The sequence below is a fragment of the Heloderma suspectum genome, chromosome 1 (assembly GCF_057233095.1).
Source record: "Heloderma suspectum isolate Gila_16-S chromosome 1, 16-S_ref, whole genome shotgun sequence".
Lineage (NCBI taxonomy): Eukaryota > Metazoa > Chordata > Lepidosauria > Squamata > Helodermatidae > Heloderma > Heloderma suspectum.
Genome location: NC_139458.1, coordinates 350446002 through 350589807, shown reverse-complemented (window position 1 = coordinate 350589807; position 143806 = coordinate 350446002). Strand labels below are relative to the sequence as shown.

The window sequence follows — 143806 nt, the reverse complement described above, 5'->3', positions numbered from 1 at the left end:
GTTCCAAAAATACCCTATCTGAAAGCTTTTTCTCTCACAGGAAGCTCACTACTTCAATATTAAGAAAGTACTTACTATTTATTTAACTATTTGCATCCCACTTTTTAGGGTCAAACCTTCCCAAGGCAGCTATCAAATGTAAATAAAACAAATACATTAAACAATAAGGCATAAAAACAAGGCCAATAAATTAACATAATCAGCAGTACTTATAACATGAAAGCCAGCATAAAACTATCAGTCAAATTCCAAGCAGAACGAAAAGGTTACACTCAAAATACACTTAAAAGTTATCAACTGGAACAGTTTTTCATACACCTTTTCAAGATTCCCCCAACCCCACAGCAATAGTTAATCATATTAAAATCAATATGCATGGAGGCTGTAGTTGAATATAGAAGGGATTTTGATGTCTTATCTTACAAATGTCTGCTAAAAGATAGGTGATTACTGTTTTCATTTCCAATCACTCAAAACTGGCAGGGTTTACCATTAGGCAAAGTGAGGCAGTTACTTTGGGCAGCAATTTTGGGTCATGAGCGGGCAGCAAATTGTTGGTTATTTAATTTATTATTATTGCATTTTTAGTGGCAGGGGACAGAGGTTTGTGGACTTTTGTGCCTCAGGAGATGAACTAATTTGACTAGCCGCTGAGTATCATGCATTTTGACTGCAGGGGGTGGGGGACGCAGGGGGACAGTGTTGGGATGGCCCTGAGAACTTCTGATGCTGTTGATATCTCAATGTGTGTGTAAAGTTTTAAATTTCTTTGATTTCCACTTCATGGATTTCAGGAAACAGGATTCAGAACCCTTCCCCCTCAGACTTACTGCACATGAGGATGAAAATAATAAATTAGAAGGACGGTTCAGAACATGAGAAGAGGTTTTGCAAAGCAATAAATGGCAGGATACATGTTGCCAAATTCAGCTGCTCTTGGAACCGAATGTGGATGGCCTGTACAACTTTCATAGCATAGTTCTCCATATCTCCTTGGTGGTTAACACATCAAATAGCAGTGAACTGTTTCCTTCAGCTACAGAGAAAAGGCTTTGAGGAGCAAAAATGGATTCTGAAACACTGAAGTGCCCCAAAGCTGAAATTGCCAGCAAGCTCTTGGGAGGTATGACTTGGATTCGATTTCCTAAAGCAAGATGGGTTTTTTCCCCTCGCCGTAGCTTTCTAAATATGCAGGCAGGCAAGATGGACAAAGTAGAGCTTTTCAACTTAAGCTTGCAGCGTCCTATTCCATTTGAAACTTGGTAGTTAGCTTTTTCCAAAGCAAAAGGTATTAAGAGATAATTTAATGTGATTGCACAATAATCTCGTATTATTCCTCATCCTGGGGAGATTGTTTTCATGCCAATCTTTTGAGGAGTAAATACTCTCAAGTGAGTGTCTTCAATTTGCCTTAGGCTCCCCCTTTCCCCCTTCTGCCATAAGGAGCAAACAACACTGGAAGAGAGAAGGTTCTTTTGTGCCCTTAAAAAAAAAAACTTCTTGCTTTTGGAATATCAAGCCTCATCTTGCCTACTTGACTGGTGATCTCTTGTGGATCAAGCCTTGTAAAGGAATATGTAAGAGAGCCTTTTCTTTCATCTGTTTTCATCCTAATCCCCAAGCTAACCTGGCAATGAAGAATGATTCTGTGCTATGTGCAGCCCAATTCTGTGCATGAAAAGTAGATATCACCAAGTCCTTTAGGATTCTGGTGGAAGTCAGTATGCATATAATTGCAGCCTTTGAGTTAACTGCAGAAAATGTACAGGATGGGAAGGCCATTCTCAATCAGTTCTAATCAGCTAGGAAAGTAATTTGGGACACTGCCAATAGAGGGGTATTTCTAGCTTAACAGGGACCAGGAAGCTTCTGTTAATCCTTGCAAAGTAAAAGCAGAAGATGCCTTGGCTATTGGTGTTGCGGAAGGAAGAGTTTTCCGTTCAGTTCTAGCTAGCAACAGCAACTTCTATACAAATGAGTTCTTCAGAGTCAAGGAAATGAATTAACGTTATGTTTCCTCTTTATAACCAAGGTTTAAGCACTGAATTCTGTACAGGTTCAGGTGGAGGGGAGGGGGCAGGGGGAAGAAGCCAAACGTTCTGCCAAGTCAGGAAACAGATGGTAGAAATGGAAAGCTTTACTCTTCAAGGGCGAAGCAAAACACTTTCTTCTAATGTGTGTGTGTTTTTCCTTTTCTAAGAGCCAGCTTGTCAAATGAAGGGGTCTAAAACAAAGAGATACTCTTCCCCAAGCTGGTATCAAAAGTCAGTATTGTGGTCACACATAGAATGCAAAGTTGGTTGCCTTGAGCACTATTTGAGTGGAAAGGCGAGATACATGTTTAATCAATCAATCAATCCATCAAAAAAATAAACTTAACCCCATTCCCATTGGACCCTGGGGTTTTAGTGATCAACCAAGGCAGACTTCTTCTTTTAAACTCTAAGGGCTCGTTCCCTCTTCCTCTGCTTCCTCAGTCTCTAAAGATCTCTTTTAGAGAAAAGGCCTCCATTCTGCGTGGCTAAGGACTATTAATGCTATTAGCTCTAAATTTACTAAATTGACAAACCACCACAGGTAAAGCTGTGTTTAGCTCCTCTGAACAGAATTGGATGTACAGTATTGTCTTGTGTTTTCCTTTTTCCCATGAATGATGCAATTTAAAGAGGTTTCTGAATGTGATGCCTGACATTTTGTGCTGTGGAACTGAATGGAACATTTGTCCACTTCATCTGCAAAGCTGAGGAGTATCAACACAACTGAAAATGGTGGTTTTCAAACTGTATTCCTGGAGTCCCTTTGGAGCTTACCTGGGTTTTTCAGGACTACCAGTGGTAGACGAACTTCCCTGAAAGGCAACTTGTCCACAACTTCTGATCTTCCTCTGCAATTCATAGCCACATGGGAATGTTGGGCACCTTCTAGTGCGCAATCTCAGTTCATGACGGAGGAGGATAAGGAGGCCTGGCATTGCATCCTAGAACATATCCCAGAATCTTCAGCAATACGTGAGGACTCCATGGTAACTGTTAATGGCTTCTTCAAAAGACAAATTGAGGTGGAAAGGGTTCTCTGAAAGTAGGAAGTTTAGAACTCACTGCCATGGGAGATTAAATTATGACTTCGATGTTACCTTTTGTTCTGTCTCTGCTCTTTTATGAGAATGTCAGATGTTATGCGAAAGCCATTGTAGTCACACATAAGCATGAAAGGAGGCCTCTGAAGCAGAAACACAAATCCTGCAAGTGCTTCACGGTGGATGCCCTATAGAGCAGTAACAGGTGGCCCAGGTCAGGTGTTTGTTCTGTATCAGATGGACCCCTGGTGGACCACCAAGCTTCATGACTGGCGCTGCATTTCCAGAGTGTCCCGTCTGGCACTCCTGCCAAGTAATTCTGTGCCATGCTGTTCCTGATTCTGTTCCTTCTGCTTTTGTGCCAAATGAGCCCTGCAGGCAATGCCCAGGAACAACTTGGGAGAAAGATCACAAATTAGAGGAAGCCCACCGTGGCTAAGGATAAAGTCTTTTCTCCCTCCTCAGCATAGCCTTCACCCGGCAGCTTAGCCGTGTGGTGTTCTGCTTCCTTATTCAGCTTAAGCCAGTTTCCCCAACCTGGTGCTGGCTGGGGTATGCTGCGAGTTGCAGTCCAACACATCTGGAAGGCACCAGGTTGGGGAGACCTAGCTGAAGCAGGGACTGTGGGATACTTCTGTGAGCAAGGCCCATTGCTTCTCTGAGGATACCCATTCTGTTTGCTTCCTAGGCTAGCTCTTTATTTCAGTGGCATGATGTCCACAAGCAGCTGAAGCTGTATTGTAATATTTAATCTGATGTGATTCTGCAACCACTTCCATTGCTGCGACATTAGTTTTAAAAATAGAACGCTGCCGACTGCAGGGAGAGTTCAGCACGACTTTGAAAGGAGCGTAACAAACCCTCATTCTTTTGTGTTTAGGTAGGAGACTTGGAGGAAGAGAAACATCAGTCAGCCCTGACGTAGTGCCTGCAAGGAAGGGCATAGGAACTGTGTTTGGATGTTCTGAACTTTCAGTGAATTTCATAGAGAACCGTGCATTTATGTGATGACTTGGCTTCTTTCAGCTACTTAGTGAATGTCTTAACAAATAAGGAAATAACCTCACCTAGTACAGGGCATCAAACAAGAACTGATGAAACAAATAACCTTTTGCATGTGTGTGTATGATGATCTGCAAGATCATCGGAGGATTTCTTGTGGTTTTTAAAACTACTTGACCCTATGAGGGCTACAGAAGTGATCTTTATGGGGTGGAGTGGGGTGGGGGACTGGTCACTTGTGTAATACAATCATGTTCATGTGCATCTAATCTTTAATGGGAAATTTCAGTAGCTTTGTCCAAAGGAAAAAATACAGCAGACTTAATTTGCACAATGCTGGGTATTATTTGCTTGCCCTCACAGCACCCTGTGAGGTAGTTCATTAGTCGAGTCTCTTTCACAGGTGTGTGTGACTTGCCTAAGAGTACCGGTGACATTTCTAGATGAGGTGACATTTCTAGATTTCTACTATGAAAATCAAGCTGAGCCCCAGTCTCCCCTATACAATTCCAACCATCTATCCACTGAACCATGCTAGTTTTGTCCTGGGCCATCATCTTGGGCCATCTGGGTTCTCTATAACAGAAAAGGCACACATGGACATTTCTTCCCAGTTTAAAAAGGAATCTATGGTATGGATGAATATGTGTGCATGTATTTTGACACTGCCCACTGCTGGTTTGAGATCCCCCCAATCACTTTTCCCTAGGGGAATGTAGCCCTCATTGGTGAAAATGGTTATCCAACCCTGACCTGTGAGGGTTGCATGATCAAACAACCCCATAGCTGGTTAAACATGAGTTGTTTGTGAGTGTGGGTGGGAACCAGCATGCTTGCTTGCTTCCGTGCACTCACAAACAACCTGCTTTAAAATGTAGTCCTGTTTAAGGGTTAAACAATCAAGAGTTAGAAAACTCAAAACTGAGAGGGAAGGCGCTGTACACACAAAACATCAAAAAAAGGGGGGGGGAACCAAAGCACCTCTGCATAATAAAGAATTAGAGATTGACATAATAAATAATTTTTATAGTCACGAATATTTTAGAGATCTGCACAAGAAATAAATTATTATTACAGTCCAGAAATTATTTTGGATTTTTTTCCTTTTTGATGTTTTGTTTTAAACAATCAAGAGGTAACCCATGGTTTATTGTTGGGTTAACTCTGGGTTCTTTAACCCCTAGACAACCCAGAGTTTCCAGGTTCTCATGTCATGAAACAAGCCAGGATTGGGGTGTTCTTGGGTTGTTAACTGAAAGCAGAAGTGGTGAGAGGGCGGGAGGCAGCCTGCTCACTCCCTCCTGCATACCCTGCAAATTCCTGGGTTAAATAACCCAGGAATTGGCTGTGATGTGTGAACTGGGTCAATATATACATTTACAGGTTTGCTTAACCTCTTCCCTACTTTTTGCTGTCTTCATGTCCTGCTGCTTCCTTGTTCCAGTGTCATGCACTCCGTTTCTAGGGTCAGGGTGGGCTCATATCAGTAGTTGTAGAATGTTGCTTGCTTTAAAATGTACTCCTACCAACTCTTAACTGCATGGAAAACTACCCCTTGGCAACCGTTATGCATCCTGAAACTGCTGAGGAAATGGAGGATGTACTAATGATGTACCTCAGCGCATGGCCATCAACTACATGCACCTGGCTCTGTACACAGTTAAGGAAAATACTAAAAGTACAAGGCAAACACAGACTCCCATGATTTGCTTGATACATGTGGCTTGCCTGATAATGAAGGAAATTAAAGGTCCATATTTAGTGGTGGAAATCGACATGTTTCTATAACTTTATTTTCAGTGAGAGAAATGCTGTTTATATCATATGACAGAAATCAGGATTAAACCCATGTCTGCATCCTTGTATGGTTACCCACAGTTATTACAAGGGGCACCCCCCCAACCCCCCCCCCACTAATTTCCCTGTGGTAAGTATTCAGTGTAACAACCAACCGCGTTCTAAAATTTCCTTACACTTTCATCAAGTTTTGTCCTAGGCAAATAACAAAATTTCCAAAGTGGTTAGAACATTTTGGGGGGAAGCCATGTTCATGGGAAATGCGCACTATGTGATGATTACGGTGTGGGCTGAGGGCTGATGCTTCCCCGTGCTTTATGGAAACTAGTTACAAGGTCATGGGGTCATCCATGCGAGAGGTCTCTTCAAGGTTGGGCTGTACATTACATTGCCAGTATTTGTTTAACTTGGCAAGAGATTATAATGAGCTAGCAAAAGCTGTTTCTCTTTTTCATCAGCACCGTGTTGAACTGCTGGAGTTTGGGGGACTGATAAGAAAACATTTCTGGCCTCAAAAGTGGAGCCACTTGCAGCAAAATCAGTCCTGCCGGCAATAAAGTAGCTAAAGGAAGGGTGATGGAGAATGTAATCATTAATGTGCACATATACATAAAACCTACTGCCTTTTCTATAAGTTCAGCTTTCAAATGTGTGGAGGATGCTATGAGCAATTCATAGCTTAATATCTATTAAGCTGTTGGTGACAACAACCACACTGCAATGGACAGGAACAGCTGGGAACATTTTAGTACTGGCAGACTGACCCAGCCTCTTTAAAAGAGTGGGTGTCCCATAACAAACCTTGGACGCCTGAAGATTCACATGTTACAAGGTAGCTTGGATTCTGCTACCCCGTGATTTCAAAACCACAGGCACTTGGCACAACTTCCAAACGGGCCGTGGCTCAATGAGCTGGATTTCTTTTCCAGAAAATGCTGGCAGCCCCACCATCCGCAGGGCAGTCTCTGCTCGTGAACGGTAGAAAATCTGGCAGAGGAAGCACAGCCCAACGAAAAATGCACTTCCTGAAAATCTCTGCAAGAAGGCTGACTCCGGGCATGTAAGGCAGCACCTTGTGTTTGATGCTTTTTCTGCCTAACCTGACACAAGCAACAAGATTGCCCTTGGGCCTGGCATGGGTGGTTGCGAATGACTGCTGGGCTAGGCGGGACTTTAATTCTCCCCCCCTTGCTATGCAGCCCTGAGAGGCATGCCAAGTGGTTGCAGCCAGCATGCAAGCCATCACTTTAAATGCTCCCCCATTTCCTCCAGAGCTGCCTTCCCCAACCTGGTGCCCTCCAGATGTTTTGGATGACAATTCCCATCAGCCCCAGCCACCATGGCCATGCACATACCTAGTCTTACTGCGCCGAGAACACAGTGCGGATGTAGGTAGTGGAGTAGGTGTTCAAACCCCTTCAGCATGGGTTCCAGTGACAATGCAAAAATAAGAGACAAGAGTGCTAATTTAATGAAAACAAATTCACAGGAAATGAGTCTGGGAGGAATGCAATCAAGAACTGGGGATCCCCTAAACCAGTCTTCCTCAATCTGGTGCTCTCCAGATGTGTTGGACTACAATGCCCTTTATTCCATGCAGGCCAGAAATAATAGAGGTTGTAGTCCAACACAGTGGAGGCCACCAGGTTGAGGAAGGGGGTCCTAAGCCCGTTCCTACCCAGCTAATCTCATCTACCTTCCCCCTTTTCCCTCTCCCTACTCTCAAGATGGGAACCAGTGTGGTGTAGTGGTTGGAGTGGGATGTAGATCTGGGCTCTAGTCCCCACTTCGCCATGAAGCTCACAGGGTGACTTTGGGCCAGTCACTGGCTCTCAGCCTAATCTACCTCACAGGGTTGTTATGAGGATAAAATGGAGGGGAGGAGGGCCATGTAAGTCACGTTGGGGTCCTTGCAAGAGGGAAAAGGGTGAGACATAAATGTAATAATAATAATAAAAATAAATGGACAACATCCCTCCCAACCTCCATTCCATGCTCCTTCTAACTCCCTCTCTCACATACCATAATATTTCATACACTGAGCAACCTCCTGCCCCTCTCCTCCAAACACAAATCTCAAATATGGTTCACGACAAAAATCCTTTACATACGTTGGGCAGTATCCTATACTACCACTGCACTCCTGCTCTTTCCGTTGCACCCGCAGGACCCACCGCCAGCACAACAGGGGGCTCGCTCTTTGGAAAGGAACCCCAGAAATGACTGGAAGCGCTCATCTCTGGAGCAGGACAGCTCAGCAGAGCTCCCATCTGCAGGCTCTGCTGACCTGCCCCATCCTGGACGTGAGCATCACTGCTCATTTTTGGTTCCTTTATGAAGCACTAGCTCCCTACTGCGCTAGCAGAGGTTCCCACTTAGCATGTGAGCAGCATGGGATACTGCCTATTTCATAAACTTTTGCAACTGTTCTACAAAGTCAGTTGGCATTAGGATCCTCATATTACAGATGGAAGATGGAAGCTGAGAGTGGCTTGCATAAAGCCAGCTGTTGAGCTCCCAGCCAAAGTGAGGTTTGAACTTGTAACTGTGATGCTACACCAGCTCTCTGTAATGTGTATTGTTACACCAGTAACACCAGTATTGTCATCTGTAACGTGTTTCCCCCTGTTCCTGCAGGACTAAGATTTAGGCCCTAAACGTTAGGTGAAGCCGGGCCCAGCTGCCCCATTGGATGGATTGTCCACCTGATGCATTGAGAACAAATGATGTTTGACATGGCCCCGCCCCTGATATTATTTGCCCCATGAATGGCTGGTTGGGGCGGGGAGCTCCACCAGGCTACAGTTCCCCACCACTGGTTTAGGGGATCCTGTAGTATTCGCCTGATCAAGTTTTTGAGGGGAGGGTAGAATTTGGGATATCAAGTAGTACCCTTCCACACATCATAGCTAAAACTAGGGCTATTCTTTTGCATTTGTAACAGCTACTCTCCTCACTGCTTGAGAACTTCCTCACCCTATTACATTTCTCTGCCTGCTGTATCCATTTAATCTGCAACAGTCCAAGGTGCTTTAGTATATTTCCAGAACAATCCCCTTTTCAAAAAATTAAGAAAGTGAGATTAAACAATAAAGGTGCTGCTAGACAAGGCTTTTATTGTGCCATCACCCTAACTCATTTATGGCATTTTATACAGGGTCCAGATGATGACGTTTTCCACTTGTAACCCTCCCGCGTTTTCCCACTGCTTGTTCTGTCTTTTTTCTTACCAGGAAAAAAACTGTTAAGGAGGAAAAGGAAGAATAACTGCACAATGCCTTTTGACTTGTAGCAGATAGCTCTTTTTGAGTTCTAACTGATTCTGACTGAAACCCAGAGTGGATTCACCACCCCACTGACATTGGAGCCACCAGCCTCCACTGGGTAGCAGTAGCCATTCTCCATTTGGAAGCACCCTAAATATGACTGCATACATTACAGCAGGGATAGCCAACCCCATCCATGCTGGCTGCGGCTGATGGGAGTTGTAGTAAAAAACATCTGGAGAGCACCAGGTTGCCTACCCCTACAGAATAGCTGTGACTCAAACACATCTGGAAACATTCACTGTCTGAATAACAGTTGTGGAGGGAGGGAAACAGGCCTAAAATGTTGTGTCCATATCTATACGTATACCCTGAAGTTAACATGACAACTCTGCAAACAAACACGCAGATGATTCTAAGCATGTTTTTCTATCTTGGCAAGCAGGACGTTGTTTGCATGTAAGCCTTGGATGCAAACCATCTGTTTCTTTATTCACCTTTCGGTTCTGAAAGTTTCTTCTGTCTGTTTCCCCTTTATTTCCTCCTTTCTCTTCCTTCCAGACTTTCTTTCTGCCAGGCCCTCTAGGAAAAAACCTCTGAAAAACAAGCTGGGAAGGGCCTACTGCTTCTAGCTATAAGGATACATGTTTTCCTAGTTATGGGATCAGGTGTGCAGCCTTAACTCAACCCAGGGGGATAAGCAGAGAAGAAGATCACACACTTGTATTAACAACATGCTAACAACAATATTAAAAGGCATCCCTGCCATCTCCTTAAAAGGGAGAATAGAGGACGTGTTTTATTAAGGAAAGATCCCAGAGTATAGTAACTGTCCCCCTGGTAAATATTAGGGACAATTGGAGCATGTGCAGTTAGGAAATCTTTGTAAATAATAAAAAGAAAAAGGACAGTATGGTTATACACATACAGATAGAGAAGGGGTCAGGGTGCAAAGCAATTCAGTCAGTACCAAACCTTGCAGGCCATGTGTCCCTCTCTTTACCGTCTCAGACCAAACTATTCCTCCAACATTTCTCTTTGGAATTAGCTGAGGACTCTTTCACGTATCACTTTCCTTGACAGAGAGACTGGAAACAAGAGTCCAGGATCAACGAACAGGCTTCAGTCTCATGCTCAATTCCTTGACTGTTTTGGAGGAGTGCTATTCCCTAGCTATTGCCCCTTGAGTTCACAGATCAGTTGGAAGGCAGATGCCAGACCTTGTTCCGTTCCGTCTGCACTTTGGCCACAGAAGTCTTGGGAGAGGGCCAGAATTTGGGTCAGAAAATATGTATACTGCAAGGCAAATTCCCCCAGGCCCCTAGTCCTTTGATGAACAGAGACCATTACATGTCTGTTACATGTGATGCCTCACCTTTGGGGGTCTGGGCTGTCCTCAGTCACATTCTCATGGAGGATAAGGTTATAAATGGCTACTAGTCGTGATGGCTATGCATTACCTCCCATTTCAGAGGCAGTATTCCTCTCAATACCAGTTGCTGGGGAACTCGAGCAGGAGGGTGCTCTTGCACTCAAGTCCTACTTGTGGGCTTCTCACAGCAGCAAGTTGGCCACCGTTTGAACAGAATGGAGTAGACAGGCCTCTGGTCTGATTCAGCAGGGCTTTTCTGAAGGTCTTATGTTCTTACCAGACAGTACAGGTGCACCTCATGTCTGTTATTGTAAGAGAATTACCTCAGCCCCCCAACCCCACACTATGCTCAGATTAGCTATTGCTACAGGAGAAAAGAAATGTTATAATTATGTGTACACTGCTGAAATTCAATCAGCCCATAAATTGGGTATCATCTACAATTGTGGAGGTCACAGGGCCTGTCTCATATAAAGTGCAGACACTTCTGGAGATATGATGTGGACCAGCTGTCAACCTGGTAAGAGGGGGTAATAGAATGGAGTGGCTGGAACAGAAAGATGAGGACATGGGACACACACTCATACACATTGTATGGTAGAAAGAACCATCTCATTGTTTTGGACCTTCACAACTAGCAGCAGTTTTAAATGCAGCTGAGATCTGAGCATAGACGTCAATGGAGAAAAGAAAGGGTTGTAGCCAGTGTTAGTCCTACTTAGAGAGTAGATGGATTGAAATGACTGTGATTTAAGTTAGACTAACATTGGATACAGTCCAAAGCCTTTAATGTAGCTGAGTTTTGGCATGTGTGACCCACATGATGGCGTCCACGTCATCCCTCCCCCAATCCAAGTTAGAAGGGGAGCTCCCGAAACCGCCAATGAGGACTAAGCATACTTGATGGACATGGAATGCTGACTGACTGATGGGGGGGGGGACAAGAGGGGAGGGGAAATGGAATGGCTGGAACCCTGCAAATACTCCACACTGCAACATTTTGTTGCAGAGCCCCAGTTGTAATAAATAGTCTGGTGTGTGCTGCTGTTCTCTCATATACAACACAAGTAGCATGTATTGTTCACTTGTATGAAACACCTACATGTTATCCAGGCCTGGGAATCATTGACAGTTCAAACCTATACATACTCAGGAAAGGAAAGGTTCCTCCTGTGCAAGCACCGAGTCATTGCTGACTCCTAGAGGGACGCCGCTTTCGCTGGCGTTTTCATGGCAGACTGTAGCGGGGTGGTTTGCCATTGCCTTCCCCAGTCCTGACTACCTTTCCCCCAGCAAGCTGGGTACTCATTTTACCGACCTCAGAAGGATGGAGGGCTGAGTCAACCTGCGCCAGCTACCCAAGACCCAGCTTCTGCTGGGATCAAACTCGGGTCATGGGGAGAGTTTCAGTTGCAATACTGCCGCCTACCACTCTGCGCCACACGAGGCAATTATACATACTCAGACATAACAATAATTGGGTTCAGGTAAATAGGTATAGGACTACAGCTTTAAATAGGACTCAGAACTGGCCCAAACCATGAATGCAAACCCTCTAACCCTTGAAACCACTTCCCTCCAGATAGCCCACATAGAAGGTAAACATTCCACGTGATGTGCAGCTACAGCAGAAGTGCAACAGCAGTAACACAACCAAAAATGAGAGAAGCAAGAAAGGAACATCCCCAAATCTAAAGAGAGTGGAATGGGATTATACTCTGTGACATGGGATTAGTGACATTTCCCCAGCTACCCGGCAATGTTAAGGTATAACTGAACTGCACCTCAAACAGAAGGGAGCATTTGCCTTGCTGTTCCTCTCAAGCGCTAAAAGACAGCCACCGAGAAGGGTGAACCTGTGTGAGTAAGATCTGGGCTTTGTTGTGGTTGGAAAAAATAGGCCAGCTGAGTTGAATTTTCCCCTGCTTGAACTATTCAGTGTCCTATCAGCAAGTGGCATAATTGATGAACTCTAAGAAAGGTTCATATTTTAATTTTAAGATGCAAAATGCCTTCTCATTGAAAATAACGGGTGCAATCCTGAGCATTTTTATGTCTCCTAAATCCCATTCACTTCAGTAGGATTTAAGCAACCCACTGGTGTGCAGGGTTGCAGTCAATGTCTGCGGACGGCCACGAAACAGACCAGCATCTATAGACCTGAACTGCAGTGACAGAGATTGGAGCAAGCTTACCAGAACTGTGGCCGGATCAGGACTGCAGATCTCATCTATGACCAGAATCAGCTACTGTCTGTATATTCAACAGGCTCTTTCTCTGTTTCTCAAATAGACATCGTGTTAGTATTTACTTGGACCAGTAACTGTGGACTGCATTCAGTGAAGCACAAAGCTGGATTTGTGTGATTTTCCTGTAAAGTTCATGTGGAAAAAAAGAAGAGTAGCTCAAATAAAACAGGGCTTCTTTTTCTGGATCCATATTTGTTTTCCTGTGTATGGCTATCAGTATTTTGGTTCTTTCATTCATGCAGAAGAGAAAAACTCAATGCAACAGAATTCAAAGTAAACAGACAATCCATAGGAACATGTGATCGAATCTGCAGCCTTCTATGAACACTTACATAAGAGTAAGTAAAACTGGACTCTGTGATTTACTTCCAAGTAAACATGGAGAGGATTGCTCTGCACAGCCACTGTCCTATGCACACCTGCTTAGGGGCAAGCCCCTTGAGTTCAGTGGGACATTTTCCAATAAATATACCTAGGTTGGATGGGAATGTCTCTAACCATTTCCTCTCCACTCTCTGCATGGTGCTTCTTCTTCTCACAGCATGTGAAGAACATTGCAGCAGGTGTGTGTGTGTGTGTGTGTGTGTGTGAGAGAGAGAGAGAGAGAGAGAGCGCGCGCGCGCGCGCAAGAGAGGGAGAGAGCGAGCGAGCGAGCACAGGCATACTAGATGCAAAAAGGTGTGTGGGAAACACCATACTGACAGGAACAAACAGGAAAATGGGATATAAAGGAAGATGCAAAGAAGATCCCAATGGATATGATCCTATGCAGGGCTGGTGTCAAGGGTAGGCATGGTTGGGCACCTCCCAAGGGCCCACATCCCAGCAGGGGCCCACTTTACAAGAGCCCCCAGAGATGCTTTCCTTCTTTGCTATTGCAACCTGCTTGTTCGCCTGCCTCTAACTCTGGCCCAGAATTCAATGGTGGTGGTGGTGAGAAGGAGGAGCAGAAGATCCCACTGCCTACTTGCTCCCTGGCTCTCTGCCTGTCAAGCGAACAAGTGGTAGCAATGATGAGAAGGCGGATGAGGAGCAACAGCAGCTGCTGCCGCCAAGGGTGGTGAGAATGTAGATTCAATGTGGGAGGAGGCCCATTTACGGTGTCTTGCCCAAGGGACCTCAAAAACCTAGAGACTATCTGGCAGCTCCTTGCATCTCATGAAAAGGTCCTTTTGAAATTCAGGTGAGAACAGAAGCCCAAAGTCCTGCTTAATGCTTACAAGCCATTGGGTGTGCCTGAAGGAGTTATGGAAATTTGCCATATGATTGTTCATGCATGCACACAATTTTGTAGTCAGATGCACATATCCATAGAAATATATTACTGGCTACAGAGGCTGTGCATGCAGGTGTGGGTAACATCGCAAACAACCCACACTGCCATGATTCAGACCCAACTTTCTGAACCTGCTCACAAAGAAGATCTAGAAGTACAGAGGGGCTTGCTACTGCCCCATAAATGACCCCGACCCCCCGCCAATCTAGAGTTTCCTACCAACTGCTTTAGTTCCAGAGGCTGAATGCCATTACCGGAGATGTGCTACTGTTATGAACTCACGACTCCTGAGTGCATGTGCACCTCTGTAAAAATGAGCCATGTTTACGCTCTCAAAAAGGCAGCATATGAAATGGTAGAATTGGTACCTTTTTCTGCAAGGCACCTTTATCAGTCACAGGACAGGCAGCAATCCAGCAGTGTGGTTTCTCCCATAATAGAGGGGCAATGCATACCTGTTGAATTTCTAAATTCAACAGGTAATTTCTATAAACCAATTTATGGTTTATATTGATCTTGGGGTTTTTTCCTGTTATATTAATTATGGATTTCTGTATTGTGTGTGTAGGTCACTTCGAGACTGCTATTTAAATTTAATAAATAACAAGAACATTGCACATGCCTATTGTAACTAATGAGACGCACAGCTGGCTGGGGGATGCTGGGAACTGTAGGACTTTTTTCTGTCTAAACATGCATAGGATTGCACCCTTAATTGGACTAAGGAGCGCAGCAATAGCTGGAATTAAAAAACAAATGTATTGCAGCCTTGATTCCAAAACAAGAGCCTGGATGTGATTAATATATCTAAGGGGATCTTAAGGCAGGCAATGAGAACAGGAAATCTAATCTTCCATTTTTTTCTATATATAGTAAATGCCTCAGAGATAAGCGCATAATGGCTTGTATAAATATATTTAAAATGTGTTTTGTAGGCACATATTTTCAATATGTTGTCATGATAAGAACCACATGGAGAGCCTAAAAAATTATGTGAAACTATGTTGAGTGCTTGCCCATAAGTAAAAGTTATGTGCAGTGCATGTATGTGTAAATATTTAGCTGGAAGAATGGCCACATGAGAACTACTTCGGAATGATCCTGGAGACAGGAAGCCACAAATTATAGCTCTGAAATTTACCATGCTTGTATGTCTACCTAAATAAAACCAACTGGAAAGTTTGAAAGAAAAAGAATACAAATGGAGAGGGCAGATCAGAGAGGAAAATGATGAAAAAAATTTCCTTGGCGCAGATCAGAGGACTTTAACTTATTAAAACCTGGAAGCCCAGTCTGGGAATAAACAACCTTCCCAGCTTTAGTCCAAATTCTGAAAAAAGAAAAGAAAAAAGGCTTAGGGCTTGTTCACAAAATACTCATTTTCCACGTGAGTAGTCCCAACCATCCTTGGGAGAATGGACAAATGGAATCTGTCAACTGTGTAAACATGGCTAGCTGGAGCAGCAGTTCCCACGATCATGGTGGTGGCACTTTTCCCAGCAGTTACAATAGCTGGGATTGGTACTGGTGACATCCACAATCACCCGGTTCACACATTATATTTATCTTCATGAGTACTGGCTGGAGGATCGTTCTGTTTGCTTGGCACTATAAGGACAGTACTATGTGAACCAAGGTTAGGCATCGTTACTTTGGGGATACATCCTATTTGGCTTTGAGCACTGAGCACTGCAATAATTTACACTGGGAATATAGGCTACTGAAGCCCTAAGCTTTAACCCTGATCTATCACCACAGTCCCAACTGGAATATCCCTCACTCCCCCACCCACTGGTTCATTGCAATGCAATGGAAGTGCCCAGTGGTCCCAGTGGAAGCTTTTCTCCCATTGTTAATGGCCAGCATTGGGTTCAGATTGGGACCACAGCAGATATAAAGCATTAAAGTCCTCCTTCCCCTATGCCATGTTCCAATCCTGCTCTCCCCAGCTTTAAAAAAAAATACCCCACAGCTGTGCAGGACCAAACTACAGGACAAACATCATGTCTGGTTTGGCCCCTAGGTTTTTACCTACTCAGAGTTTATTAGTTTTTTTGTGGGAGAGCATTCAAAAATAGTATTCCCCACCTATGTCCAGTCCACTCTATGTAGACCCGTCATCAGAAAACTGCTAATTGTTTCTATGGTACAGAATTTTCATAGGCAAAACTGATAGGGAGACATTTTTCTCCCTCTCTCATAATACTAGAACCCAGGGTCATCCTATGAAGCTGATTGGTGGAAGACAGATCAAAGGAAGGACTTCTTCACACAGCGCATAATTAAACTATGGAATTCACTACCACGGGATGTAACGATGGCCATAAATTTGGATGGCTTTAAAAGGAGGTTAGAGAAATTCCTGGAGGAGAAGGCTATCAGTGGCTACTAATCCTGATGGCAGTGTGCTACCTACGGTGTCAGAGGCAGTATACCTATGTGCACAAGTTGCTGGGGAACATGTGTGGGAAGGTATTGCACTCGTGTCCTGCTTGTAGGCTTCCTGTGGACAGCTGGTTGGCCACTGTGTCAACAGAATACTGGACTAGATGGATCCTTGGTCTGATCCAGCAGGGCTCTTCTTATGTTCTTATGTTCTTAAGGCATTATTATGAGTTTGCCCCATCTTGATTATGGTGAGTCTATCACAAGGGGGCAGAACCTCAGGCCCAGGGGCCAAATTCAGCTCTCCTGGAGTCCCAATCCAGTCTGGGGTCCCAAATTCAGCTCTCCTGGGGTCCCAATCCAGTCTGGGGTCCCAAATTCAGCTCTCCTGGAGTCCCAATCCAGTCTGGGGTCCCAAATTCAGCTCTCCTGGGGTCCCAATCCAGTCTGGGGTCCCAAATTCAGCTCTCCTGGAGTCCCAATCCAGTCTGGGGTCCCAAATTCAGCTCTCCTGGAGTCCCAATCCAGTCTGGGGTCCCAAATTCAGCTCTCCTGGGGTCCCAATCCAGTCTGGGGTCCCAAATTCAGCTCTCCTGGAGTCCCAATCCAGTCTGGGGTCCCAAATTCAGCTCTCCTGGGGTCCCAATCCAGTCTGGGGTCCCAAATTCAGCTCTCCTGGGGTCCCAATCCAGTCTGGGGTCCCAAATTCAGCTCTCCTGGAGTCCCAATCCAGTCTGGGGTCCCAAATTCAGCTCTCCTGGAGTCCCAATCCAGTCTGCGGTCCCAAATTCAGCTCTCCTGGAGTCCCAATCCAGTCTGGGGTCCCAAATTCAGCTCTCCTGGGGTCCCAATCCAGTCTGGGGTCCCAAATTCAGCTCTCCTGGGGTCCCAATCCAGTCTGGGGTCCCAAATTCAGCTCTCCTGGAGTCCCAATCCAGTCTGGGGTCCCAAATTCAGCTCTCCTGGGGTCCCAATCCCCCAAAGTTCTCCAGGTAGCCCCACCGCCTTCCCCTGGCCCCACCCCATTTCCTCTGACCACCAATCGTCCCAGCTTTTGTGCAATTTTTTTCTCCATTCTCAAAGGCTGAACTGCCCTTCTAGGGATTTGTTACTGGCACTACAAGCTTTAGGTAAAATATGCTATGTTGGGGATTTTGCCCCCACCCCTTTTGCCTTTGGCACCACCCACTACTAGAGCACGGCCACCGAGAGCTTCTCCAAAATGGTATTTGGCCCTCGGGCTGAACAAGGTTTAACACCTCTGGTCCATCACTATGGTTTTACTGAAAGTGTCTGGAGAGGAGGAGTGAGGTATTTGAAAAAAAACAGTGTTAACATTGCTTACTGACTGTGGATGGCCCCATGAATAGGCAGTTCTCCTGCAGTGATGAGGTTTGAGATGCAGGATTTGCCTGGTGGTGTGTGTACGCATGACAAACAGTTTGCTGTTGGAATGGGCAGAGCAGGAGAGAGAACGGACAATTCCTGGCTGGAGTTTGTGGAAACTTGAGGTGTGGGGAGAAGGCTACCTTGGCATACAGCCCAACTTGCTATCTGGGGATCTTCTGCCTGCAGTTCTGTAGGAATGCCTGTCTGCCTCCACTTAGGCTGTGCTTGTACAGTTGTAAATAAAGCAAATATTGCAAAGGCACCATAAGTTTCCAGTGGTCTCTCACACAAAGGAAACAAAGCCCTGTGGCACTGCTCCTGAAACTCCTCACTGTTTGGGGAAATGTGGGCAATATCTTCTGACTTTTTAAACATTTAAAGCTTGTGAGTAAAAGGGAAGAAAGTCTCTCTCTCTCTCTGGGCTGATCTACATTGCCCGCCATCGCAATGAATTCGGTGTCCCGTCGGGTTAAACGCTCTTGCATTAAAACGTGATTATTCACAGTCACCCATTTCCCTGTTGCAGTGCTTCATTGAATGTGCAAGCTCGGTCCACACTCGAGCGCTGTGCTGTTTTCCTGCGCACGCTTGTCTGATCTCGGAAGCTAAGCGGGGTCAGCCCCGGTCAGTAGTTGCATGGACGACCGCCTGGGAATCAGGCTTCCTGCATTGAGCAGGGGGTTGTTGTATCCCTTCAAATGAGACTAAGTTTTACCACCTCCTATCTTCACGACTTTGAATCTTCGAAGATCATGCCTGAATTAGGGAAAAAAAACATCACAGAGAAGCCCTGATTCTGCGAGGATAATGCCTTAATTAAAAAAACAAACATCCAGAGCAGTGGATAGGAGGGGGTAAAACTTAATCTCATTTGAAGGGATAGAGTAACCCCCTGCTCAGTGCAAGAAGCCTGATTCCCAGGCGGTCGCACATCCAACTACTGTCCGAGGCCAACCCCGCTTAGCTTCCAAGATCCAGCCCTTCGCTTGTTGCTAAGGAAACAGGGGCTGCTGAGGAAGCTATGCGATCAGTAGCCAGAAGAAGAAATGGGGCTATTGAGAGCTGTGAGTGGACAGGAGGGAAATACAAACACCGCCATATATGGACAGGCAGGGGAGGGGACTATGACTGGATATGGTAGTGAAGGTGGAAAATCAGAGCACATTAAGGGGAAATACTGGGATATTAGGGTATTGAAAGTGGGAGCATGGAAGTGGGAAATTCCGGATCCAATTTGAGGCGGGTACTGCGTAGTGTGAAAGGCGGGCGGTGAAATCTCATTGGAAGCGGAAAAAATAGGGATGTCAGAGAATTCTGCGATGGATCTCGGTGAGGCTGAATGCCAGTGCATTCGGCCCCCCGAAAACCATCGCGGAACGAAGCCCCCGCCTCCCCAACCCATGAAAGGCACGCAAAACAGAGCACTTACCTGCTCCTGTCCGTGCTGCTGTGCGAATGGCGGCCATCCTGCGGCCGCCATTCGCTTCCTCCTTCTTCATCCATGATAGGCTATGTAAGTATTACCATTATTACGTAAGTATTACCATGGTAAGTAATACCATTTGCGTCCCTGCGGAGGCCGTGATAGGCTACGTAAGTATTTACGTAGCCCATCATGGCGGGGGGGGGGGGAAACCCAGCATACACAAATGGCGGTAGCCGCTGCCATTTGCATATGCTGGGGTTTTCCCCCCCCTGCCGTGATAGGCTATGTAAATATTTATGTAGCCTATCACGGCAAGGGGAAAAAAACCCAGCCTACGCAAATGGCTACCGCCATTTGCGTACACTGGGGCTTTCCCCCTGCCGTGATAGGCTACGTAAATATTTACGTAGCCTATCACGGCTCACTACAGGGACGCAAATGACGGCGGCTACGACAGCTGCCATTTTTGTCCCTGCAGGGCTGCCCAGCGGCTGGATTTCCGGTTGCGGGAGGCTGGAGCCAGCCGGCGGCTCTGCAGCTTGGCCGCGGAGTGGAGCTGGCTGGCCAGGATTCCGGGGGGAGGCACGGAGCGCCTCCCCCCCTGGCGAGGATTCCGGGGGGAGGCACGGAGTGCCTTCCCCCACCTGCGGAACCCGGCGGAGCCAGGTAAGCAGGGTTTAGTACACCCCTAGAAAAAAGGCAGTAAATGTAGATCCAGCCTCTCTCTCAACATTGGATCTCTTGTTTCTGTCAGTCACCACTTCTCTCTTCGTGTGTGTGTGTGTGTGTGTGTGTGTGTGTCTTTCCCTCATTGTTCTATTGTATTTAGTATCTTAGGTATATTTATTTATTGCATTGATTGCATTTATACCCGCCTTTTTTCCTCTTTCAAGGAAACCAAGGCGGCTTACATTATCCTCCTCCTCTCCATTTTATCCTCACAACAACAATCCCTGTGAGGTGGCTTGGGCTGAGAGTCTGTGACTGACCCAAAGTCACCCAGTGAGCTTCCATGGCCGAGTGGGGAGAAACTACTCTTGCATGGCCTAACTTACCTCAGCACATACCTTATGAAAAGCACAGCAAGATAAAAATGGTAAAGCTGTTCAAATCCTGTAGAAGTTGTAAATAATACAATTAAGGTCTTCTTTTTAAAGCACATCTGTTACAGGCTGCAGAACCGCAACTTCTCTCATATATGAGCAAGTGTGGTGTAGTGGCAAGAGTGTTGGACTAGGAGCTAGGAGATCCGGGTTCTCGCCAGGAACCCAGTGAATGTCATGACTGAACAGAGATTTCAACTTCCCTTTGGCAGTTGAGTTTGTATTCTACATTCAAACCATCCATTGCACTACATGTTACACTAATAGCGTGGAGTGTTTGAGGCTTGCTTTTTTTTTTACTCTATGTAAGTGCACACGTTGATGTCAATGGAAACTTTTTTCTTTTTTAAAGTTCTCCATGGGGGAGGGGATTGGGGGAAAATGGTGGTGGGAGAAGGTTTAACTGTCCCCTCACAGAGTACAGAGGTTACACTACAGATTTTTTTTTTTTTTTAAAGACAAGAATCAACTCCAAGAGTGTTTCGAATTGCAATCTGAGGCAATTTGAACAATGAGGTAGAATGAACTGGCTTCTCATAAATGTAGGGTTGGCCTGAGATACTTTTTTTTGCATCCCCCCTCCCCCCTAGTAAAATAATACTAAATTAAATAACTAAACAATTGCAACTCTTTAAGCCACCTAAAATTGGCTCCCTCATATGGCCTAAAAGTAAGATCAGCCTCGCATAAATAGGTCGCTGCCTACCTTCGATGTTTATCTATGATTCAGTCTTTAGCAACATTTTCTTCCATTCAAAAATGTTAAGAACTTCAAAGGATGTAATGATCAGGGCCTTTGGTATGGGGTGGGGGAGAGAGTCTTGGAATCCTTTCAGCCTTGGAAAAATAACCATTGAAAGTGTCCTGGATAGGGGCTCTGGGCAGCCAGGGCCGTCCTTGTTGTTCTCCTATCCCACCTCTTAATTTAGGGCAAAGTCTAATGTTACAGCCATCATGTGGAGGCAGCTGAAAAATGCTTCTGTGTAGCAGTGTTCCACACAGGGGCTTTAAAAAGGCTCACCTTGTGGATCTTCCTGATCACACGGAAAGTCTCCATCCTAGCCTCACATACTCGTACTACTATGAGAGTTTCCACAGGGTCAAGTTTATCTGCATGGCAAGCTTTTTGATGTGGTGCAACCTCCATGCAGAGTGTTACTGTGTGGAAAGATTTCCGAGTGGCCTCTGTTTAGAAGACATAATGTTTTAATTAGACCATTAGTATATGTGAGTTTGGGAGAAGCTGAGCACAAGGCTCTTCACAACCTCGCTTGCCGTCCCATTCATTTACTTAGAGAGCAATTCTGTGGTCCCTGGGCAAGCGTCCCAAGCACTGTGGGATAGCTTGGGCTCCCCCCTCCGAGGTCAGAGACAGTGCTCTACCCTCAGAAGGGGGAGCCTGAGATCCGCCCCTGACCCCGCCCCCTTTTAGCCAGCGTGTAGAGAACCACACTGGCTGCCTTTTTGAGGTTGGAAAATTGATCTCAGGGAGAGGGAAAAGGGGCGTTCCAGTGGCTGGGGAGGGGAGACGAGTAGCCAGGATTTCTCCTCAGCCTCCTCTGGCTGCCTCCCATCCCCCTCCGAAGTGCCCTCACTAGATGGGCTGAAAAGAAATAAGAAAATGTTCTAATAAGAAAATCCAAGATCAGAGGATGGGGAGGCAAAGATCGCCTCTGCCGCTCCTCCCGCCCTGCCAGCTTCAGCCAGGCAGGCCATGGGAATCTTGGAGGTCTCCAGTTTCAGGGGCTTCCAAGCAGCGAGGGCACAGTCCATAGGATTACACCCTAAGTTTATTATTTACATTATTAACATTTATATACCACCTTATTTGTTTAAAAAGCAATCAAGCTGGTGTATAGCTATTTGAAACAATAAAACATCAAAGCAACAACATAATTTAAAAGGCTAAATTAAAAATGTGCACCTTCACTCCTTTCTGAAAGCCAAGAGAGAGGGGCTCAATTGTAGCTCTTGAGGATGCACATTCCAGAGTTTGAGAGCAACAAAGGAGAAAGCTCTGTCACGTGTGCCCGACAAATGGGCTTCTGGGAGTAACTGTGCCCTCAGGAGTCCCTCTCCTGTAGATCTTAGTGCATAACAACTGGGCAGCTTCACAATGAGACTGGCAGTCCCTCAGGGAGCCAAACTTTAAGCCATCTGACGTTTCCAATAAGTTGTCCAATAATAATGGGTACTTCTAGTCTTTTGTGTGTATGTTTTACTATGTTAAAATTTATTTTAAAAAGTTTCTACTCTGCCTTTCCTCAAACGTTCAAAGACAACTAACAAAACAAGATTGCACATGCACACACAAATGACATAATTAAACAATTTAAAAACCAAACCGCAAGAACATCAGAATAAAACCCCCATCCATAAGAGTCAGTGGCGAAGTACCAGAAAACCCAAACCATACAAAAACGCAAAGCCCGCAGCATCCTCAGTAAAACAGGCTCAACAAAGCAGCTGCAGCAAATGATGTTTGCACAAGTCTTGATAAAATAGATGAAAATGGCTGGCAGCAGCAAGTTATCTCCTTCAAAGGCCTTTCAGAACAGAAAGGTGTTCACAGTGTGGTGGAAAGCTATAAGAGATGGGACAAGTTTAGCTTCCCTTGGGATAGAGTTCCAGAACCGAGGCACGACCACTGCTAAGGCCCTCTCTCTTATCCCAATGGACCATCAGGTGTAATCAAACAGATAAGAAGTCCTCCAATGACGACTTAAACCCACAAGCAGGACATGAGTGCAACAGCACACTCCTGCCCACATTCTCCATCACTTGGGCATCCAGGAATAGGTTTGAATCTAGAAGGAACTCCAGACTACAAACCTGTGTTTTTAAAGGGAGCACCGCCCTATCCAACACAGGTTGAATTTCTTATTCCTGGATCAGCACTATGACTGGTCAGGAGCACTGTCTAGTTTAAACTTGAATTTGTTTGTCCACATCCAGTCCATCACTGCCTCTAGGCACTGGTTCAGAACCTCACAAACCTCCTGGGACAGTGATGCAAAGAAGAAATAGAGTTGAGTATCATCTGCATAAAGCAGAGTGATGACCAGATGCTACTGGTGCTAAAGGAAAAGCAATGGCAGGGTATGATTTTCTTGTTGGTCATACAAACAACTATGAAGGAATTGTATTGTTCTCTTCTCACAGATGGTAATAACTAATCTAGAACTGAAATAGTTCAGCCTGCTCATGTGAGGATTTAACCTGGGGGGGGGGGCACATGTAAACCCTACCCCTTACACCCCCAACTCCGCTTTCCTAGTTCCCGGCCTTGCCAGGTTGAATGGCAAAGACTGAAGGGGGGGGGGATGGGGGTTCTACTCACATTTACTTGAACACAGGTAGAATTCTCCATGGGATGGAGGACTCTGCTTTACCAGGATCCCTGAATGCATGGAGGGTTCTACTCACGTTCAAGTGAATGTTGGGAAGGTTGGGAACAGGGATGGTTGGGAATAGGGACGGTGGAGGGACGGTGGTCCAGTGTTGGGTGTGGGGCTCACATGCACAGCCCAGGGCCCCTACATGGGTTTACATTTCCTGTCTAGGTGCAACACCTGAACAGGGCTTATCTGCTTGGAATAATACTGACTGTAATGAAATGTTCTTAGGCTGAACTCTTGTGCACACTTACTTGAGCCCCAGTGAAGGCAGTGGGACTTCCTTCTGAGTAAATATGCACACATATTTAATGATAAAATAGAGCCCTGTGGAACCCCATGGCACAATTGCCATGGCACAGAGCAATGATCCCCCAGCACCACCTTCTGGAATCGGCCATCCAAGTAGGAGCGGAACCACTGTAGTGCAGCGCCTCCAACTCCCAACCCAGACAACCTATCCAGAAGGATACCATGGTCGATGGTATCAAAAGCTGCTGAGAGGTCCAGGAGAATCAACAGGGTCGCACTCCCCCTGTCCCTCTCCCAGCAGAGGTCATCCCACAGGGTGACCAAGGCAGTTTCTGTTCCAAAACCAGGCCTGAAGCCCGATTGAAATGGATCTAGATAAATGGATCTACTCGCTCAAGCATCTTGCCCAGGAAGGGGATGTTGGCCACTGGCCTATAATTGTTAACATCCTCTGGGTCCAGTTCAGGCTTTTTCAGGAGTGGTCTAATTACCGCCTCTTTTAAAGCAGCAGGCACCACTCCCTCTCTCAAGGAGGAATTTACAACCTCCTGGACCCAGCCGGACATCCCCTCCTTTGATTTTGTTTGATTTAATAAGCCATGAAGGGCAAGGGTCAAGCACACAAGTGGACGATCGGACTTGGCCAAGCACCTTGTCCACATCCTCAGGCCTCAGTAACTGAAACTCATCCAATAAAACTGGACCAGATGGTGCTCTGAACGCCTCTACCAATGGAACTGCATTAATTGTGGTGTCCAATTCATGACGAATCTGAGCGACTTCAAAGTGCCTTGCAGACTTATCACAGCGTGCCGCCGAGGGTTCCACTGTCTCTCTCCCTGGCCCAGAATGTAACAGGCCATGAACCACTAGGAAAAGCTCTGCTGGACGACACTGAGAAGATGCAATGCTGGTGGAAAAGAACTGTCACTTTGCAACCCTCACCGCAACAGAGCAGGCTTGATAGTGGGCTCTTATCTGTGTTCGGTCAGCACGAGTTTTCCTCCACCTGCGTTCTAGCCGTCTCCCCTCTTGCTTCACTGCCCTTAGCTCAGGTGTATACCAAGGAGCTGGCCGGGCTCTGCTCAGAGGGAGAGGGTGCTTGGGTGTGATTCTGTCAACCGCTCGAGTCATCTCTGCATTCCACAGAGCGACCTGGGCTTTGACAGGAGCACCAGCCATACCAGCAGGAAAATCCCCCAGAGCCCTCTGGAATCCATCAGAATCCATTAATCTCCGGGGGTGGACCATTTTAATAGGTCCCCCACCCTTGCAGAGGGGGAAGGCCGCCAGGAGTCTAAACCTCAGCAGGAAGTGATCTGACCATGACAAAGGGACAGATGTTAATTCCTCCACTTTCAGATCACCATCCTCCTGCCCAGTCGAGAAAACCAGATCAAGCGTGTGTCCTTTTATATGCGTTGGGCTGATGACATGTTGGGACAGCCCCATGGTTGTCATGGCGGCCATGAAGTCCTGAGCCACCCCGGATACAGCGGCCTCGGCATGGAAGCTGAGATCCCCCAGGACCATCATCCTATGGGTCCTCAACACCAAGCCCAAGACCACCTCCGTCAGCTCAGGCAGGGAGACTGATGGGCAGTGGGGCGGGCGGTACACCAACAGAATCCCCAATCTGTCCCGGGTACCCAACACAAGGTACAAACACTCAAGATCTGCACTCGATTGAGCAGGAAGCCTGGAGAGGGAGATTGAATTCCTATAGACCATGGCAACCCCCCCTCCCCGACCCTCAAGTCGGTGTTGGTGCTGCACCGAGTACCCAGGAGGGCATAGTTGGGACAGAGTGACCCCTCCCAGTTCCCCCACCCAGGTCTCAGTAATACATACCAGGTCAGCCCCCTCATCCACAATCAAATCATGGATGAGGGAGATTTTATTTTGGGCCAACCTGGCATTCAGCAGCAGCACCACCAGACGCGAGGGCAGACTGGTAAGGCTGCCAGGAACCATCAGGTTGGGGGAAGAACCAGAAGAGGGGACAGCTGTAAGGTGTCTAGCCCCTCTTCTCCTCAGCTGGCCTGTTAATCCCCCAACACCATACCTCCCTCTGCCCATGACCACAGTTATGGTGGCACCTCCCCGACCCCCTGAGTTGCTCAATAGTCCTCCCAGGCACATATTAAAATGTTAAGATATAAAATGCACAACAGTTTAAATGAATATAAAAAAGATAAAAGAGAACAGCAGCTAAGAAGGAGGAAATTATCCGGAGGCGTGGGTTGAGGTGCCATCAATATGCGGATGACACCCAGCTCTACCTCTCTTTCTCATCAAATCCAGGTGAGGCAGTGGCTGTTCTGAATCAGGGCCTGGGCATGGTAATGGACTGGATGAGGGCCAATAAACTGAAACTCAATCCAGACAAGACAGAGGTACTGTTAGTGGGTGGTTCGTCTGCCTGGCTAGGTGATATTCAGCCTGTTCTGGAGGGGGTTGCACTCCCCCCTAAAGGATCACATTTGTAGTTTGGGGGTGCTCTTGGATCCAGAACTGTCACTTGAGGCACAGGTGAACTCAGTGGCACGGAGCACTTTTTATCAGCTTAGGCTGGTATACCAACTACGCCCTTATCTGGACAGAGATAGCCTAGCTACAGTGATCCATGCTCTGATAACTTCTCGTCTGGATTACTGCAATGCATTATACGTGGGGATGACTTTGAAAACGGTCTGGAAACTTCAGCTGGTCCAAAATAGGGCAGCAAGATTGTTAACAGGGACTGGCCTGCGAGCTCATATTACGCCAGTACTTTTCCAGCTGCACTGGCTGCCAGTCCATTTCCGGGCCCGATTCAAAGTGCTGGTATTAACATTTAAAGCCCTTAACGGCTTGGGGCCAGGTTATCTGAAGGATCTCCTCCTCCCATATGTGCCTGCCCAGACCTTAACATCATTGTCAGTGGCCCTCCTCCGTGAGCCCCTGCCAAAGGAAGTGAGGCAGGTGGCTACTAGGAGGAGGACTTTTTCTGCTGTGGCACCCCGGCTCTGGAATGAGCTTCCTAGCGAGGTTCGCCCAGCACCTACATTGTATTCCTTTCGGTGCCAGGTGAACACCTTTTTATTCTCCCAGGCATTTTAGCATTTTAGCTTTCTGAACTTTTAGCTTTGCTGTTTTAAATCTGTATTTTAAACTCCTGCACTGCTGCTAGGTTTTATTGTGGTTGCGTTGTTATATTGTGGCTTTAATGTTCTATATAGTTTAAATGGGTTTATTGTATGCTGTTTGGTTTTAATTTTTGTGAACCGCCCAGAGAGCTTCAGCTATTGGGCGGTATATAAATGAATGAATGAATGAATGAATGAATGAATGATTTAGCCCTCATTGCTAGCTGAATGTAGCAGCTTTGGGTTTTATGTTACAGATCTTGAATTCTCTCACAGAATAACTCATCCCAGAGTCTTTTGGGAATAACAGTTACTGTAAATCAATGAATTTGTAGCACAGATGGTGATAAAAAGCTTTCTGTTTTACCACTAGCATCTATTTTGCGAAACGTTATCATATGCATGTGTGTGATGAGTCCCCGAAGTGTATTTCCTACACACTCTGTGGGGCAGAGTATTTTCTGTAAAACCTGCATTCATTTGAATAGCATTTGAGAGCCAGTTAAATCTAGTGGGCTCTTGAAAAATCTTGCAGCCCTTTGATGTTTGCCCCACAGACATTAAGTTGATAATATGGTTACTTCAGATGACTGGCTGTAAACAAGGCTTTTATATTACTTGATGAGGATAGGAACAGCTTCAGCCTAACTAGGGAATTACTGGAGTCTGGGCTTGCCAAGATCACCCCCAGAGCCAACTTTGAATGCCAGGAACACATAAAGTAAAGAAGAGAGCCTTCAGAGATTGTCTGAACACCTCCAGAATGTATTTCTTGCATCTCTAAACAGTCTTGGGTGCCTCCACACAGCTGGAATGAGAGAGCAGACTTTCTCTAAGTCAAGTAATGTTTCCTCAGAGCTGGATTTAGCCCTAGCTCAGGGCTTGAGTGATTGGGGTGGATGGGCAGAGAGTCTCCTTTCTGTTAGTGCTGTCTCCCTTAGCTACTATTCTTAGAAGGGGGTGATATAGCAAAAAAGTGGGGAGAGGCAGTCAGGATATGCCATTCAGGAGACTGGGGATTTCATCAATTCAAAGTGCTAGTCTTACACTTTATAGCCCTTGGCAGCTTCCAGAGTGTAGTCCGAAGGCACATGAGGCAGCTACCGTGCTGAAGCTAAGCAGGTCTGGGTCTGGTCAGTGCTTGGAAGGGAGACCACCTGGGAACCACATGTAGCCACCTTGAGTTCCACAATGGAAGAAAGATGGGATGTAAATGTAATAAAAATAAATAAATAAAGCAAGCAAGCAAGCACGCACTCTTTGGGCCAGTTTATCTGAAGGACTGCCTTCACTCATGTAATCCTGCCCATGTGCAAAGATCCACCTTGGGGTCCTTCTCGAGTGCCTGCCAGGTTGGCACGCATTAGAGCAGGGCTTGGCAACTTCCGAAGGTCTGGAGGCTGTTTTTGCCCCCTAGACTCCTACCTCAGGCTGCATTCTGCAGGATGCTGAACCGTCTGTGGAGCGTTCCCCCCACCTCAAGACCCGAAATTGCCAGTTTGCTGCTGAAATTTGGCGGAAACTGTCTCTCTGGTGCTACAGAGCTTGTTTGTAAGCTAAATGTAACCCTTTTGCTACTCTACAGTGCACCAAAAGGGCCAAATTTAGCTTGCAAACAAGCTTAATTTGTCCATTTGGGCTCTCTGTAGCCACTGCGGATGCAATTTTAACAAAAAAAGTTTTAATTTTTCTGCAAGTGGCACCAGGGGATGGCAGAGGGTGGCAGGGGCAGCATGCAGCCTGCAAGTTGCCCACTTCTGCATTAGAGATAGGGCCTTCTTTGTGGTGGCCCCAAATCCTTGGAACTCCCTTCCAATAGAATATGCCATGGGTGTTGAACCTCTTTCAGCCCGATAACCACATTCCGTTTCAGATAAGTTCGTGGGAGCCACATTCAAGTGGTGGGTGGGTGCCAAAAGGCCAGCCTATTTTAGTTTAAAGCTTAAGTTGGCAGAACAGTTTCTCAACATTGGTACTGATGTGATCACTTTTCATTTGCACAGTTGCCCTCACCTCTTTTGTACATAGTTTTGGAAGGGTGTAGACCTAAAAAGTAGCTTAAAGGTGCAATCCTATGCATGTTGAGACAGAAGAAAGTCCTACAGTTCCCAGCATTTCCCAGCCAGCAGGGCTGGCTGGGGGATGCTGGGAGTTGTAGGACTTTTTTCCATCTAAACATGCATAGGAGGATTGCACCCTAACGGCACTTAGAATAAATAATAAATAAATTGATAAATAAATAAAGGGGTCCCTACCCTTTCCCCCATAAATTGAGCACTGCCTAACACCTCTCATTATTAAAAGAAGAAGTAAATCCTGTTACTGGTGACAGTTTGATAAAAGCTTAAAATAAAAATAAAAAGCCTCTCCAAGAAAAACAGGCTTCCACAGCTGCTCTGTTTGTTGGAACAGATCACTGGACCCTGGGGCTCCCATAACAAGTTTAAACCCAAATTCTCTACTAAACTCCCCTCCAGCCATAACGTACTAGGTAAAAATAACACATCTGCATTTATGTTTAAGTCTTTCATAGTCCAGGAGGTAGTGAATAGTTAAACACATTTTGACGGACTGGGTGGGAAATGGTATAAGTATACCTTTCATATATTGTGCCATTGGGTCTTTATAATACCGGTGTGGGGAACCTCTGTCACCTAAAGGGCCAAATTCAATATCAGTATGCTGATGACGCACAGATATCAGGTGAGGCTGTGCAGGTCCTAGCCTCAGCAATGGGCTGGATGAGGGCCAAAAAACTGAAAGGGAATCTTGTCAACATGGAAGCCCAGGGGGTGAGTGGTTCCTTGGTCCAGGAGACAGGCTCACTGCTTGTGCTGGATGGGGTTGCACTCCTTCTAGTGCACTCCGGATCAAGTCCGTAGTCTGGGTGTACTCCTAGATCCATCACTGTCGCTGGAGGCCCAAGTGGCCATGGTGGCTCGGAGTGCCTTTTACCAGCTTCAGCTGGTTTGCCAGCTACGGCTTCTCCTGGACAGGGATAGCTTGGCCATGGTGGTACAGGCGTTAGTAACCTCAAGACTGGATTACTGCAATGCATTCTATGTGGGGCTGCCTTAAGGCTGGTCCGGAAGCTGGAGCTAGTGCAGAATGCAGCAGCTTGGCTGTTGTTGGGAGCTGCCCCTTTTCAGCGTGCAACTCCTTTGCTGGAGGAACTGCACTGGCTGCCTATTCGCTACCGGGCCGGGTTTAAGGTATTCATACTAGTGTACAAAGCCCTGAACAACTTGGGACCAGGATACCCGAGGGAGCATCTTCTCCCTTACCAACCTGCCTGATCACTGAGGTCATCAGAGAGCATGCTCCTGGTGGTTCCACATGGACCCATGGCCCGACTGGAGTCTGGTTCTGATTTTTTTTTAAAAAAGGCATTTTATTCCATTTATCTTTTCTTGTTCATCACTCTGGAAACTGTTTAGATGCAGAGCACTATAGAAATGTTGTAAATAAATAAATAAACCAGAGAAGCTCTTGGAGGCCACTATTCAGTAGTGGCCAGTGCTAAAGGACAAAGGGGTGTGGTCAAAAGTACCAAAAATACCAGCATATTGCAGCTTAAGGCTCTCCCTGCCAGTAATGAAGCCTGAGGAGAGGCATTTCAACCCTTTAGAATGGGGAGAAATTGCACAAAAGCTTGGAAACCACCAAACAGTTGGTGGTTGGGAGAAAGAGGGTTGGGCCAGGGAAGGTGGCAGGGGCATCTGGGGATCTCAGGAGGGATGGATTTGGCCCCCGGGTCTGAAGTTCCTCACACCTGCTCCAAAGGAAGACTGGAATGGAAGATGGTCTGCCTCCCTGCACACCACTTAAGATCCGCCCTTGTGATGTATGGAGAGACATCCATCTGCCTTAGGCTGTAATTGTACACTCAGACTTCCCTGACCTTGTACCCTCCATATGTTTTGGACTGCAACTCCCACCAGCCCCAGCCAGCATGGCCAACAGACTGGGATGATGGGAGTTGCAGTCCAAAACGTGTGGAGAACACCAGGTTGGGGAAGACTGCTATACCAACTTACCTGGGACTAAGTCCCATTGAACTCTGTGACACTTACATCTGAGTAGACATACATAGGATTGAGCTGCAACTCAGTCATGCATTTGTTTAAATGGTGTGACTGCAGGGATGTGTGAATGTAATTCTAATTACATATTTGAATGTTTTGATAGTGGTGGCTTCCCAGAGCCACCATTAAAAAATGGTGGTCACTGGACACATATGTCATTTGAAATTGTCAGGAGGTCACCCCTGCTGCCTTCTGAAATCTGCAGGTAGCCAGAATCAACATGCAGACAACAGGGCTCTTTTCCAAGGCTTTATTCCCATTCAACCTAATGACTCTTACAGATGCTAATTGCTTGATCCTACAAGTGAGACTTAAGAGAGCTGCCTACTCTGGGGTTCTAACTTTAGGAATCAGTTGATCTCTGTTTGGAGGGGAAGGCTAGAAACCTCTGTACTTATGAGCTAGGAGGAGAGAGTCTACCCCTTTCCCATGGGGCATCGGGGCGCTGCTGTTGCTGTCGCGCCAAGCGGGCTGAGCGCCTCCTCTCAGCACCCGCCATCTCACGCTTGAGGGTGTGCTGGCACTTAGCATCCAGAAACTGCTGTTGCGCCTCCCTCTCCCTGCCAGGGTCACTATCACTCTCAGGAATGTGTACCGGGAGGGGCTGTCCCCCTGGCTGCTTCTCTGAACAGCGCACGGGTTCCTCTCCTGCGGTTTCTGTCTCTTCCTCAGAATCAGAAGTGCTTTGGGGCTCTCTGAGCTCCGATCCAACCCTGACAGAAATATATACAAGTTTAAAACTGTCCACCAAATTTGCATTTTAAAAAAGTTTGAAAATAGACAAGTGGCAATCCTCAATCCTTTAGAGCAAGATTCACAGTGACTGGACAGGGTAGCAATCAAAGTTCTTCATGGCATAGCCAAACCAAAGCGAGGCAAAGTTCCACTGATTTGTACATGCTTAAATCTCTTCAAATCAGTCAAACTTAAAGTGCGTAACCTTGGCAGGATTGTGTGAAATGTTTTTGACTTCATATACTAATGCTGTGCTGTTAAGCAAACATTTTGGCGATCAGTGTTTCAAATGTTTAGCATCACACTGCTAATGACTAGCCTTCAGAGTAATACTATCTGTAAGTGACATAGCTGGGGGCGGGGGCGGTATGGGCTGTTTCCATTCTGGTGTGCATCTAATGCCAATCTTAACCAACCATGAAAGCTAATGGAATAACAAAAAGCGAAACAAGAAGAAAAAGAAAAAGACACTGCCACCATGTGGAAACCATAGGAAGAACAAATAGCACTATTATATTATATTATATTATATTATATTATATTATATTATATTAAATAACAACGCATGAATAAGTGCTTGTATCAGGACAGCTATGGAAATCTAACTTTTCATACCCACCACCTTTTTCAGGCCTATGTAGATACAATACTTGGAATACAATGAATACTTTAAGAAAGAAATTAACATGATTGCTTAATCATCCACGACCATTAGTGCTGTGTGAGATTTGCCAGACTCAAAATTACAAAATATAGGCCAGAATGGTTCTTTTATTTCTGACCTATAGAATTTAATAAAGCAACAGAGAGGTGTTTTGAAGTTCTAAAAATGCAATATCCCAAGTCTTGCAACTGGAATAAATGTTGCTAATAAGGCAAATCTTAACTGTATGCTCATTCTTTGCTCAGAGAGCTTGCAGAATGTCAGGTAACACATGCACAAATTGTCATGGAAAGGTTAATAGTTATGGAGAACAATTTGTCAAAGCATATTGGAATGCCCTCTACTGGCCATGGCTTATAGGAAAATGAACCCATCCAATGGGTAGATCTAGGATCATTAATCTGATACAGAAAATAGATAATAAAATGGTGAGTGGGTTAAACATTGCAATCTTTTTTTTTATAGGTTGGGGAAGGGAGAAAGTGGTCTACTGTCTTGAAGCAGGGAATGATGAGTGGAATTTCTCCTATTGCTCAACTTCATTTCCCCCCCAACATTGCTATTTATAGATACTGTTGGATGTGTGGGCTTTAGGAGAAAATGAGGTGCAACATTTGAAAAAGCTCAAAATTCAACAAGTCACATCCCCAAACATTTCTAAATATCATATCTCAGTTCTGATCATAGTGGTCACACAGCTTTTTTTTTAGCATGAAAATGTATGCCTGTGTTCTCTGAAAGACTGAACTCGACTTCCACTGGAAAATGTACTCGTTCTGAATAGAGATGTAATTAAGTCCAGTCATTCTCTTTGCCTCATGCAACAATTGAAAAAGGGGTGACCATGCATGAGCTACCTGGGTTGGCCTGCTCAGTCCCAAAGGCTGGAGAGGAGCAGGTCTCTCTACTACAGAGAAGACAGGACAAGGCTAAAAGGGGAAGATGATGATCAAGTGTTGGTTGGCTATGTGATGGAGCTGACCAGTTATTACAGGATTGGTTTCATTTTCTTTACTTCTTACATTTATATCCTGCCTTTCCTCCAAGGAACCCAAGGCAGCTTACATGATCCTCGTTCTCTCCATTTTATCCTCACAATGACCCTGTGAGGTATAGAATTATAGAACCATAGAACCATAGAATAGTAGGGTTGGAAGGGGCCTACAAGGCCATCGAGTCCAACCCCCTGCTCAATGCAGGAATCCAAGTCAGAGCATCCCTGACAGATGGCTGTCCAGCCTCATCTTGAATGCCTCCAGGGTGGGAGAGCCCACTACCTCCCTAGGGAATTGGTTCCATTGTCGTATTGCTCTCACAGTCAGGAAGTTTTTCCTGATGTTCAGCCGGAATCTGGCTTCCTGTAACTTGAGCCTATTATTCCGTGTCCTGCACTCTGGGATGATCAAGAAGAGATCCCGGCCTTCGTCTCTGTGACAACCTTTCAAGTACTTGAAGAGAGCTATCATATCTCCCCTCAGTCTTCTCTTCTCAAGGCTAAACATACCCAGTTCTTTCAGTCTCTCCTCATAGGGCTTTGTTTCCAGTCCTCTGATCATCTTTGTTGCCCTCCTCTGTACCCTCTCCAGTTTGTCTGCATCCTTCTTAAAGTGTGGTGCCTAGAACTGGACACAGTACTCCAGATGAGGCCTAACCAGTGCTGAGTAGAGGGGAACTAGTACTTCCCGGGATTTGGAAGCTATGCTTCTATTAAGGCAGCCCAAAATAGCATTTGCCTTTTTTGCAGCCACATCACATTGTTGGCTCATATTCAGCTTGTGATCGACAGCAATTCCAAGATCTTTCTTGCTTGTAGTGTTGTTGAGCCACATATCCCCTATCTTGTAACTGTGCATTTGGTTTCTTTTTCCTAGGTGCAGAACTTGGCATTTATCCTTATTAAATGTCATTCTGTTGTTTTCTGCCCAGCACTCCAGTCTATCCAGATCCCTTTGAATTTTGTTTCTGTCTTCCAAAGTATTAGCTATCCCGCCCAATTTTGTGTCATCTGCAAATCTGATCAGCATTCCCTGATCTAGGGAATTCCCTGAGGTATTCCCTGAGGTAGGTTAGGCTGAGAGTCAGAGACTGGCCCAAAGTCACCCAGGGGGCTTCATGGCTGAGAGGGGACTAGAACCCGAATCTCCAGAGTCTCAGTCCGACACTCTATCCACTACACCAGGATTTCATCTCCCTGGCTTACCATATACAAACATCCCCATCCAATGGGCATCAGTAGCTTGGTTTGAACAGACAATTGCCTTCCAGAGAGGCAGGGTATCAGGTTTGTGCCAGGTTTGCCCTGCGCTTTGTAGTCACAAACCAGGTTCAGCACCAGGTTTGAGGTGCCTCCCAAGTGTACCAGGAGCAGAAGAGATGGGCAACAGCTGCTTGGTACTCCCTCAGCCTGACACCATGGACAGAAATGCTGGGCAAGGCAGCTACAGCCGATCATCATTATCCCCAATGCCTCTAGGTCCTGACCTGGACATTGTGTGTGTTGGGGTGGAGCCCAGGGGTACTGGAGATCAGTGTGAAGATGGTGGCTGCAGCCATTTGACCTGGCAGTTCTATTCACAGAAGGTAGTCGAGGAATGGATGATTTGCAGCAGATCCCCAGGGTTTCTGATTCTCAGTTGTTGAACAATCACAACAACAGCGTTTGTTTAATGAGCTTCCACCACGCATCGCAAACTTGGTTGTTCAGGCAGGCATTTGGGGTGGGTTAGGGTATTTTTAGAAAATGATGTTTTAATGTTTAATTTTACTGTTTTTAGACTGTTTGTGCTCCTGTACATCGCCCAGAGTGGCTGGGTGACCGGCCAGATGGGCGATTAAGCAATTTAATAAATAAAATAAATTTGTCTTGTAAAATAAATTAGGCTGCTCTAAAGAAGAACGTTCATGAGAACACCAGGAGTGGGGTTTTGTATGGAAGGATGACTGTAAGCTCCATTCTCATACTGAAGACAAGTTCCTGGGCTGAGAATATGCTTAGAGGCACTTTATTCTTTAATTATAAGTATCTGTTTATCCTTGCTTCTCTCCAGAGCTACCATTTTGCACCTGAGTCTGGTAGGTAGACCCTGGGGTTCTAGTAATAAAATAAAGTAAAATAAAAGGAAATTCCACAAGCTTGAGGTTTGCCCATCTCAGCAGCTTTCCCCAACCTATTGTCCTTTAGATGTTTTGGACTACAACTCTCAGCCTTCCTGACTATTGGCCATGCTGGCTGGGGCTGATGGGAGTTGAAGTCCCAAACAGCTAGAGGATACCAGGTTAGGTAAGGCTGCCATATAGGCAGTGGAGGCTGGTGGCACCGATGTCAGTGAGGTGGTGAATCTGCTCTGGGTTTCAGTCAGAACCAGTCAGCACTCTAAAGCTTTGCACCTCGGATAGCTTCTTTAGAGTTGCAACTGAAACCCAGAGTGGATTCACTGCCTCACTGACATCAGAACCAGCAGCTTCCACTGTATATAGGCACCTGTGTTTTTTCATTGCTGCTCCAATAGGAGCTTGGCATGCAATTTAGATCAGGGAAACAGCATGGGAGAAAGGATTAAATGCTTTCTCCAGCAGGGCTGTTTCTTCTGTTCTGCTCCAATGAAAATCTGATCAGCAGATCCCCTCCTCCCAACTGATGGCTATTTTAAACTTAAAAAGAAAAAGTCAGGAGGTTTGATCACTGGTCTTTCAGATCACGTCTGTTTCAGGCTTTTTCTCCTTCTGGAAAAAGTGAGTTTGAAACTGAGGTTGAAAAAGCCTTCTAAGCTTAAAACTGCCTGAGTGCTCGGGAGGAGTTTTCATCCTGTCTCGCACTTTTGAGGCTGGTGGGTGGACTTGGCTTCTATTTGCATCAGAGTTGTGGGTGAGGATGACTGGCTCCGAGGGGGTACCGGGTCAGTGGGGTGGGCAAACCCCTCGCTATGAGTTGTCTTCACCGTGACACCCAGAGAGCAATGGACCTGGCTGAGTCATCCATCACGATCACTCTGCGTGGGTATAAAAACTAGAACAGAATTGGGTAGACTTGTATTCTAGCTGGGTAGGGCTGGAAGCAATCGCCAGTCAATCAAGGCTGGTGTAGAAGTGAAACTCTTTAAATAGATAAAGAGGGCTGTGCTATTTGGCCATAGGCAGGAGCTGAACTAATGCTCGTTGTACTCGGAGCTGAAAACTGGGTTCTGTTAGGAGCACTCCAATTCTCTCAGTGGCAAGAAAGCCAGGAGTGCAAGCATTTACCCAGGGATATCGTTACATGCATGAGGTTACTGGAGACTTATGGCATTTTGTAATATTTGCCCTTATTTGCGCATAGGGGGAACATAGGGGAAGATTTACAGCATGAACAACCCAACTGATGCTCCCCCATCAGATTTCTAGGGGGTGAGGCTGGCATCCTAAATATGTTTCCAAATATTCAAATATTGTGGGACTGAAATGACATCTCTGATGTCAGTGGGCAGTGAATCTGCTCTGGGTTTCAGTCAGAATTTTAAAGCAGCTATCCAAGGAGCTTCGCACCTTGGGTAGCTCCTTTAGAGTTCTGACTGAAGGGAGGAGGGAGAACTGAGCTTGGCCAAGCTCACTTCTCCATCCCAAAAGACTCTTTATGCTAGGGGGGTTAGGGTGGCTGCCCCTTGCAGGTGGAATGGTAAACAGAGCCATAAGGGGAATGGTAAATGTATAATGCATCCTGTTGAAAACTCCCCCCAATACATACATAATTACTTTTTTCATGGGACCCCCTTTGTAATGTTTTATTCTTGCCCCATATTGCTTCTCACATTATGTGACACTTCAGCTAACAGTGAGGTTTCATAGAACTGGAATGATAGTCCAGGCCTTTTAACATACTAGCTCAAAAGCCTGGTTCTCCATCACCTTTACTTAACAGCATTATAGATCCTTTGTAAACGTTTGCTTCAGAACACAAGGTTGTTCCTTTTTTCCTCACTGTTTCGAAATAGAGCAGGAACTTAACCTTGGGATTGAAAGGGCTGAGCCTTCTTCTATATCAAAACCGATAGGCATGCATGACCTGCTCTCCCCATGCCCCAGCATGCATTACTTTGCTCTTGAAGAAAGAGAAGCTGGGCTGGATCCAGTCAATGGCTCTACTGTTATGCTTAGAGTAGACCCATTGACATCAATGAGGCGTAGTTGAGTCACGACTAACTTAAGTCCCATTGATTTAAATGAGTTTCTAAGCATGACTAAGTCTGGAGTCAGCCCACTGAGTTCTTGTTGACAAACTTCATGTGACACAATTAAAAGTATTTGCCCTGCCTATCCAGTAAGATGCAGTTTGGAACATATGATAATGTAAGCCCACCCAGGGCTAGGCTGAACCTGCAATGGATATCTTTATTTATTTAGCACATTTCTAATCTGCCCAATAACTAATGTTCTCTGGGTGGATTACAGCCAGTTAAAAAACTAAAATGCCATTTTAAAACAGTTAAAAATATAAAATACAATACAAATATTTAAAGGAATAACATACAATCTACTGCAATATAACAGAAAGACTTGGGCTCATTAAACTAAACTGTTGATTTTGGTATATAGGATGTAAGCCTTCTGTAGCATACATCCCAACTGTCTCCATATTTATCAGGGGCTGTCCCTGTTTTTTGGTACCTGCCCCAAGTAAATTACCACCTCTTCTGGGTATTCTGTCGTCTCTTCCTCCTCCGCCGCCACCTTTGATGGATGCTTTGATTAATTCTGAGCATGAGTTGCAAGAGTTGTGAGTCATTCTTCAGGGTCCACCTCTTTCCCCAGAACCTCCCCAGATTAAATCTCAGAGTGGGGAGTAGGCAGATCTGGTTTCTGTGGCACCAAGGCACCACGCCGTCCACTGCCTCTTTACACACTGCAGCTGCTGAGTTATATTTTGAAGTGATGACCTCGGGCACAGTGGAGCCTTCTTCAACATGCAATTGTGGAGACTTGAGCCACAGTCATTGGCCTCATTCACACAGGTACACTAAGAACAATGGTTTAGCATGATGTGCATGGGCAGGAACAAGCCTCAGCTGTCATGGCCCCTGACCCTTGGGTCCCACAGTGCTCTGGGGAAGATTCAGATGAGGCAATTTTCCCTGGGGGAGAACCTCTTAGCCCTACCTGTGCACTGACACCACCCTTGGGCTCAGAGGATGAGTCCCAGCAGCCACTGCATATCTACACCTCGCAGCAGTCAAAGGATACAGAACCTTTTAGAAGTACAGCTGGCTCCTTCAGTGAGTTGGGGCCAAATGCAAAACAGCCCTTGCCTGCCTCTGTAAGGACTCAGATCATGGTTTCAACATCCTGTTGAGGCAACATCTTTCCATAGCTCAGCCCCCAGCCCCAAACTTTCCAGGGTCCTGATCCCCTCTTGCCCTGACTGTACCCAGGTCCCCTGGAAGCCTGAACCTGTGGTAAACACATTTCTCAGACGGCGAAAATGAGCCACTGAGTTTAAAAATAAAAAGAATACATTAATTTGTAGAATTTTAAATTCTTCTCCAGTTTTAATTTAGAATCCACGCAGAATAGTATTTTCTATAGAAAACAGAACAGTGTAACTGAACCCTACTACTTGGAAAGATACAACTGTGCTAGTGTGTGTGTGTGTGTGCGTGTGTGTGTGCACGCACGCACACGTGTTTGTGTTGCACACACAAATCTGGATTTCTTCCATCAGCATTCATATATACAGTCTCCCCATCTGCAATCTGGAGCAGTGCAGTAGTTTTGGAAGGGGGAGTTACCACTTGGTTCTATCTGTGAAACATATAAACTGGCCCCTATAAGTGACGTGCAATGCAGGAGTAAAACAAACATGGCCATCAACCTCCCAAGCTCCATGTCACTTACCTCAATGTTAACTAGAGGATAGGAATCTTTTTTTTTTTTTAAGTGATTAACCTACTTGTGAAACTGGAATAGTTTTAGGGTTCCCAGTCATGTAAAGTGACTAAAACTATTCCAGTTTCACAAGTAGGTTAATCACTTAAAAAAAAAAAAAGATTCCTATCCTCTAGTTAACATTGAGGTAAGTGACATGGAGCTTGGGAGGTTGATGGCCATGTTTGTTTTACTCCTGCATTGCACGTCACTTATAGGGGCCAGTTCCTATATGCCAGGAGATGGGCCAGATGCCATGATCTTAGTTTTTTTAACGTTGAGTTTCAAACCAGCTTTTGCACTCTCCACTTTCACCCTCAACAAGAGGCTCTTTAGATGACTGGGAACCCTAAAACTATATGGAAGGCTGAGCGCCGAAGAATTGATGCTTTCTAACTGTGGTGCTGGAGAAGACGCTTACGAGTCCCCTGGACTGCAAGGAGTTCAAATCAGTCAATCCTAAAGGAAATCAACCCTGAGTCCTCATTGGAAGGACAGATGCTGAAGCTCAAATATTTTAGCCACCTAATGCGAAGAGAAAAATCACTGGAAAAGTCCCTGATTCTGGGAAAGATTGAAGGCAAAGGGAGAAGGGGACGGCAGAGGTTGAGATGGCAAGCTAGCATCACCGATGCTATGAATATGAACTTCAGCACACTCCGAGAGAGAGCAGAGGACAGGAAGGCCCGGCATGCTATGGTCCATGGGGTCACGCAGCAGAGTCGGACACGACTTAACAACAACAATATTGTATTTTAATGTTTTAACGTTTGTAAGCCACCCAGAGAGATTTGGCTATGGGGCAGTATAGAAATAACAACAACAATCTATTTTAAAACTGTCACTGTGGGGATATTTTTTAAAAATAGTCAATCAACTCTCCAGTGACTTTTGCTTGAGAGACATGTTGTGCGTTTAAATCGAATACATTTAATATGTGGCTATTTGGCATCATTCTATTTCGGAAGCCAAAGATTTAAATTGTTACAGCAGGATATATTATTTATTCCAAATTGCAAACACTTGCTAAAACATGAGGGATATACATTTGGAAGTTTACAGTTGTTATGAGACGTGGGACTTAACTGTATGAGTTTTCAACTTCCTTGCTTCCTTCAGTGGGATTTTTCTTTGATCCTGTGAAGATCATAATTTCAAATATTTGCATTGAGGTTTACCTATGGTTTGCCCTCTGACCTCATTGGGAGCTGCTCTGTCATGTCCAACACTATGGATGGCAAATGAGTACTTTTGCTGGTCTGACCTGACGGTAGGGAAGGTGAGCTAAATTTATTTTATTTATTTTTATTTATTAAATTTATTAATCACCCATCTGGCTGGTCACCCAGCTACTCTGGGCCATGTACAGCATATAATAAAACAGTTTAAAACAATAAAATTCTACAATAAAAACATTTTCTAAAATACCCTAACCCACCCCAAATGCCTGCCTGAACAACCATGTTTTTAATGCATGGCGGAAGCTCATTAAAGAGGGGGCATGGCGGAGTTGCCTAGGGAGGGAGTTCCACAGAGTGGGGGCCACCACAGAAAAGGCCCTCTCCCTCGTCCCCACCAGTCTAGCTGTCCTGGCTGATGGGACAGAGAGAAGGCCATCCGAGGCTGATCTTGTTAAGCGGCCTGTCTGGTGTTGCTGGAGGTGCTCCTTGAGGTAGGCTGGGCCGGAACCATATAGGGTTTTAAAGGTCAAAACCAACACCTTGAATTTGGCCTGGAAAACAACTGGAAACCAGTGCAACTCCTTCAGCACTGGAGTGCTGTGATCTTGCCGGCGGCTGCCTTTAATCAGGCGAGCCGCCGCGTTCTGTACCAGCTGCAGCTTCCGAACTGTCTTCAAGGGTAACCCCACGTAGAGCGCATTACGGTAGTCTAAACGAGAGGAGACCAGGGTATGTACTATCGATGGGAGCAGATGGTCTGGAAGGAAGGGGCACAGCCGCCGTATCAGATCGAGTTGATACAGCGCTGTCCGGCTCATAGCTGACACCTGAGCCTCCATGGACAGCTGGGAGTCCAAAATGACCCCAGGCTGCGGACCTGGTCTTTCAAGGGTAGCTGTACCCCATTCAACACCAGGTCAACATCCCCCAGCCTCCTCTTGTCTCCCACCAAAAGTACCTCGGTCTTGTCAGGGTTCAGCTTCAGCTTATTCCTCCCCATCCAGCCACTCATCGTCTCCAGACATTTGGACAGGGATTCTATGGCCAACCTTGGTGAAGATTTGAACAAGAGGTAGAGCTGCGTGTCATCCGCATATTGATGACACCACACCCCAAACCTCCTGATGATAGCCCCCAGCGGCTTCACATAGATGTTAAATAGCATCAGGGGGAGGATGGAACCCTGTGGCACCCCACAAGTGAGTGGCCAAGGGTCCGAAACCTCGTCTCCCAGTGCTACCCTCTGGTACCTGCTGGAGAGGAAGGACCGGAACCACCGCAATACAGTGTCTCCAATGCCCAACCCCTCCAGGCGGTCTAGGAGGATACCGTGGTCAACGGTATCAAAAGCCCCTGAAAAGTCGAGGAGAACAAGGAAGGAGCATTCACCCCTATCCAGAGCCCTCCTTATATCATCCACCAAGGCGACCAAGGACATTTCCCATGCCCAAGCCTGAAGCCCGACTGAAATGGGTCTAGATAATCAGTTTCTTCCAAGTGTGCCTTCAACTGCATCGCCACCACCCGCTCAATCACCTTGCCCCAAAATGGCAGATTTGAGACTGGGCGAAAGTTGTTGAGAACTTGGGGAGCCAAGGAGGGCTTCTTTAAGAGCGGTCTTATCACTGCCTCCTTGAGGGCTGATGGCATCACTCCCTCCTCAGGGGAGGTGCTCACCACCACCTTGATCCCCTCACCCAGACTCTCTCTGCAGCCCATAATGAGTCAAGATGGGCAAGGATCAAGTAAGCAGGTGGTCGGCCTTACAGATGAAAGCACCTTGTCCACTTCATCAGAAGGAAGAAGCTGGAACCAATCCCACAAAACCAGTTTGCCACAGGCCGCCTCCTGCTCACTAACTGTATCCACAGCGCACGGAATAACACTCCTTATCCAATCAATTTTATTTGCAAAGTGCCTTGCCAAGGCCTCACAGGAGGCCTTAGAATGCTCCAGTGGTTCCGGAGCCACAGGACCGACCAGGCTCCGGACCACTTGGAACAGCCTCCTGGGACAGCACTCTGCAGATGCGATAGAGGCAGCATAATATTCCTTTTTTGCTGCCTTCACCGCCACGTGATAGGCTAAAGATACAGCTCTAGCCCGTGTCTAATGGTCTTTGGAGCAAGACTTCCGCCACCGGCGCTCTAGCTGTCTCACCTCCTGTTTCAGAGCTCAACTCGTAACTGCAGATTGAGCCATGGTGTAGTCCGAGCCCTGTTCAGGGGGAGAGGGAATTTCGGAGCCACCCAATCTAATGCCCCAGTGATTGCGGCATTCCAGCCACCCACCAGGGTCTCGACCGAGTGGTCGTTGGCATGCTCCAGAGAATCCCCAAGTGTGTTCAGGAATCCATTCGGATCCATAAGACGCCTGGGGCAGACAATTTTAATGGGTCCTCCACCCCTATGGAGGGGTTGTGGAACTGTGAAGTCTAACATCACCAGATAGTGATCTGACCATGACAAGGGGGTGGTGGATATACCCCCAACTTCCAGATCACTCCCCGCTTCTCCAGAAACAAGCACAAGGTCTAGGGCATGACCGGCTACATGGGTGGGCCCAGTCAGAATATGGTGCAGCTCCCAGGAGGCCATGGTCTCCATGAAGTCCCGAGGTGCTCCTGTGAGGATGGCCTCTGAATGCACGTTGAAGTCCCCCAACATCAATAAGTTAGGGGATTGCACACGCACATCAGAGACCACCTCAACCACCTTGGCCAGGGAGTCAGTCGTTCATCTAGGGGTGGACGAAAGTCACTTACCTTTCGTCGAAGGTTGTTCGCGGTGGGGGGAGGCGCTTCGCTGCTCCCCCTGCGAAGTTCAGGCCGGGGGGGGAGGCTTCCCGCCTTGCCCCGGCCGAAATTCAGACCGGGGGGAGGCTTCCCGCCTCGCCCCGGCCGAAATTCAGGTCGGGGAGGAGGCTTCCCGCCTCGCCCCGGCCGCGAACTCGAAAGTTTTTTTTTTTAAAAAAACACGCCCCCGTGATAGGCTACGTGACGATTAACGTAGCCTATCACGGCTAGATCTGCAAAGTCAGCCGTGATAGGCTACGTTAATCATCACGTAGCCTATCACGGGTGACTTTAAAAAAAAAAAAAGCGCATACGCTAATGGCGGCCCCCACAGGGAGCCGCCATTCGCGTTCCTTATTTGGTCGCTGTAGTCTACGTAAATCTTTACGTAGACTACAGCGACCAAATAAGGAACGGGAATGGCGGCTCCCTATGGGGGCCGCCATTATCCGTACGCGCTTTTTTTTTAAAGTCACCCGTGATAGGCTACATGATGATTGACGTAGCCTATCACGGCTGACTTTGCAAATCTAGCCGTGATAGGCTACGTTAATCGTCACGTAGCCTATCACGGTGGTGTTTTTTTTCTTTTTCTTTCATTGGAATGGCGGCGGCAGCAGCCGCTTGAAAGACCGGCTGCTGCTCCCACCCCGCTTGAACACCTGCCGAACCGCCAGCTGGACCCACCGCCGGGAGGGACATTCGGCAAAGGTAAGTCCCGTCCCGGGGGGGGGGGTGCGGAGGATTTCTCCCCGAAACTTGTTCGGGGGGCCGAACACGTTGGCGCTCGGCCCCCCGAAGTTTCGGGGAGAAATTCTCTGCCATCCCTACGTGCAGCGGGGTGGACAGTACACGAGCAGAATCCCCAGACTGCCCTTTGGGCCCAACCTCCAGTACATTCACTCAGCAACCTTGGTCTCCCAGAGAGGGGGTCTGGTGAAGACCAAGGACTCTCGGTAGATAACAGCCACTCCCCCTCCCAGATCCTCAGCTGCTGTGCGTATGAAAATCCAGCTGGACACATGGACACAAGAGTTGGAGCAGCGGCCTCAGCCAGCCAGGTCTCCGTAATACATGCCAGGTCCGCACCCCCATCCAGGATCATGTCATGGATGAGGGAGGTTTTCTGAGTAACAGACCTGGCATTGCAGAGCAGCAAACGAAGGCCAGAAGATGGAGTCACGCCTCCCCCAGCCATCCTTTGGCTCTGGACAGGCCCGGAGCAGGGGACAGGTAGTACACATCGCTCCCTTGTTCCCCTTACCCGGCATGGCCTGCCCCTGGCGCTCCACCAGCGCCTGCTGCCCAGCTTCGGTATGTTCTGGCCCCCAACACTCCCTCCACTGCCTCCATCAGGTGGACACATGCCCCTTCACTCCTGCCTATCAGGCAGGCTACCCACCCCTAAAACACAACAGAGTCCCCCCAAAATGGAAAAAAAGACCAATTAAAAAATCCCCTTTAAAATACTGCCAGGCAGGAGTCCACAGTAGCAGTAGCGATGATGATGATGATGATGATGATGATGATGCTGGTGGTGGTGGTGGTGGTGGTGGTGGTGGCAGCTGCAGCACAGCAGCAGTCACACCTCTCCCCTGGTGGTGGCAGCTTCTCCTGCAGGCCCTGGCTCTCCCAGGCCACCTCAGCCAGCCAGCTTATGTAGCCCCTCCAGGGCAGGTGGAAGCAGCACAGCTGGCTTGGTACCTGGGGGCCAGGTCCTGCAGGGACTGGCGGCCTGCCAGGCAAAGTCCGCAGGGAAGGCCTGGTGTTGGTGGCAGCAGCAGCTGCAGCAGGCCCAGCAGCAGAAGGCACGCCACTTCCCCGGTGGTGGCAGCTTCTCCTGCAGGCCCTGGCTGCAGGCGAATTTAAAGTAAATTTGAATGTACTTTAGAAAGAATCCATACCTCTTACCTCTGTGCTGGTTCCATGAACTCTAAAAAAAGTACTGTCCACCTGTAAAGTGCATCAAGGAATAACTTGAGTGATTCATGGCATCCTTAATGATACACTGACTTTGCAAAGTTAAGGCAGAATGGGCTTTCTTTATGAGGCTCTCAGCCATTGCTAGCAGCTGAATTAGCCAGTTGATTTGATAATAGCGTGACCATATCCTATGAAGAGTAAGGCTTCTGACCGGTGGGGACAGAAATCTCTCTCTCCCCCCACCCCTGAACACATACACACCTTACAATACCTCTGGGAACAATGGTACATCATGACGTAGCATGCTGATGGTATGCTTTTTATTAAAAAAGCAGAAAGAACAAGCACTTAAACCATTTTATGGTTAATCCCCCCACTCTGTAATGAAAATTGCTAGAATTTTGCAAAAACAACAACCCAGAAGTGGGGCAAGCCTTTGCTTGCCCTTTTGCACCCCAACCCTGCCCGAAAAGTGCCCCCAAAGAGCATGGCAAATAAATGAATTCTCTTCGAAGAACTCTGAAACAGTCAGCATAAGGCTGCTGTATTCCCCTATCAATAAATGATGGGAGAAGCTGCATTTATGGAACTTCAGATTTCATAAAATGACAACTGTTGTTTTTTTCAATCCATCTTAACAGCATGCTGTCATATACCTTAAGATACCCCTCTCTCTCCCCCTCTCTCTCCCCAGAGGACTGTTCTGGCTTTTAAAAGTAATGTTTGGACATGCTGTTAGGTCAGGGGTGGAGAATGTGTACCCCTTCAGATGTTGCTGGACTGCATCGCCCATCAGCCCTAGCCAGCTTAGCCAATGGTGAGGAATAATGGGAATTGGATTCTAAAAACATATGGACAGTCACATGTTCCCCATCCCTAGATAGAAAGGATTTTTTTTTTAAATCACATTTTCTACTTGGTTTTGATTCTGCTTATATAACTAATCACTGTAATTATATTTTAGGAGTGTAAGCAAAAAAATGTATAGGAAATACAGAAAAGTGAATTAGGCTACAGTATTTTAGCACATAGTTTGTTTTACAGATATGTGGAATCCACCTGAGAAATTTCACTGGTCTTACTGAAGCCTTTTCTTCCCTCAGAATTCCTTGGACATTTTGCTTGAGCAGATTTGTCTTAAATTTGCTGATCCAAATTCTCCTTAAAATCTTACATTAGGTGAAATTCAGTGGCAACTCTAGTTTGCTTCATTTCAGAATGTGGGAAAATATTGCAAAGGGTGTATGGGAAACTTCAGAAGAGAATGGTGTTTTATAAGTGGGCGGCATGAACTTGTCAGGAGGAAACTATGCTGCATTTTAAGTCTTTGAATCAGCAAGTGGCAATTATGATGTAATCATGAAGGATCCTTTATACCATATATACACATGTGCACACACGTACGCACACAGACAGGCAGGATCAAAAAAGCAAGCACTACATACAGCTCTTGCTATATGAAAATATGTTATAACAAGTACAACAACAACATATTTGGAATATGAGGCTCTCAAGTCAACATACAAAAGACTCTCAAAATAACATCACACTCAAATCTAGAACAGGAACAAATATTACGTGCTGTCCATATGGACTGAGGATTATTCAGGAAGTGTTTCCTACCCTCCACCTTGTTTTTCCCCTGGTGTCATACAGTAACAAACTTTTACTAGAGGCAAGGAAAATGCAAGATTTCCAAATCTTATCTACCTCAGCACTGACTCCTTATGACAGCAAAAATAATTTTAGCTTCAGTCTTTGTTTTTCGTATGATCAGTACCTTTTAGGCAATATAGCTAGTGGTGTTGGTGAAGATGCTGTAGGACCAATCTATATATTACCTCTATCATGAAGATAATGCTGGAAACGTGTGGCTTTCCTACACACTGAAACTAAAGCACCTGTCTTGCTAAAAAAGTAGTTTCTCAGAAGATGAGAGAGAGCAATGCATCCCCTTCTCACAAGTGCATTGCAGTGTTTCAAAGAGCACTGCACTGTGTAGTTAAATCTGGTGAATCAGAAAAAAATGTGGCATAACTTTAATGGTGTACAGAAGTGGAAGAAGAGTAGATACGCAGTTACGGGCTTTAGCTCGATGTTGTGTAGTTAAATGCAATCCTATTTCCTGCTTACAGGCTGCACAGTTATGCTAGCTAGTACAGTGAATGAAGATTAGTTAAGATGACAACGCAACCCAAGAATATATTTCTTGACTGTGTAGGTTAGCAAGCTGGCCTGCCTCTGTGAAAGCTTGACTGAGCAAAACTCTATGCTGCCTATTAAGCTAGATGGATTAGTCTCAATGTGAACTTTGTTGGCTGGTATGGGTTTGAGTGGTTGTTATGCCAACCAGTTTACTCTCTTTGGTTTGCCTACTCATGACTTTTCCACCAGTTTCCTCTTGGGTAATCTTTCATTGCAGCTGATTTGAGTAAGAAGAGTTTCCTGTCTCCTTTGAGAAGGTAGAGAAGGTGGCAGCATTGGAGGGTTGTCTTGAATTCCTTGCTCCTGGGTATGTGCAATTTGCTCCTTGTCAAACATAAATGCGGTTCTGGTGTTTACTTCATCTGTCATATAGCTGGATAGAAGAGACAATGTGGATTATCCATATGATTCGGTTTTGGTCTTATTTTTCAGAGTTCTGTAGTACTTCTCCTTTTCCTTCAGTTAGGCATTACAGATGACTGACTGGAAGATAGGGTATAGCCCAAATAAAATTAAACTGATTAAATTCCCAGGGATTTAAAGAGGAGAGAATTGCAGTGTACTCTTCTGCATGCTCACTCAGAAGTAGGTCCTACTGTTTTCAGTGGAGCTTACTCCTAGGTAAGAGTGTACTGGATTGCAACCTTAAGCACATATATTGAAATCAAGGAGACAGAAAAGTGCTTAATTTTTGGCTGAATTGTTCCCATTGTCTTTTCCCTTTCATGCTTCTGTTCTGGAAAAATACCCATTAGTTATCCCTAAACTGGAAAGGATGGTGTGAAGCTTCATGATATTTTACTTGACTGAGATGGATGCCATGGAAGGTGTTCTGATAGTGAAATGTAGAGGAAATGCCAACAATTACAGTAGTTAAAGTTCAGAATAAAGGTTTTTAATACTGCAGAGCAAATGGGTGTAGTCTTTTTCTTTTTCTCCAGAGGTTGCATTCCTTGTGTATCTGATCTAGTCCTGAAACTTGCGCTGAATTATAAATGGATCTGTGTATACTTGAGTGGGTTTATTGTGCTCCCAAATGGCTGACCACCTTGCTTTGTCGCAGTTGCATTTGGCTGGGGGTTTTGGTTATGTTTTGTGCTGCCCACTTTGCTGAGTGGAGAAAAGTTCCAAGAGCACTGGGTTTATTTTTTGGGTGGGTGGGTGCATAATTGTATACTGGAAACGTATATCATTTTTGTAGTATTTGTTATATTTACAAATACAGAATATTAGAAGCAAACCAGCACACTTTCTGTAGACATTCAGAAAGTACTTTCCCCCCCACACCATGGTCTGCACCTTCAGTTCCAGGTAACTCCAGCTTTGAAACTTTCATCTCTGTTCCATTTGTTTCAAACTGCAGACTGCTTTTTCTGTTGTCTGTCTGCCTACAATCATACTGGGTAAATTGGCAGTTGTGCACAGCAAGCCAGGTACAAAATGGGCTTGCTTGATAAACTTTGATGCCAGGTAGAAGAGACAAAAGAGATGGGAGTACCAGACTACCTTACCTGTCTCCTGAGAAACCTGTATGAGGGTCAAGAGGCTACAGTAAGAACCAGACATGGAACATGATTGGTTCAAAATTGAGAAAGGCGTACAAGGCTGCATATTGTCGCCCTGCTTATTTAACTTATATGCAGAGTACATCATGAGAAACGCCGGGTTGGATGAATCACAGGTCGGAATTAAGATTGCCGGGAGAATTACCAACAACCTCAGATACGCAGACGATACCACCCTAATGGCAGAAAGCGAAGAGGATCAAAACAGCCTCTTGTTGAGGGTGAAAGTGGAGAGTGCAAAAGCTGGTTTGAAACTCAACATTAAAAAAACTAAGATCGTGGCATCTGGCCCCATCACTTCCTGGCATATAGAAGGGGAAGAAATGGAAGCAGTGACAGATTTTACTTTCTTGGGCTCCAAGATCACTGCAGACGATGACTGTAGCCATGAAATTAAGAGACGCTTGCTCCTTGGGAGGAAAGCTATGGCAAACTTAGACAGCATAGTAGGAAGCAGAGACATCACCTTACCGACAAAGGTCTGCATAATCAAAGCTATGGTTTTCCCAGTAGTAATGTATGGCTGTGAGAGCTGGACTGTAAGGAAGGCTGAGCGCCGAAGAATTGATGCTTTCGAACTGTGGTGCTGGAGAAGACTCTTACGAGTCCCCTGGACTGCAAGGAGGTCAAATCAGTCAATCCTAAAGGAAAAGACTCTGATGCTGGGAAAGATTGAAGGCAAAAGGAGAAGGGGATGGCAGAGGATGAGATGGCGAGATAGCATCACCGATGCAATGAATATGAACTTGAGCAAACTCTGGGAGAGAGCGGAGGACAGAAAGGCCTGGCGTGCTACGGTCCATGGGGTCACGAAGAGTTAAGTCTGTGGCACACGACTTAACGACTGAACAACAACAACAAAGAAGAGACAAAGGGATCAGTGAAAAAAGCAAGGGCACCAAGGTAGATAAAAATAAAAAAATCACGTTTTTAGAAATGAACAAATCTGATTTTAATTTCTTTTAAAAATTTAACTAGTATGTTTTTCTTAACTCATAAGTAGGTTAATATTAAATCATCTGAATCTAAGAATGTTAGCCATACAGTTAATTTTTAAACCATCAGTGCCTCTACTGGATACAATGAGTTAAATGAGTCTTTTCTATGTAAATGAAGAATCAATTCGATTATTTATCAAATATTAATATTTACACTTTGCCTCCCAGATATGGGACTTCATTTTCACCTGAATGTCTCTAGTCTGCCCAGTAACAACGAGAACATACTTCTACCTATTAGGCATGACATGGCCATTTCATTTTTGTTTGCTGCTTTGTTTTTGTGAAGGTGGGGCTGGACCAAGGGAGAGTGCAGCAGAAAGGAGCAATACTGGAAAGAAGGAAATATCACAGCTGTCCAGTGCACAGGTTCTTATATCCCCACACTTCACCTCACGAACTTTCATGGCTGCTGGTCCCAAGACAGCTCCTATATGGGAATATTTTAAAGACATCCTTTCTATAGGTAAAAAAAGGAAAGCCTGCAAACATGCACTGCACGACAAAGAGATGCAAGGCCTGGGGCTGATCGACACGGAGTCGTCCTCCAATGCTGATGCAGTTTAAAAACGCATTTTCTTGAACTCACATTTACTTCTCCTGTGGCACACGTAGCCAGCTAATGCACTGTAAACTTGGTATAAATCCCACTCTCATGAGGCAAACCTAATCTTAAACCACATTGAGGGTGCATGGCTGGCTGGGGCATGCTGGGAGTTGTAGGACTTTTCTCTGTCTAAACATGCATAGGATTGCGCCCTAATTTGGCTATATGTAGGCGGAGTCTTGTGATATCAATGTAAAGTTCCCTCCTCCTCCTCCTTCTAGCATCCATTAAGCTTAGGCACACCTTTGATGGTGCTAAGGAGTGGAGATTGTTTTTTAAAAATGGCATTCACAGCTCCTCCTGCCCCCCACAAAAACTGTGGAGGAGAGGAGGGGGTGGGGAGAGAAGAGGGGCGGCTGTGGTGCTGCTCTCCTCCCACAGGCTGACTCCCCACCTTCCCCTCCACCCAAAAGCAATTCCCAGTTCCTGAAAGCCAATGCACCCAGCTCTCCTGTGTCGACTTTCCCAGGAGTAAGTGCCATTGAAGACAATGTGATTTACTTCTGAGCAGACATGTATATCAGCGCATTTTCAGCTAGTTGTTCCTTGAGGCAAGGAAATCAAAGGACAAAGGAGAGAATTGGAAAAGGCTTGGCAAGACATTCCCAACTTTATTTTTTCAAAGGTGGGGGGCGGGCGGAGGGGAAGCATCTTTAATGAGCTTCCGCCATGCATTGAAAACGTGGTTGTTCAGGCAGGCATTTGGGGTGGGTTAGGGTATTTTTAGAAATATCATGTTTTAATGTTTATTTCAGACTGTTTGTACTGTTGTACATCGCCCAGAGTGGCCAGGTGACTGGCCAGATGGGCGATTAAGAAATGTAATAAATAAATAAATAAATTCCATTCACTCTTCACTTCACTGGGCGAAAGGGAAAGGCAGCGAAAGGGAGAGAAGCAGTTGAAGGCTGAAGGGGCGTTTGTCCTCAAAGCTGCTGCTGTTTCGCCCAGGGTGCCCATGCTGAGCAGAGCCACGAGCAGCCTTCCTCACCTGGCACTGGGAGCACGCACTGTGAGATGTGTGTGTTATTCACAGATCCACATCTCCGCAGATGCGCCTTAGATACTGTTTTTACAAAAGCAGCCCAATCTTGCTCACGTCGCCTGAGGACAGTCATTCATGCCAGACCCTTCCTCCTTGCAGTGCCACTCCCCCCCTCCCCACTGAAGCAGCCATTCCTTCTCCCCCCAGAGCAGTACCGCAAGTTTAGCACACACTCAAGTCCCAAAACCCAGGGAAGTCGCAGTAAAAGGAAAATCCGTCACAAACGGACTTTCCAAAAATACATTTTTTTTTATGATGAGAAAATCTGGGATTGAAACAGATTGGGGATATCATCATGTGTTGTGCCAACGTGTGAGGCGCAGTAGCACCACATTAAATTCTCCATGTCGATTAGTCCCTGGTTGTAAGAATGAAAGAATGGTGTAGAAAATACTCTGTGTAGTGGTAAGTAACTTAACACTGTTTGAACTATTGTTTAGGAAATATATGTAGGCCTATCAGTGGAAAATTTGAATAAAATCACTGATTTGATTTGGCCTTTTTGTTCTTGCTGATATAAATAATTGATTTCAATCTACCCTGGGGTGTGCAATTGCAGAGCAAGTTTGACAACCCAAGGCAAATCATTATGAAAGGGCACGGTTTAAGCTGGAAGCCTGTCTTAGAACACTTTTGTGCCTTGTAACATTTTTCCTGGAAAGATTTGCCTCTCTTTCAAAGTGCTGCAATATGTTCAGGGCAAATGCAATGTCTGCTGCCTACTAAATATAGTTATGGGGTGGTTTTCGAAACAGATATTTGTGGTGAATGTATAATTTAGATAAGACCTCCGTATTGTCAACTCAGTTTGAAGTAGATGGCTATGCAGGTTGATGAAATTAATTTGCCTCTGACTGTTTAGGCAACCATTCTATTGCTTGAGCACCCTACAGCATGTAACAGTCTTTCACTGTGATATGTATGGCTTTTGTGCAATGAACAGGAAGCATCTGGTGGTCAATTCTTAAAGTAGCAAGACTTCTTTGGCTACTTCCTGTACCATGTTATCACTTCTGTTTTGTTCTCTGGAGATTTCTGAGGTAATCCATACTTCTCATGTCTCTCCTTCTTTTCAGCAGTCTTTAAGGGCCTCTCCAGATAATCAATGTGTCTCCCATTTTGTTGTATGAGAGCCATTTGAGGAAGCATTCCTGTTTCAAGAACACTGCATTTTCTTCGCGCTCAAATAGCAATATGTAATTCCTTTCCAAGCTAGCAGGGCTATTGTGATTTGGAGCACTGTCTAGAATGTGGTTGTATCACAGGCAGGACTGGGTCTACCATTAGGCAGAATGAGGCCCTTGCGTCAGGCAGCAGATGCTCAGTGGTGTGGAGCGGACAGTGGCACCAACCCCCTGGTGGTTGCCCTCTGCTGGAGGACAGAGCTGTGTGTTCCAGCCAGGCAGTCTGCCCGGCACCCCCTAAGGTAGCCGGCTTCCCTCAGTGGCAGTGGAGGATATTGTCTTGTCACCAGCTTCTGTAGGTGGAATGAGGAGAGGTGTCATCTTGTTCTCCTGAGGCTGGACAGGTGGCTGTCCAGCCTCATCTTGAATGCCGCCAGGGTGGGAGAGCCCACTACCTCCCTAGGGAATTGGTTCCATTGTCGTATTGCTCTCACAGTCAGGAAGTTTTTCCTGATGTTCAGCCAGAATCTGGCTTCCCGTAACTTGAGCCCATTATTCCATGTCCTGCACTCTGGGATGATGAAGAAGAGATCCCGTCCTTTGTCTCTGTGACAACCTTTCAAGTACTTGAAGAGCGCTATCATATCTCCCTTCAGTCTTCTCTTCTCAAGGCTAAACATGCCCAGTTCTTTCAGTCTCTCTTCATAGGGCTTTGTTTCCAGTCCCCTGATCATCTTTGTTGCCCTCCTCTGAACCCTCTCCAGCTTGTCTGCATCCTTCTTAAAGTGCAGTGCCCAGAACTGGACACAGTACTCCAGATGAGGCCTAACCAGTGCTGAGTAGAGGGGAACTAGTACATCCCGGGATTTGGAAGCTATGCTTCTATGAATGCAGCCCAAAATAGCATTGGCCTTTTTTGCAGTCACATCACTTTCTTGGCTCATATTCAGCTTGTGATCGACAGCAATTCCAAGATCCTTCTCGCTTGTAGTGTTGTTGAGCCATGTATCCCCCATCTTGTAACTGTGCATTTGGTTTCTTCTAGGTGCAGAACTTGGCATTTATCCCTATTAAATGTCATTCTGTTGTTTTCTGCCCAGTGCTCCAGTCTATCCAGATCCCTTTGAATTTTGTTTCTGTCTTCCGACGTATTAGCTATCCTGCCCAATTTTGTGTCATCTGCAAATCTAATCAGCATTCCTTGCACCTCCTCCTCCAAGTCATTAATACAAATGTTGAAGAGCACTGGGCCCAGGACTTGTCAAGGGCTCCTTGGAGGCCTCTGTCAGTCTAATCCAGTAGCCAAGTCCAGACACAGACAAAGGAATTCCTTTCAAAGCTTTATTCTTCTTTTACAACTTAACAACTATGCTGATTGCAACTAGATCTGAGCAGCACAGTACCTATGCCCTAAGTTGGAACAGTTGGTCCCCGTTTGAAAGGGAATTACTGGCAGACCCCTGAACTTAAGAACTAGGGAGAGTCCCTCCCCTTTTCCCTTGGATCCTCTGGGCGCAGCCGTTGTTTGCGCGCCAACCTGGCATTACGCCTCCTTTCCGCGCCCTCCATCTGGCGCCGCTGTCTGCGTCTGCATTGCGCATCAACCAAGTCTGCTATCTGTGCTTGGTCACTCCCTGGACTGCTAACTAAACTAGGAATGCTGGTGGGAGGAATCTCTGTCAGCTGTTGGTCCTGGGAAAGAGGAGCGCGCTCCTCTCCCAGGAGCGACTGCTCTTCCTCAGAATCAGAACTACTCTGGGATTCTATGGGCTCAGTGTCCACCCTGACAGGACTGAGCCCTGCAGTATCCCGCTCGTTACCTCTCCCCAGTTTGAGAAGATCCCATTGATAAGCACTCTTTGAGTCCGATTCTGTAGCCAACTGTGGATCCACCGGATCATTGTTTCATCCGCTTTGAGCTAGTTTGCTCATCAGGATATCATGGGGCACTTTGTTGAAAGCCTTGCTGAAGTCGAGGTATATTAAGTCCACAGCATTTCTACAGTCCACAAGGGAGGTGACCTGATCAAAAAATGAGATCAGATTCGTCTGGCAGGATTTGTTCTTGACAAATCCATGTTGGCTTCAAGTAATCACTGCATTGTTTTCAAGGTGCTTACGGATGGATTGCTTTATATGATCTGCTCCAGGATTTTCCCAGGGATTGATGTCAGACTGACTGGTCTGTAGTTCCCAGGTTCCTCCTTTTTACACTTTTTGAAGATAGGGACAACATTAGCCTCCTCCAGTCATCTGCCACTTCATCCGTCCTCTGTGATTTCTCAAAGATAATAGACAATGGTTCTGAGAGTTCTTCTGCCAGTTCCTTTATTATGCTAGGATGCAGTTCATCTGGCCCTGGAGATTTGAACTCATTCAAACTAATTAGGTGTTCCTTGACCATATGCCTATCAATCTCAAGCTGCAGTCCTGCTCCTTCAGCCTGTACTTTGCCTTTGCCAGGAGGGTCATAGACCCTCTTTTGGGAGAAGACGGAGCCAAAGTAGGAATTGAGAACTTCTGCCTTTTCCTTGTCATCTGCTTTCGTTTTGCCATCCTTATTTAATAGCTGAACCACCATTCCTTTCCTCTGTCTTTTACTATGCATGTAGCTGAAGAAAGCTTTTTTGTTGCTTTTAGCATTCCTTGCTAACCTCAGCTCGTTCTCAGCTTTAGCCTTCCTGACGCCATCCCTGTAATTCTGTGCTACCTGCCTGTACTCTTCCTTTGTAGCTTGGCCCTCCTTCCACTTCCAATATGTGTCCTTTTTTGTTTTCAGGTCATCTCTTAGCTTTTTGTGAAGCCACGTTGGCTTCTTCTGTTGTCTTCCACCTTGTCTTCTTGTTGTAATGGTTTGGAATTGTGCCTTGAGAATGTCCCTTTTTAAAAACACCCACCCATCTTTCTCGTTAGAGTCGCTTGCCATGGGACCTTATCATTGTTCTGATTTTATTAAAATCAGCTTTCCTAAAATCCAGGGTACGGGTTTGGCTACACTCGTCTTTTGCTTCCTTTAGAACCAAGAGCTCAAGTAATGCATGGTTGCACAAAAACCACACAGAAATCACAAAAACATATCACCCATTTCTAATTTAATGCCAAATGTAGGGATGTCAGAGAATTCCACGATGGATCTCGGTGAGGCTGAATGCCAGTGCATTCGGCACCCCGAAATCCGTCATGGAATGAAGCCCCCCCCCACGAAAGGCGCACGGGATGAAGTCCCCACCAACCCCACCCCACGAAAGGCGCGTGAAACAGAGCACTTACCTGCTCCCGCCCGCGCTGCTTTGCGAATGGCGGCCGTCCTGGCTGCCATTCGCTTCCTCCTCTTCCTAGCTGGGATAGGCTACGTAAATACTTAGGTAGCCTATCACGGCTAATGTAGGGACGCCATTTGCATCCCTGCAGAGGCCATGATAGGCTACGCAAGTGTTTACATAGCCTATCACGGCAGGGGGGGGGGAAACCCCAGCATATGCAAATGGCGGCGGCTACCGCCATTTGCGTACGCTGGGGTTTTCCCCCTGCTGTGATAGGCTACGTAAATATTTACGTAGCCTATCACGGCTCAATACAGGGACGCAAATGGCGGCTGCTACGACAGCTGCCATTTGCGTCCCTGCAGGGCTGCCCAGCAGCCGGATGTCCGGCTGCGGGTGGCCAGAGCTGGCCGGCAGCTCCGTGGCTTGGCCATAGATCGGAGCCAGCCGGGCAGGATTCCGGGGGGAGGGACGGATGCCCCCCCCACCGCGGATGCCCCTGCGCGGAGCCAGGTAAGGGATTCGTACATCCCTAGACAAATGCGAACTCTGTAAAGTGCAGAAATGCTGCACTTTGCCTGCAATCTCCACAGAGACAATTCTAACAAAATATAGACCTCATTTTCATGTTAGATTTTTGATTTGGTAAAACTGAATCAAAATGCAATATCGTATTCGTTCTGTCTGGTATATATTCCAATCTGATGTGCCTTCTTATGGCAAGGGATAGTTCATGCCAAGGCATTCCATTTCTTATAGCTTTTGATCACACAAGCTCCTGCTGTAGTAAATTAGTGGGTCTTTTAATTCGCCCCAGGACTCTTTTATCCTCCCAGAAAGCAAGGGTTTACCCTGAAGTGGGAACATACTAGCTCGTGCCACATGAGGGCACATGCAGTTGCAGTATTCACCCCAAGAGAAGAAAGCACCAGATTCATCTCGCAGTGATTTTGCCATATTAGAAAGCAACACAAGAATTGGCTGTTGACAAGTATACTGCTTGGCATATGAGAGCTCAATGATCACAAAATTTAGTGTATAGGAAACAAAGAACGCTGTGGAATTTAGAAGGCTATACTTAATCTGGGTGAACTGAAGGAAAATCTCGTACCGATTTTATGATAAAGAGAAGAGTTGAAATTAAGTGGGAGGAAAATTCTACACATACTTAGATTTTTCAATTTCTACAGGAAAGCCCGCTGTGTGTGTGTGTGTGTGTGTGTGTGCATATAAATTCAGGAGGGATGTATTTTGCTTTTCAAGACCTCTCAGCAAAAGGTTCCCTGCAGCCAGTCTTACAACTAGGAGAAGGCTGTGATCATTCCATTGTGTCATTATTTATTCATTTCTAGGTGTACATTTCTAGAAATTGCTATATATAGCTAGACTGTGATTATGTGTTCTGTGAGAATCTTGGTTTTCATTTAAAAATAACAACCCCAAAATGACTTCCTAGCCCTTAGAGCTGCAGAACTGGCACTTTTCAGATGACATTTGGGTCTATTACATATTATTTATGTATGAGGGGGAAGGAGTTGAATCAGGTCAGGGGCTCCGCCCACTACCTCACACAGCCACACGTGCGTTTGGAAGGCCTTGAGCCCACGCCTTGCCCTGCTCCCACTGGTTCTTGATCACATGGAAAGAACCTGCTACTGTGCTTGAACTCCCTACATGCATGGTATTTACTCCCAAACGTCCTCTGAAAAAAACGGTAGGCTTGAAAGCCTGTGAGGAGATGCTGAAATTTCAAATATTGGGAGCAAGGGGTGGGGTGGGGGTGGGGGCGAGCACTGTTTCCAGTTATCTGATAATTTGATTTTATTGTGACTTGCCTTAAGTCTAGCTCTGTTGGTAGAGAGGCAACACACAAAACAGCAGTGGTCCATTTATTGTAGGATGCTCTCCACAGAGAGGCCTGCCTGGTGCTAATTTTAATGGCTTTCCAGGTGAAGACCTTTTTATTTTCCCAGGCCCTTTAAACTACCTTGTAATTTTGTACTGTTTTAGGCCTGCAGACTTTTATTTCGCTGCTCTTTGTTTGAATCGATGGAGGGAGCAGTGCTAGACAGTGGCTAGACGTCCATAGGATATCTGGTTTTCAGGGAACCAACCTCATTACTAATAAACATTAGAAATTACGTGCACATTTATGTAATGCATATAGGTTAAAACTTCCTATTTTCTTGGCCCAGAATTGGGTTACCCTTTCTTCAACCCCTATCTAGCTTCTGCCCCTCAATATCTGGAAACCAATGATTCTACAAATAACGATATTTTTTTTCCATTCACCATCACTGCCATACTTTTCTCTGCTACTCCTGTACCTTTTTAGTTATGCCATTATTGTTTTGTTATACTATTTCCTTGTTTTCTGGTTAGTTTTTTTTTAATCTTCCATATAATTTGCATGATGAATAAGGTGTTTCCTATTTGCCTGTTTACATATTGGTCATGATTTCTGAACACCATTGAAAATTTCCTTTTATAGGATCCCTCCTCACTTTTCATTTCCTTACTTGTAGCTACCTTTAGAAACATCTCCCATATTTTAATTTTCTAGTACCTGAAGGCCACAGTGGAAACATTTTGGTCTATTGTTTAGGGCTGGGAGTTGGCTTATTAAAAGCAAAATGCACATTAAGAATAGAACATCAAAGTTCACAGATTCCAGTGGCCTCATAGGCATATGAGTTTGACATGTCAGAGTCCCTGGGTTGGATCTAGGATCTACCTTCTGCAAGAGAAAGGGCTATGTTTGCAGATGGTCCCTCTCCCAATTTTGGGAGATTCCTCTTTCCCCCATGACACAGCTCACTGCATTCAGCAGGGCCCATGACTCTCTGTGTGTGATATTTTCAGGGGGCTGCCACAGGAAGGTGGGGGTGGGGAAGTCCGCTCTGCCAGCTAGAGCCTGGATCTAACTTAAATCTGGTTCCAAGCTTAGTTTTATGAGAGGTGTGTGTATAAAACCCACAAAACAAATTGTATTGTGTGTAGGGATGGACAAATCTGACAATTTCAGTTTTTTTCAATTTCTCATTTTTCCAATCTTTAGTTCGAACTTTGGGAATTTCTCCAGTATGAAGTTCGGTTCATCCTGAACTTTGAGAATTTTTTTAAAAGGTCATATGAAAATTCAAGAGCATTTTTGTGCACAATTCTCCTAATACATGCATTTTTGTATGAATTGTTGCCAAATATACACAATTTTTGCAGGCAATTGTTCCTAATATAATGCATTTTTAAATATTATTTTTCCTAATATTTTTTGACTAGAGAACTCCATTGCAAATTCGGAGAAGTGCAACTTCCAAAGGATAACTGACTCTTGTTTCACGTAGTAGTCTGGAAATGCAAACTTAGGTAAAATGCCAACTGAACAAATTTCTCCCCTGTTCCTAATTGTGGTGTATTGTGTTGTACTTTTATATTCGCATCCCATCCCTCAGTGCAAATATTTCCAGGGTGTATCTCATCATGCATGGAAATGTCTTAGATGCAACTGAAGGATTTATTTATAATTTATGTTAATTTCATGTCACTGGAAAGCAGCATGTCAAGAGTGTTTTGTTAAAGCTGGTGAGAAACAAGTTGTATGGTCCGGCCTTCTTATGTGTGGTGGAGAGCACCTGAGTGACTGTTTTGTCAAGGGAAACATTATCATCATGAGAGGTGGCCAGCTTTTTAATCAGTCAATGCAAGGTATCAATTACCTCAGCAATGGAAGACTGAAAAGCAAAGAGTTGGAAGCCCAACCCTACATGTGTTAAGTTGAATATTCAGTGGGACTCATCCCTTGTAACTATACCAAGGGTCGCAGCTTTTAACTGGAGGAAAACACAAGCTTTGCAGAACAGATGCTTCTTCTGCAATGAGTCTGAGATCTCCCCCTCTTTCCATTGCTGTTGTTCAAGACTATGGTGAGAAAAGACGAGATGATGGAAGAATCCATGAAATCATCTGTACCGGGCAGAGGACATATTATTCTTTTTTCTAACAGCCTAGATGATGCTTGCCTTTGGGGAAGAATTGCAAAGGGGAACTCTGAATGCCTAGTGAGGCCTAATTCAGGGCTGGGAAGACTTTCGGCTTATGTGATCTACTTTTCTTTTTCACTAGACTGGAGCCAGTGAAATGGTGGCTCACGAGACAGAGACAGAATTGCAGAATAAGGTGCCTTTGAGACGACTACAAGCTCAGCCCAGGAATTTGTTTTCAGTACCAGAACTGAAAACTCATACACAAATCTACTCCTATTTCCTCTCAAACTGTTCTTTTTTTTATTTCAGCAGCCTAATTTAGGAGGATAACAACTCTTTTTGCGGTCTCTATTGTTCAACCCCCCTTCATGGATCACTGCCTTGTTGTGGCGAAGGGGCTTGCGTAACTCAGTGAAGCCATAAGCTATGCCGTGCAGGGCCACCCAAGACGGACAGGTCATGGCAGAGAGTTCTGACAAAATGTGGTCCACTGGAGAAGGAAATGGCAACCCACTCCAGTATTCTTGCCAAGAAAACCCCATGGAACGTATCACAAGGCTAAAAGAGATGACGCCGGAAGATGAGCCCCTCAGGTCGGAAGGTGTCCAATATGCTACTGGGGAAGAGCAGAGGGTATTTCCAAGTAGTGCCAGAAAGAGTGAAGCGGCTGGGCCAAACCCGAAAGGACACTCAGCTGTGGATGTGTCTGGTGGTGAAAAGAAAATCCGATGCTGTAAAGAACAATATTGTTTAGGAACCTGGAATGTCAGATCAATGAATCAAGGTAAGCTGGAGGTGGTCAAACATGAGATGGCAAGATTGAACATCGACATCTTGGGAATCAGCGAACTAAAATGGACAGGCATGGGCGAATTTAATTCAGGTGACCATCATATCTACTATTGTGGGCAAGAATCCCTTAGAAGAAATGGAGTAGCACTCATAGTCAACAAAAGGGTGGGAAAAACAGTACTGGGGTACAATCTCAAAAACGATAGAATGATCTCAGTACGAATCCAAGGCAAACCATTCAACATCACAGTAATTCAAGTCTATGCCCCAACCACTGAGGCTGAAGAAGCTGAGGTTGATCGGTTCTATGAAGACCTACAACACCTTCTAGAACTAACACCAAAAAAAGATGTCCTCTTCATCATAGGGGATTGGAATGCTAAAGTAGGAAGTCAAGAAATCACCGGGATAACAGGCAGGCATGGCCTTGGTGTACAAAATGAAGCAGGACAAAAGCTAATAGAGTTTTGCCAAGAGAACATGCTGATCATAGCAAACACTCTTTTCCAACAGCACAAGAGGCGACTCTACACATGGACATCACCAGATGGTCAATATCGAAATCAGATTGATTATGTCCTTTGCAGCCAAAGATGGAGAAGCTCCATACAGTCAGTAAAAACAAGACCTGGAGCTGACTGTGGCTCAGATCATGAGCTGCTTCTTGCAAAATTTCAGCTTAAATTGAAGAACGTCGGGAAAACCACTAAACCGTTCAGGTATGACCTAAATCATATCCCTGATGAATATACAGTGGAGGTGAGGAATAGATTTCAGGGATTAGACCTGATAGACAGAGTGCCTGAGGAACTATGGACGGAGGTCCGTAACATTGTTCAGGAGGCAGCAACGAAATCCATCCCAAAGAAAAAGAAATGCAAGAAAGCCAAGTGGCTGTCTGATGAGGCTTTACAAGTAGCTGAGGAAAGAAGGGAAGCGAAAAGCAAGGGAGAAAGGGGAAGATATACCCAACTGAATGCAGAGTTCCAGAGAATAGCAAGGAGAGACAAGAAGGCCTTCTTAAATGAACAATGCAAAGAAATCGAGGAAAACAACAGAATGGGAAAGACTAGAGATCTCTTCAAGAAAATTGGAGATCTCAAGGGAACGTTTTGTGCAAAGACGGGCATGATCAAGGACAAAGAAGGCAGGGACCTAACAGAAGCAGATGAGATTAAGAAGAGGTTGCAAGAATACACAGAAGAACTATACAGGAAAGATCTGAATGTCCCTGATAGCCATGATAGTGCGGTCACTGAACTTGAGCCGGACATCCTCGAGAGTGAAGTCAAGTGGGCCTTAGGAAGCATTAGTAACAACAAAGCTAGCGGAGATGACAGTATTCCAGCCGAGCTATTTAAAATCCTAAAAGATGATGCTGTTAAAGTGCTGCATTCAATATGCCAACAAATCTGGAACACTCAACAGTGGCCACAAGACTGGAAAAGGTCAGTTTACATTCCAATTCCAAAGAAGGGCAACGCCAAAGAGTGTTCAAACTACCGCACCATTGCGCTCATTTCACATGCCAGCAAGGTGATGCTCAAAATCCTACAAGCTAGGCTTCAGCAGTATGCGAACCGAGAACTACTGGAAGTACAAGCTGGGTTTCGAAGAGGCAGAGGAACTAGAGATCAAATCTCCAACATTCGCTGCATCATGGAGAAAGCAAGAGAATTCCAGAAAAATGTCTATTTCTGCTTCATTGACTACGCTAAAGCCTTTGATTGTGTGGATCACAACAAACTGTGGCAAATTCTTAAAGTGATGGGAGTACCAGACCACCTTACCTGTCTCCTGAGAAACCTGTACGAGGGTCAAGAAGCAACAGTAAGAACCAGACATGGAACAACCGATTGGTTCAAAATTGGGAAAGGAGTACGACAAGGCTGCATATTGTCACCCTGCTTATTTAACTTATATGCAGAGTACATCATGAGAAATGCCGGGTTGGATGAATCAGAGGTCGGAATTAAGATTTCTGGGAGAATTATCAACAACCTCCGATATGCAGACGATACCACCCTAATGGCAGAAAGCGAAGAGGATCTCAAGAGCCTCTTGTTGAGGGTGAAAGAGGAGAGTGCAAAAGCTGGTTTGAAACTCAACATTAAAAAAACGAAGATCATGGCATCTGGCCCCATCACTTCCTGGCATATAGAAGGGGAAGAAATGGAAGCAGTGACAGATTGTACTTTCTTGGGCTCCAAGATCACCGCAGACGGTGACTGTAGCCATGAAATTAAAAGATGCTTGCTCCTTGAGAGGAAAGCTATGGCAAACCTAGACAGCATAGTAAGAAGCAGAGACATCACCTTGCCGACAAAGGCCTGTCTAATCAAAGCTATGGTTTTCCCAGTAGTAATGTATGGCTGTGAGAGCTGGACTATAAGGAAGGCTGAGCGCCGAAGAATTGATGCTTTCGAACTGTGGTGCTGGAGAAGACTCTTACGAGTCCCCTGGACTGCAAGGAGGTCAAATCAGTCAGTCCTAAAGGAAATCAACCCTGAGTGCTCATTGGAAGGACAGATACTGAAGCTGAAGCTGAAATATTCTGGCCACCTAATGCGAAGAGAAAACTCTCTGGAAAAGACCCTGATGCTGGGAAAGACTGAAGGCAAAAGGAGAAGGGGACGGCAGAGGATGAGATGGCTAGATAGCATCACGGATGCAATGAATATGAACTTGAGCACGCTCCAGGAGAGAGCGCAGGACAGGAAGGCCTGGCGTGCTATGGTCCATGGGGTCACGAAGAGTTGGACACGACTGAACGACTGAACAACAACAACAATTGTTCAACCACTGGGAGTCAGAAATCCTTGCTGATCTACTGCAAATCACCAGGAAATCTACCAGTCGATCTTGATCTGCCTTCTACTCATCCCTGTTCTAATTAATAATTATGAGACAGAAGTTATTTTCATTACTTATCTAGAACTGAACTGCTATGTCTTGCTTACTCAGTCATAATGAATAATAACAATACTTGGCATCTAGAGAGTGCTTTAGATCAGGTTCAGGGAGATTCCAGACTTATGTGATCTACTTTGTCTTTTGCCAGAACCCTGGAGTTCACCAGCTGGAGCCGGGTGCAAAATAATGTCTCACAGGGGTGGGTGTACACTTAGAATTAAGGGACAGGGTGTCTTCAAGCACAAACTCAGCCCAATAATTTTTATCAATAATTCTGCCAGAACTGAGCTCACACAGAAATCCACTCTTGGTTCTCCCCTACCCCAAGCTTGCTTTGTTTCAACAGAAGTTTTGTTGTTGCTGTTGTTAAACAATTCGGAGCTAGAAACCCTTGGTGGTCTAGTGCAAATCACACAGCAATCTCCCAGTACCTTCTGCCTGTCCCTGCTGTAGGGAGCTCAAATCGCTCTATGTACCTTTTTCCGCATTCCTTAACAACAACCTTGTGAGGTTGGTCAATATTATTTCTATATTGCTCATAGAGGCTAAGAGAGAGTCACTTATCCTACTAAGGCCACCAGGTGAATGTGAGATTTGGTGAGATTTGAACTGGGGATTTTCTGATTCAACAGCTCACACCTATGGAGCCTGAGTCTATGCATGGTTTACTCAGAAATGAGTGCCAATGCTGCATACTATTTACTCCAAACTGAGTGACCTGGGGTTTTAATCTTAGCTACTACACTACATCTGCAGTCGGTAGGATGCTCCATGAGGTTCAAAGGATGCTCCACAATTTCAGCCAAGCTAACCCATTAATTGGAGCACAGATGTTGTTCAGCTGTAACATTTGGATTTTCCGGTTCACATCAGCAACAAACTTCAGTCAGTCAGTTGATATCAGCTGATGAACAGAGAGCATTTACTCTACATGTAGAATATTGTTAGTTTTCTCATGGTGGCTCTTGCACCACCACCAGGAGTTCCCCTAGTTTCAGAACAACAGTCCTGACAAGATGTAAGTTCTTATAAGATATCTCCCTCTCACTCCTTCTGGTTCTTCTCTGGCTTTTATTGGATCTCACATTACTAGAGACCACATTAGAAATGGACAGATCAGTCTATTTCTAGTTTTTATTTTATTTTTTATCAATTAAATTTATTAATCGCCCATCTGGCTGGTCACCCAGCCACTCTGGGTGATGTACAGCATATAATAAAACAGTTTAAAACAATAAAATTCTACAATAAAAACGTTTTCTAAAATACCCTAACCCGTCCCAAATGCCTGCCTGAACAACCACGTTTTTAATGCACGGCGGAAGCTCATTAAAGAGGGGGCATGATGGAGTTCCCTAGGGAGGGAGTTCCACAGAGTGGGGGCCACCACAGAAAAGGCCCTCTCCCTCATCCCCACCAGTCTAGCTGTCCTGGCTGATGGGACAGAGAGAAGGCCATCCGAGGCTGATCTTGTTAAGCGGCCTGTCTGGTGTTGCTGGAGGCGCTCCTTAAGATAGGCTGGGCCGGAACCATATAGGATTTTAAAGGTCAAAACCAACACCTTGAATTTGGCCCGGAAAAAAACTGGTAACCAGTGCAACTTAGTGATGTGATCTTGCCGGCGGCTGCCTTTAATCAGGCGAGCCGCCGCGTTCTGTACCAGCTGCAGCTTCCGAACCATCTTCAAGGGTAACCCCACATAGAGTGCATTACAGTAGTTTAAACGAGAGGAGACCAGGGCATGTACTACCGATGGGAGCAGATGGTCGGGAAGGAAGGGGCGCAGCCGCCATATCAGATGGAGTTGATACAGCACTGTCCGGCTCACAGCTGACACCTGAGCCTCCATGGACAGCTGGGAGTCCAAAATGACCCCCAGGCTGTGGACCTGGTCTTTCAAGGGTAGCCGTGCCCCATTCAACACCAGGTCAACATTGTCCATGTCAATTTCACATGTATTAATTCATAAGTCCCTCTGTCTGATTTCCACATCAATCTGTGAATAAAAAGCCATGCATAAATATTTGCAGCATTCTCCAACATATTTTCTTCACAAAATAGGTATTTTTGTATGCATTTTACCCTAAAATACCAATTTTAATGAATTTTACCCTAAAATACCCATTTTGAATGCATTTTACCCGAAGGTGCATTTTATAAGTATTTGTATTTTGGTATGTTTTTTAATCGGACAGCTTTCTAACACAACATTTGGAGAAGTGCAAAAAAGTAAGATAATTCTGTTCTGCTCTATGTATTAATCTGGGAAGTGTGAATCAGGTTGGTTCACTTAAAAATGCAGAACCAATGAATTCCTCAAGTATCCCTGGGCCTCATTCAATCCATACAGCTACTTCTCTATTTTTTGTTTTGTTTTTATAAGCAGTGATATATGCTCTAGCTGTCAGGTTGGCTAATAGCATTTTAGTATTCAAACTACATCAACTAAATAATATGGGCCTGCAGTTACCTGACAGTGAAATTAATACTTTTAAAACTAGAAAAAGTGGTTGTCTTTTTTGTATCGAGCCAAGAAAGGCTATTGCTTTTTTGCTTTGGAAAATTGCTAAGTACTGTGCACATTTCTCCTCAGCAAGATTATTTTCTGCAAATAAAATGGACCAGGAGTTTTATAATGGCTTCAGCTGTGAGCAGCTATGAGAGGAATGTATTTTCAAGATGCCCAGTAGGTCATATTGTGTCCTAAGAATACCTTATGAAGGATCTGATGTTCTGAAAATCTAATCACTTCTATAATTGCGTAACTATGGATTGGAGAGCTTAATTTTAATCCCCAACTGCTAAATTTTCTCTCTCTCACTCATGCACTTTCCAGCTTGTGTCAATTCAGAACGGTGTATGCACATTTTTAAGCTGGAAGCCTAAAGAGACCATTTTAGAATCCTGAGGTACTTGTGCTTGCATACAATATTATTGTATACTAATATTGGTTTGAGTCTTCCCATTCTAATGGTACTGGAGCCAATGCAGCAACTCAGAGAGAGACGAATCAGCACACTTGGGGGCGACCCTGATCTTTGCAGATACCAAAAGAAGATATCAAGGAAAAATACTTTGAAGAGGACGAACACACCTTCCCAACAGCTCCATGAGAAAGAGCCCTTTTATTCTGGATAGGTCACTTCCTGGCTCACACTCAGAAGCTATTATTTTGAATGTCCCCAGGGATGGAAGAGAGAGTTGTTCATAGATATCAATAGAGGAATGAAATAATTTAATGTAACTGGGATTGGGAATGTCTTTCCATTGCTTTTATACTTCCCTTCAAGTTGGGATGAGAGAGTAATAGTCCACAATCCTGTAGTGGAGTTTGTTGTTATGCCCCCAGTGCAGGTAGGAGGGCTGTGCTGAGAGAGAAAAGCTAAGCGGCTCTGCAATGTAGTCTGCTGTTAATGCAGGGGTGTTAATCTTTTTCACTCCCTCCCTCACTCAAACACAAACATTCTAGGTTTTCAAAATATGATACTCTATGGAAGCTTCAGCCTCTCAACTCAGCCCTCATGGACAGATCCCTTCTCATTGAAACAGCCCCCTTGCACACTCTCTTAGCGCCCCAACATTACCCATTAGCCTTCCCAAAGCTCCTTCATTATATCTCTCCCATCCCGCAACAGAAACGTCCACACACCCAGCTGGATTGAGCCACACACACCCCACCTACTTTCTCCCCTCCTCCCAACTGTTTTTTTTTCTTTTGTTTTCCTTCCCTCTATGTATTGTTTGCCCAGATACATGCCAACCTTGTACCAAAAAGTGTAGCTGACAGAGCAGGTTGCATCTGGCAATTCTGCTTACTGCAGAAATTAATGTTTAAGAATTAACAGCGCAGTCTAATGTGTGTTTATTTCAAATTAAATTTAGAGAGATCTTGGGAAGGCAGCTAAGGCTGCAGTCCTACGCACACTTACCTGGGAGAAAGCCCAATTGGCAACTGAACACTGGGGGACTGGCTTCTGAGTAAATATGCATAGGATTGTGTGATAAATCCTAAAAACTGGCACAAACCAGCCACCCGCCCTGCCCCATCAGTAAATAATGGTGGCAGCGCCCCCCGCCCCCCCCGCTGCTGCAGCCAGCAGCAGCCAGCAGCAGCAGCAGCCCTGAACAGGTGGCCGGTGTTGCAGGAGATAAGGGCTGTGCCGGGCGTGCAGGGACGGAGCAGGGACGGGCGGAGAAGCCAAGAGCTGAGGAGAAGGGGGGGGTGAGAGAAGGCTGCAGAGCTCCCTCGGGCACCGTCTCTCACTCGCTCCCTTTGTCTGGCTGGCTCTGCGTAGTAGACGAGAGGCAGGCAAGATGCAGCCGCCCGCACTCCCTCTGCTCCCTCCTCCGTCCCTAGCAGACTGTGACCTGGCTGGGGGCTGGCTTCAAAAAAAGTGCCGGAGCAAAGCCCCAGCGTGATCTGCCACCACTACACCGCAGTGTGCACCATATTCTTAGGGAGTGTCTGTTCTTTCAGAAAGAGGCAGAAAATCTAGTTCTTCATTAAGAAGATGGTCTCCCAGATGGTCAAGCACTTAATTATATGGAAAAGTCTCACACTCCATTGACTTGCACGCAGACTGATTGCACTTATGAAATGTTTAAAAATGGAAATAAATAAATAAGAACACATGAAGGAAGACCTAAGTTAGAGGAGGGACTGCAGCCTTTGGTGCTTACGTCCTCCCCCCACCCCCATAACCGCCTTCAGCCTTAGGCTCAGGTAATGCACACATGCCAGGGATACACTGCAACATTTTGTGGTAGGGCTCCTCGTGCTTCATGTAAATACATTGGAGGTTGCTGCTGTCAGTGCATATCTGTGGCTGCCCTTGTTGCATCTGCTGGGTACTTGGCCAAGGGGTCTTTCCCACCTTGGGTGGTCTTGAACCTTTGTCCCAGGGAGGGCTGCGTGTGCAATCTTCAGGCCCCCTGGCCAGGGAACCGTGTGGGTGCTATGTTGTGTGGTCTCTTCCTCCTTCCCTGTGGGTGTTGTGCTCCAGAACAGTGCTTGAGTAGAGCATAAGGAGATTGGAACCCCTGCCTGTAGGGGTGTCAGAGGCCTGGCAGTAGTGGGGCCATTGTCAGCCGTGACACTGGGGTCAATGGAGTGGCTGCACTGTGGTACCATTGCATGTGCTTTGTGCGTTGTGTTGCATGGTTACGTGGGCTGGATGTGTGTGTCCTTATCATTGTGAGTTCATTGGCTCCCTCTTTGCGTGGGCAGTATATGGGTGACATCGCTGGCACAATCCCTGATTGGTGGGCTTTGGTGGTTTTTCCAGGGATGCTGCTTTGTTAAATCTATTCCAGCTGCGTTTCATGGATTGCCATACATCTTTTGTTCCATTGTCTGCTTGTTGATGGAATCAGATGTTTGAAAGGGATGTATGCAAGTTTTGTTCCCGTTTGCAAATGCACTTTTGTGCTAACGCACACTTGCACAAGTGCCCATTAGTGCTAATGTACACTTGCTCAAATTCCCCCCAAAGTAAAAAACAGTCCACAAGTCCACAGAATCACCACATCTCAGAAAAAGCTGGTCGACTGTGGAATCCACAGGCTGGATTCATAGAAATCCAAACTCATTTGAATCTGTTGTGGATTTCTCTGATGTCTCTAGCTGTGGGCATATCTTCCCTGTGTTCTCCAGGCTGAGTGGGTCCAGGACATGGTGGCCATTCCACTGGCATAGTGTCCGTGTCTCTCTGCCCCCAGCATAATTAGTGTACAGGATTGCATGATTAGAAAAAAATTTTGCTAGAGTTTTTGTTATGTGAAATGTAATTACATGTTTTCTTTTCCAGCTTCCCCATCAATTTCAATACTGTGCATGGAAGCTGATGGCAAAGGTTTTGTAAGTATGCAACATTAATGTCAACAGGGAAAACATTAATATTATCCATTTGGGGAAACAATTACTTGCAGAATAACTTGAGGGTGTAAAGCTTTTGCTATGTTCTTACTGCCCACTGAGTCATCTGGAAAGCTTTCAAAAAAGCTAATAGGGACTAAAGCTTTGGCAAGAACTAGTCAATGTGGGCTGTAAAAGATCTAAAAGTCTTCCAGAAGACGAGGGTATTTTCTCAGGGCCTCTGCACCCATGATGTTATGGAACTCCCTTCTGAGGGCAGCTAGGTTGGCTCCTGTCCTTCTGCCAGCAGGTAAATGTTTCTATTCATGCAGGCCTTTGGCGTATAAGCTGGCCTGTTGGGTTGGATGCTGTTTTTATTCTGTTATTGCTGTGTTTTTACGCTGCGCTTTTAACATATTTGCTTTTGTGTTGTTCTAAGTTTGATTGGATTTTTAAAATTTCTTATGACTGTAAGTCACTTTGAGCCCCATTTTCTTGGTGGAAAGGCAGGGTACCAAGCGAATGAATGAATGTTCCTAGGGAGTCAATACAAATACACAGTAGATGTCTCTCTAGTTCTGGAACTAGGGATGTATGGATTGTGTAAAATCCATTCTGCCAGTGTTTCACAGGTTGCCAGACACCTTTCGTTCCATCATCTTCCCATCGACGGAATTGGATTTTTTCTTGTTTCTGAATTTGTGCAAATTTGAATTTGCACATGCAAATTCCCACAAAATGAACAAATGCCTACAAAATGTGCAAATCCCCCCCCCCCCCCAAATACACATTTTCACATTTTAGCCTATGGGGGAAATGCAGATTTTTAGCCGGATTTTTAAAAAATGTTTGCATATTTTTCTATGATGAAATTTGCACAACATTCCCAAAGGTTAGAAAAATAGTCCACAAGTCTGTGGAATCCACCTGACAGGGGAAAAGCTGGTCCACTGCAGAATCCCCAAGTCAGATTCATAAAAATCCAAACTCACTTGGTTCCGTTGCAGATTTCTCCAACATCCTTCGCTGGAACAGTACACAAACTCCCTGTACAACAAGAATATTTGTATCAGTGAGATAATATATCTCTTTTTTAAAGAATAAGTGCTGCTTCATCTGTGATGGTTTTATTATGTTTAGAAAAATCACATGGTATAGCTTTTCTCAGACTTCTGAAAGCATTGTATGTTGTAAAACCTCTGCATATAGAAAGCCACCACCCCATGGAAAATGCTTGGCTGGAACCTTTGTCCCTGACATGTTCCCTATCCATGTGCAGAAAATTTGTGAGATGGGCAAGAATGAAAATATGTGATCTCTCACCCATGTCCTGAAATGGTTATGTAGTGGGCCATCAGTTTATTTGCAATCTTGAAACAAGAAGTGGGTTGATGATTTCTGCATAACAGCTTCTTGGGTTGAATGTTGCTAATAATGTTTGTCCCCACAAGAAAGTCTTGAGACCTCTTGTCTCATAGAAACAATGGTTAGAAATCTGAAATTCGCATGCAGCATTTCACTGATGCTTACTGTGCAGTGTGACTCAAGCTTTTAAGGGAACTGGATGCTTTGTTCTGTTATCCTTCTGAACTAATTTCATGCTGGAACTGCAAGCCCATCTAAATCAAATGTTCTAATAGAGACAAGCCAAATTAGGAGCTTCATTCCTGGCTTGTGCTTTCTCAAGTCCATTTGGAAAAGGTCCTAAGGACTGAGCACTGTAAAAGTTGTGTGTGTCTCTGTGTGTTTCTTCCACCCTTCCTAATGGTTATTTAATGCACTGCAATGAAATGTTGTGTGGAGTTCTGTGGTTCAAGATTCCAACTGTATTTTGTGGTTTTAATTGTTCTGAATGGCTCAGAGAGCTTTAGCTATGCAGTGGTATAGAAATGTAATAAATCGCCACTTTGTTCCACCCCCACCCTCCGTTTCTCCCCACCCCAGCAGTCGTCAGCATTCTGTGGTCACTCAACATGCTGTTTACTCATTGGGTTGTTTTGGGGTTCTCCCTCCCAAATATTTTTTTCCTTCTAATACTTCTCTCTGGGGGTACTGCTTTTAGCTAAATAAGGAACGGCCTTGACACCATGAACACTGGAAATAGAGGGAATGATGCAGCTGACATGGTCACTCCCAAGCACCCTCTCCTACACTGGAAAGCCCTGTCAGCTCTCTAGTTTACTACAGAACTGGAGGCAATGAAACAAGCAGGACAATGGCTAGAATGCAGATGGTGCAAGTCGCATAGCAACTACAAGTGGACACAAATAAGAGCACATTTGCTGCGCCTTTATGGCGGTGAGGGCAGTGAAGTAATCTTCCTTCTCCACTTCCATTGCATCCTCAGGTAGCCATCTGGCTGAGCTTTTTCAAGTGGTGAAAAAAGGGCTATTACCTCTAGATCCTGGGAAGGATTTGTTGGAACCTTGCAGACCTGCTGTGATGTATTTGCTACCCACATTTAGGGTAAAATCACTTGTATTCACTCTGATCTAGATGCCATCACTGATAGAGTTTGAGAGGTGGCTTCTAAAGCACTGTCTGGCCTGGTTTTGTGGTATCGGTTTCAGTTTTCACAGCCTGAGGATGTGGACAAAGTATTTGGCGAGTAACCACCAGTATTCTTGCCCCTTGCCCATCTTGGCTTCTTATATCAAGCTGAAGGAAATTGACTGGGTATTTCCACAAAGTGTTTCCAGCTGCCATGAAAGCCATTGTGAGACCACTTCTTAAGAAATCCTCACTAGACATTAGAATACTGATGTCACTTATCAGCCAGTTAATATCCCCTTTTGGGACTAGGTGCTTATGAGGGTGGCGGTAGTCAAATTCCAGGTCTTGCTGTGTGAAACAGATCATCTAGACCCATTTTAATTCAGATTTAGGTTGCAGTTCAGCACTGAAATAGTCTTGGTCATCCTGATGGATGATCTTGTCAAGATGCCCCTGTTGCCTACTGAATGCTCCAATAGCCAGAATCAACACTCAGACAAAAGGGCTGCTTTCCAAGGCTTTAACTCCATTCATCCTAATGAAGCATACAGATGCTAATTGCCTGAGACTCAGAGGAACTACAAAGGAACAGCCATCTAGGGGTTTCTAAGGGTTAGGACGTCAGTTGATCTCCATTTGGGAAAAACACGGCAACTCTCTGAACTTAAGGGGTGGGAGGGGAAGATCTCCCCCTCTCCGGGGATGCTTTTGGGCACAGCTGTTGATGTCGAGCCAATGGGGCTGAGCGCCTAAACTCGGTTCCTGCAATCTCTTGCTTGTACCTGCGCCTGCGCCTCGCATCTAAAAGCTCAAGTTGTCCCTCCCTTTCCATGCCTGGGTCACTGTCGCTCCCAGGGATGTGAGTGGGGGGCCCCCTCCCCCTCTAGCTCTGCCTCTGAAGTCTGAGAGAGTTCCTCCCCCATGAATTGTCTCTCCTCCTCAGAATCAGAGCTGCCTCGGGACTCTATGGGCTCAGAGACAACCCTGACATATCTCTACTTGGCGAGAGACAGGGGAAGTGCAGCCCTCTTGATTCTCCTTGGAATGCCCTCCTAAGTGAAGCATGTCTGGAGTTGACACTGTATTCTTTACAGTTCTAGGTTAAAACATTTTTATTCGCCCAGTAAATGTGTGACATATAATCATTGCTTGATGATCAGGTGCAGACTTGCATGTGTGAAACAACCATTGCAGGTCAAGCACCACAGAGACAGCTTTCCTAGCCCTGTAAGCACAATACTTCCCCCTGAAGAAACAATTCCTATGTTCAGCTGCTAGTCTTCATGAGAGAAGTCACCGTGAGATGTATGTGTATATGTGGTTTGACACTTAAGTCTCATTGACTTAAGCAAAAAGGGCCGTTTTAATTGTTCTATTTTCAGCTGGTTGAAAAGTTATTCCTCTCAATGTTATGTATATTTCTTTAATGTCGTTGTAATTGTATTGTAGAATTTTTTTTTGTGTATACTACCCTGAGATCCATTTGGGGGACGGGCAGGGGATGAGGGTGCACTCTATAAATTATTTAAACAAACAAGCAAGCAAGCAAACAAATCATTACGAGTGTACGTCAGTGCTAATCACTAGTGGATTTGTATGGGGTGACTAGTTTATCTTAAAATTGAGTAAAAAGATCCATTTCCTGCCACGATGTTGCAAATTTAAACCCCATGGATGCGTAAAATCTATGACAAAACTGTAGGATGTTTACTCATCAGCATGGTGACAATGATGCAGCATTGTCCTTTCAACATAGATTTTGAGACAGAGTTGACATCACACCAAGGCTGCAATCCTCAGCACACTTACACAGGTGTAAGTCCCATTGAAGACAGTGGGACTTACTTCTGAGTAGACATGCATAGGATTGCACTGTAAGACTGGCGACAGCTCAGTTCACGTCTCAGTAAAGCATGAAAGATTCTGATTTGAGCTGACTGTAGAACTAATTCTAGCTATCCATGATTTGAAGACCTTCACTGGGGACCCTGATCCTGGCCTACTCATCATGTTAAATAACAGGGAGGGCGCAACTACCTCAGGCAGGACCTTTACTTCAACAGCAGTTACTGAGTGGCAGATAGCGAAGGAGGTGAAAATAACCACATGTAGTCAAATATGGCCACAACTTTATTGGTTACAGGTTACAGAGTTTGGCATGGCATAGGGGACAGATCAGGTGATCAGTTGGCCTGCCTGCTGGCTGGTTGTCCTCCCAGCCCAGGTGCTGGATCATGTAATGGGAGGCAGGAGATTGGAGTCCTGCTACAGTATGGACCATGCACATGCCCCTCTTTTCCTCTGCCATGGGTGGGAGTAGCATACAGCCCCTGAGCTGGGCAGTAGCCTTGTTTCCTCCCTTTTAAGTTCCTGCATACAGACCCCTCCCTTTCATTGGGGTATGAGGTGCCCACTACCAGCTTTCCCCCCAAATTGGATCTGGCCCAATGCCTACCATGCCCTGTCTAACCAGTTGTGATGGTAGAACAAGACAACAACAAACAAAACAGTGTGACATTTTGCCAATATATCGTTATGAGGATGGCAGTTGATAATTACGCACCCCAGGTAAAATTCCTTCCCAGCCCTGCCAACCAGTGGCTAATGGATAGTCCATAGCAATGCAACCATTTCTGGGAGGGTGGCTCTGAAACCACTCTGCCTGGAGCCATGCAGATGCCTGCCTTTTATTCCCTGGGAATGGACCATAGAGGAGACTTCATCTGTCCAGTCCTCCTTCCAGGGCTCTGCCTATCAGAGCCAACCAGCAGTGCCAACTGGATCCTTCAAAGCTCCCTGCTCAGAGAGGCTCTGTGCAGCATCCTGCAACAACTGTGTGGTCTACCAGACAGCCACGCGGCCCCAGGCGCACAGTGGCCTCTTCCTCATCGTCCACCTGCTTGTGTGCTGGCGCAAAATGGGTCCCAGGAGAGACCCCTGGGATCTGGGCTTTCAATAGTGGCACGAAGCTTCTGAAACTCCCTGGGAAGTTCATTCCACCTCTTCCATTCTGACACTTTGGTGCCAAGTAAAGATGACTCTTGCAGAGAGCTTGTGGGGCTCAGCTGAAAGTTGGAATTTTCTTCATTTTTGTTTTGCATACCGTTGCTGATTTTTTTATAACTAAGGACACAATCCTAGGCATGCTTGGGGCATGCTGGGAGTTGTAGGACTTTTCTTCCTTCTAAGCATGCATAGGATTGTGCCCTTAGATGTTAGTTGTTGGTTTACTGGTTGTTTGTTTTGTGAATGACATTATGTTATGTTATGTTGATGTTGTTATGTTATCTTAACAATGCATTTGATTTGATAGGGAACAACCATGTGGACCTTTTTTGGTTCAAAAGCCATGATAAAATATTTAAATAAAAATTCAGGAAACAATGTTTGCATGTTTAAATCAGCTCAGACTAACAATCTCCCCTCATCCCCCATCCCACCCCCCGTGCCTGCCACTGACGACCTCAGGCTAACTTTTTCCATGGGTCTTATAGATGTTGAACTCTTCCTGTGAATCACTTGGTGGGCATCCATAATTGGTCCTGTCTCTGGCCGGCCCATTTCCCAAAGTTCCTCAGGATGTAGAGAGGTGCAATGTGGATATGAGTCAAGCTATTCACAAGACAGGTTCAGCATGTGCAGGTGGTTGGTTGTGTGTATTGGACCATAGAGTGAGTATGTATGCTGTGATGTGCAGGCATCATTTGAGTGGAAGACAGAAGTGGTTCTGGGAAGCAGAGAAATTAACAGGCTCAAGGAAATCTGGCAACAAGAGATACATAAGAGTAGGCAATCAATGATTAGGTATTGGCAAAGGCTGTGGGAGTAATCATATAAAAGAGGGCTATGGTACAGAGATGCAAGTCAGTTAGGAGAAGATTGGAAAGTGAGGAGAGCCCCTTCTGTCATAACTGTAAGGTAAATAGATGTCAAACGAAGTTTAAGGGATACTGAATGAGGGCTGTTTTGCCTTACTTCTTTTTACAGTGCCTTCCCCACTTTTGCTTGGGATGTGTTATTTTGTCCCCCCCTTTCCTTGCATCCCCTTTCATGGGGGCCACTCCAGGGAGTCCTGGCCACCCTAAGTGGCCTTCTGGAATGCAAAGGCAGGAAATGGCTTAAAGTGTGATGCACAATTGTCCCGTGGGGAATGCAACGTCAGGAACTTAATTGCATGTGTGAAACAAGTGTTACAGGTCGAGCACCACAGCAACAGCTTCGCTATCCCTGTAAGCACAATGGTTTCCACTGGAGAAATGATTCTTATGTGCAGCTGCAAGTCATCACGAGGGAAGTTACCATATGCTGTCTGTGTCTATGTGGCTTGACATTTAACTCTCATTGACTTCAGTGGCTAGGCTGTGGACCGAACTTGCAACAAATGGCATACTTGTCTGTCCTTCCTTTGACTCTCCAGCTCTTCACCGAGTAGTTCTGCGGTGGTGGTGGTGGTGGTTGCAGGTGGATGCAAAGTTAGCGATCCATGTATCAATGACTAATATGCATGTTTTCATTCCTTGAGTACTATGTACCTTTCTAGGAGCTGATATAGTGCAAGGAACCTTGCTCTTAAGACCTTATTTTATTTTTTGCTTTTGGTTTAACTTTACACACTCGGCTCCCCTTACATAGAATAGCTTCCTGTAGGTGCAAAACAGGAAGCTTTAGTGACAGAGGCATAGGAGTGCTGTATTTTCTCCTGGACCTTCATATGAATCATTTCTAGTTTTATGCTTCAGCTACTTGCTTCCCCATTAGCCGAGTGCCTGTGTTTGTAAGATTCCACCCTATGCTGAGATGCTGCCACCTCCTCCTCCTCTAGAGCCCCCTCCCCTTTCTACACATGTTGCAACACAATCTGAAATTTCCTCTTTTCTTTCCTTCCTGCATTTCTTGCAGGTTCCTTTGCGTCAGAAGACAAGGAAGAAAAATCAAGGTAATGAGGTCTTCCTTTTGTTCCTCTTTTGTTCAGTGTGTTAACGTTCTCGTACAAAGCGGAGGTTTTTGTTGTTGCGGCATCATTGTGGGCAGCTCATATTTTTCGGCTTAGTTTTGCATTGCTTCAGGGAGAAAACAATGACAGGCTCTTCAGTTGGACTAAGCTGTTTTGGTACGTGAATAATGGAGTGTGTGTGTGTCTGTATGTGTGACAGAGAGAGACAGAGACAGAGACAGAGAGAGCGGAGACTGTTTTGCTTGATTCATTGTTGATCTGTTCTGACTGTGGCACACAAAGATCATTTTTGAGCAGTTTTCTATCTACAATTGCCAAAGTCTTTTTTTTAAAAATATATAGTTACTTTAAGTGTAATACCCAGTCACTGGTTTAATTTTGATTGACTGGAAGGATGTTCTCTATCATTATGGATTTCCTAAAAGCTTAATTTTGACTGATTTAACAGCTGGGAGATCTGGGTTCTAGTCCCCACTCGGCCATGGAAGCTCACTGGGTGACTTTGGGCCAGTCACAGGCTCTCAGCCCAACCCACCTCACAGGGTTGTTGTTATGAGGATAAAATGGAGAGGAGGAGGAGGAGGATAATGTAAGCCGCCTTGGGTTCCTTGCAAGAGGAAAAAAGGAGGGGTATAATGCAATAAATAAATAATAAATAAAAAGAAAGAAAGAAAAAAATACTAGTATTCTGCATGGTGTGTGTGCTTTTTTAAAAAGTGCACTTGTTTTCAATTTCACAGGGATTTATGTAATGAGCCGCCGAAGAATCTCGTGTAAGGACTTGGGACTAGCAGATTGTCAGGGATGGCTATACAAAAAAAAGGGGAAAGGAGGCTTTATTGGCAACAAATGGAAAAAGTTCTGGTGTGTACTGAAGGCTTCGTCATTATACTGGTACAGCAATCAACTGGTAAGCATGTTAACCTCTTCTTTCGTGGAGGTACATAAAACAAAGAGCTTGCTTCTCTAGGCAATATTCCTATGCAAAATTCCAGGATGCATCAGTTTGATGTGCTTGGGCTGTCATGAGGAGGAGGCAGAGTTAAACCAGTGGGGGGAGTTATTTTAGTGTTCATTTAAAAAAAAAAATCTCCTGTATTGAAAATGTTCGCTGTACTGAATGATAAAGTGAGAATGCATCAGTCAGCCTTCGCCAACTGGGTGCCTTCCAAATGTTTTGTACTACAACCCCTACCATCACTGACTAGTGGTCATGCTGGCTGGGACTGATGGGACTTGTAGTCCAAAACATCTGGAGGGTGCCAGGTTGGGGGAGGCCAGTATAAGTACATTGCATTCATTTCAGCCAGCCTGCTTGAGAAAAATTCTGGGGCCATAAACTTTAAGTGGACAATTTCGCTTGCTTCTTATCTAGCTGCCTATCAGTCCAGCTCTCCCTCTTCTCTGTTTTTGATTCAGCAGAGGGGATCACAGTGTATTTTTTTTTTACTGGATTACATAAGAATGATTGCCAATTCCATCCCCTCTAACCTTTGTGACTGCCCTTCCAGTTTCTTGCTAACTTTGATAGCTATCCTTTTGTAGCCTGACTAGACTTCTGGATCAGGCAATTCAGTAGTGCTGGAAAAACTTATTTATCTACCACGGCTGCATCAATGCAGTATCACCTGGCAGAGGGTTTTTGTTTTGTTTTTGTTTTATGGCCTAAGGGGTGTTATAGTCTGGATGGCTGAGCCCCAAATGAGCAGGAGGAACCATCGGTTTGCCACCCTTTGTGATCTGTTTGCAAAGCCCTTTGTAGATAAAGATCAGCTTGACTTGAACACTGCATTAGTTACGTCAAAAGTGTCCTTAGTTGACTTTCTTTCATCAAAGTTGCTTGGATGAAATTCATTTGTTGTTATCTGAGGACATGGACAGTGTTCTTGGGGCTGGCCACCTTACCCATATGTGTCTCCGAACCTTGTCTTTTGTGGTGAATAATAATATGCAGCCAAAGGAGATGGGGGAGATTCTCCAGGGAAGTGATGTCTCTTTGAAAGACGGGGCCAGCTCGTGCCCCTTAAAGGAAGCTATACTAAGATGTTTGTTAAAGAAACCCTTCCTGGACCAGTCCAATCAGGGCAATTTTAGACTGGTTTCCAATGTGATCTTTTTTGCGGGGGCAGGGGGAATGGTGCTTGTGCTTGTGGTGGTGCAACATTTCCAAGTACTCTTGGATAACACTGGATATTTGGATCAATTTCAGTCTGTGAATTTGAATCCAGCTAGGGAATGTAAATTGCCCTGGATGCCTTTGACGGGAGATAGACAAAGGGAGTGTGACCATGTTGTTTCTCCTGGACTTCTCAACAATTGTTAATATAACCAAACGTGGTAACTTTTTGGACCACTTACCAGGATTGGAAGTTGAGATGGTTCTGCTCTTACCTGATAGAGATAGACAAATCTGTCATTTCAGTTTCTGTTAGTTTCTCATTTGTCCAGTCATAAGTTTGGTTCATCTCAAACTTTGAGAATTTCTCCATTCTTAAGTTCGGTTTGTCCTGAATATTGAGATTTTTGTTTTAAAAGTTTGCATGAACATCCATAAGAATTTTTGTTCACAATTCTCCTAATACATGCATTTTTGCCTAATATGCACCTTTTTTTGCAAGCAGTTTTCCTAATATAATGCATACTTTAGCATTATTTTCTCTAGTATGCATGTTTTTGTATTTTTTTTTTTTGATGGAAGAAGTCTATTGCAGAAAAGTGTGAATTTGTGAAGGATAACTGTGTTTTGGTTCCCACAGGGGTTCCAAAATGTGGAATTAGGTAATTTTGCATTAAAATGTGTACTGAACAAATTTTGCATTAAAATGTGTACTGAACAAATTTCTCTCCCATCCCTATTACCTGATAATAAAGTACTAGGAGAAATCCTGCCCTACCCCAATGGGATTTACCCATTTTCATATGGGACACCCACAATTTGATAAGGCCTATTATGCTATACAACACAGATTATATCAGTGATAGTGGTCATCACAGGATTTGGGGAGCAGTGACCTCAAAATTTGAGAGCACCATTTCTTGCACTGAAAATACTGATGACACCAGTTCTACTTTTTCTTTCCTTTAATCAAGGTGTGGTTGTGGCTTCCCTGAACAAGTTCTGAGGGCATGATGGGATGGATGAGGGTTTTATTGCTAGTTTGTGGCTGCTAGTTTATTGTTGGCTTCCTCTTACTTGTATTGCTATGTATGGTTTACATGTAAGTTTTTCATTGTTGTTGTCAACTGTCTCAAAGGTTTTACTGAAAGGCAGAAGTGTGATAAATAAACCAAGTAAGTAACAAACCTAATCGCAGTCCAGAGAAGTTTGGAGATATTAATGGGAGGTCCAGTTGACAGTGGAAAATGTGATTTGCTTGTTGTGGATGGAGTCACATTTTCCCTTAAAGACCAAGTGCTCAGTTTGGATGAGCTCATGATACTGACATCACTCTTGGTGACTTCGGTGGCTAAGAGTGCCTTTCCACCAGGGTAGGCTTTGGTACTTGGGTATGGTCATATGTGCCATGGTAAGAGACAGACTGGATTATGATAATGTGCTTTATGCAGGCTTCCCCTTAAAGGCTGTTTGGAATGTAGCAACCCATAAGGTTCACATCTACCCACTGTTGAGAGAGCTATACTGGGTCCCATTTAGTTTCTGGATGCCATTTAGGGTGCTGATTTTGAACTTTAAAGTCCAAATCTGGTGCCCTCCAGATGCTTTGGACAACAGCTCCCATAATCCAAACTATGCTGGCTGGGGTTGATGGGAGTTGTAATCCAATACTTCCCGAGAACACCAAACCTGGGTCTGGCATTCCTCAAAGAATGCCTGCTTCTATATGCAACAGTTCTTCAGTGTGGCACGTTCCATGATGAATAAGGCTATCAATGGCTACTAGTCATGATGGCTATTATTACCTTGTGTATCAGTGGCAGTATGTCTCTGTATACCAGTTGCTGGGGAATATGAGTTGGAGGAGGTAATTGCATTCATGTCCTGCTTATCAGCTTCCTATAGGCAGCTGGTTGGCCGCTGTGGGAACAGAATGCTAGACTAGATAGGCTTTTGGTCTGATCCAGGAGGACTCTTCTTATGTTTTTAAGTGTTTATTACCTTATGGTGAGGAAGATAGGAACATCTCCAGCCTTCTTCCCTAGCTTGGAGCTCTGGAGGGACAGGGATCAGTCCTGCAGTGGCACAGAGCTCCAACAGGCTTGGCAGAAGAATGGGGAAGATTATTGTCCCAAGGACATCTCCCGTCTCTGGTTCCAAGTTAGAGAGGAAATTTGGGACTGGTGTTTTGGCAGTGGGCAGCAGAGATGCTCAGAGCCCCTTGGCCACCCACCACCAAAATGAGACTTAGCTTTTCCATACAGGTCTGGAGGAGAATGTTGGGGCTGAATGTTTTGACAGTGCACAACCAAGGCATTCTGAGCACCTCAGCTGCCCACTACTAAAATTCCAGTCTTTCCTCCCAGCTCCAAAAGTTTGAAGCTGGTGAATGGATTGTCCATGACGTCCCATGGAGGTGCAGCATTAAGTTGGAGACTTAAGCTTCACATCTTCAAATCTTCGAAGATCATGCCTGAATTAGAAAAAAAAAATCGCAGAGAAGCCACGATTCTTTGAAGATAACGCCTTAATTAAAAAAAAAAATCCAGAGCGGGGGATAGGAGGGGGTAAAAGTTAGCCTCATTTGAAGGGATAGAACAACCCCCTGCTCAATGCAGGAAGCCTGATTCCCAGGTGGTCACCCATCCAACTACTGACTGGGGCCAACGCTACTTAGCTTCTGAGATCAGACAAGCGCGTGCAGGAAAACAGCAGGAAAACAGCACAGCGCTCGAGTGTGAACCGAGCTCGTGCATTCAGTGAAGCACTGCAATAGGGAAAATGGCTGAGTGTGGATAATCACGTTTTAATGCGAGAGTGTTTAACTCGATGGGACACCGAATTCATTGCGATGGTGGGTGCAATGTAGATCGGCCCTAATGCTGCAATCCTATGCAGACTTCCCCAGGAGTTATCTCCATCGGACACTGGAGAGGAAAGACCAGATCCTGTCAACCAGATTTTGGCTTGGCTACCAAGGTCAGCTAATATTTGTGGACCTCCTGCCCATATAAATTCCCTGGTTTGCTCAGATCCACAGATGAAGTCTTGCTCTTGATAAAGTCACCTCTCTACACACTACTGGCCATACAAAAGGTGCAAGTTAAAAGTAAGCACATCTCAGCAAAAAATAAACCTGTGAACTGAGACTTTGTGACACTCCTGTTGTTGAAGGCATACACCACATGAGCAGAACCCCCTTGTCTCCCACCTTACAGTTACACTGTGGAAAAGAGTGAATTCTTCCTTCGGCTGGCTGACCTCAAGCGTCCTGATATCCAGCACAAAATATGGATTCAAACTTAAATAACCTTACAATCACATATGTATCTCTCGTGTACAAGGGACTCAAGCTTATTAAGTGTGGAAAGGAAAATGTTTCACCTGAATGTGCAGAAAATAACATGACTTATGAGTCAATGGAGATCCCCAAAATGTGTCCCAGGCCTGGGCCTTCCTTTCACAAACGATCTGTAGGGTGGTCACTTGTGAAATGCCAGAAAAGTGGACACCTTAACAAAAAAGAGGAGAAAAGAGGATACTGATTTGCATGCAATTTGCAAATGCTAATTTATGTGTATAGATGCAAATTTAGAAAGAATTATTCTAATTTAAATAGAAATATAGTACATTTCACCATAGTGCAGATTGTGACCAGAGGACCCGAGTGTCCTGTTCAGTCTTCTGTCCAGGCGCTGCTTGCAGTTCCTGCTCTCCCTTCTGATGGTTCTTCAACTTTAGCCTAGACATGGACTAGACAGCCCTTCAAACAGAGGACATCTTCGAATAGAGGATGGTCTTCTGGCAGCCCTTCAAATAAAGGACTATAAAAGAGGACACAAGGCCACACTCCCCTGTGTAGCAGGGAAGATTGTTTTGGTACTTTGAACTGAAGCTATGATTTGGGTTTCACTTCCAGATTAGATGCTGCACCTGTCATTTCACTGCTAAACAAAGAAAATTTCTGTTGCCTGGTCCCTGGAGATAGTGGATACATTTTGCAGAAAGCTGTAAGAGCTGTGGGGGCCATTGCTGTGCATGGTTGTGTATGTTCTTTGTCTTCTCATGTGCCATTATTAATTTTTGGCCAAACAGAGCTAATTTTTGCAAGAGGTTTAAATGCTCCAAAACCTGTTTGAGTAATGATGAGAGTTGGGCTAAAGAAATGGGAGAGTCCTTCCCAACTTAGCGACTTGTGTTTCAGGCTACAACTCCTATCAGTCCCAGCCAGTACAGCCAATGATGGGAGTCCCAAACATCTGGAGGGTACTAGGTTGGGGAAGGCTGTACACTTCCTATGAGCCATGATTGCCAAATAAAACCTCCATATTCAGTTTTGGTATATATTATCTGCCCTTCAGTTTCCCATATGTTTTATTCCCCTATGTGAAAGAGGCTTGTTTTTCTGCTCTGTTCTCAGGGCATTTTAGAATTTCTTCTGAATTTCTTTTGGTGGTGTTTTTGCTCTTACCTTTTCATTGGGAAGTGGCCAAGAATGCTGTGTGTGTCTTTCTTTTACACATTTCTCCATTGCTCTGCAGCCTCCCTGGCTGCCCCTCCTTCCTGGAAAAGACTGATAGGGGAGGAGTTAACTCATTATGTCTTTCCCTGTGCTTCAGTGGAAATGGAGGAAGCTGGGGAGGCTTTAGAGCGGACCACCAAAAAAAAATGATTGTACAATAAAATACAGGACATTCATACAGACTCCTCAGCCCCTATAACTAAGGTAAGAACAAGAACCCCACTCATGAGAATTTCACTGAAATTTTCTTTTCCTTTGAATATTTTTGTCAAAAGCAGTTATGTTTTTATCAAAGACAATGGTTTAAAAATGTGGAATAAATTTTCAGCACAGCACGAGTCTGTCTGTCTGTCTATCTGATACCAGATGCTGGGGAAAATCAAAGAAAAGTTGTCATATGCCTTGCAGATGTTTTGGCCTACAACTCCCATTAGCCCTAGGCTGCATAGCCAATGGTGAGGCATGCTGGGAGCTGTAGGTGAAAACATCTGCAGGGCCACAAATTGCCCAACCCTCCTCTATGAGCTTCCTCCTGCTTTGTGAGCTTCCTCCTGCTTTGTGAGCTTCCCAGTAAACTCTGGCTAACTACTGTTAGAAATAGAGCACTGACCATAAAGCCAGCAAGGCAGCTTTTATATTCCCCTTCTTCAGCCCTCTTAAATTGACTGTCTTCACACTTAGTTAAACATTCAAGAGCTTCCCCCGCAGACAGAGTTCACCAACATCACTCGGCACCTGCAGTTTTCCGTGGTTTTGGGAACGTGGGGGGTGGCTGACGTTCACTGTTTTGTTGGGGCAGCCCCTTGCCCACTTGAATGCATAGCTTGGGTTATAAGTGGAGCGTCTGGAGGCAGTGCACTGATGCATCTGTGGGGGCAGGGACTCTCTTCAAAGACATGAGGCTCATCTTCCCATTGTCTTTCATGCTTTGCATGCTTCTCTGTGATGGTGGGTCATATTTTTAGGAAGCAAGAATTCTGCTTGTCTTTGAGAAACCTCTTCAGTTGCCCAGAGATGCAGGGGAGTGTAACATAGCAACAGCAGGTTGGTGTGGTGTGTCTGCTCATCTGTCAGTAAGCTTTGAGAGAAAATAAGTGTTATTTAGGCTTCGGGATGAATTCAGCTAACACTCCCCCCCCCCACACACACACACATATGCTTGTCCAACTGCATGAGGGACAATTCTCAAATGGGATGTTGCCTGAGACCAGCAGGGGGTGAGTGGGGAGAAGACCCAAGTGGACTTGTTGTTGTTTTTTAAAGAAAGATCAAGAGTTCTTCCAGACAGAGAGCTACAAATCAAAAGACATTGCACACCTGTTCCATCTTTTCCTCCTTAATGGATTTTATCTGGTAAGAAAAAAGTAGTGATGCTGCCAAATTTCATAATTAGTTGGCTTGTTGGTTGAAAGTCATCCATTCATAATGCCCGTCTTTGTATCATGTCTGGATTGATGCATTATGAATTTGCTATTAAGTTTGGAATTGATTGCAAGCTTCAGAGCATGTGCCATCGGCATCTAAATAATGCCATTTCGGTGCGTACACTGAGTAGGCTGGTTTAACCCTTGAATGTGCCAGTGCATCCATCACTGCTTCCCTCAACTTCCCAGGATGCAGTTTGATGCTGTACATGCACAGAAACTCGTATATACAGAACAAGATCTTGTATTAAAGTAGAACTCTGGTCCGCGCTCACAGGAATGAATTTGTTACTTTCCGAAGAAATAATGAATTCACTCGGTAAATTCGCCCATTGCTACATAAAAGATGGAAGAAGTGGTGGAAAAACATGGGAGGATTACAAATGGAAGATGATATCATCTGGACCCCTTGTCAAAGTCTATGAATGAGGTGGGGTGATTGCACAATAAATGTCGAATCTGGAAGCAATTTAAATCAGTTTAAACCATGAATAAAATCATGAAAGAGTATGATATGCAGTGGTAGCTTTACCTTAGTGGGAAGCTTCACTAGTCTCCCGCTACCTACCAGCTCTTCACAGCATATTCCATTTGTCATGAGGGCTCCCCAGTCCTCAGAAGCAGTTTTTGTGGGGGAGGGGCTTAAGTGGAGAGAGGAGATTGGCAAAACTTTGGGTTCCCTGCCTTGCATGAGTGGAAGCACTTTACACTAGGACAAAGCCACCGCTCGATACAACCCAGAGCGCTCTATTTTAAATCAAGGATCCCATTTTGAAATGTATAGTTTTGAATAAACATGCCTCTAAGAAAACAACCTTTTATAATGCTTAGGAACATAATCTAAAATATCTGGTAATACAGGCCACATGCACTGCAAAATTATATCTCCTTAGAAACCAGAGACTTCTTTCTATTTGGTTCTCTATGTGCACAAGCAAGAATACTAAGCAATATCACTTTCTTGAATGCCGAGGCTGCAATCCTATGCATGTATTTATTTGGAAGTGAGTTTCACTTAACAAAGTGGGGATTACTTCTGAGTATAGATGCACAGGAACTTTGTATAGTCTGGTAATTAGTGGTGAAAGTAGTGTTACTCAATGAAATGGAAAGTAAATGTCTGTGTTGTTTGGTTGGTTCAGTCACAAATATTCGTAACTAAGAAGTGAACACATTGCAGAGCTCAGGTAGTTGGAGGGTATAACATAGGAGCATGTAAGTGGATGGCACAAATTGACCCAGATTTGCGGCTGAGAAGCAGGCCCCTTGAAAGGATGATATCTGAGAATCCTAAACCCCAGTAGTTGGTTCTTGATGGATGCTGTCAGAGTAACATTCTTTGGCATTCTTTGTGGAGGAGCTCTAGAGCAACCATGGATTCAGAGCTGGTTTACCCATTCTCATGATCACAAAAAGGAGCCTTGAAATAGCTTCTGCCTCCATGTAGCACAGCTCATTGGGTTGTGCTTCTGCCAGTGCCACAGCTGGAAATGGAAATGCTTCATCCAATGTGGAAGAAGCATGTGAGGACTAGTACTATACATTATAGAGCGATCTTGGAGAGATTCTACAATGGGGGTAGGCAAGCTGGTGGCCTCCAGATGTTCTGGACTACAACTCCCATCAGCCTGAGCCAGAATGGCCAATGGCCAGGGATTTGGGGAGTTGTAGTCCAAAACATAGCTTGACTATCCCTGCTCTATATGGAGGCAATTTTAGGTGTCCTCTCTATGATAAAGGTGATGAATAGTTGGCCTTCAGAACAAAAAGAAGGAAAGAGCAACACTGAAGGCTGGGCAGAGGAATGAAACACTTCAAGATGAAACATTCTCAGCTGACAGGTTTAAAGGTTCCCCATCCTCCACTGCAGAGCTATCTCTAGGTCCTCCTGCCCAGGTTGAGAGGAGCATCTAGGGATACATCCAGATCACAGTTCATGCTCCTGTCAGGCATGTGGCATCAGAAGTACAGAAAGAGTCCTGGGGAGAGGTGGACACTCCTAGGGATGGATGAATCTGTCAGACATTTTTCCATTTCTAAGTTCATTTCATCCTGAACTTTGAGAATTTTTAACAGTTTTATGTGTGCATTTCTGCTAATATATACATTTTTGTAGCCATTTTGCCTAATATACATATCTTTTGCACACAGCTTTCCTAATATAATGTAGTTTAATGTTATTTTCTCTAATATGCACATTTTGTATGCCATTTCCCTAATATACACATTTTTATACACATGCTTTTGACTGAACTCCATTGCAAAATTCAGAGAAGTGCGAATTTTGAAAGATAACTTGAGTTCAATTTACATATTGGTTCAAAAGCATGAAATTAGGTGAGTACACATAAAAATGCAAACTGAACCAATTTCTCCACCATCCCTAACTCCTAATCCCTTAGTTCCCTACTTACTGGAAGAAGAGTTATAACAACCTGAAGTGCCTGAGGGATCAGAAGTGTTGAAATAGCACTTCCAGGCCCCACAGAGTTGAAGAATCCCCTCAGTGGTGTGATACACTATAAAGCTAAACTTTGGAGCCCCATGGAGACAGCTTCTTAAAGGAGGAACAGGAAAGGAGTAAAATAAATTAAACTCAACTTCTTTGTAGGAGGTGTTGCAATTGTATGGTTTACTTTGGTGTAAACCTGGGGAATGATAGTGAGTTCTGCACCATCCGCTAGAGCAGGGCCGGTGACAAAGGTGGGCATGGTTGGGTACCTGCCAAAGGACCACACCTCTAGCAGGGGCCCACTGGCAAGAGCCCCCTGGAGTTGCTCCTCCTCTTCACCACTGCAACCTGTTTGTTCACCTGCCTCTCACTTTGGCTCAGACAATGGAGGTGGTGAGAAAGCTCAGCAGTCGATGCCCCTGCCTACTTGCTCACTGGCTCTCTGCCTGCGAAGCAAGCAAGTGGCAGACATGGTGAGAAAAATGAGGAGCAATAGCAGCTGGTGACAATGGTGGTGAGCAGGTAGACTCACTGAGGGAGGGAGCCATGGAGGGGGTCTTGCCCAACGGCCCTCCAAAACCTGGAGCTGGCACTGCATTAAAGAGGTGCATGTCCAATCAAGTTACCAATAACACACTGCCTGAAAGTACCTTTGCAGCAACTGACTGGGCAGCTTTCTGCATGGTAGGGATGGAAGTCACCTGTACGCACAGAAACACACCTAAAGATCTCCTAAGTTCTCATCCATATCCATCCTAACTTCATTCAAAGTAACCTATAAAAGGGAGAGGGCCTTGTTGGTGGCTGCACCTAGGCGTTAGAATTCTCTTCAAAGGGAGGACTGTCTCAGCTCCTCATTAATGCCCTTCCAGAAGCTGGTGAGCATGTCTAGTGTGTCATTTTAATTTGATGTTTTAATCTGTCTCCATTTTTTGTGTTTTGATTGCTGTTGCATTGTGGGTTTCTGCTACTGCTTATGTTTTAAATTGGAAAAAATGTTATGTTTTAAATTGGAAAAAAAAAAAGGTAAAGATGTCCCCAACCAGTCGTGTCCGACTCTAGGGTGCGGTGCTCATCCCCGTTTCTAAGCCGAAGAGCCAGCGCTGTCCGAAGACGCTTCCGTGGTCATGTGGCCGTCATGACTGAACACCGAGGTGCACGGAACGCTGTTACCTTTCCCGCCGAGGCGGAACCTATTTATCTACTTGCAATTTCTTGTTGACTTGTTGTAAGCTGCCTAGAGTTCTTTGGAGAGAAGGTGGGGTATAAATGTTATTTAAAAAAATGGTTTTCTTTTTTAGTTTTGTTTAGGTGTGAACTCAATTATTCAAGTTCTGTAACCGACAACGCCTTGAACATTTGGTTTTTGCAACTGTTCAGAATCCAGTGAAGTGTGTGGTTGCTGAGATAAAATATACTACAGTCCTATGTGATTGGATGACTCAAATTGCTAAACATTTGAGCATGGGAATGCAGCAAAGACCCTGCACATTTCTCACCATTACCTACCCCACATATGTAATCAAGAAAGGTAGAAATAGTTTCTCCTCACACTGTAATATGCTTTACAACAAGGCTGGGGAATGTGTGGCCATCCAGATATTGTTGGACCCCAATTTCCATCATTCCTCACAATTGGCTATGCTGGCTAGGGCTGATGGGAGTTGCAGTCCAACAACATCTGAAGAGCCACATGTCCCCCAGCCCTGCTTTACAATCTAGCTGTCAAGTAGATAGAAATACTTCCTATCATAAGAAAATCTGTCTGAAGTTCATTCTATCCTCAGTCCATCCCAATGGAGATCATTAATGTGGCTTGCTTTAATGTTAGCGGCTTCTTTTGTCCTAGGCGGAGAAAGCTGAAGGATTCCTCAGCCTTCCAAACTTCACAGTGGATCAAGCGACAGAATGCAAGAAAAAGTAGTAAGTCTATTGCTCTACCTGGAGCTTTGGGAAGATGAAATGCAACACCCCCCTCCACACACAAAATGAGAATACAAGGAGAGCCCTGCTGGTTCATATGAACGGTCCATCTTGTCTAGGAGTTGGTTTCCCACAGATGCTTATGTGAAACTCTCCAGCAGAGCATGGAAACCTTCCCTAATGTAACACAGTCTACATTTCAAACTTACTGTGTGCATTGGGACAAATAAGTGTGGGATTGATAGTAGCTGAAATTGTGATTGCAAGTCCGTGAAAATGTGATAATAGTCTTGCTTTCTTTTGCTTCCAAAAGAAAAGGATGGCACTCAGTATTGTGATATTACAGGCTTTAGAAAGAAATGTCTTCCGTCTCACTTGTTCAAACTCATATGTGAAGGACAGCTGACTTTTCCTTATTTATTTATTTTGAATTAATTTTGAATTGAATTTTCTGAAGGAAAAAAAGAGCAACAACAGGATACTAAGCAGTCAAATTATACAAACATTTCCTCTTCCTTATAAAAACAAAATATGGCCTACCCATCATTATTGATCATTCCAAAATTTTTAAACCACTTCTATTGTTGCTAAAACTGGCTAGCTCTAATAATCCAAAATTTATTTATAGCTGACTTTTCTTAGATTCATATAAACTAGTGATTTTAATATAGAACCTCTCACACTGCATGGCCTGTTGTTGAATCTTCTTCCGAGGTGCAGGAAAGAGACAAAATCATCCATTCAAAATTTCTCATAGGCCATGCACCTTTAATCACTGGATTCCCCCCTTTACAAAAATCTAGCCAATCTGTACATCGAATGTGGAATTCTTCTGATATAGAAGAGAGAGAACTTTGCCCATCCTAGTCTTCATAGCTGAATATTCAATTTCTGTTTTTTTTTTTTAATTTAAGGATTATGTGTAGTCCACATATCGACTAACTCTTTTAGTTGTTCAGATGTTTTAAGAAATTAGCATGAGCTTTCTTGGTTTACAATCCACTTCATCAGATGCTGTAAGTGGAACTGGAGGCTTTGAGTCAGAAAAGACAGGGCTCAATCCTATGGGGATTGTTGGCTGCCTCTGAACTTGGAGGCGACCGACTATCCAATGCAGGGCAGGTGGAGCGCGGAGGGGATCTTCTCGTCTGCACTCTGGCCACCCTGCATTTGTGGCTAGATGGATGATTTTGGCTGTCTAGCCAAGGTGCCTTGGAGTGGTGGCGGGGGGTGGGGGAGGCTGGATGGCGCAGTGGAAGCATCATAACAGTGCTTCCACTGTACCCTCCCCACCCACAGGAACGCCCCCTTTACCCCCCAACTCTATGCTGCTCTTCCGAGCATTGAGCCGGGGACAAACCACACTGCCTATGAGGCAGTGGGGGAGGGTGCAGGGAGGTGGTTTTCTGGGAACTGACCTCGGAGCACTGGCTCCGAGCTCAGTTCCCAGAAAACAAAAAATCCTATGGCCATCTAGCTGCTGTCTAACGGCCATAGGATTGTGCCCTTAGGGTTCAATCCTATGCATGTTTAGACAGAAAAAAGTTCTACAACTCCTAGCATTCCCCAGCCAGCCTGGCTGGCTGGGGGATGCTGAGAGCTGTAGGACTTTTGTCTAAACATGCATAGGAGTGTGCCCTTAAACAGGTAGATCTGCAGCAAACATTCCATTCTCTTAAAGAAATAGTTAGTTACAAACCACAAAATGTACTAAGGGTATTTATAATGTGCTTAGAAATTATAGCCCCTACAGAGTTCCTCATTAATAGAATCATAGAAGAGTAGGGTTGGAAGGGTCCCATAAGACCGTCGAGTCCAACCCCCTGCTCAATGCAGGAATCCAGGTCAGAGCATCCCTGACAGAGGGCTATTCAGCCCCATCTTGAATGCCTCCAGTGTGGGAGAGCCCACCACCTCCCTAGGGAATTGGTTCCATTGTCATATTGCTGTAACGGTCAGGAAGTTTTTCCTGATGTTCAGCTGGAATCTGGCTTCCTGTAACTTGAGCCCATGATTCCGTGTCCTGCATTCTGGGATGATCGAGAATAGATCCTGGCCTTCCTCTCTGTGACAACGTTTCAAATAATTGAAGAGCATTATCATATCTATATGATAATATAGCTAAATTTAGCTAAATTTATGATAATATATTTATGATAATATATTTAGCTATATGATAATATAGCTAAATTTAGCTAAATCTAAATTTAGATTTAGCTTTCTAAATTTTTATCTTTGCTGTTTTAAATCTGTATTTTAAACTCCTGCACTGCTGCTAGATTTTATTGTGGTTGTATTGTTATATTGTGGTTTTAATGTTCTATACATTTTAAATTTTTTAATTGTGTGTTTGGTTTTAATTTTTGTGAACCGCCCAGAGAGCTTCGGCTATTGGGCAGTATAGAAATAAATAAATAAATAAAATCTCCCCTCAGTCTTCTCTTCTCAAGGATAAACAGGCCCAGTTCTTTCAGTCTCTCTCCATAGGGTGCTGTTTCCAGTCCCCTAATCATCTTTGTTGCCCTCCTCTGAACCCTCTCCAGCTTGTCTGCAACCTTCTTAAAGTGTGGTGCCCAGAACTAGACACAGTACTCCAGATGAGGCCTAACCAGTGCTGAGTAGAGGGGAACTAGTAGAGGGGAACATTTGCCTTTTTTGCAGCCATGTCACATTGTCGGCTGTGATCTACAACAATTCCAAGATCCTTCTCGCTTGTAGTGTTGTTGAGCCAAGTATCCCCCATCTTGTAACTGTGCACTTGGTTTCTTTTTCCTAGGTGCAGAACTTGGCATTTATCCCTATTAAATGTCATTCTGTTGTTTTCAGCTCAGCGCTCCAGCCTATCAAAGATCACTTTGAATTTTGTTTTTGTCTTCCAAGGTATTAGCTATCCTGCCCAAGTTTGTGTCATCTGCAAATTTGATCAGCATTCGCTGCACCTCCTCCTCCAAGTCATTAATACAAATGTTGAAGAGCACTGGGCCCAGGACTGAGCCCTGCGGTACCCCGCTCGTTACCTCTCCCCAGTTTGAGAAGATCCCATTGATAAGCACTCTTTGAGTCCGATTCTGTAGCCAACTGTGGATCCACCTGATCAATGTTTCATCTAGCCCACTTTGAGCTAGTTTGCTCATCAGGATATCATGGGGCACTTTGTTGAAAGCTTTGCTGAAGTCGAGGTATATTATGTCCACAGGATTCCACAGTCCACAAGGGAGGTTACCTGATCAAAAAATGAGATCAGATTCGTCTGGCAGGATTTGTTCTTGACAAATCCATGTTGGCTTCAAGTAATCACTGCATTGTTTTCAAGGTGCTTCCAGATGGATTGCTTTATCATCTGCTCCAGGATTTTCCCAGGGATTGATGTCAGACTGACTGGTCTGTAGTTCCCAGGTTCCTCCTTTTTACCCATTTTGAAGATAGGGACAACATTAACCCTCCTCCAGTCAGCTGGCACTTCACCTGTCCTCCATGATTTCTCAAAGACAATAGACAGTAGTTCTGAGAGCTCTTCTGCCAGTTCCTTTATTACTCTAGGATGCAGTTTATCTGGCCCTGGAGATTTGAACTCATTCAAAGTAATTAGGTGTTCCTTGACCATATGTCTATCAATCTCAAGCTGTAGTCCTGTCCCTTCAGCCTGTACTTCGCCTTTGCCAGGGGGGTCATAGACCCTCTTTTGGAAGAAGACTGAGCCAAAGTAGGAATTGAGCACTTCTACCTTTTCTTTGTCATCTGTTATCATTTTGCCATCCTTATGTAATAGTTGAACCACCATTCCTTTCCTCTGTCTTTTACTATGCATGTATCTGAAGAAAGACTTTTTGTTGCTTTTAGCCTCCCTTGCTAACCTCAGCTCGTTCTCAGCTTTAGCCTTCCTGACACCATCCCTGCAATTCTGTGCTACCGGCCTGTACTTTTCCTTTGTTGCTTGTCCTTCCTTCCACTTCCTATATGTGTGCTTTAGGAACATGCATAACACAGTCAGATCATCTCTTGTTCTGCCTTCTCACATTCCAAGCAAGCCCCTGATTTCAGTTTCTTTAGAACTGTCACCTTGAGGTCTGTGATGGTATGTCCAGGAAGGTTAAAGTGTTCAGTGACAGGCTTATTGAAGTTCTTATGCTTGATGTCTGATTTGTGGCCATTTAATTTTTGTGTTAAACATAGACTTCCTTGGCCAATTTAAGTAGCTTTTGGGCACTTGATGCAGGAGAGCAAATATACAACATTTGATGATGCATATGTATACTTGCCCTGGATAGCTGGATGTGATGGACAGCTCCATTGGGTCCACTTACAGTACCACTGGTGTTTATTAATGGGCACAATTGGCATTTAGCTTTATTGCAAGGTACCCTACCCTTAGTTGAGTGATTTCTCTTTTGAGATCACAAAATTCTTGGGTAGATTACTTTGCTTTATTTTGAAAATGTGACAAAACACTCTTTTTTTAATCTAATATTTTCTGTATATATGACTATATGTGTTTGACTTTCCCCCCCCTCAAGTGCCATGAAGATCATCCACCCACAGATCAAAACATTTTATTTTGCAGCAGAAAATGTGGAGGAAATGACTAGGTAAGTAAAAGCAAATGTCCAGCTTCCATGTCTTTCTGTTGACCAAGAAGAACCATCTCTTTGTTTGACTGCTCTTTCTGTGCTTGTTGTCAGAGACATTACTCCAGAGCTGGAGAATGCTTTTCAGCCAGAGGGCCACATAGCGTCCTGGCTAACCATCTTGGATTGCTTGCCATGAGTGGGTGGGGCCAAAGTTAACGCGGGCAGTTACTCACACTCTCACACTCATTCACACACATACATGCGCGCGTGCGCGCGCGCGCACACACACACACACATTTAGTGTGTGTGAAAATGCAAATTCCCAGAAATACTCATTTGCATGCTTTAGCCTTTGGGGAAAATATGCATTTTGGGCCTTTTTTTTTTTTTTTTTTACTTTTGCTTATTATTTTACTTCAAAATTTGTGCAAAATTCCTGAAGGTTAGAAAAATGGTCCGCAAGTAGGCGGAATCCACCCAACAGGGGGAAGCCTGTCTGCTGAGGAATCTGCAGGTCGGATTCATGAAAATCCGAACTCATTTGGTTCCATTGCAGATTTCTTCGACATCCCTGCTCGCCCTCCTTTCCCACTAGGAAAGCTGCTTTCCCTCATCTCTTGCCAGGGCCTTGGCACACCAGAAGTTCCTGACCTCTGCATTAGTCCAGTTATACAGGTTCCCACATCTCTGAGTTTTCACAATAGATTGCTCAATGATAAAGTATACAGTTGATGGAAGGATTCCTGCTTATAATGTGCCATGTACTGAAAGCAGGGTGGCAGAACATGCCTGATGGGCATGAAGGGCAAAGAATACATTGAACACAACCTGTCTTCATGCCCAGTGCTTGGTGGCTTGCGCTGAGATGTACAACATGTTACAGGGTGGAGGTGCCAATAACCATCTTCAGTCATTCTTGCTCAGGGGAATAATTCTAATAGGCATTATACTTAATTCATAGGTTTGAGTATTTCGTTTATTGTTAGCTCAATTCTCAGTTTAAGATAATTTGGATGGGTGACTGACTATAGGTATCGTGTGCAAGTATGTTTTAACACAACTAAGATACTGCATTCTATACAAATGCATATGCTTTCTTTTCAATTGCAGGTGGCTAAATAAACTAGGCATGGCTGTCCTTGACAAACATGCCAATAAAAAGAATGAAGAAGGTATGTTAACTTTTTCATTGGAATCATTCTCTCTCTCTCTCCCCATCTTTTTTATGAGGACTTTTACTAGGATTAAACATATGCCACTAAACATGTCCAAAATACTCAGAGCTTGAATGTTTGATTATTAGTTTTTGGAAGACTGAATTTGATTAACAATTATGAACTTCTGACAATGTTGCAATGATTTGCAAATCATGACTTTACACTGCTGACATGGAAAGCAGGAAAGCCAAGACTAGAAATGCTTGAGGATTTCGTTTGGTCTGCTTTTTTTTCTTTTAATTTGAAGTTTTGTTTGTATTTTAATACACAGAAATAACACCAAATATCCCAAACCCACCAATACATCCCTAAAATTACTCCTTCCCCACTCTCAGTGGTAACTCTACCTGTTTATCAGTGTCGACTCTATAATGTATAGTTCAACCACACATACTGACTTGCCAAACAGACAAGAGACAAAAGTCAAGTGGTGGAAGGGAATGCCGGATTTGCACTTCTTGGACTAATACGTGGATAGGAATGCTCAGTTTTTGTGCTTGATAAATGTTCTCAGCTCAAAACTGTAGCAAAATGCATATAAAATTCATATAAAACCGCTGAGATTTTATTATATTAAGCTATTTTATGATATTAGACATTTTTTTCTATTATATTAAGTACTACTAATAAATGTGTATTTTAGTTTAAAATGTGTGCAGAAGTACATATATGAGATAATGAGCTATCAAATTACAGCAAGTAGATCCTTGTGAAAAGAGGAAATCTCGCAATAAGAGGAGTGAGACCACCGCACCATCTAGTAGCTGTATAATGAAACATATACAACACACAGATAAGGGGGAAAGTGTGTGGGGAGAAGGAAGCACATGTAAAGGGAGTCCATCATAATCTTGCATTTAAAATGGAAGTGGAAAGTCTTGGTAAAGTTGCGGGATTTTAGCCTGGTGTAGAAACGCTCTCAGTGTTGACAATACTGGCCTAGATAGACCCTTGGTCTGACTTGGTATAAGATAGCTTCCTATGTTCCTATGCATGCCTCTGCTGTTAACTGGGAACTGCAATTATCATCTGATAGCCTGTTCACTTCACTCTTCCTGTGGTGGCTTTTTCCATGATAGCCTGTTCAGAAGCTTTCAAAGAGAAGAACGCTCTTGCTTCTGATCAGAGATAAGACCTTTTGCCTGCTCAGCACTGAGAAAGGAAGCCTCTCTCAGTGCTGGGAAGGGAAAATGCATCCCCCACCTGTTCTGCATGGATCAGCTGAGCAGGTGGGGCTGGGAAAGTTGTATGTATTTATATGTGTATGAATGGCATGTGAGACAGTGGGGTGGCCACACCTACTTTGGGCTCTGGACATACCCACTGTTGGCATGTGTCCCCCTGGGAGGTAATCTGGTCCTTGGGTCAGAAAAGCTTCCCCACCTCTGAACTAAATCATGGATGGGGTTTGATATTGACATTTGGCCAGTCTTCTGTTGCTTTCTTCCAATGCCCAAAGTTTTAATATCCTTATATTTCCTGTGTACACCACGACACTGTCCATCTGCTGTAGCAAAGCAAGAGCAGGGGAAATGGCTAAATCCAGTGTGGTGTATTAAAGGAGGAACTGACAAAGTTACATGACTTGGGTATTTCCTTCATGGGGCAAGTAAGTGATCTGTGCTAAATGTTCCCCTTTAAGTAAAGAGTAAGAAGGAACCAAGCCAGGTAGGAGACAGCCAGTGGAAAGAGGAACCCAAATGCAGAAAGGACAAAATAGAAAGTGGGCGACATTACAAATAGCATTAGTTCTGGTCTGGCTAAGCCTTCTACGTCCTGTTCACATTCTGGCAGTAATACAAATGGGAAAAGGCCATATTTTTTCAGATATATGATCTAGGATTGATAATGTGGCTGTTGTGATGCATACAGTGGACAGTTATCCATTGGCATACATACCTATGATTGTCTAGGTAAGGGGCAGGCAACGTTTTGGGGCTGCGGGCACATTTGGCAATTTGAAGAACTGTTCTGGGCACTAGCACAAAATGGCTGCCATGGGAGGCATGGCAAAGGACAAGTCATCTGCCAAAAAGATTGAGTACAAGGCAGAGGTGGGGTCTCAGTCCCAACACACTTAACAGCTCCTTTGAAATCACAGTTTTGATCACCAACAGAAACCTATTTCACAGTACTCCCAGCTGCTGGTAAGAAAGTGTGTTAATTTTTTTTAAAAAAGAGAGGAGGGGTCAGGCACCTTGGCAGGTGAAAAGAAAGGTGTCTGGGGGCACATCAGTGCCCATGGCCACTACAATGCCTACTCCTGCTCTAGGTTGACCAACTCCAAACAGGAGTTGGCCAGGGGAGCTGCAGTGGCAGAGGAGAGAAAGGCAAAGAGGTAAGTGGGCTGGAGGAAGCCCAGGGGGCTCTCCTTCTCCTTCAGAGTGGCTGTGAGCTCACCAGGTGCTCCTGAGAGCTCCAACTGAATTGGGTATGTGTGGCCTAAGTACTCCCAGCAGCTTTCTGGGCAGGAAGCTTCAGACCATTTCCCGCCTCAAAGCTGAGCAGAGCAGAGCAGAGGAAGCTGCTCCAGCTGGTCTACGGACTATAGAAGCAAGCAAGCTCCCAGAGAGCGAGAGATCAGAGTGAGCGGACAGGGGGAGCAAACAGGAGTTGGCCAGGGGAGTTTGGCAGGGGAGGTCAAGGGGGAGGCCCCTAACATTTATACATATACATATTTCATTTACTTTTAAAATTATATATATATATATATATATATATATATATATATTTATACACACACACACAACACTTTTTTCTTTTTTTACAAAAACTTGTCTTGTTACATACACTTCCATACCAGTTTTTAACCTGCAGTGAGTAGAGGACCAGGCACAGGCTACTCTAGAACAACCAGAAAGCTAGACACAAAAAGGGAATAGAGACTATGGAAAGACAAGACTCTCAATGGTGGTGACCTGCAAGGTGTGTGCAGTGTTTGTTTTCTTGCCTGAGAAAAACATGGCCTACACGTGCAACAAGTGCAAGTTGATCACACTGCTGAAAGAAAAAGTAAGAGGACTGGAGCGGCGAGTGTCGACCCTCCAGGGAATAAGAGAACACGAAGAGTTCTTGGACAGAATGGTGGAACTATAGCAGCAAAGTGAAGACCAGAAGCTTGAAGAGCAACAGCAAGCTGACGCAGAAGAGGAAATGCTGAGGTGAGGAAAAATGAAGTAGAGGATACTCCTTGGAAAAGGGTGACAGGAGCAGAAGAACTAGAAGACACTCGGCATCAGTGGAGGCAATGGAACAAGAGAACCGTTTCCAGGTATTTGTGGCTGAGACTGGAGGACAGCCTGCAGAGGAAGAATTACAGGGGACCCTGCATGAGAGCGAGCAAGAGGCTGAAGGTCAGCCAAGCAGAGGCGATGAAACCAAGGCCTACAAAAGGAAGAGAAGAGTAGTAGTAGTGGGAGACTCCTTGCTGTATGGGATGGAAACCCAAATATGTCATGAAGACCCATGGACCCGCCAGGTATGCTGTATCCCGGGAGGACGGATTAGAGATGTGACTGAAGGGTTGCCTGCACTCATAAAGTCCACTGACAGGTATCTCTTTCTTCTCATCCATGTGGGAACAAATGATACCGCCAAGCGGAGCTATGAAGAAATGTCATCAGACTTTGAAGCTTTGGAAAGGAAACTCAAGAACTTTGGGGCACAGATAGTTTTCTCATCCATCCTTCCAGTAGTTAGAAGAGACATAGAAAGGGAAAGAAAAATACTCCGGGTGAATGACTGGCTACGAAGGTGGTGCCGGCACGAGAGATTTGGATTCTGGGACCACAGGCTATGCTTCCTGGAAGATGGGCTGTTGGCAAGGGACAGGTTGCACCTCACAAAGGCTGGGAAGAATGTGTTTGGCCACAGCATGAAGAACTTTATCAGGAGGGATTTAAACTGAATCCTACAGGGAAGGGAGACTTAAAGTTGGGGGTAACAATGGACAAAGGCTCATGCACTGCAACGGAGAGAACAGCTCTAATAGTGCCCAATAATAGTCTTCAGAAACATGTAGGAAGCAAGCCAGACTATGAAGCACATGGTCTTCGATGTCTATATACTAATGTCCAGATTATGGGAAACAGAGCGAACTTGAACTCTTAATACAGGAGGGAAATTATGACTTGATAGGTATAAGTGAGACTTGGTGGGATGACTCTCATGACTGGAATACAGCAATTGAAGGATATAACTTGTTCAAAAAGAACAGGAGGAACAGAAAGGGAGGTGGGGTTGCACTATATGTTAAAATATATATCGCTGCACAGAAATACAGGAGGATGAGCTTGGTAGCCCCATCGAGAGCATCTGGGTTAAAATAAATGCAGCAAAGAATAAAAGGAACCTGGTGGTCGGAGTCTACTACCGGCCACCCAATCAAGGAGAAGACGAGGATGAAATTTTTGAAAAGCAAATAGCCAGTGTTTCAGGGAAGCATGATGTAGTAGTAATGGGGGACTTCAATTTCCCCGATATTTGTTGGGAGACAAATTCTGCAAAACATGGCAGCTCCAGGAAATTCCTGCCTTGTGTGGCGGATAACTTCCTCCTACAGAAAGTACAGGAAGGATCTAGAGGATTGGCTATCCTTGACTTGATCCTAACCAACAGAGATGATTTAGTGAGTAAAGTAGCAGTTACAGGAACTCTGGGGGTTAGCGACCATGTTATACTTGAGTTCTTGGTTCTAAGGGCAGCAAAATACAAGTGTAGCCAAACCCGTACCCTGGATTTTAGGAAAGCTGATTGTAATAAACTCAGAACAATGATCAGCAAGGTCCCATGGCAAGCGACTCTAACGAGAAAAGGAGTCCAAGATGGGTGGGAGCTTTTAAAAAAGGAAATTCTCAAGGCACAATCACAAACAATTCCAACAAGAAAAAAGGTGGAAGACAACAGAAGAAGCCAATGTGGCTTCACAAAAAGCTTAGAGATGGCCTGAAAACAAAAACGTACACATAAAGGAAGTGGAAGGAAGGCCAAGCAACAAAGGAAGAGTACAGGCAGGTAGCATGGAATTGCAGGGATGGCGTCAGGAAGGCTAAAGCTGAGAACGATCTGAGGTTAGCGAGGGAGGCTAAAAGCAACAAAAAAGCTTTCTTCAGATACGTGCATAGTAAAAGACAGAGGAAAGAAATGGGGATTCAGCTATTAAATAATGGCAAAATGATAACAGATGACAAAGAACAGGCAGAAGTGCTCAATTCCTACTTTGGCTCAGTCTTCTCCCAAAAGAGGGTCTATGACCCCCCTGGCAAAGGCGAAGTACAGGCTGATGGAGCAGGATTGCAGCTTGACATTGATAGGCATATGGTCAAGGAACACCTAATTACTTTGAATGAGTTCAAATCTCCAGGGCCAGATGAACTGCATCCTAGCGTAATAAAGGAACTGGCAGAAGAACTCTCCGAACCACTGTCTATTATCTTTGAGAAATCATGGGGGATGGGGGACGTGCCAGCTGACTGGAGGAGGACTAATGTTGTCCCCATCTTCAAAAGGGTAAAAAGGAGGAACCTGGGAACTACAGACCAGTAGGGATGTCAGAGAATTCCGCGATGGATCTCGGTGAGGCCGAATGCCAGTGCAATCGGCCCCCCGAAATCCATCACAGAATGAAGCCCCCGCCCCCTCACCCGACGAAAGGCACATGGGACAAAGTCCCCACTGCTCCCACCCCACGAAAGGCGCGTGAAATGGAGCACTTACCTGCTCCCGTCTGCGCTACTTTGCGAATGGCAGCCGTCATGCGGCCGCCATTCGCTTCCTCCTCTTCATAGCCGTGATAGGATACGTAAATACTTACGTAGCCTATCACGGCTCAATAGAGGGACACAAATGGCGACGGCTACGACAGCCACCATTTGTGTCCCTGCAGGGCTGCCCAGCAGCCGGATGTCCGGCTGTGGGTGGCCGGAGCCGGCTGCCGGCTCCGTGGCGTGGCCGCGGAGCGGAGCCGGCTGAGCAGGATTCCAGGGGAGAGGACCGGATCGCTTCCCCCCCTGTCGAGGATTCCAGGGGGAGGGACAGAGCGCCTCCCCCACCCCACGGATTGCCCGGCGCAGAGCCAGGTAGGTGTTTTGTACATCCCTACAGACCAGTCAGTCTGACATCAGTCCCTGGGAAAATCCTGGAGCAGATTATAAAGCAATCCATCTGGAAGCACCTTGAAAACAATGCAGTGATTACTCGAAGCCAACATGGATTTGTCAAAAACAAGTCCTGCCAGATGGATCTGATCTCATTTTTTGATCAAGTAACCTCCCTTGTGGACTGTGGGAATCCTGTGGACATAATATACCTCGACTTCAGCAAAGCTTTCAACAAAGTGCCCCATGATATCCTGATGAGCAAACTAGCTGAAAGTGGGCTAGATGAAACAATGATCAGGTGGATCCACAGTTGGCTACAGAATCGGACTCAAAGAGTGCTTATCAATGGGATCTTCTCAAACTGGGGAGAGGTAACGAGCGGGGTACTGCAGGGCTCAGTCCTGGGCCCAGTGCTCTTCGACATTTGCATTAATGACTTGGAGGAGGAGGTACAAAGAATGCTGATCAAATTTGCAGATGACACAAAATTGCGCAGCATAGCTAATACGTTGGAAGACAGAAACAAAATTCAAAGTGATCTTGACAGACTAGAGCTCTGGGCAGAAAATAATAGAATGCAATTTAATAGGGATAAATGCCAAGTTCTGCACCTAGGAAAAAGAAACCAAATGCACAGTTACAAGATGGGGGATACATGGCTCAACAACACTACAAGTGAGAAGGATCTTGGAATTGTTCTTCATCACAAGCTGAATATGAGCCAAGAAAGTGATGTGGCTGCAAAAAAGGCCAATGCTCTTTTGGGCTGCATTAATAGAAGCATAGCTTCCAAATCCCGGGAAGTACTAGTTCTCTTCTACTCAACACTGGTTTGGCCTCATTTGGAGTACTGTGTCCAGTTCTGGGCACCGCACTTTAAGAAGGATCCAGACAAGCTGGTGAGGGTTCAGAGGAGGGCAACAAGGATGACCAGGGGACTGGAAACAGCGCCCTGTGAAGAGAGACTGAAAGAACTGGGCATGTTTAGCCTTGAGAAGAGAAGACTGAGGGGAGATATGATAGCGCTCTTCAAGTACTTGAAAGGTTGTCACAGAGAGGAAGGCCAGCATCTCTTCTCGATCATCCCAGAATGCAGGACATGGAATAATGGGCTCAAGTTACACGAAGCCAGATTCTGGCTGAACGTCAGGAAAAACCTCCTGACTGTTAGATCAATATGACAATGGAACCAATTCCCTAGGGAGGTGGTGGGCTGTCCCACACTGGAGGCATTCAAGATGAGGCTGGACTGTTTGGGATGCTCTGACTTGGATTCCTGCATTGAGCAGGGGGTTGGACTTGATGGCCTTGTAGGTCCCTTCCAACCCTACTATTCTATGATTTTATGATTTACTTTGCAAACAGTGGACAAATCTTACCAGTATTAGTTAATGCTTTAATTAGCTTGCTTGCTTGCTTGCTTGCTTTCTATCTTTCTTTTCTTTCTTTCTTTCTTTCTCTTTCTTTCTTTCTTTCTTTCTTTCTGACAGAGAGAGAGAGAGAGAGAATGTGTGTGCATAAAAAAGGGAAATCCCTGCTATGTCATAAATTCAATTTGGTTTTTTTCCCATAGTATTAGACAAAAAGATATAGTTACTTATTAATAGGAAGTCTAAATATAACTGCCCTGTCTTGAGAGGTGTGTTCCAGATGTAAAGTGTAAAGTCCACTTTATATTTTGTTCATGTAAAGTGGCTTTTTATTGCCTTCCCAAACAGTAACATAGCTCCTGTCCCTCACTGGAAGAGACTCTGTAAATGTAGAGGATTTTAAGAGCTTTTTGGTTTGTTTGTTTGTTTGTTTTGCAATGAAGTGGGAGGATGAAGGGATTTTTTATTTTTTTTGCGTATTTGCTATTTAGGAAAGTCATAAAATACCCTATTTTGCATACAGATCACCCTATATGCATGACTGGATCAGAACAAATACATTTTGCTTTCAGTTCAGTTATCTTGAAGTATGCTTTAGTGTTCAAAGTATTAAATGGAGCATTTTTAACTGTTGTGTTCTTGCTTCAGAGTGCTATAGTGAGAGTGATCATGAAGATCCAGAAATAAATGCAGAGACACCACCCCCTCCATATTCAGATCCGCCGCTGCTGCCTGATGCGGTATGTATTATAGTAATTAGTAGATAGCTTCCACTCGCTAAATGGTTTGTACAAATGTCACCCTATCCAGTTCTCAGGATTCTTCTCTGACAAGTAATCTGTGGTAAAGGGCTCTGAATTGTTCCTCTACTCTTGTTTTTTGGCTGTGCACACATTTTTTGGCCTGTCAAATTTTTGCCAAATTTCTCCAGGAAGAGGAAAATTGCTCCAACAGTTTCTCAGAGGTGGCCCTTACCACTAGCAGTGGCTGTAGCACAGCTTCTCTCCCCCTCCCCGATGGTTCTTGTTTTTTGGGTTGCCACTGCAAGGGGCAACAGCAGTAACTGTGCTGGCAGCCTGCCCACCATTTTGTATCCTTCACAATACCCTATACCTAGCATTGTGTGTGTGTGTTTGTGTGTGTTTGTATGTGGGGGGATGGAGCCACCACAAAATAAAAATGGTGGAAAGAATTCTGCAGAGTGGCCTTCTATTTATAGGGTAGGAAAAACAACAACAACAACAACAACAACTCTCAGAACTTCTCAGTAAATCGTCTTCTGAGAGATTTTGGCTCAGCTCTAGTTGCCATTCTTCAGTGGCCAGCTCCTTCTTCAGTGTCTCCCAAACCTTAAATTTCTGAGGGATGATGATTGGTGGTACGTCTTGTCTCTCATGCAGATGCTTATGATACTGCTGCTTCTGGTCTTTGCCCACAAGCTCCATAGTGGGTGTGAGGGAGGATGCTGTTGTGTGCAGCTCCAGGGAAGAGTTGGAGCTAATGCAGGGCCAAGACCTGTCCCCCAATTTTCAGGAAGTTTTTTTCCTCCAGGTTTCCATTTTTCTGTCTCATTCTCAGGGTGCTTTAGAATTTCTTTTGGTGGTATTTTGAGCTTACTATATTATTTTGAGGTGGCCAAGGGTGCTGTGTAATAGAAAGACAAAACACATCTCTCTGTCAGTCTGCAGCCTCCATGCTGCCCACACTTCTCAATCTGAAAACGCCCCATGGGGGAGGAGTTGCATCACGAAGTTTTGCCCTGGGCTTCAACTGAAGTGCAGGAAGACAGGGAGGCTGCACACTGCTGGAGAGATGATTGTACCATGAACTACACACTCTTTGATCGCTTCATAACTAAAGTAAACACAATAGAATCCCACACCTGATCTATGAGTATTTCACCAAAGGCATCCACCCCTTTGAACATTTTTTTCATAAGCAATTTCTTGTCTCTCAGACTGAATTAGAATGGAACAGGGTATCCCCAGTCTTAGTCCAGCTCTTTAACCACTACACCATACTGGGTCTCTTCACTAATACACTGCTGAAGTTTTAGATGCTGAAAGAAAAAAAAAAGTTATTAGTAAGAATTTAGATACCAGTGAAAATAAATTACTAAGACATGTCCAGGCAGGCTTATTTACTTCTGAGATTGGAAAACAAGCCTCTCACAGCACCTGACACAGAATCCTGCATAGGATTATTGCAATTCCAGCAAAAGAGGAATTTTGTTTGAAATTAGGGGCAGATATACCAAAATCCACCTGGCTTTTAATTAATCTAGTGCACCCTGAGACTACTTTCATGCTTTCAGCATTCCTGCAGTGAGCATTCTTTATTCTCACTATATTGTAACACTTCTGAATCAAAACATTTCCTGTGATCTTAGTATTATTAATCCTGCACAATAGCTCACCCTATCAAGTGTGCCCAGTTTACAGCAGCCTTTCCTAAACCACAGAATTGTGCCTTGAAATGACTCGCCACATAGGTATTGTAAATAATTCAAGAGCTCGGGCAGGGAGATACAATTGTCAGTTATGTCAAATTTGCAACAGCAAAATTTGGTTTTATATTGTTTGGATAGTGGCTCATGCTGCCGCCAATATCCTCTCCTAAATATTTTCTTCTGTTTCAGTAAGATAAGGTAATCACCACTGCCTTCATCCTCATTAACTCTAGCATGGAGAATAGCAGACACTGACACACACTCACTCACTCACACTAATACATAATTAAAGGAATATGTAATTCAAGAGCTCCTTCCAGAAGGGACTGGAGTCCGGCAGGTGCTCCTAGCTGGCCCCAGGTTTCTGTATGAACTATAAAATGGAAGAGACAAACCTGTTGTAAAGCAGCTGTGCACAACCTTTTCAGTACTGAAGGTCACATGAGGTGTCTTCTGGGGTGGAGGCAGGTCCACGTGTGCATATGCACACATGCAAACACATGCACCTCACTCATTCACACACTTACCCCCTCTCTCTCTCTCACACACACACCACTCATTCACACGCACCCCACTAACACGCAGGCGAGGGAGGAGGCTGCAGCCTGCTCCCAGTCGATGCCTTATCGATCATTTTGTGGAATCTTTTAGGCAGGAAAAAACGCTCTAGGAATGGGCTCTGTGCTTTCTGCCATAGAAACCCGCACCTCTAGTGCATCCTAGGGAGCAGGCAGGAGCCTTTGAGCACTGTTCACTAGGAAGCTCCAAGACACTCTAGGAGCAAGACGTCTATGGCACTAATCATAGAGCCTGTTCCTAGAGAGTTTTTCCTTTTTTTGAGTGCTGCCACTGTTCCCCCCTCCCCCTGTGGTAGATGCTTGGGACTAAGGGGGCTGCCTGGAGCCCGCACTTTTTGCTCACGTGCCGTGAAAGCTAAAAATGCCAACCTGTGACAAGCCTGGCAATGTATGCTTAGTCATTGGTGAGAACTGAACAAAATGTCTTGGTGCTTGAGTGTTGAGGAGCCAAACTCAGCTGCTGTTTGTTCTTGGATTTCTGTCCCCTCACATGGCTTCACAGAGTGACTTAAAACACAACAATGAAAACCATGAAAGCAAAAACCTAAACAACATTTGAAACAACATGTTAAGAATGAATAAAACAGCCTCATATACAGTCAGGGCCGGAAATATCGGAACAAGGATAACTGTTTTGGCAGTTGGCCTCTGTACACCACCACATTGAAGTTGAAAGGAAACACACCCAGATGGGAGCGAAGTCAGGAGGACTGTCAGCTGTAATTCAAGGGGTTTGACAAAAGTGGGGCACTAACCATTCAGGAAGGACAGCCAGTGGCATACACACACACACACACATCATTGGTGACTCATAAGTAATGGAACGAATGGCTGACAAGCAGCTGCATGGCCAGGCGTGGCCTGTTTCCTGGGTACCCCATGACCAATCAAGCAGATAAAAGGCCTGGAGGTGGTTCTGAGTGTTACATTTGCATTTGGTAGCTCTTCACTGGAACTCCCAACATGAGGTCCAAAGAGGTGTCCATGTGAGTGAAGGAGGCCATCATTAGGCTGAGGAAACAACATAAACCCATCAGAGAGATAGCAAAAACAGTGGGAGTGGCCAACACAACAGTTTGGAACATCCTAAAAAAGAAGGAATTAACTGGCAAGCTCAGCAACAGCAAAAGGCCTGGCAGACCACAGAAGACAACTAAAGTGGATGACCGCAGAATTCTGCTCATCGTGAAGAGGAACCCTTTCACAACATCTAGCCAGGTCAAGAACGCTGTTGCGGAGGTAGGCATGTCATTGTCAACATCTACAGTCAAGAGACGGCTTTATGAATGTAAATACAGAGGCTTCACAACAAGGTGCAAACCACTGGTAACGCTCAAGAACAGACAGGCCAGATTAGCCTTTGCCAGCAAACACCTAAAAAAGTCTGCCCAGTTCTGGAATAAGATTCTTTGGACTGATGAGACCAAGATTAACTTGTACCAGAATGATGGGAAGAGAAAAGTGTGGAGAAGGAAAGGAACAGCTCATGATCCAAAGCATACCACATCATCTGTCAAACATGGTGGAGGCAGTGTTATGGCAAGGGCATGTATGGCTGCCAATGGAACCGGGTCAATGGTGTTTCTTGATGACCTGACTGCTGATAAAAGCAGCAGGATGAATTCTGAAGTGTATAGGGCTATATTTTCTGCTCAGATTCAGCTGAATGCTGCCAAACTGATAGGACGCCGCTTCGTATTACAGATGGATAATGACCCAAAACATACAGCAAAAGCTACCCAAGCATTTCTGAAGGCAAAGAAGTGGGATGTTCTTCAATGGCCAAGTCAGTCACCTGATCTCAACCCAATAGAGCATGCTTTTCACTTACTGAAGACAAGACTGAGGGCAGAAAGACCCACAAACAAGCAGCAGCTGAAGGCAGCTGCAGTAAAGGCCTGGCAAAGCATCTCAAGGGAGGAAACTCAGTATTTGGTCATGTCCACGGGTTCCAGACTTCAGGCAGTCATTGACTGCAAAGGATTTTCATCCAGGTATTAAAGGCGATCCTTAAGTTTGCCATGATGTTGGTTTGTTCCATTACTTATGAGCCACCAACGATGGGGGTGTGCGTATGCCACTGGCTGTACTTCCAGAATGGCTGGTGCCCCACTTTTGTCAAACCCCTTGAATTATAGCTGGAAGTCGTGACTTCGCTCCCATCTGGGTGTGTTTCCTTTCACCTTCAATGTGTGGTGTACTGAGGCCAACTGCCAAAACAGTTATCCTTGTTCCAATATTTCTGGCCCTGACTGTACTTGAACTTCAACCTCTGTCCCCCCAACCCCAAGGATGGGATTATTATTCTATCCCACAGAGCACTATAGTAGCCATTGACCGTAGCGCAGTGGTATAGTGGCGCTCATCGTAACGGTCCCCGTGGCCACGCCCCAGGTAGAGCCAAAAATGCAGGCAGCTGTGTTGATCCATATGAACACACTAGTCGTAGCAGTTCTAATCTCTACCAGGAGCAGGTCTTTTGTAAAGCTAATGGCTCTTAATTGCTCATTCAAGACCAAGACACTGCAAAATACTTCCCATTACAACCCGAGCAATATATTGTTGTTGAGAAAATTCATTTCTCCCCAGCCGCTGTGAGGATTGCAGCTAAACTCAGAGGGAGCAGGTAATTCTGAGGGTGTGTGTGTGTGTGTGGCAAATAATATCAGCATCCCTTCTAATCAGTGCTGGGGCTGCTTCCCTGCGAGCTCTGGCTCCACTACAGCACTGCTCTCGCACAGCTTTTAACGAAGCAAAGTGCTTGTTAGTCCCATTCTGACCATGCATCTGCTTTCAGATTGCTTCTTTTCAATGTGCCTCCAAGATCATTTCTTTCCATCAGGTCTTTTGCTATCATACGAGGTGTGGTGTAGTAGTACATTTTGAAGTGCAGGTGCTCATTATGACAGTCTCCATAATCACGCCCACAAGTCCGAAAATTCAGGCAGCTGTATTGATCTATATAAATTCACAGAATCATAGAATAGTAGGGTTGGAAGGGGCCTACAAGGCCATCGAGTCCAACCCCCTGCTCAATGCAGGAATCCAAGTCAGAGCATCCCTGACAGATGGCTGTCCAGACTCGTCTTGAACGCCTCCAGTGTGGGAGAGCCCACCACCAAATTAACCAGTTCTAGTAGTTTTTGTACTGATCGATTTAGTTTTCACGGCAAGAATACTGGGGTGGGTTGCCGTTTCCTTCCCCAGGGATCGTATTTAGACTGACCTCTCTACCATGACCTTCCCGTCTTGGGTGTCCCTTCACGGTTTAGCTCATTCTCATTTAGGTGCTCAAGCTCCAGCACGACAAGGTAACGATCTCCTTTGCTGGATCAGTACAACCAGAGATGTGTCAGTATACCATTGGAAGATGGGACTCCCAGGTCGGAAGATGGCCAAAATGCTACTGGGGGGGAACAGAGGATAAGTTCAACTAGCCCCAGATGTGATGACGCAGCTAGCTCAAAACTGAAAGGATGGCTAGTGGCCGACGGTGCTGGTGGTGAACGACGAATCCGAGGTTCTAAAGATCAACACAGCATAGGAAGCTGGAATGTAAGATCTATGAGCCAGGGCAAATTGGATGTGGTTATTGGGGAGATGTCAAGATTAAATATAGACATTTTGGGTGTCAGTGAACTGGACTGGACTGGAATGGGCCACTTCACATCAGATGAGCACCGGATCTACTACTGTGGACAAGAGGACCACAGAAGAAATGGAGTAGCCTTCATAATTAATAATAAAGTGGCTAAAGCAGTACTTGGATACAATCCAAAAAACGATAGAATGATCTCAATTCGAATTCAGGGTAAGCCATTTAACATCACAGTGATCCAAATATACGCCCCAACCACAGATGCTGAAGAAGCAGAAGTAGATCAGTTCTATGAGGATCTGCAGCACCTACTGGATAATACTCCAAAAAGAGATGTTATTTTCATTACAGGAGACTGGAATGCTAAGGTGGGTAGTCAAACGACACCTGGAATTACAGGCAAGCATGGTCTGGGAGAACAAAATAAAGTGGGACATAGGCTGATAGAATTTTGCCAAGACAACTCACTGTGCATAACAAACACTCTCTTCCAACAACCTAAAAGATGACTTTATACATGGACTTCACCAGACGGTCGACACTGAAATCAGATTGACTACATCCTTTGTAGCCAAAGGTGGCGGACATCTATACAGTTGGTAAAAACAAGACCTGGAGATGACTATAGTTCAGATCACGAACTTCTTATTGCACAATTTAGAATCAGACTAAAGAAAATAGGGAAGACCCACAGATCAGTTAGATATGAGCTCACTAATATTCCTAATGAATATGCAGTGGAGGTGAGGAATAGATTTAAGGGACTAGATTTAGTAGATAGGGTCCCGGAAGAACTATGGACAGAAGTTCGCAACATTGTTCAGGAGGTGGCAACAAAAAACGTCCCAAAGAAAAAGAAAACCAAGAAGGCAAGATGGCTGTCTGCTGAGACGCTGGAAGTAGCCCAAGAAAGAAGGAAAGCAAAAGGCAGCAGTGATAGGGGGAGATATGCCCAATTAAATGCAAAATTCCAGAGGTTAGCCAGAAGAGATAAGGAATTATTTTTAAACAAGCAATGCATGGAAGTGGAAGAAGATAATAGAATAGGAAGGACAAGAGACTTCTTCCAGAAAATTAGAAACATTGGAGGCAAATTCCAGGCAAAAATGGGTATGATCAAAAACAAAGATGGCAAGGACCTAACAAGCAGAAGAGAGCAAGAAAAGGTGGCAAGAATATAAGGAAGATCTGTATAGGAAGGATAATAATATCGGGGAGAGATTTGATGGTGTGGTCAGTGAGTTAGAGCCAGACATCCTGAAGAGTGAGATTGAATGGGCCTTAAGAAGCATTGCTAATAACAAGGCAGCAGGATAGGAGACGACGGTATCCCAGCTGAACTGTTTAAAACCTTACAAGATGATGCTGTCAAGGTGATGCATGCCATATGCCAGCAAATTTGGAAAACACAAGAATGGCCATCAGATTGGAAAAAATCAACTTATATCCCCATACCAAAAAAGGGAAACACTAAAGAATGTTCAAACTATTGAACAGTGGCACTTATTTCACATGCCAGTAAGGTAATGCTCAAGATTTTGCAAGGTAGACTCCAGCAATTCATGGAACGAGAATTGCCAGATGTACAAGCTGGGTTTAGAAAAGGCAGAGGAACTAGAGACCAAATTGCCAATATCCTCTGGATAATGGAGAAAGCCAGGGAGTTTCAGAAAAACATCTATTTCTGTTTTATTGACTATTTTAAAGCCTTTGACTGTGTGGATCATAACAAATTGTGGTAAGTACTTGGTGGTATGGGGATACCAAATCATCTTGTCTGCCTCCTGAGGAATCTGTATAACGACCAAGTAGCAACGGTAAGAACAGACCACAGAACAACGGACTGGTTTAAGATTGGGAAAGGAGTACGGCAGGGTTGTATACTCTCGCCCTACCTATTCAACCTGTATGCAGAACACATCATGCGACGTGCTGGGCTTGATGAAGCCAAGGCTGGAGTTAAAATCGCTGGAAGAAACATTAACAATCTCAGATATGCAGATGATACCACTCTGATGGCTGAAAGCAAGGAAGAGCTGAGGAACCTTATGACGAAGGTGAAAGAAGAAAGTGCAAAAGCTGGGTTGCAGTTGAACCTCAAAAAATAAATAAATCAGAAGACGTTTACTTCTTGGGAGGAGAGCAATGACAAATCTTGATAAAATATTTAAGAGCAGAGACATCACACTGACAACAAAGGTCTGCATAGTTAAAGCAATTGTATTCGCATTAGTAACCTATGGCTGCGAGAGCTGGACCATAAGGAAGGCTGAGCGAAGGAAGATAGATGCTTTTGAACTGTGGTGTTGGAGGAGAATTCTGAGAGTGCCTTGGAATGCAAGAAGATCAAACTAGTCCATACTCAAGAAATAAAGCCAGACTGCTCACTTGAGGGAATTATATTAAAGGGAAAACTGAAGTACTTTGGCCACATCATGAGAAGACAGGATACCCTGGAGAAGATGCTGATGCTAGGGAAAGTGGAAGGCAAAAGGAAGAGAGGCTGACCAAGGGCAAGATGGATGGATGATATTCTGGAGGTGACAGACTCGACTTTGGGGGGCTGGGGGTGGTGACGGCTGACAGGAAGCTCTGGCGTGGGCTGGTCCATGAAGTCACGAAGAGTCGGAAGCGACTGAACAAATAAACAACAACAAGTAGTTTTTATCTCCGCCCAAAGTAGGTCTTTTGTAAATGTATGGGTTTTAATTGCCTATTCAAGACCACGACCTCCCCCTACCCCACACACAATACTTTGCATTACAACAGGAAACAATATATTGTTGCTGGGAAAATTCATCCCCTCCAGTTACTGTGAGGATTGCAGCTAAGCTCAAAGGGAACAGGGGATTCTGAGGGGGAGGGCAGATGATCCCAGCTTTTCTGCTATGGAAAAAAAATGCCAGTGCTGCATCCCTGTGAGGCCTGGCTTCACTATGCCACTGCATATGAGTGAGTAACTGTAGGAAGGACAAGATGTAGGACTCTAGCCAGCAACTCCTTTTATTTTTCCAAAGTGGACTGCCAGCAAGTTCCATTGATGCAGCTACCATCTAGACATCTCTTTCCTCACAGCTGGCACCCTGGAGGAATAGCTAATACACCTCAGGGGGCCAGATTTGATCCTCGGGCCTCTAGTTGCTAATCCCATTTGAAGATTTAAGCAAGCAGAAGGAAGGCCAAAGATTACTTAGCTATCAGTCAGATTCATAATTATGCCCTTTGCTTTCACCACCCTTTTGCCCATATGGATTTCTTCTTCTTATGTGTATTTCAAATGTGTGAAACACTACACAAGGAGAAGGGAATGAACTAAAAGAAGGCACAGTCTGTTTTATTGGATAATTACTGGATAATTATCTTAAGGCTAGATGTGCTTCTCTGTGCTTAGCCACTAACCAGATGGCTTGAGAAAACAATGCGAATTATAACTTTAGGAGAGAAAAAACAACAAGGTTTGCTTAAATATGCAAGACAAAGTTTATCTGCAAACTCCTCCCTATCTAACTGAATTAATTGCTTTGGAAGAGTAGCCATGTTGAGACGGTAGCCTACAAAGGTTCCCAAAGGGACTGTATCATGTCTGCAACTGCTGTCAGAAATAGTCCCCTAAGGATACATCAGTCTCCCATGGAATCCTTTTCATTTGCTAGGACTAACATCTGCGTTTTATAGGATTCTTCCTTGGATGCTTATTGGACATTATTGGTAGATGGGAGGTCATCAAGCAATTGAAATGTTAAGCATATATACTTTTAAGAAATAAAATCATGCTGGAGAATCATTTGCACTTCCAACCTTCTCTTTTTATTTATTTTGTTGAATAAACCCAATTTGCAATATGGAAAATTGCTCAGTTGAAAGTTTGAAGAGTTTTAAAAAATGCTTGTGGGCCAGAAAAGTGTACCTTATCCTTGTAGCTACAAGGATACAACACACTTTCTTCACCAGTTACCTGATCAGTGTTAACATCCCATGATATTTAATGCTCTTAAACTGACTTGCTGTACTTGGCTGGAGACTCTCCCTAACTTGCATTCCAAGACAGTGTTCGTCTGTGGTCTCATTCACGATAACTTTGTTTCTACATATATAAATAAGAGAGAGACTTCTGGCCAAAGCAGATGATCAACATTTCACTGCTAATGCTTTTCAGTCTGTTATGTTTCTCCGATCTGTTCAGTGTTTTAAGCATCTCCACTTTGTTACAGCAGTATTTCCTGTGACAATCATTTCAAGTGCCAACAACAAATATACACTCTTAAATAGCCAAATACATGCACCTAGAAAGGAACCCGTAACCACACTGCAGTTACTGGGTCATTTTCCCCTATTTGTTTCCAATAAGCAGGTAAGGTCACAAAAGTTATACTGGTTTCAAAAGCAAGGTGAAACTTACACCTTTTGTTAAAGGGGGGAAATGGTAGGAGTATGCCATAGTTGAGATCCTTATTTATATTGCAGCTATTCATGTTGGTAGGGATGGATAAAAATTTAGTTTGATTTCACATCTGATGTGAACATACCTAAGTTGCACTCCTCAAACCAAAGCAAGACTCGAATACTGTTAGTTTTGAACTAACTGAAATTTTAATCCCCCCCCACCCCGGCATATTGTTTAGCTGAACACATAATGTAAATCATGTCCGTTACATAGTGAGTTTTTGTGCCTCTATTCCACATGATGGATCGCTGCTGGTATGTGATGTGCAAGATGCTTTTGTGTGGTGAGAGCAAAATAGCGGGATAATGGGAACACAAGGTGGGGATGCCAATTAACATGTAAGATATAACCCAGAACTTGTATTACATTAATGAGAGGTTAGCTTCAGTGGCAACACTAGAAAATAATAATGGGGGTGAGCATAGAAGAGGTGAAGTAGATATTTTGGCAGGGAGGGAAAGCTTTGTTTCCCATATAAAACCAGACTGCCCCAACCTGATGCTTCCTAGATGTTTTGGACTTCAGCTCCCAACAGCACAGACTAGTATGGCCAATGGTCAGGAATGTTGGGAGTTGTAGGCCAAAACATCTGGAGGGCACCAGGCTGGGGAAGGTTGTATTATACCTACTCAAACAAACATATGTATATTTAATATTTTTACATCCAAGTAAGACTGCAGACCTCGTTAAAATTCTAACGTTAAAATTTCTATTCTATTTATGTTTTGATTTAGTTGCAATCTCTAGGTACTAAAAATGTGAGGGTTTTTTGTTGTTATCTATCTAGATGACAAAAATAGAGACCCTTTCCAATTTTTCATGTAGAAGTAAGCCTTAAGAAGGTGGATTTGCCTTTAACGGTTCCATGGCAGGGTTCTGAGAAGCTTTTCCCAGGATAGATATGCATGGGATATGCATGGAAGCTTCACCTGTTGATTCTGTCTTTTATGTAGCTGTGGAGGAGGAAAAGGTGGCAACCACAAATACCATATCAGAGGTGTCTTGAGAAACGTTTTACTGAACTATTTAGATGGCTTGATTACTTGAGCTAGTCACCAGGGCTTACAGTAGTAGGCAAGTATGCCTATAACAAGTTGCCAAATTCAGAAGAAGCAAAGGAAACAACTTGAGATGAAGTGGGAGAGTAAGAGTTAAATAAGCATTAGTAGAGTAAGGAAAGATCCATCAGTACTGACATTATTTTGTATTAAAAATGGAGTAACTACTGGTTATCCTATGACCCATAGGACTTCCTGTTACCAAATGTTTGGACACTCTAAATTGCTTTAGAAAATATTCAGGCCTGGAAGACAGACTACTAGGCCATATGGTGAAGTCAGAGAAGAAAATCTGAAACTGTATCTGTCATGAAGAGATAATTCTTGGAATCTGTGCTCTGGATATTATTTGACTTGGCAGACGCTGAGACCTTTTTCTCTGCTGCAAAATCATCCATGCTCCCTCTCCCCACTCTTGGCAGAATGTACCAAGAGGTTTATGACAAAGTAGTTTACCTCCTTAACTATTTCTGCCTGAATCCAGCACTGCCTGGAGTAAGCTATCTGGGTGAAACTGAGACAAAATTAACCAAATAGTTTCACAAGTTGGTGAACCACTCACTCATATACCATATAGTCATCCTGAGTTCTCGACAGCAACTGGGAGATGAACAGCATGATTAGGAATTTGCTGACCCTTGACCCCATGTGGAGCTATCTATTGTTAGCTTATGATTTGACCTTTTCCCCTCTGCCTTATTTATTCTGGAAAACAGGAACGGCAAGACCCTTACTTGACATCGCATGTATCAAGTGAAGTATCATGTTCTTTGTCATCACCAGAAAGCACTAAGATGTCCCAAGGACCCTCTTCTTCCTCATTGTCCAAAGTATTGCATCCAGACAGACAATCATGGCTTGACTTTGTTAACAGCTCTTCCACTGGGGAAGAAGTGGGCAATCAACTTTCAGCTGTCTCTGGTGACTCTGAAGATACTGATCGCCTGGTGACAGACTGTAATGAAACTATGGAAAGTGGTGCCTTCGAGCCCGAGTGCAGCTTTCACATTTCTTTGAATGAAGATCCATGTTCGTTACGTAGTGCCAAGGATAACCTAGCTGTGCCTGGGAAAATAGCATCAAAAACTTTACCTAAAGGTGAGTCAAGTAGGAGATCTGTTGGCCTGACACTCTTCTTGCCTTATCTTGATCTGACTGTTATTTATTTAAAATAATTTTATCTGAATGCACTATACCCATCAAAATCCTGGCAGCTCTCTTCTGTACCCCCAGTCAAAGCTTTTAGGTTATCGTCAAAGGCAGCATCGCATCATTGTGATTAACCAATCTGGATATAATCTTTGATAATTTTGCTTATGGGATGTAATCTACCTGGACAATATTATGCTCTAATTAGGGCTGTCACCCAGTTAAAAGAATCTAAGGGTTCAATCCTATGGGTTGTGCTCCCGCTAGACAGAGGGCTGCAGGTTTGGAGGTGCCCGGCAAGAACCAGGCAAGGCAAGAGGAGGATGGAGGTGATTTTGCCTCCATTCCTCCATTTAAAATGCAAAAAGCAGCTACAGAGGCTGCTGAGTCCATCTAGCTGACTTATCTTTCAGTGGGCAGGGAGGGGACTGAAAAAGCGACAGAATTCTGAGTATACCGGCCTCTCCCTTCCCACCCATCAGCACGCCCTCTTTTCTCCCTTTTTGACTTATAAGATCGCAGTTGCACAACTGAGCGCTCGTAGCTCTGTCTACAGGTGTGGAGAAGGAGAATCACAACATCCTATGAAGCTCTGCATGTTGTAGGGCCATAGGATTGCTTTCTTGATCCATTAGTAGTTCTGAATCAAAATGCATACTTTGTTTATAGATGATGTTTGTGTGTGTCAGTCAGAGGAGATATTGGAAGAAGCAGTTTCTCTTGTGTAAGAAGGAGGGGCATATGTCTTCAAAGATACTGCTTTTTCTACAGGCAGTTTTTAAAAGTTTTTGTATTATATATTCATGCGCTGGTTGATTAATCAGGGATAGCAAAGGAAAAGATTTTCATTTATTTTCACTTACAGTGCAATCGTATACATGTTTACTCAGGATCCATTTAATTCAATGGGGCTTACCCCCAAGTAAGTGGGTACAGGATTGCAACTGTAACTGATTAATCAATTGAATGCTGCAGCCCTATTTTGAATATATCTCCATGTGCTGAATACATAGCGGCTGTTCTTTCATTCTTCCTCTCTATTTTCACTTAAATAAATGTGAGAGAGTGATCAGAGAAATTAACGAACACATGCGCTGCTATATGAGGAACTATTAGAAAACAATTTAGTTTGGCTAGATCTACATTACTGCTTTATAGCAGTATTGAAGTGCACTGATAACTGTTGGGGCACATTACACATTCTGTATACAACTATTGTAGTGTTATTTCCTGCTTTTTATTCCACTTTAGCAAAATACCGCAATAAATGTAATTGTAGGGATGTACGAAACAACCTTACCTTCAGTCTGCCAGGGGTCCGCAGGGTGGGGGAGGTAATCCGTCCCTCCCCCTGGAATCCTTGCTGGCTGGCTCCGCTCTGTGGCGAGTCTGCGGAGCTGCTGGCCGGATCCGGCCGCTGGCGGACTTCCGGCCGCTGGGACGCAAATGACGTCCAGCGTAGCGGACACCATTTGCATCCCTGCTCTTTGCCGTGATAGGCTACATAAAGATTTACGTAGCCTATCACGGCAAAGAGCAGAGACGCAAATGGCATTTGCATCCCTGCTGTTTGCCATGATAGGCTACATAAAGATTTACATAGCCTATCACAGCCACAGGCAGACAGGTGGCAGCGGACGGGATGGGTGGGCCGGCCGGCAGCGGACAGCCGGCGCCAGGTAGGGTCCATCCTGATTGGGCTTCGCGGGATGGCCTGGGGGAGCAGTCTGTTCCGCCATGGACTCCGGGGGGGGGGGGCGGATTCTAAGAATCCGGTTTCACTGGAGTCCGTGGCGGAATTCTATGCCATCCCTATGTAATTGTGTGTACTGCAAGGTATAAATGCACAAGAGGGATTTAGTGTTACCATGATAGGATCATAATGGTATGACACAAGATGCAGATCTGGCCACTGACATAAAAACATGTACAGATACATGAATTTCAGATAGTTATAAGCTATGAGATATATGAGAGCCTCGTGTGGCGCAGAGTGGTAGGCGGCTGTGTAGCAACCAAAGCTCTCCCCACGACCTGAGTTCGATCCCAGCGGAAGCTGAGTCTTGGGTAGCCGGCTCAGGTTGACTCAGCCTTCCATCCTTCTAAGGTCAGTAAAATGAGTACCCAGCTTGCTGGGGGGAAAGGTAGTCACGACTGGGGAAGGCAATGGCAAACCACTGCGCTATAGTCTGCCACAAAAACGCTAGCGCAAGCGGCGTCCCTCTAGGAGTCAGTAATGACCCGGTGCTTGCACAGGAGGAACCTTTCCTTAGGGGGCCGCAGTGGCTTAGTGGTTAAGACGCTGAACTGCTGACTGGAAGGTCGGCAGGTCAGCAGTTCGAGACCTGAGTGCTGCGTGACGGAGTGAGCTCCTGTCTTCCGTCCCAGCTCCTGCCAACCTAGCAGTTTGAAAGCAAGAAATTGCAAGTAGATACATAGGTTCTGCCTCGGCAGGAAAGGTAACAGCGTTCCGTGCACCTCAGTGTTCAGTCATGCCGGCCACATGTCCACGGAAGCGTCTTCGGACAGCGCTGGCTCTTCGGCTTAGAAACGGGGATGAGCACCGCACCCTAGAGTCGGACACGACTGGTTGGGGACACCTTTACCTTTACCTTTTTATGAGATATTAGCTAATAACATGTTGCTATGGATGCGGGGGGGGGGGGAGCTTTCCAAACTGGTGGACCTCCTTCTTTACAAGGGTTCCCCCAAAATGAATTACTGATAGGTTGCCACCATTCATGTCAACACACTCCTGACACACCCCAGCCTGTCCGGCTGCTTGGGGAGTTTCTAAGCCCTTCAGCTGAACTCTAGGGAAAAATTAAAATTAAAGCATTTTGAACATACTTTTTCAAAGCCCAGAAGAAACAGAAACCTTATGAAATATCCTAAGAATACAAAGGTAGCTTAGCAACCATGCAGTCTTGCATATGGGCATTAGTGATAAATTCCCTTTTAAAACAATGCAGTCCAGATAAAAAAGAAGTTAATGGGGTGGAGGGAGGAAGAATGAGAGAAGGCAACCATCACACACACAAAATTCCCAATAAAATAAATAAATAAAGTCACTCTAACTTAGCTAGTACAGTTTACTTGTTTCATCAGAATATATATTATATATTCATATATATTACTATATTTTCCAGTAACATTTGTATGACTAAATTTGTGTACAGCTCTGGAATATTAACAAATGGTCTTCCAGCCCATGCAACTCAGAAGATGATGATCTGCTGCAGAATCCGTGGGTCAAATTCATAGAAATCCGAAGTCATTTTAATCCATTGAGGATTTCTCTGATGTCCCCCGTAGGGATGGACTGTTGTTTTGTCCAGTGATGAAATAAGCTTCCTTTCTAGGTCTAGCCTGCCAATCAGAAAATTATTTAGGGTGCAATCCTATGGCTGCTAGGCAGCGGCTAGATGGCTATAGTATTGGTCAGTTTCTGGGAACTGACCTAGGAGCCCTCGCTCTGAGGTTGGTTCCCGGAGAACCATCTCCCCACCCCTGCCCCTGACCCCTTGTAGGCAGCACAGATTGTCCCCATGCTCATAAGAGCAGCATGGAGGAGGGCACAAGGGGACATTCCTGGGGGAGGGGAGAGGAGTGTGGAAGTGCCGGTACGACGCTTCCTATGCATCGTCCAGCCTCCCCACCCCTCACTCCAACGTCCTGCAGATAGGCAGCCAAAATCGGCTGTCTAGCCGCGAATGCAGGCTGGCTGGAGCGTGGAGGAGACAGTCCCCTCCGTGATTCTCCCACCATGCATTGGATAGGCGGTCGCCTCCGGAGTCGGCCACCTCTCCACATAGGATTGCTCCCTCAAAGGCTAAATCCACCTCCCTAATTATTCTGAATGTACATATCGAAAAAGTTAGCTAATTTCAACTACCTCCACACTGTGAAAAAGAGCTTAATTTCTGGATACAGACTGAGGGGAAAGGGCAAAGTTTTGCTGAGTGATGAATTTTCTGGTGAGAACTTCCTAGGGGACACTAGAAGGAAATAGAGGTTCATCACATGTGTCTATTTTTTTTAATACTCCATCTTTGCATAAATTACTGCTTGGAAGTGCTATTTATCAATACGGTTGTGCCAGGTCAGATATTATTTCTGCATCCCTTTGGACATCTGGATGGAAGATTAACAGGCCTCTAACATGCTGCACATGTGCAAACTGCAGCCGTAATTGCAGAGCTTTCCAACATCTTTGTGCCAGGACAGGTGGTGCTCTTATATATGGCTGCATCTGTATGGATTTTTTTAGTGCCTCTGGTGCTGAGTTGATCTATTTGTTATTCCATAATTAGGAATCTGTATGGAAACTTTGGCCACGGTGTCTTATCTACTCTTGTATTATAATTATTAACCCAACATGTGGGTTGTGACAGTAGAGGGGAAGGACATGAAATGATTGGCTGAAGCTACTTCAGGAAGTACAGAATGAAGTGGTTGTGCCAGGGGAATTCATACTAACTGTATAAAGCAGGGCTGGGCAACATAAATTGGGTGGTCCACCTGACCTTCCATTGGCTAAATGACATAAAAGGGGCAGGGCCATGCCCCCTGATGTCAAAGCGTGGGGCCACACTGATGTGATTTGGTTCCTAGTAGCTGCATTCACACAATGATCCTCCCAGCTTCCCACAAGGGGAAGGAAAAGGATGAGTGAAGCTTACTTGTCTGGCACTTGCAGGAGTTCCTGCAAGCACTGGGTGAATGTGCAGCCACTGCTTTCACCTTGTTATCTCTGATTTGTGCTCAGAGATAACAATGAGGTTCCCCTGCCCACCGCTTACTGGGAATTCCCTGGTGATTTTTGATCGGAGATCAAAAGATCGGAGATAACAAGGGGATTCTTCTCCCTTCTTCCTCCCAACCCTCTTGGTAGCCTCCAGGATAGGGGACAAGGCTTGGGAGGGAAGGGGAGGGAACCCATGGGCTAGAGGTTGCCAACTATGCATAACAAATAGATCAGTTTTGAATGGTCAGTTTTCAGCTTAAATCTGGCCTTGCAAGTTATGGTGTGTGTGTTTTTAACTCATGGGGAACAATTATGGGATTTCACGCCATACCTTTTTCCTTTCGTGGAAGAGTAAGCAGCATCGGGAGGGTGAATTTTGTTTTCATTGAAAACCAACCTGAGAAGAAAGTGCCTTCCCTGACATGCAACAAGATTGATTTTTGCCTTATTTTTGTTTTTGTAAATAGAAGGGGGGAAATTAACGGAACATGTAGCATGTTGAGTGTGAGACTATATAAACAAGGCTTTGAGTACGTGCCCTCGGTCCAGAGGCTTCTCTTCTAACTGAAGGGCTAGAGAGACACAAGCAACAGCCAAGTGCGTATTTTTATTTCCTTTGGCAGTTGTTGGAGCAATGTGCCTGTTTAGAACAGATGGCAAAAAAGAAAAAGAAAAAAAGGAAGCTTTAGAAAATGAAACACTGCTACAACAGAATGGGACCTTATTTATATGATTATAACTGGTTCCCTCTGTAACAGCAATAACATCCTCCTTCCTGTGGTATTTATGGTTCTGCTGGAGTAAATGGCCATAGGCAAGACAATTTCTCTGATCTTGCAACATATCTAATTCTTCTCTATATACTTTTCTTAGCTCAGTGGGGTGAGGGTAGGGATATCTCTGTAGCAAGTGGGGACTGGGCGTAGCCATTCTTGCTCCCAGACTTTCAGATATTGCTGGACCCAAAACGACTGCTTCAGTTTATTGAAATGCTGTGTGTTGGGGGGTGGGCTTCAAAAGTTGTCATTCCTTCTCCTCTATTTTAAGAGAGACTCAACAACCTAATGCAAAAGAGGAGGGCCTCCTGTGCCTTTAGTAGCTGTGCAGAAGAGGGGATTTTGGCTGGTACAGCTTCTCATGCTGTGGTGACAATAACTGGCCCTGCTGAAATATCCACTTCTGAATCTGTATTCAGGGCCAGCCCAAGACACTGCTGCCTGAAGCAAAGGACAAGATGGTGCCTCCCTCCATTCCATGTACAAAGACCAACTAGACTGGGTCTTGAGTCTTGCTTCAACACTGGTGACAAAACAGCATCTTCCACTGCATGGGAGGGCAGCAGGCTAGCTTTGGGGGCACAAAGCAGGCTGCACGGCACCACAGTTTTGATGGCTCCTTCCAGTCTTTCAGCAGCTGCCTCGCTGTGCCTAATTACGGAGCCAGCCCTGCTCTGTTAGCGATGCAAGAGGCCTCTGCTTCTTTTGTATGTGGTCCTTTTAAAGTGGGCTCTGGCAACTCTTCGTGGTGCCGCAGAATGCCGTACCTTTGCCTCAGTTGTGAGACCATGGTTCTTTTGGTCAGCTTATTTATATGTCATCTTTTGCTGCTGCTGCTGCTGCTGTTGTTGTGCAGTGTAATGGATTAAGTACCAGACTTTGAAAAGACAAGCCTTCTGGGTGTCCTTGGGCCAGTCTCCATCCCTGTCCTTCTCTTAGCCTATCCTATTTCACAGGACTGTTGCAAATAGGGATGTACAAAAGTCACTTACCTTTGCGGAGCTTGGATTCGCGGTGGGGGGGAGGTGCTCCGTTCCTCCCCCCGGAGTCCTCCCTGGGCCAGCTCTGCTCTGCGGTGGCTCCGTGGAGCCGCCAGCCAGGGCCGTCCGCAGCTGGAGTTTTGGCTGCGGACGGGCTGCTGCGGACGCAAATGGCGGCTGCCGTAGTGGCCGCCATCTGCATCCTGCAAAGCTGCCGTGATAGGCTACGTAAGTATTTACGTAGCCTATCACAGCAAGCCAAAAAAACGAACAAACAGCGTACGCAAATGGCAGCGGCTACGACGGCCGCCATTTGCGTTCCCTATTTTTAGCCATTTTAGCCTGCGCAAATATTTACATAGACTATTACGGCAAAAAAAATGGAGTCCCCAGTCCTTGCAGCCTCTCTGGCCTTCTGGGGAAGCCCCCTGGAGGACTTAGCCAGGGCTTCCTTGCTTTGGGCTTTCCAGTGCGGCTGCCTCCTGAGGGCCTGAAAGCTGAACGAGTTGTTCCTGTTGTCCTCCTCCTCCTCCTCCTCTTCTTTTTCTTCGGACTTTCAATAACAACAAAGCAAAACCAAAAATGCCTCTCTCAGCTTTCAGGTTCTTGGCAGGCAGCCGCACTGGAAAGCCGCAAGGGAGGAAGTCCTGGCGAAGTCATCCAGGGGTTTTTTCAGAAAGCTCATGCAGCCCAAGAGGCTGCAAGGACAGAATGGGGGGGGGGGATGGCAAAAGAAAGAACATGCACAAACCCCTCTGCCACCTCCTTACAGTGAGGGAAGCCCTGCACCCTGAGAAATCGCTCCAAAATTCTCACCCCTTCCCACAATTTTCGGGTGTGATTTCTTTTCACCCCTTCCCCGCGACGGATGGTTGAAAATAGATGGGTCGAAAAATTCAGCACAGTGCTACTTTGCAACCACTGGGAGTGCCGGTTGGAGCTGGTGCCCCTGTGCTGGCAAAGGTCCTTCTCCTGCGAGCAGGAACGGGACGTTTCTAAAGCGGTAAGAGTTTTTGAATGGGCTCATTCCTACTTGCAGCGGTGGAGGCTCTTCACAACACAGGCTTTCGGCCCTGCAGCCCTTCCTGGAATGGCCTCGTGAACAGATGATGTTAGCCATCCCAGGAACTGCTGCTGAGCTGAAGGCCTGTTGTGAAGAGCCCGGCAATGCTGGATTGAGTGAGCGGGGCAAGGGCGGGGGCAAGTTAAAAGGGACGGACAGGTAGAAGGCTCCTATACTACCTCTTCCACTGAATAAGGTAAACCGTTATGGAACTCCTGTCTCCCCACTCCCCATTAGAAATTTCATCGAAATTTCCCCCCTCTTTGCGGGAGGGGCAGAAAAAACAATGCCTCTTTTTCAGGGGAAGAATTTCGTGAAAGTGTGGGCCAGGGTTCGGCACAGCACTACTTCGGTGCACTGTGATAAGTAAGCACGTAGTGGCACTGTGTAGGTTCCCGAAGGTGCCACTTCCTTCCTTTAATTTTTAACTGATGTTTTCAGGCAGATGTGCAAAAACAAAAAAGCTGAAACATGCAGTAAACGTAGGCCTTGTTCAGATAGTCAACCCCATAGTTGAGACCTTATTTTGACATAATCAGAACAGTCCATCTTGACATGTCATGTGTAGGAATTTCCTAGGGCTTGTTTCACACATTATCCAGCAATGAACCTCTCTCAACAGAAATGGCCACAGCCAATCCCTGCTCCAGTGACTGTGCCCGTATGATATGTGTGTTTTCATAAATAATAAATAAATCCATTTGTCACAGTCACGCTTCACATTGGAAACTGTACACCTAACAAGACCACCTGTCCTGAGACCATCTCTGTTAACTAACCAGGTGCAATTGCTTTTTCTACAGCAAGTAGGAAGGATTTTTGCTATAAGTGATACAAGTTTCATGAGGCTGTGATGTGCACAGGAAATGTTACAGCAGTGTATTGGTTCCTGTAATGCTCTTTCCTGTAGTCTCCTTGCTACAGAACAAGGCATTTCTTCAGCATTGTGTTAAAGTAGTAAGCTATCTATATTAAGCTGGCGTCCAAGTACAATTGACGGGGTGTTTATATTTGCAGAATGTTGTAAAATGAATAAATGCACACGTTAGGAAGTATTCAAATACAAATATTTGTAGTGCACCCTGGAGCTAAAACTTTGCTATTAAAAGAAAGGGTGCTTAAAAGATGCGGGAGGGGGGGGGGGACTAAGACCATAAACGGAAAGGATTGGAACTGGGAAAAGGTGAAAAACAGAACTCCCTAAACAGCTAAGCAGGGCTGGTACCCAAACAAGCAGTTGGTTCTTCTGGCTGATCATCTACTCAGATACATACACAACTCCATGGAGAAACTTTAGTGGCAACTTCATTGTGAAAAGGGGCAGCTGCAGCCATTTCTATATTAAGCCTCCCTTTTGCACAGAGCAGCTGTCCTCAGGCTGGTGCCCTCCATATGTGCTGGACAACAATTGCCATCATACCTAGCCAGTATGGCTGGCTGGGGATGATCAGAGATGTAGTCCAATACATCTGGAGAGCACCAGATTTGGGAAGGCAGTAACCCTCAGGTGCTGGCATGGAGACCTTCAAAATGAAAGCACCATTTTGTGCACACCATTTTGTGTGGTGAATTGCTTTCTGTGTGTTTAGAACCTCCTTCTATGAGGATCCATTTCTCAGCAACTTCCATATGGCTTGTATGTAAAAATGAAAAAGGAATGTAAAAATGTAAAAGGAATGTAAAAATGTAAAAGGAATGTAAAAATGTATGGGTCTGTGCACCAATTTGTCACATCAGTTTCTCATTATTTTTATTTTATTACTATTGTTACATTTATATGCCACCTTTGTCTGTCTTACAAGGAACCCATGGCAGCTTATTTATTTATTTATTTATTGCATTTATACCCCGCCTTTCTCCCTCTCGCAAGGAACTCAAGGCGGCTTACATTATCCTCCTCCTCACCGTTGTATCCTCACAACAACAACCCTGTGAGGTAGGTTGGGCTGAGAGTCTGTGACTGGCCCAAAGTCACCCAGTGAGCTTCATGGCTGAAAGGAGACTAGAACCCAGATCTTCCAAGTCCCAGTCCAACACTCTAACCACTACACCATACTGGTTCTCCCATCATAATCTTCATCAGATTGTCAGGAGCAGCACGTACTCGCTCCATCAACATGCTTTATTCATAAACCCCAGCAGAACCAGAACTTCTTGTTACTGACATTCTCTCTGTCTTCCATATAGAACGTGCAAAATGCTCAGAAGATGAAATGGAAAAACTCTACAAGTCCTTAGAACAAGCCAGTTTATCTCCGATCGGGGACCGGCGGCCTTCCACTAAAAAGGAGCTGAGGAAGTCCTTTATCAAAAGGAGCAAAAACCCCTCAGTCAATGAAAAACTCCACAAAATCCGAGCACTAAATAGCACATTAAAGGTAAGACTTTCTGGAGGAGTTATGTTCAGCCATGATGGGGGAAATGCCTCCATTTAAGTCATTGTGATTAATGGGATGTTCAGTAGTCAATGAAAAATGATCTCCCCTCCTGAAATCGTAATTGTATTTAATACAGGGTACTTTCTAATAATTGAGAAGTGTTTTCCAAACATTTTTTTTTAAAAGAAAAGAGCACAGGAAAGGGCAACACTATAGATAAGAGAGACCTCCAGTGGTCAATCCACATTTCCAGTCTGGTAAACTTATTGTTGTGTGTTTTTTCTGCTAGTGCAAAGAACATGACTTGGCCATGATCAACCAGTTGCTGGAGGATCATGAGCTAACAGCAAGGAAGTACAGAGAGTGGAAGACTGCAAACACCATGCTAGTTCAGGATATCTATGAGCAAGAGGATGTTGTGAACACGTCTGAAGGAAATATCATGGATTCAGAGGCAACGATGCAACCATCTTTCATCGAAAGTGCTATCTGAAAACAGTGGACTATGTGGTGCTTACCCTCACTGTTCCTCTTCACTTACAAATAGTTTAAGCTGCTACAGGTATGTTTTTTCAGGAGCTTCTCACTTCCTACAATGGACAACTTCGACTCATTCTACAGAGTGTTGTTTCCTCCCTCAGTATTTCATTAAGACAGAAAGCTGCCACACAAGTGGTTACGTCATGATGCTAGTCAAGATGAAGTTCTGAGGAAAACTGGTAGATGGAAATTGGAATTCCATTTTTTTAAAAAATGGTTGGCCTTCATAACAAGAATGTTTTAAACAAGCACAGCACCTGGACAATTTGAATTTTAAGGAGCATGTACATACTGTGAATAAGAAGTGCTCGGCTATTTTAAACTTTGTTGAGAGAAGCAAAACGTTTACGATGTCGGAATGCTACCAGGGTAAAAGTAAAATAAAATGCACCATTTTTTTTTTGCCACAGCTTGTATATGCTTCCAATTAAATTTCACATTGCTGCTGATGAACTGTTTTAAGCACAGAGGAAATAAGTAAAAGAAGGACAATGCTTGTACTCCATAAAGCCTTTTCATAATCTGTTCAATGGACACCTTTTGCAGTTGTAATAACTCCATATTTATGAATTGCCAAACAAAGATGTTTCCTTGCATCATGTGGAAAAAGTTGCGTTTGGACTGTTATTTGTGATCAAATAAATTCTTCACCATTGTGCAAACTCTGTAAGTTTCTGCTTTTTCTCCCTATTAGAAAGGAACATTCTCTCATTATAAAAGATGTATATTGTTAGTTAGTTTTCTTTAGCGCAGGGGTGCACAATCATTCTGGCCCAGAGGGCCACATCGGGTGTCTGCTGGGGTGGTGGGGGCTGCACATGTATGCACATGCACCTCTCTCTCTCCCTCCCCCCCCCCTCTCTCTCTCTCACACACACACACACACACACACTGTGTTTGTCTTGTATCCATTTAAATATTTAAAAGCCTTCAGTTTAAGACAGGGTTGGGAAACTTGTGCATTCCCTTGGAAAATTCCCAGCCCCACCGTATGCACAAACCACCCACACTTACATACATCTATCATGTCTCCACTAACTCTCACACACCTACTCACCCACAGTTTTAACCCTTCCTTTCCATCCACCACCATCACAAAGAAAAAAGAAAGAAAATTTTGATCTAGGAACAGGCTTTCTAGTTCCTTTCATAGAAGCCTCATTCCTAGAGTGTCCTAGGAAGCAAGCAGGAACCTTCAAGCAGTGTTTCCTAGGATGCTCTAGGAATGAGGCTTCTATGATAGGAAGCCTTGACCCCATTGCTGGAACATTTTTCCTCTTTTTTTTCAGCGGCAACAGATACCGGGGGGCTGCCATACAGGGCTTGTGGGGGTGCTGGTGACCCATGGGTTGTGCTTTTTCATCCCGGCTGTATGGTATAAATGCATCTTTAATTTGCATTTATTAATTTAAATAAATTAATGTATTTTAATGACTTATCCTAGCAATCCTATGTCATTGCTCACCAGCCATACTTTCTGTATTGCTGAAGAATAGGTTTCATCCCTAGTGGTCACTCTGGGCAGCCTTCTGCAATCTACATAGCCCTTACCAGGGTTCTGTTTTGATAGTCATGCTAGAAGGTGGCTGAACGTTGGCAGCTGGCTTTTATACACTGATGCATTAAATGTTTACATGCAAACATTTCCTGCATGAAAGGGGGTGGGGGCCCAAAGTGTTTCTTGAAACACACAAACATTTGCCTTCTTTAGCCTATTCACTGCCCCTCTGAGCATTTGCTCAGAGTATTATTTAAAAACAACCGGCACTGCTTTTTCCTGACTACATGACCCAGCCAACCAGGCATCATGTACTGCAGCGATCGGCAAAGTGGCACTTGCAGGCACAGCAGCGCCTGCCAAGCCCCTTGACAGCATCCGCCAAGACTCACTCCCCCCAGCCCCTTCGTTACCCCAACTCCTCTCTCTCTTGTTGCTGCTGCCACTGCTTCCCACTGCTTCCACAACCAGGGAGCAGGAAGTTGGCAGCAGCATGGCAATGACAAAGGTAGCATGGGTAGGGAAGTAAGTAAAGCAGCAATGGCAGGAAGTGCTTGAGTGAGCAGGCAAGGAGGACGTGCACAGGAGGAGCAGAAGCAGTGGGGCAGGGAGGAGGCGGCACAAGCGGGCAGGCACAGCAGCAGAGAAAATGAAATAGTGGGCAGGAGAAGGAGGAGGTGGTGAGCACACTGGCAGAGGCAGGGAAGAAAATTGTGGATGTGGGGGGAGGAGGAGGTGGTGAGCATATCAGTGGGGAGAAAGAAGAAGGAAGAACGGAGAGGTGGTGTTAGAAGGAAATTCCAAGCAGGGAGGAGGAAGAGTAAAGGGGGCAGAAAAGAGAATCCACAGAGATGGGGGGGGGGAGAATCCACAGGGGAGGTGGGGATGAGAAAAGAGAGACTCCTGAGAAAAGAAAGGAAAAGGCAAATGTGCCCCTGGGCCTAGGAAAAACTGATAAATGTGCCTGTGGGCCAGAAAAGGTTGCTTACATGTACTGGCTGTAATAAGGTCATGCTGCCGTATAGCAATTCAGATTTGGCTATATGATGATATCACAAAGTCAATTCAGAGTGAGGGCAATGCTTCCTGACTTCACTCTGAATGGGCAGAACCTTTTAACCCCATTCACATATGGGGAGGGGCGCTTTTCAGACAGTGAAAGCTTTTTTTCACACAAAAAATCTCTTGTTTTGGCTGAGCCCTGCATCGATAACAGCTTGGGACCTGGATACTTTAAGGTCTTCCTTCTCCCGCATGTGTCCTCTCATACTGTACATTCAACACCTAAGGTCCTACTTCCAGCCCCTTGGTAACTGAGGTTTGGAGAGAGGACACCAAGAATATGGCCTCTTCGGTTGTGCTGCTGACGCTCCAGAGTGCCCTCCCTAGTGAGGCCTGTATGGCCCCAAGCCTATGTGCTTTCAAGCACCTGGCAAACTCTTTAAAGAGAACTTTGGGGGAAGCCGAATTACTGTTTGCTGATTCTATTGTTATAGCATTTTATCATGCTCTTCGATATTGTCTAGGCTGACCATACGTACCGTTTTAAACGGGACAGTACCATTTCTTTCATATTTCCCAACCGTCCCGTCGTTTTAATATAAATGTCAATTTTGTCCCATTTTTAATTTTTTGTAAAAAAACCTGAATGCGTTTATCATAAGGCTCTATGCCAATCAATGCGTGCAGTAAAACTACTAGTGTGCTGAAAGAGGAAGCTCCATTTACTTTATCCAGTCAGGGCCAGGCTTCTTGAGCTAGCGACGATCAGATGCCGCCCCCTTGCTTGTCTGCAGTGGCGGGGAATTCAAGAGGCGGTTGCTAAGCCCCATTCAGCGTGTGGGAGCCAGGAGGGTGAGTCTTACTGTTATTTCTACCATCATTCCGCCCATAGAGATTCTTTCTGCCCTACATTCAGTTTGATTTGGACTTTTCAGACTCATATTTCGGTTCAACAGGCTGTTAGCTATTTTTTTTATTATAGTGGAACTCTCCGCTGTAATAAAAACCCCGTCCCGTTTTAGTCATCCCAATATTCCGTTTTTGTCTCAAGGAAATATGGTCAGCCTAAATTGCCTTGATTATTTGTATCTCTTTGCTGCTACCTGATTTGTGTTCTCCTAGTGAAAGAAAAGTGGGATTGATATTTCTAATATCTGTCTGTCTGTCTCAATGTCCATCATTGAGATACTTAGCTGTGTGCCACTGGAGTAGGGATGTCAGAGAATTTTGCCACGAATCTCGGGGAGGCCGAATGCCAGCGCATTCGGCCCCCCGAAATTGGTGGCAAAACGGTCTGCTCCCCCCCCCCCCGGGACAGGACTTACCTTGGGCAAATCCTCCTGACGGCGCCAGCTCTGGCGGTGGTTCGGCAGCGGTTCGGCGGCGGCGGCTGCGGCGGCCAGTCTTCCGACCAGCTGCCACCGCCGCCATTTCCAGTAAAAACAAAAACAAAAACAAGTGATAGGCTATGTAAAGATTTACGTAGCCTATCACGGCTAGATTTTAAAAAAATACCGTGATAGGCTACGTAAATGTTTACGTAGCCTATCACGGCTGATTTAAAGGGAAAAAAAACAGCACGTACGCAAATGGCGGCACCCATGGGCGCCGCCATTTGCGGTCCTTATTTTGACATGTCTTAGTCTACGTAAACATTTACGTAGACTAAGACGGCGAAAATAAGGGGAACGCTACGCTATTTGTGTTTCCCTTATTTTCGCCGTCTTAGTCTACGTAAATGTTTACGTAGACTAAGACGTGTCAAAATAAGGACCGCAAATGGCGGCGCCCATGGGTGCCGCCATTTGCGTACGCGCGTGTTTTTTTTCCTCTTTTAAATCAGCCGTGATAGGCTACGTAAACATTTACGTAGCCTATCACGGCTGACTGCAGGGACGCAAACGGCGGCGGCTATGGCCGCCGCCATTTGCGCATCCGTCTAGCCAGGATTTGGGGGGGGGGAGGGACGGAGCGCCTCCCCCCCAGCCAGAATTTTGGGGGGGAGGGACGGAGCACCCCCCCCCGGCCAGAATTTCAGGGGGGAGGGACGGAGTGCCTCCCCCCCTGCCAGAATTTCGGGGGGGAGGGACGGAGCGCCTCCCCCCCACCTCAAATCAAATTTCGTTAAAGGTAAGTCACTTTCGTACATCCCTACTGACTGGAGTCAAATAAGAAAATTAAAGCAAGTCTTGGCATGTTAATACTCAGCTCAGGGCCTCCTCATTTTTAACCTGCCCCTCTGTCGAAGAAAACTTCACAGCTTATTCTGGGCATTCATATCTTTACTCAAAGAATACAAAAGACAGAAAAGAAAGCATACATATGCAGAGATTCCTACAAAATTCTTGTAAGGAGGTTCTCATTTACATTTCAAACAAAGCTTTTATACAATGTATGACAAGGCACAACTTTAGCTAACGCTGATTGGATACAGAACATTACCGAGGTGGGACAAGTTGTATAATACTTCTGATTGGTTTGTGACTGCCACATAGCAAAGCAATGAGGTTCAGTTGTCAGTGTGACTGATAAGCAGTTCTTACTGTTCTGGTTTTATCTAGTTTTTCAGGTGGCACTGAAACCTGGGGCTTGGGATTTTCTCCCTTTACCCCAACATTGCTTTTTACCCAGACTTTCAGTCTGCATTCTTTTGTTTACTGTACTTTGGTACATGCAAGGTTAGTGAAGCGCGGGGTCAGAACAAATGTGGGCCTGATTCATGGCTCATGGAATTTTCTTCCTCAATTCCCCCCTTTTGGCCAAGCATCTCAGAAGAGTACGCTCTGGCCACCAGCTTCAGATTTTTAAGCTTATTAGCTTTTGCACTTCTGCTTCTCTTTCTTGGTTTTTTTAATTCTTTTATTGCCATTAACCTTATTGACGCAGATTACACAGATTTACCAGTCTTTCTAAAACAGAACTTTAAAGAACATAAGTACATCTGCACACGCTCAGAGATTAAAACTACATAGCAACAGCATAAACAAAAGAAGCAATTCAGATACACTTCTTGTAGAGACGCCTATCAGTGGGGGAAAAGCACATATTCTTATGCAACTCTAAATTGAAACTTCCCAGTTTAGGGTACATCTTGACTCAAACAATTTGTGGTTATCAGTTCTACATACAAAGCAACTCTTCTTAAACTCTTTGCAACTCTCGCTTGGCCTTCACTAGTTCCCCATGCTTTGCAACATTTTTTTTATCATACTCTGGTTTTGACAGGTACTTCATTTCTTGCTGCTTAGCACTATACACTTTCTGGTACTTTTTCACACTCTTCCACAAGCCTCTACTCTTGCTTTCCCCAACCTGGTGCCCTCCACACTTTTTCCCCTCTTGGGTCTTTCTATCTGCAACTCTACGTACATTTGTCTACTTGCTTCCCACTGGTGTCATTCAACAAAAGTTTACACTTGCTTTCACTATTTAAAACCCCCATTTTTGTCATACTCATTTTAGCACATACACCATCTCTCAACAAACATTCAGTTTTACTTGCATTCTCTTGTTCAAAGACATCTTTCTTTCTGGTAAACATACAAAGTTGAGCCTAAGCTACATTTTTGCCTTTCTCAAGCTGGTTGTGTTTATCTAATCTAATACTGTATGGTATATGCAAACCTTTGTTGTTTCACAAAGGTGACACTGCATTTGCATATTTACATGAGGGCGGGGGTTTTCACACATCAAAACTTGCCAGCAGACCCCCTGTGTAAGGGGTACATACAGGCAATGACACTATTTTTTAATTACCTTGGGAGTTCAGTTTTTCAAAGCTTTCTAGGTACATGTCTTCTCCTTCAGTTTTATTAAGCAGGCGAGGTTCAAAACTGGTCAGAAGACAATCACATACCCACGGAGCCTCTCTCTCATTGGTCACAAAAGGCTTCAAATCATTTTACATGACTTAATCTTTATAAAAATGAGGAATTTTTAAATTTGCTATAGCTTGAGTCGTTTATACATAGGTATTTGATTTTTTATGCTACTAGGCTGGTTATTATGTGACCCATAGCAATCAACTATGGCACTTGCTCCACTTCTTTGGCTTCATTTTGCCTTTTGCCAACTGGCGCTAGGCTCGCTGCAGGACTTTGCCAACTCTTTGGCAGGGCATTATTATGGCCCTTTGATGGCACTGGTGAACCACAAAGTAAGTAGCTACTAGGGTGCAAACAAGGAGAAGTGTAAACAGGAGAAGTCCAAACTTCCTCTAGCATGTACTGGGACATGATGACAAAACAAAAACAAGCAAAACTGTCTTCCTCCTTTTGGGAGCATGTCATACAAAGTCTTGTGGTATTGCAGGATGAGGGAACACATTATCTGGTCTAATTCTGGCTTGTTCGATTAGCGCGTTATTGAAAATTTCTTCAGTTGTGTAATTTTCAGTCACCAGTTCACATAAAAGCATATAATCTTCTAAGTCTTTTGAGTCTCCACTGTGTCTGACCATCTTGGTATTAGCTGTCTGCATCTTGCTTTCATCTGCTTTCGGGGTAGGATTGCCGGTACCTGCCCTGTGGATCTGGATCCTGAAATCTCCAGTTGGGTCAGCAATTTCGTCTGCTTCTGGGTTGAACAGCCGTGCGTTGCTCCATTTATAGTGGTGTCTCTGTTCCTTGAGGTCATCTCTTGGGGGATCAGCTGGTGCCGGCCTTGGTGCGGCACATGTTTATCATTTATTTATTTATTTATTTATTACATTTCTATACTGCCCAAAAGCCAAAGCTCTCTGGGCAGTTTACAAAGGTTAAAACATTGAAAAATACAATACACAGATTTTAAAAGCCAATTCCATAAAAAACACACAAACAGAACAATATATAAGAACATATATCTAAAACAACTTCAACAAGCAATCTCAAAGCAGACAACCATAACCACACCACACACCATTCCAGGATCAATTAAAACTTATCACATGCTGCCCAATGCCTGGGAGAAGAGAAAGGTCTTAACCTGGTGCTGAAAAGATAACAAGGTTGGTGCCAGGTGGGCCTTGTTGGGGAGATCATTCCATAATTTGGGGGCCACCAAATTGTGGAATGACAAAACTGACCCCTGTGGAACCCCATATTGGAGAATCCACAGGGCTGAGCAGTGTTCCCCAAGCACCACCTTCTAGAGCCGACCCTCCAAGTAGGAGTGAAACTATTGCAATGCAGTGCCTCCCACTCCCAGCTCAGACAATCATTCCAGAAGAATACCATGGTCGATGGTATTGGTATTGAAAGCTGCCGAGAGATCAAGGAGAATCAACAAGGTCACACTCCCCCTGTCTCTCTCCCGAGATAGGTCATCATACAGGGCAGCCAAGGCTGTTTCCGTGCCAAAACCTGGCCTGAACCTCAACTGAAATGGATTTAGATAACTGGTCTCATCCAAGAGTGTCTGGAGCTGGTTGGCAACCACCTGCTCAAGAACCTTGCCCAGGAAAGGAACATTTGCCACTGGCCTAAAATTACTAAGATTTTCCAGGTCCAGGGTGGGTTTTTTCAGGGGTGATCTCACTACCGCCTTTTTGAGGCAGCCTGAGACCACTCCCTCTCGCAAGGAGGCATTAATTACCTCCCTGGCCCAGCCAGCTGTTCCTTCCCTGCCAGATTTTATAAGCCAAAAGGGGCAAGGGTCCAGTACGGAAGTGGTTTCATGAACCTGTCCAAGCACCTTGTCAACATCCTCGAGCAGTACCAACTGAAACTCATCCAGAAGAACAGGACAAGGCTGTGCTCTGGATACCTCACCAGATTCACCTGCTATAACATTGGAGTCTAAGTCCCGGTGGATGCAAGAGATCTTATCCTGGAAGTGCCTAGCAAATGCATTGCAGCGGGCCTCAGAGGGGTCTACAGTGTCCTTGGGGAAACATGTATCCAGGAGTCAATTCCTGCTAGCTTGACTGCAGTGTGGGAGACCAGCAGCATCTGGTATGGTCTTTTTCACCATGGTTCTAAAGTGGATTTTCTTTGGTGGTTCTTTATGTAGACTCATTCTTTGGCCTGAAGTAGGTAACTGGTTCGCTTACTGGTTCAGAAGGGTGTGCATTCTTAACCTGTGAATGAAAATTACTGATAGCATGCATTAATACCTGACAGTAATTGACTATTACATTTTGGGCTAGTTTTAAATCAGGTACAGTGGGCGGTGCAGTGAGTGTTCTTATTAGGTTTCTGTAATGATTTCCGAAGGACTCAGTCCATGTTCTCTGCTTGGGGTGGCTCTCATGGCCATTAAAGCTACTGGAAGAATTTTGCTCTATCTTAGTCTTGTATCTGAAGACTAAGTTTTGTAATTTTCATTTTTCAACACTCCATTTACTCTTTCAATATTTCTTGAACTTCTGTTTAACCAGAAAACAAACAATTGAGGTCAAATCAGTCAATCCTAAAGGAAATCAACCCTGACTGCTCATTGGAAGGACAGATTCTGAAGCTGAAGCTCAAATATTTTGGCCACCAAATGCGAAGAGAAAAGTCACTGGAAAAGACGCTGATGCTGGGAAGGATTGAAGGCAAAAGGAGAAGGGGACGGCAGAGGATGAGATGGCTAGATAGCCTGGTGTGCTATGGTCCATGGGGTCACGAAGAGTCGGACATGACTTAACGACTGAACAACAACAAATTTATAGCCAGCCTGCTTTGGCATCTGAAAACAAAGTTGATTTGCAAATGCAGGAAGGGTCCTTCTCAGAAGCCCCTGTAACCCTGTTCAACCTTTACAACTTTCCGCATGTTATAGGTTTGACAGGTTGAACAACACGTACAGATGTAGGCTGCTGCGGCCAAATTTTTTGGAGCGTACCAATGTTTCCGAATTGTCATATTTATTCTCTTCTTATAACACTCTGGAAGCTCCCAGCGGCCATCTTGGGAACGACAGAGGGAGTCAAAGTGTAAAATACAACCTGCAGAGATCCATTTCTTCTTTTCATGTTTTGGCACCAAATCTTGAAGGACAGCTGAGAAAAATCAAAAGACAGCTCAGCAATTAAAGCATGTAAAAATGCTTTAGGCTGTGGAACAGATAGGGCAATGAATTTAGCATGGAGTGTGGTGGGCAGGAAGCGAGTTACTTTTAGCCTCAAAGGTGGAGGCTTTGGAATGACCTTCACATTTTTTGATAGCAAGGCAAGCAGGCAACAAAAGAGCATACAAAAGAGCTACAACATAAGTACCAAGTTGTTGTTTTTAATAACTGAACTAGAAAAAGTCAAAAACTCATGTTGTTCTCAAAGTTAAAGAAAATCCTAAACAACGCCAAGAGCATAACAGGAATCAGTATAGATATTGAAAGTTTTGGCTTCAGCTATGTAGTACGCACGAGCAAGAACAAAGAGCCCAGCTACTTGAGCACAGCAAATATGAGGGAAAGGAGCTGATTCAAGGCACTCATAGGGAGTTCCAACAGTATAGTCAGAAACCGAAGTCTTATCAGTGGCTCACTGACATGAGCCATCTACAAAGAGAATCAAATTAGGATTTCAAATCAGAGTGTCAAAAATCAAGTGTAGTTTATGTGAACAAAGATATTAAGGCAACACAGTCATGTGATTGACCTTCATCTTGAGGGAGAAAGAGTAATGGGGTTTAGAGAGCTACAATGATAAACAGAAATATGAGACACAGAAAGCAATAAGCTTTCATAACACATCAACCTCGCACTAGAAAGATACTGAGTTTTAGACTGTAAAAGGGGAGATTCCACAGCGTGAGGGACCATGAGCTTTAAGGGTGAATAAAGAACAATATTTTCAGACTGCTCAAACCAATTTTGCTGCAGCTTCAATTACACAACGGCAGGGAGAAAAAAAACCCTCATGCAACTGGATCAAGAGAGACACAAATAGACAGTAGAGTGTTATTTAGACCCATGCTCTTGGGTGAAAACACCAAGTGCACATCTATCTCATTCATGGCAAAACAAAATGAAAGGTTTAAATAACGCAGCCTGAGAGCATGGGTAGCTTCTAGAGTTTGCTTAAGAGTTAGAAATGGCATTTTCAGCATCAGAAGACTAGAGAATAAAGACTGAAACAGTTTTGCAAGTAAGTCCTTAGAGCGGTAGAGCACAACAGAAAAGAATGTTCAACAGATAACAGCCCGAATAATATACAGAGGGGCTGTATAACAGCGAGAGGAATAGGCCGATTAAAAAGGCTTACAGCTTGAACAGTTTTATTGAAATCAGGCTGTTAAAAACAGAAGGCTGTATGACAGAAATGAAACACTGGTGTCAACTAAAAGAGAAACAGTTTGTCTATCCACCTGACCACAATCAGAAAGTGGCAAAAGAGGGGCAAGAATAGCCTGTTACCCTGTACTTTGATGCAGACAAAAGGCAGGAAAAAAGTGTAAAAAAAATCCTGTTAGCTTTGTTGTTTCGCATCTGAATAGGTGGATGACTTGGTTCAGGGCCTGTAGCACCTGAATATTGTTTTTAAGACTTAAGTTTGGCCCTGTAAAAGTATAGTTTCATCTGTTTTTTTGTTAGCAGTTCTGAATAGCTACCCAGTCCACTTTAAGAGGAAAAGCAGTGTGTGTAGCTTGAGCCATTTGTTGTTGTTGTTATTGTTCACTCTTCCTGACCCCATGGACCATAGCACACCAGGCCTTCCTGTCCTCCGCTCTCTCCTGGAGCGTGCTCAAGTTCATATTCATTGCATCGGTGATGCTATCTAGCCATCTCATCCTCTGCCGTCCCCTTCTCCTTTTGCCTTCAATCTTTCCCAGCATCAGGGTCTTTTCTAGGGAGTTTTCTCTTTGCATTAGGTGGCCAAAATATTTGAGCTTCAGCTTCAGTATCTGTCCTTCCAATGAGCAGTCAGGGTTGATTTCCTTTAGGATGGAATGATTTGACCTCCTTGCAGTCCAGGGGACTCATAAGAGTCTTCTCCAGCACCACAGTTTGAAAGCATCAATTCTTCAGCGCTCAGCCTTCCTTATAGTCCAGCTCTCATAGCCATACATTACTACTGACAAGCAGCTACATGTGCTTCTGTGGATGGGAGATTTCTGGGGTCTGGCAGCAGTGTCTCATTATGCTGCCTCTGCCCACTTCTTCAATTGAGATGGGATAGTAATACGATGACACAGCCGATACAAATCAGACCGGCTTGGAGTATAGGTTTCACATACTATAAAGCTGTCAGGAGTGCCCTAGCTGCCTCTTACAGTCACCTCCAATAGCCAACTCAAGACACAGACGAAAAGGATTCTTTTCAAGGCTTTATTCTTTTTACAACTTAATCACTCTTTCAGATGCTAATCACCAGCGACTAAGCAATGAACAGCCCTGGGGAAAGATAGCAGAGTAGCCTATGCTCCAGGTTAGGCAGTTGGTCCTCATTTGAAGGAAAATCACGGGAAGACCCTGAACTTATGGGCTAGGGAGAGGTCCTCCTTCTTTCCCTTGGGTTCTCGGGATGCGACCGTTGCTTGTGTGCCAAACGAGTGCTACGCCTCCTTTCGGCGCCCTCCATCTGGCATCGCTCCCTGCATCTGCGCCGAGCATCCAGCAAGCCCCCCTCCAGCGCTCTCTCGCTGCCAGGGTCACTATCTCTCCCAGAAATGCCGGCAGGAGGAATCTCTGCCAGCTGCTGTGCCTGTGAGGGATGAGCGTGCTCCTCTCCCACGGATTGCTGTTCCTCCTCAGAATCAGAACTGCTCTGGGGCTCTATGGGCTCAGTTTCCACCCTGACAAAAGCAAACTCTTCCTGAAATTTCTGGGGACCTTCTGCTGGTTTAGGAAAATCTTTTACAGTAGCACACAATTCAGTACGCGTCTAGGTCTTGCAAAAATTTGCCGTGGCTGTGCTGCTGTTCTTGGCAAAGCCTGTGCTTGGTGTTTCTGACCGTTCTAAGCCTGATGGGACTGAAGCAAGAAGAGGTCTTTTTCATCTTTGGAATTCTAAAGCACCTTCTTTTTCTCCACTAAGTTCATTTGCTTTTACATAGGATAAGGGGTGGCTTTCTCTTAAGGAGATCACCCGAAACAAGATGATTTGTGTGCCAGTCATCAGTGGTGCACTAAATGGTATCTAAGCTTACATTCCTTTGCATCCCACCCCCCCTTTCTCAAGAAACTTCCCAGGAGACTAGCTGGGAGTCAGTCTTTCTTTTGGTGGCCTCCTTTAATTCAACGCGGTGTCAAGTGTTCTGTTGCTGTGGCTTTCTAAGGCTGCTCGGAGATGGATTTTTCTCCATGTCAAAGGTTCCTTCAGTTGGAAACCATTTACTAGAATTGTCTCGGGTATAAAAGTTTCAGTTTTCCAGAAACTTGCACGTTTGCTTCCCATACTGTGTGCAGATAAAACAGGCTGGGGTGCCTTTGGGAGGGACAGAAACAGGGTGTGCCTTTGAACCAACAGATCCCATGGGATTAACCAGAGAGACCTCCAGAGATCCAGCAGGTGGGGGGTTTGCAGTTCACCAGAGCAGTACCACATCCAGCAACACAAAAGGGTGGCTTTGCTGAAACTTAGAGGCCTTTCTTCTTCTAAATTCAGACTCCACATACACTCCTTGGCTTTTTCCTTCTAGCCTCGGGGCTTTTGAAGGCTGGCAGGCAGGATGCCTGTCCAAGGCCACAGGCTCACCAGGGTGAACTGAGTTTTGCCACCAGACACAATCATACAACAGTGGACAACGCAGGCAACGCAAGACAGGTCTCTTTAACAGTAACAGATCCTCCCAATTAACCAGACCAGAACAGTTCCCCAGTTACAGACTCGAGACAAAAACAGACAGAAACAGAAAAAAAGGATGGGAACGTGAGCCTCAAGAGCTCAATGGCCGTGAAAGTCGGTAGCAAAATCTGATATGCCGGCAACTCACGTTGGGAGACCGGGAGGTTCAAAGGACCTCAAACAGGCACCTTATTCAGTGTCCTGGGTCTTGTCTTCACCACAGAATCACTGCACTTACCGGGTTATCTCGGTGGAACCTCCAGGTTTGTCGAAGAAAACTTCACAGCTTATTCTGAACATTCACATCTTCATTCAAAGGAAACAAAAGAAAGAAAAGAAAGCAGATGTATGCAGAGATTCCTACAAAATTCTTGTAAGGACATTCTCCTCATTTACATTTCAAACAAAACTTTTATGCAATGTATGAAAAGGTACATTTTAGCTAACGCTGATTGGGTACAGAACATTACCGAGGTGGGACAAGTCGTATAATACTTCTGATTGGTTTGTGACTGCCACATAGCAAAGCAATGAGGTTCAGTTGTCAGTGTGATAAGCAGTTGTTACTGTTCTGGTTTTAACTAGCTTTTCAGGTGGCATCGAAACTTGGGGCTTGGGATTTTCTCCCTTTATTGCTTTTTACCCAGACTTTCCCCTTCATGGATCACTGCCTTGTTGTGGCGAAGGGGCTTGCGTAACTCAGTGAAGCCATAAGCTATGCCGTGCAGGGCCACCCAAGACGGACAGGTCATGGCAGAGAGTTCTGACAAAATGTGGTCCACTGGAGAAGGAAATGGCAACCCACTCCAGGATTCTTGCCAAGAAAACCCCATGGAACGTATCACAAGGCTAAAAGAGATGACGCCGGAAGATGAGCCCCTCAGGTCGGAAGGTGTCCAATATGCTACTGGGGAAGAGCAGAGGGTATTTCCAACTAGCGCCAGAAAGAGTGAAGCGGCTGGGCCAAACCCGAAAGGACACTCAGCTGTGGATGTGTCTGGTGGTGAAAAGAAAATCCGATGCTGTAAAGAACAATATTGTTTAGGAACCTGGAATGTCAGATCAATGAATCAAGGTAAGCTGGAGGTGGTCAAACATGAGATGGCAAGATTGAACATCGACATCTTGGGAATCAGCGAACTAAAATGGACAGGCATGGGCGAATTTAATTCAGGTGACCATCATATCTACTATTGTGGGCAAGAATCCCTTAGAAGAAATGGAGTAGCGCTCATAGTCAACAAAAGGGTGGGAAAAGCAGTACTGGGGTACAATCTTAAAAATGATAGAATGATCTCAGTACGAATCCAAGGCAAACCATTCAACATCACCGTAATTCAAGTCTATGCCCCAACCACTGAGGCCGAAGAAGCTGAGGTTGATCGGTTCTATGAAGACCTACAACACCTTCTAGAACTAACACCAAAAAAAGATGTCCTCTTCATCATAGGGGATTGGAATGCTAAAGTAGGAAGTCAAGAAATCACCGGGATAACAGGCAGGCATGGCCTTGGTGTACAAAATGAAGCAGGACAAAAGCTAATAGAGTTTTGCCAAGAGAACACGCTGATCATAGCAAACACTCTTTTCCAACAGCACAAGAGGCGACTCTACACATGGACGTCACCAGATGGTCAATATCGAAATCAGATTGATTATGTCCTTTGCAGCCAAAGATGGAGAACCTCCATACAGTCAGTAAAAACAAGACCTGGAGCTGACTGTGGCTCAGATCATGAGCTGCTTCTTGCAAAATTTCGGCTTAAATTGAAGAACGTCGGGAAAACCACTAAACCGTTCAGGTATGACCTAAATCATATCCCTGATGAATATACAGTGGAGGTGAAGAATAGATTTCAGGGATTAGACCTGATAGACAGAGTGCCTGAAGAACTATGGACGGAGGTCCGTAACATTGTTCAGGAGGCAGCAATTAAATCCATCCCAAAGAAAAAGAAATGCAAGAAAGCAAAGTGGCTGTCTGATGAGGCTTTACAAGTAGCTCATGAAAGAAGGGAAGCGAAAAGCAAGGGAGAAAGGGGAAGATATACCCAACTGAATGCAGAGTTCCAGAAAATAGCAAGGAGAGACAAGAAGGCCTTCTTAAATGAACAATGCAAAGAAATCGAGGAAAACAACAGAATGGGAAAGACTAGAGATCTCTTCAAGAAAATTGGAGATCTCAAGGGAACGTTTTGTGCAAAGACGGGCATGATAAAGGACAAAGAAGGCAGGGACCTAACAGAAGCAGAAGAGATTAAGAAGAGGTGGCAAGAATACACAGAAGAACTATACAGGAAAGATCTGAATGTCCCTGATAGCCATGATAGTGCGGTCACTGAACTTGAGCCGGACATCCTCGAGAGTGAAGTCAAGTGGGCCTTAGGAAGCATTAGTAACAACAAAGCTAGCGGAGATGGCAGTATTCCAGCCGAGCTATTTAAAATCCTAAAAGATGATGCTGTTAAAGTGCTGCATTCAATATGCCAACAAATCTGGAACACTCAACAGTGGCCACAAGACTGGAAAAGGTCAGTTTACATTCCAATTCCAAAGAAGGGCAACGCCAAAGAGTGTTCAAACTACCGCACCATTGCGCTCATTTCACATGCCAGCAAGGTGATGCTCAAAATCCTACAAGCTAGGCTTCAGCAGCATGTGAACCGAGAACTACCGGAAGTACAAGCTGGGTTTAGAAGAGGCAGAGGAACTAGAGATCAAATCGCCAACATTCGCTGGATCATGGAGAAAGCAAGAGAATTCCAGAAAAACGTCTATTTCTGCTTCATTGACTATGCTAAAGCCTTTGATTGTGTGGATCACAACAAACTGTGGCAAATTCTTAAAGTGATGGGAGTACCAGACCACCTTACCTGTCTCCTGAGAAACCTGTACGAGGGTCAAGAAGCAACAGTAAGAACCGGGCATGGAACAACCGATTGGTTCAAAATTGGGAAAAGAGTACGACAAGGCTGCATATTGTCACCCTGCTTATTTAACTTATATGCAGAGTACATCATAAGAAATGCCGGGTTGGATGAATCAGAGGTCGGAATTAAGATTGCTGGGAGAATTATCAACAACCTCCGATATGCAGACGATACCACCCTAATGGCAGAAAGCGAAGAGGATCTCAAGAGCCTCTTGTTGAGGGTGAAAGAGGAGAGTGCAAAAGCTGGTTTGAAACTCAACATTAAAAAAACTAAGATCATGGCATCTGGCCCCATCACTTCCTGGCATATAGAAGGGGAAGAAATGGAAGCAGTGACAGATTTTACTTTCTTGGGCTCCAAGATCACCGCAGACGGTGACTGTAGCCATGAAATTAAAAGACGCTTGCTCCTTGGGAGGAAAGCTATGGCCAACCTAGACAGCATAGTAAGAAGCAGAGACATCACCTTGCCGACAAAGGTCCGTCTAATCAAAGCTATGGTTTTCCCAGTAGTAATGTATGGCTGTGAGAGCTGGACTATAAGGAAGGCTGAGCGCTGAAGAACTGATGCTTTCGAACTGTGGTGCTGGAGAAGACTCTTACGAGTCCCCTGGACTGCAGGGAGGTCAAATCAGTCCATCCTAAAGGAAATCAACCCTGACTGCTCATTGGAAGGACAGATACTGAAGCTGAAGCTCCAATATTTTGGCCACCTAATGCGAAGAGAAGACTCCCTGGAAAAGACCCTGATGCTGGGAAAGACTGAAGGCCAAAGGAGAAGGGGACGGCAGAGGATGAGATGGCTAGATAGCATCACCGATGCAATGAATATGAACTTGAGCACGCTCCGGGAGAGAGCGCAGGACAGGAAGGCCTGGCGTGCTATGGTCCATGGGGTCACGAAGAGTCGGACACGACTGAACGACTGAACAACAACAACAACAACCCAGACTTTCAGTCCGCATTCTTTTGTTTACTGTACTTTGGTACATGCAAGGTTAGTGACGCGCGGGGTCAGAGCTAGGGTTGTATGAACCCCCCATTTT

General features: G+C 44.9%; 1 protein-coding gene across 3 annotated transcripts; it reads left to right on the top strand.

Moving 5' to 3' along the window:
* Nucleotides 1–47781: 47781 nt before the first annotated feature.
* Nucleotides 47782–127728, top strand: IPCEF1 (interaction protein for cytohesin exchange factors 1). Of its 3 annotated transcripts, XM_084827868.1 has the most exons (11): nt 47782–47904; nt 69695–69744; nt 77134–77170; nt 77929–78098; nt 89552–89625; nt 94140–94211; nt 95304–95365; nt 103527–103618; nt 115722–116103; nt 125908–126098; nt 126388–127728. In XM_084827868.1, exons 2-11 carry the CDS (start codon nt 69721–69723, stop codon nt 126589–126591), a joined length of 1308 nt encoding a protein of 435 aa, XP_084683994.1. In that variant the 5' UTR covers nt 47782–47904; nt 69695–69720; the 3' UTR covers nt 126592–127728. The 3 variants fall into 3 exon arrangements, with proteins under 3 accessions (XP_084683994.1, XP_084683993.1, XP_084683996.1); XM_084827867.1 differs by lacking the exons at nt 47782–47904; nt 69695–69744 and having other exon boundaries at nt 76962–77170; XM_084827870.1 differs by lacking the exons at nt 47782–47904; nt 69695–69744 and having other exon boundaries at nt 77142–77344.
* Nucleotides 127729–143806: the final 16078 nt, after the last annotated feature.

Excerpts from the sequence above, each read along its gene's own strand:
- IPCEF1 (XM_084827867.1), top strand. The coding sequence starts at position 77,032 with ATGCTGCCACCTCCTCCTCCTCTAGAGCCCCCTCCCCTTTCTACACAT. Across the intron at positions 78,099-89,551 it reads ACTGGTACAGCAATCAACTG|GCGGAGAAAGCTGAAGGATT; the intron begins GTAAGCATGTTA and ends CTTTTGTCCTAG. Across the intron at positions 126,099-126,387 it reads CACTAAATAGCACATTAAAG|TGCAAAGAACATGACTTGGC; the intron begins GTAAGACTTTCT and ends TTTTTCTGCTAG.